Genomic DNA, 144,179 nt, shown 5'->3' on the forward strand with positions numbered 1-144,179 from the left:
TGGTTAGTTGCCACTAAGTAGATGGCAATGCCTTAACCATCTGTGTGTTGTAAGGCCACTAGGGCCCCTTCCATCCTTATCAAGGGGAGTGCTAACCTTCTCTCCTTTCATACAACACACTATGAAAGGAGAGAAGGTTAGCACTCCCCTTGATAAGGATGGAAGGGGCCCTAGAGGCCTTACAACACACAAATGGTTAAGGCATTGCCATCTACTTAGTGGCATCTAACCATGTTTTTCTCCAAGCACTCAATGGAAGAAGCCAGAGAGTGGTTGTGGAGGATTGCTTCTCTGAGTGGAGGCCTGTGACTAGTGGTGTGCCGCAGGGATCGGTGTTGGGTCCATTGTTGTTTGTCATCTATATCAATGATCTGGATGATAATGTGGTAAATTGGATCAGCAAGTTTGCTGATGATACAAAGATTGGAGGTGTAGTGGACAGTGAGGAAGGTTTTCAAAGCTTGCAGAGGGATTTGGACCAACTAGAAAAATGGGCTGAAAAATGGCAAATGGAATTTAACGCAGACAAGTGTGAGATATTGCACTTTGGAAGGACAAACCAAAGAAGAACGTACAGGGTAAATGGTAGGACTCTGAAGAGTGCAGTTGAACAGAGGGATCTGGGAATACAGGTACAGAATTCCCTAAAAGTGACGTCACAGGTGGATAGGGTCGTAAAGAGTGCCTTTGGTACATTGGCCTTTATAAATCGGAGTATCGAGTATAAAAGTTGGAGTGTTATGGTAAGGTTATATAAGGCATTGGTGAGGCCGAATTTGGAGTATTGTGTACAGTTTTGGTCACCTAGTTACAGGAAGGATGTAAATAAGGTTGAAAGTGTGCAGAGAAGGTTCACAAGGATGTTGCCGGGACTTGAAAAGCTGAGTTACAGAGAGAGATTGAATAGGTTGGGACTTTATTCCCTGGAGCGTAGAAGATTGAGGGGAGATTTGATAGAGGTGTATAAGATGTTGATGGGTATAGATAGAGTGAATGCAAGCAGGCTTTTTCCGCTGAGGCTAGGGGAGAAAAAAACCATAGGGCATGGGTTAAGGGTGAAAGGAGAAAAGTTTAAAGGGAATATTAGGGGGGGCTTCTTCACGCAGAGAGTAGTGGGAGTGTGGAATGAGCTGCCGGGTAAAGTGGTAAATGCTTTTAACATTTAAGAAAAACTTGGACGGGTTCATGGATGAGAGGGGTGTGGAGGGATATAGTCCAAGTGCAGCTCAGTGGGACTAGGCAAAAAATGGTTCGGCACAGACAAGAAGGGCCAAAAGGCCTGTTTCTGAGCTGTAATTTTCTATGGTTCACACCCAAAGTCTGAGCACCACTGCACGCTGCCCTCGAAATGGCTGCAGGGGGGCTGAGACGGTCGCACACTCCTTGTGAAATGTACCTTTGTAAAGAAAGTCTGGAGTGAGATGCAGTGGTATTTGTCGAGGATCATCCCGAGCAGCTCTGTGAAGCAGGACTCTAAGCTCCAATGGCTGTTCCCAGGGATGTCCACTGAAACAAATATCAACTGGATGGTCATCAACTCGGTGAATGATGCTCTTTGGTCTGCCGGAAACTTGCTGATCTTCCAGTGCAAAGATTTGTCCTCCACTGAGTGTTGCAGATTGGCACATTCCAAGGTCCAAGACTACATGCTGAGGGACACACTCAAGCTTGAGGCAGTTGCTGACAAAGCACAATGGGGAAAGGCCACCATATAAGGCCGTCAGCCAATGTAGACCACGGGGCCAGTAACCAGAAAAAGCCCTCAGACTGTCCACAACCTCTAACTGTGTGTAACTCTGTTAAGCACCACTAAGTGCAATTTGATGAATGTACATAGTTTCATAAAGAACTTTGGACTTGTATTGAAAATATATGTAACGTTCTGAGACTGAACATAGTGTAAATTTTGACCTCAGGGGAAATATAAATACGATCACTTTGTAATGTTTTTCAGAATATTTTTGAATAAAGTATATTTTTGGAAAAAAGTCACGATTGAGGGGGTAGCACAGTGGGGGAGGAGGGGGGGGGGTGAGCCTGTGTGGGGGAGGAGGAGGGGGGTGGGGGTGAGCCTGTGTGGGGGAGGAGGAGGGGGGGGGTGAGCCTGTGTGGGGGAGGAGGAGGGGGGGGGTGAGCCTGTGTGGGGGAGGAGGAGGGGGGGGGTGAGCCTGTGTGGGGGAGGAGGGGGGGGGGGTGAGCCTGTGTGGGGGAGGAGGGGGGGGTGAGCCTGTGTGGGGGAGGAGGGGGGGGAGGTGAGCCTGTGTGGGGGAGGGGGGGGTGAGCCTGTGTGGGGGAGGAGAGGGGGGGGGGGTGAGCCTGTGTGGGGGAGGAGAGGGGGGGGGGTGAGCCTGTGTGGGGGAGGTGGGGGGGGTGAGCCTGTGTGGGGGAGGTGGGGTGAGCCTGTGTGGGGTAGGAGGGGGAGGTGAGCCTGTGTGGAGGAGGAGGAGGGGGGTGGGGGTGAGCCTGTGTGGGGGAGGGGGGGGGGGGTGAGCCTGTGTGGGGGAGGAGGGGGGGAGCCTGTGTGGGGGAGGAAGAGCCTGTGTGGGGGAGGGGGGGGGTGAGCCTGTGTGGGGGAGGTGGGTGAGCCTGTGTGGGGGAGGTGGGGGGGGGGTGAGCCTGTGTCGGGGAGGTGGGGGGGGGGTGAGCCTGTGTGGGGGATTTGGGGGGGTTGAGCCTGTGTGGGGGAGGAGGAGGGGGGGGGTGAGCCTGTGTGGGGGAGGAGGAGGAGGGGGTGAGCCTGTGTGGGGGAGGAGGAGGGGGGGGTGAGCCTGTGTGGGGGAGGAGGGGGGGGTGAGCCTGTGTGGGGGAGGAGGGGGGGAGCCTGTGTGGGGGAGGAAGAGCCTGTGTGGGGGAGGGGGGGGTGAGCCTGTGTGGGGGAGGTGGGTGAGCCTGTGTGGGGGAGGTGGGGGGGGGGTGAGCCTGTGTGGGGGAGGTGGGGGGGGGGTGAGCCTGTGTGGGGGATTTGGGGGGGTTGAGCCTGTGTGGGGGAGGAGGAGGGGGGGGGTGAGCCTGTGTGGGGGAGGAGGAGGGGGGGTGAGCCTGTGTGGGGGAGGAGGAGGGGGGGGTGAGCCTGTGTGGGGGAGGAGGGGGGGGGTGAGCCTGTGTGGGGGAGGAGGGGGGGGGTGAGCCTGTGTGGGGGAGGAGGGGGGGGGTGAGCCTGTGTGGGGGAGGAGGGGGGGGGGTGAGCCTGTGTGGGGGAGGAGGGGGGGGGGGGGTGAGCCTGTGTGGGGGGAGGAGGGGGGGGGTGAGCCTGTGTGGGGGAGGAGGGGGGGGTGAGCCTGTCTGGGGGAGGAGGGGGGGGGTGAGCCTGTGTGGGGGAGGGGGGGGGGGAGAGCCTGTGTGGGAGAGGAGGGGGGGGTGAGCCTGTGTGGGAGAGGAGGGGGGGGTGAGCCTGTGTGGGGGAGGGGGGGGGGGGTGAGCCTGTGTGGGGGAGGGGGGGGTGAGCCTGTGTGGGGGAGGGGGGGGTGAGCCTGTGTGGGGGAGGGGGGGGTGAGCCTGTGTGGGGGAGGAGGAGGGGGGGGGGTGAGCCTGTGTGGGGGAGGAGGAGGGGTGGGGGGGTGAGCCTGTGTGGGGGAGGAGGAGGGGGGGGGTGAGCCTGTGTGGGGGGGGTGAGCCTGTGTGGGGGAGGTGGGGGGGGGGGGGTGAGCCTGTATGGGGGAGGTGGGGGGAGGGGGTGAGCCTGTGTGGGGGAGGAGGGGGGGGTGAGCCTGTGTGGGGGAGGAGGGGGGGGGGGTGAGCCTGTGTGGGGGAGGAGTGGGGGGTGAGCCTGTGTGGGGGAGGAGGGGGGGGGTGAGCCTATGTGGGGGAGGAGGAGGGGAGGGATGAGCCTGTGTGGGGGGGGGGGGGGGCGGGGGGCCTGTGTGGGGGGGGGGGGGGGCCTGTGGGGGGGGGGGGGGGCGGGGGGCCTGTGGGGGGGCGGGGGGCCTGTGGGGGGGGTGATGCGCGACAATCAAGCACGAGGAACAAGGCTTCAGCTATTGAAGGCTTTTATTAGCAAACAATGGAACTAACTAACACGAGTACACCAGTTCAGACTGGAGGGGTCCCGCCTGAGCAGAGGGTCTTATACCTCTCCCCAGGCGGCGGGGCCCGACCGGGATGTGCCATAACAACATCTACCACAGGTAAACACCCTAACCCAACAACATTATAACAACCCCCACAGTGGCAACACCCTAACCCAACAGTAACATAGGAATAACCCACAGTGGTAACCAACGATGGTTTCACCACAGGGGGGGGCGGGGGGCCTGTATTGTGTGTGGGGGGGGGGGGGGCGGCGGGCCTGTGTGTGTGTGGGGTGGGGGGGCCTGTTTGGGGAGGGGGAGGAGGGGGGGGCGGGGGCCTGTGTGTGTTGAGGGGGGGGCGGTGAGCATGTGTGGTGGAGGAGGGGGGGTGAGCCTGTGTGTGGGGGGGGGGTCTGTGTGGGGGGGAGGGGGGGTCTGTGTAGGGTGGGGGGGGGAGCCTGTGTGGGGTGGGGGGGGGTCTGTGTGGAGGGGAGGGGGGGTTCTGTGTAGGGTGGGGGAGCCTGTGTGGGGTGGGGGGGGTCTGTGTGGGGTGGGGGGGGTTCTGTGTGAGACGGGGGTCTGTGTGGGGGTGGGGGGGGGGAGCCTGTGTGGGGTGGGGGGGGGGTTCTGTGTGGGACGGGGGGGTCTGTGTGGGGGGGAGGGGGGGTTCTGTGTAGGGTGGGGGGGGGGGGAGCCTGTGTGGGGTGGGGTCTGTGTGGGGTGGGGGGGGTTCTGTGTGGGACGGGGGGGTCTGTGTGGGGGGGAGGGGGGGTTCTGTGTAGGGTGGGGGGGGGGGGAGCCTGTGTGGGGTGGGGGGGGGGGTTCTGTGTGGGACGGGGGGGTCTGTGCGGAGGGGTGGGGGAGCCTGTGTGGGGTGGGGTCTGTGTGGGGTGGGGGGGGTTCTGTGTGGGACGGGGGGGTCTGTGTTGGGGCTGGAAGGCGATGGCGGTGCTGAGGCAGGGGCACAGCCGTTCTCTATTGGACAATCCAGCCGGCCCTGACCTCACGATCCCACTGTGATTGGCTGATCGCTCCGCCAATTAGAATCACCGGCGGCACCGCCTCCTGATTGGCGGACGGACAGGATGACGCGGAGTTGCCCTGCAGCGATTGGTCAGCCTGGGGCGCTGTCTCCGATCTGATTGGTCAGTTTGGAGGGGCTGCTCCGTTCTGATTGGTGGCTGGGTCCGGGTGGCGGTTGCTCTGCGGCCTGGGGATAAAGGCGCCGCGGCGGCGGCTGTGGAGGAGCGAGAGGCCGGGGGGACAGAAGCGGGGGGTCGCATGGCGGAGGCGCGGCCAGCGAGCCTTCCGCGGCGGAAGCGGATCCTGTGCAGGTGAGAGGGAGGCGGGGAGAGAGAGAGAGAGAGAGAGATACCTCACCCCCCCCCCCCCCCCCTCGCCCGGAGAGAGAGAGATTAGTAAAACTCCACAACATCCACCGGCCCCGGGGACGTGACCGTTAAAGCGCGCGCCAGGCTCCTCGCTCCCGGGAGACGGGGGGCGCGCTTCCGGGGGGAGCGGGGGTCTGTGTTGTGATTGGGGGGGTCGGGGGAGGGTCTGTGTTGTGATGGGGGGGGTCGGGGGAGGGTCTGTGTTGTGATGGGGGGGGTCGGGGGAGGGTCTGTGTTGTGATAGGGGGAGGGGGGAGCGGGGGTCTGTGTTGTGATTGGGGGGAGGGGAGGGGGGAGCGGGGGTCTGTGTTGTGATGGGGGGGAGGGGGGAGCGGGGGTCTGTGTTGTGATTGGGGGAGGGGGGAGCGGGGGTCTGTGTTGTGATGGAGGGGGGAGCGGGGGTCTGTGTTGTGATTGGGGAGGGGAGGGGGAGCGGGGGTCTGTGTTGTGATGGAGGGGGGAGTGGGGGTCTGTGTTGTGATGGGGGGGAGGGGGGAGTGGGGGTCTGTGTTGTGATGGGGGGAGCGGGGGGTCTGTTGTGATGGGGGGGAGCGGGGGGTCTGTGTTGTGATGGGGGGGAGCGGGGGGTCTGTGTTGTGATGGGGGGAGCGGGGGGTCTGTTGTGATGGGGGGGAGCGGGGGGTCTGTGTTGTGATGGGGGGGAGCGGGGGTCTGTGTTGTGATTGGGGGGGAGGCGGGGGTCTGTGTTGTGATTGGGGGGGAGGCGGGGGTCTGTGTTGTGATTGGGGGGAGCGGGGGTCTGTGTTGTGATGGGGGGGGAGCGGGGGTCTGTGTTGTGATGGGGGGGAGCGGGGGTCTCTGTTGTGATTGGGGGGGAGGGGAGCGGGGGTCTCTGTTGTGATGGGGGGAGAGCGAGGGTCTCTGTTGTGATGGGGGGAGAGCGAGGGTCTCTGTTGTGATGGAGGGGGGAGCGGGGGTCTGTGTTGTGATTGGGGGGGAGGGGAGCGGGGGTCTGTGTTGTGATGGGGGGAGAGCGAGGGTCTCTGTTGTGATGGAGGGGGGAGCGGGGGTCTGTGTTGTGATGGAGGGGGGAGCGGGGGTCTGTGTTGTGATGGGGGGGGAGCGGGGGTCTGTGTTGTGATGGGGGGGAGCGGGGGTCTGTGTTGTGATTGGGGGGGAGGGGAGCGGGGGTCTGTGTTGTGATGGGGGGAGAGCGAGGGTCTCTGTTGTGATGGAGGGGGGAGCGGGGGTCTGTGTTGTGATGGAGGGGGTAGCGGGGGTCTGTGTTGTGATGGAGGGGGGAGCGGGGGTCTGTGTTGTGATGGGGGGGAGGGGGGAGTGGGGGTCTGTGTTGTGATGGGGGGAGCGGGGGTCTGTTGTGATGGGGGGGAGCGGGGGGTCTGTGTTGTGATGGGGGGGAGCGGGGGTCTGTGTTGTGATGGGGGGGAGCGGGGGTCTGTTGTGATGGGGGGGGAGCGGGGGTCTGTGTTGTGATGGGGGGGAGCGGGGGTCTGTGTTGTGATTGGGGGGGAGGGGAGCGGGGGTCTGTGTTGTGATTGGGGGGGAGGGGGAGGGGAGCGGGGGTCTGTGTTGTGATTGGGGGGGAGGGGAGCGGGGGTCTGTGTTGTGATGGGGGGGAGTGGGGGTCTGTGTTGTGATGGGGGGAGCGGGGGTCTGTGTTGTGATGGGGGGGGGGGTGAGGGTCTGTGTTGTGATGGGGGGGGGGGGCGGGGGTCTGTGTTGTGATTGGGGGGGGGGGTCTGTGTTGTGATGGGGGGGGTGAGGGTCTGTGTTGTGATGGGGGGGGTGAGGGTCTGTGTTGTGATGGGGGGGGTGGCGGGGGTCTGTGTTGTGTTCTTGCTCCTGTGCTGGGGGCAGTGGCTGGTTTCTCAGTGTGATTCCACACCCTGCTGTTGTGGAATCCCCATATGTTTCTCTCCTGTCCAGCTGACCATTTGTGTCTCCGTTTTGGTTTTACTTTGTCCCGCTGTGTTTTGTCCCCTCCACATTGTTAACCAGTTTACAATGCAGTCTCGCGGCTTTAAACCATCTTCACCCCGAGGGCAGGCTCAGAATAACTTCTAGTGCTTTCTCTCAATGTTTTTATACCTGGTGGTTTACACTGCTGGGAAAACTGGATGAAGCTGATGTAGACAAGCACCTTTTGTGGCCAGAGCAATCACCCGACCCTGCCATTTGAATGCTAGGTTATTGCCATGAAATGTTATTTGAAGTGTTAATGTTTAATCCAGGAGGGTGATATTTGCAATTGTTAACGTTGTTTAAAAATAGTTGACATTGAAAGTATCTGGCAATGCCTAATCCAACCTGGCAGAGGTGTGGGTTCGGTGGATTGGCTGTGCTAAATTGCCATTTAGTATCTGGGGATTAGTAGAGTAAATACGTGGGGTGCAGGGAGAGGGCCTGGGTAGGATTGTTGTTGCTGCAGACTTGATGGGCCGAATGGCCTCCTATGATGTGGAGATGCCGGTGTTGGACTGGGGTAAATACAGTAAGAGTTTTAACAATACCAGGTTAAAGTCCAACAGGTTTATTTGGTAGCAAATGCCATTAGCTTTCGGAGCGCTGCTACCAAATAAACCTGTTGGACTTTAACCTGGTGTTGTTAAAACTCTTACTCCTTCTATGATTCATTGAATATTTCCCAAAAATTGCTGATCTGAAGTAGTACAATTGCCCTGAAATAGAAACGACAGAATCTGAAAGGATGCATGAAAGATTCCTGGACCCACATACACGCTAGAGAATAAACCACAATCTGGTATTGATACTAGTTGTTGCAATGTACAGCTTGTCACTGAAATGGATATACCATATTAATCATTTGTGTGGCAGTAGAATGCCTTTTGGCTTAATGGTAGCGTCCTGTTAGTGGAAAATACCAGTCCTGTTACCACTGCATAGTAGCAGTGTGAACCAGCTAGCTTCAATGGACTTACCTTGCATTAAGTTGATCTTTCTCCACACCCTAGCTATGACTGTAACACCACATTCTGCACTCTCTCCTTTCCTTCTCTATGAACGGTATGCTTTGTCTGTAAAGTACGCAAGAAACAATACTTTTCACTGTATGATACATGTGACAATAATAAATCAAATTAAAAGCCATCTGTTGCTCACAATTTGAGATACTTCGCCCTTGCAGGATAATTTGAGATGACTGGGCATTTTTCAGGTTTGTACAATAAACTGCCCATTATCTTCAAGGATAGAAGGGATTTGGGGATCAAGAATAGCTAATACGTATTTCTACTTGGATGCAAGGTTAGTGAATTTCATCTTGCAGCAGAAGTAACCTCCGATCCCGGTTAGAGGTTTCCCTGCAAGTCAGAGTATCACAGACGGCAGTTCAGTCTTGTTAACAGAGCAGGCTGTTTTGGCGTGTGAGCTATCGCAGCTGGATGCTGGAGTGAGATGGTCTCTAGTTGAAAAGCTGCATTCTGCAGCCATTGAAAAGGTTGTTGGAGATTTATCCTACTGTGGATTGGAAGAGGCTTCATTGCTACTTGGATAACTGCGGAAGTGTCTGGACATGGTCACTCGAAGTTGCTATTCTGTCAAATGGGTATGGGAACCTGCTGGGGGCGACTTTTAAGTGTTTTGCTATGAGTACTGAAATTCTGTGAAGAGTGCAATGGATGATGCATTCAAAAGTAATGTGTAGTCAGTAGTGCTTTTAGTCATTTGTTACAGTAACAATTTTAAAATGTGAAATTGTGCTGTCGTTCTTTCAGCTAGAATTGAAGCAGTCTTTAGTGGAGATTGCAACAAAACGTTTCATACTTTTTGGGAGCTTTGGCATTGTTTTGATTGCTGCTACAATAACTCAGGCTATTTCCATAACAGGTACAAATTTTGGATATAACATATGTATTTCACTCTTGAGACTTGGCTTAATGGGTATGCCCGGCTATGAGAACCCTGGAGTACGTGCTGTTATCTGGTCTGTATCATCTTAAGAAAATCCACAGCAAGTGGAGGCCATTCAGTCTCAATCTGAACTGGTTTTCATCCACAATCGGCACGGGCTTGGAGGGCCGAAGGGTTGGTTCCTGTGCTGTACTTTTTATTTATCTGTAATAGCTCTCCCTCTTCTGTTTGTGTACTATCTTGTTGGGATCTTGGGCTTGTAGCTGCTAACTCGAGGGAATCTCAGTATTGATTTGTTTGTTTTCCAGAAACTTCGTCTGTGGCGTTTGCAAATGGGGACATAGCTGCTATTACTCACATGATCTTTCTATGCTGAAGTCGTCCCAGATCTGTAAACACTATTTAAATGGATTTTGCTTCTATGGAAACCGTTGCAGGTTGGTAGTTATGATGTGGAGATGCCGGTGTTGGACTGGGGTAAACACAGTAAGAAGTTTAACAACACCAGGTTAAAGTCCAAATAAACCTGTTGGACTTTAACCTGGTGTTGTTAAACTTCTTACTGTGGTTGGTAGTTGGGCAGTTGTGGGAATTTGTAATATTTCAAATGGTTCTTTTTGGACTTAGCATGTTAAAATTTGAATTTCTATTTCTATAATACCTTGATACTTCAAACTGGAGGGATAGCATCCCGTCCTCCGAATAGGCACTTTACAGAGAAGTGTAGGAAATGGGGGCAGGAGTAGACATTTTGTCCTTCAAGCCTGCTCCGCCATTCAACATGATCATGGCTGATCCTCAGCGCCATACTCCCAGGCTCTCCTCTTACCCCTTGATGCCTTTAAATATGTTCAATGACTTGTACTGCCCTATTTCCCAAGAGTAGGTCATGTTTTGCCCTTTCCTGAGTAGGACCCTCCACATACTGCCTGAAGAAACTTTCCTGAACACACTTAACAAATTCCACCCATCTAAGCCCTTAACAATGGCAGTCCCGGTCTATGTTAGGAAAATTAAAATCCCCTATTACTCCACAGAATCCCCCCTGACTATTGAGTCTCCTATCACTACGGTCCTGTTTACTGTTACCTTTTCCTGCTGTGCCTCAGAGCCAGTCGTAGTGCCTGATCTGGCTGCTGCTGATCTGGTTCACCCGAACCCTTTGTACGTCAACATTTCCCAATCTATCACATTTACTCAGGTTATACTGCACCTGCCAATATTTGTCCACTCAACTTGTCTAAATCACTTTGAAGCATTTTAACATCCTCTTCACCACTTGCATTCCTGCCAAATTTTATGTCGTCAGCAAACTTGGAAATATTAACTTTGACTCCCTCATTCAAATCATTATATATTGTGAATAGCTGGGGCCCAAACACTGATTCCTGCAGAACCTCATTTGTCACCGCTTATCACTTTGGAAAAAGTCCCATTCATTCCTACTGTCTTCTGTCAGCTGACCAATTCTCAATCCGTGCCAATATGTTGCCCCAATCTCATCTCGTATGCTTTAATTTTGATATGGAGATGCTGGTGTTGTACTGGGGTAGGCACAATAAGACATCTCTCAACACCAGGTTAAAGTCCAGCAGGTTTATTTGGTATCATGAGCTTTAACCTGGTGTTGTGAGACGTCTTGCTATGCTTTAATTTTGCATACTAATCTCTTGTGTGGGACTTAATCAAAATACACCACATCCACTGGTTCACTGTTATCTATTCTACTAGTTATGTCCTCAAAAAATCTCCAGCAGGTTTGTAAAATATGATTTCACTTTTAAATCTGTGTTGACTTTGTTTATTCCCGTCGATATATTTTCTAAGTGTCCTGTTATCATGTTCCTACTGCTGATGTTGGGCCAACCGGTCTGTGATTCCATGTTTTCTTCCTCCCCTCCTTTTAAAATAGCGGGGTTAAATTTGCCACCACACACACACACACACACACACACCCCTCCCCTGCTCCAAAATCTACAGAATTTTGTAAGATTACACCCAATACTTCATGGCTACCTCGTTAGTATCCTAAGTTGGAGACTCAGACCCTGAGGGTTTATCAGCTTTCAGTCCCAATTTCTCTAGCACTTTTCTAGTAATATAATTTCCTTCGATTCCTCCTTCTCACTAGACCCTTGGTGTCTTTGAACTTCTGGGAAGTAATTTGTGCCTTCCTCTGTGAAGATAGAACTAAAGTGGCTGTTTAATTGGTCTGTCATTTCCTTGCTCTATTATAAGTTCTCCCAATCCTGACTGAGTTCAAAAACTCAGTTTGCAGGTGCAGCAGGTAATCAAGAAGGCAAATGGAATGTTGGCCTTTATCGTGAGAGGGATGGAGTATAAAAGCAGGGAGGTCATGCTGCAACTGTACAGGGTACTGGTGAGACCGCACCTGGAGTAGTGTGTACAGTTTTGGTCCCCTTATTTAAGAACGGATATATTAGCTTTGGAGGGGGTACAGAGAAGGTTCACCAGGTTGATTCCGGAGATGAGGAGAGATTGAGTAGACTGGGCCTGTACTCATTGGAGTTTAGAAGGTTGAGGGGAGATCTTATAGAGACATATAAGATAATGAAGGGGCTAGACAGGGTAGAAGCAGCGAGGTTATTTCCACTTACAATGGAAACAAGAACTAGGGGGCATAGCCTCAAAATACGGGGGAGTCAATTTAGAACAGAGTTGAGGAGGAACTTCTTCTCCCAGAGGGGAGTGAATCTTTGGAATTCTCTGCCCAATGAAGCAGTAGAGGCTACCTCGTTAAATTAACTGTGTTTAAGTCACAGATTTTTAACCATTAAGGGTTATGGGGAGCGGGCGGGTAAGTGGAACTGACCCCACTATCAGATCATCCATGATCTTATTGAATGGCGGAGCAGGCTTGAGGGGCTAGATGGCCTACTCCTGCTCCTATTTCTTATGTTTTTACATGCTGTTGTGGGGTAACCCGAGGTGACCAGTACTGTCAGAAACTCGGACAATATAAGACTCACAAAGCCAATGTCTCCCTCTTAAAGGCATAACTTTATTTCAACCAGTGGCTGCCAGGAGATCATCAAAGGGTTAAGTAGCCCTGGCATAGAGCAGCAAAACCTCCCTGAATCTAACAATATAATCAAAAAACAGATCAGTTCTAAATTTTTCCTATCAATCATTCCTGCCGTGCAATAACTTTAAATCAATCATCAAGATGCATAAATCAACAATAATACCTGTCAAATACTCTGGCCAATTGTATTCTGCTCCACAACATAATGGTATTTTATTAGTCCGTGAAATTCGGAAGCTGACTTCTATCTTGGCTGAGCCGCTCACCCTTGTTGCCTAGAAACCTAAGACACTCAGTCGAGAGTTCAAATTAACGTTCTCACCAGTTCCCTTAAAGTTCACTGTCTAACCAGATAAACTCGTGACACCACATCTGGGCACCAGTCCATCTCATCTGGACAGTGAATAAGCCCTATTCATCAAACATGATTAAGTGTTCTAACGGTTCTCCTATCTGAAACTTTAAATGGTAAAGCTTGCATGTTTTCAAGGTTCAAATATTTTCTTGAAATATGGCTTCGCCCTAATGACTTTTACCATGATGCTTGTAAAATGCTTTTTGACCAAAGTGAACAATATTCCTTAAAATCAATAATGTATTTAAAATATTAGCATTTATGTTTTACAATCATAATCACTTATTTGAATCAATCACTGCATCTCCATGTGTAAATTTCTTCTTGTTAGATTATTTTAACTGAATACTGCTAGTTCTGTTAGTGCCTTAATGTGTACTCATTTAAAAAAAAAATCTCATTAACCTTATTACCCCATTTCAATGCTTATAAGAACATAAGAAATAGGAGCAGGAGTAGGCCATCTAGCCCCTCGAGCCTGCCCCGCCATTCAATAAGATCATGGCTGATCTGACGTGGATCAGTACCACTTACCCGCCTGATCCCCATAACCCTTAATTCCCTTACCGATCAGGAATCCATCCATCCGCGCTTTAAACATATTCAGCGAGGTAGCCTCCACCACCTCAGTGGGCAGAGAATTCCAGAGATTCACCACCCTCTGGGAGAAGAAGTTCCTCCTCAACTCTGTCTTAAACCGACCCCCCTTTATTTTGAGGCTGTGTCCTCTAGTTTTAACTTCCTTACTAAGTGGAAAGAATCTCTCCGCCTCCACCCTATCCAGCCCCCGCATTATCTTAGAACATAGAACATAGAAAGCCACAGCACAAACAGGCCCTTCGGCCCACAAGTTGCGCCGATCACATCCCCACCTCTAGGCCTATCTATAGCCCTCAATCCCATTAAATCCCATGTACTCATCCAGGAGTCTCTTAAAAGACCCCAACGAGTTTGCCTCCACCACCACCGACGTCAGCCGATTCCACTCACCCACCACCCTCTGAGTGAAAAACTTACCCCTGACATCTCCTCTGTATCTACCCCCCAGCACCTTAAACCTGTGTCCTCTCGTAGCAACCATTTCAGCCCTTGGAAATAGCCTCTGAGAGTCTACCCTATCCAGACCTCTCAACATCTTGTAAACCTCTATCAGGTCACCTCTCATCCTTCGTCTCTCCAGGGAGAAGAGACCAAGCTCCCTCAACCTATCCTCATAAGGCATGCCCCCCAATCCAGGCAACATCCTTGTAAATCTCCTCTGCACCCTTTCAATGGCTTCAACATCTTTCCTGTAATGAGGTGACCAGAACTGCGCGCAGTACTCCAAGTGGGGTCTAACCAGGGTCCTATAAAGCTGCAGCATTATCTCCCGACTCCTAAACTCAATCCCTCGATCTTATAAGTCTCCATAAGATCCCCCCTCATCCTTCTAAACTCCAACGAGTAGTTGGAGTTTAGAAGCTTTTACAGTCTGCTTTTGTGTTACTTGCAAGTTCACTCTCTCTCTATCTTTTTTCTTAATCCCTCGGTGCTTCTTTACTGAATTCTGAACTGCTTCCAATCCTCAGCCTTTTTCGAGCAACTTTGTACGGCTACTCTTTGGATCCAATACTATCCTTAATTTATTTCATTAGCCCTTGTTGGGCCTCGTATTGTGTTTTTGTGCCAGAAAGGAATGTATAACTGTTCCAATGAATGATCTATCTTCGCCACTTCCTGTTTCATACCTTCGTACCTTCACTTATTTAGATTTAGGACCTTGGTTTCAGATTGGACTTCCAGTGCAGCACAGTGGTTAGCACTGCTGCCAGGGACCCAGTTCAATTCTGGCCTCTTGTCTGTGTGGAGTTTACATATTCTCCTTGTGTCAGTGTGGCTTTCCTCCAGATGCTCTGGTTTCCTGCTGCAGTCCAAAGTTGTGCAGGTTGGGTTAATTGATGAATTGGCCCTTAGTGTCAAGAGGATTAGCAGAGTAAATACTTGGGGTTACAGAGATAGGGCCTGGGTAGGATTGTTGTCGGTAGAGGCTTGATGGGCCAAATGGCCTCCTTCTGCACTGTAGGGATTCTATGATTCAATACTTTCTATCCTTTTGGGTTCAGCATCTCCAGACTGTGAACTTTCTCCTCCATCTTGACTTGATCTTTTTTTTTGTTCCGTTGCAACCGCATCCCACCCCTATCTCCACAGGGCCATCTGTCACTTGATCTTAAACTTTGCAATTACAGAACATTGATCTTTGTCCTGTTAACGTGTTCTGCTGTCTTGCCTTTATGCCGTTATCAGCACTTTTAGTCTTCGACACTTCCTTTGTCTTGTATCCTAAACATCTATTTCTAATCTCTGAGCTCACACCTATCCAAGACTTTCTACTTTCCCCCACTAGCTCCATCCCACCTTGCACAGTAAACAAAATCTATCGCGTTTCTCCCTCTTCAGCTCTGAAGAGTCATAAGGACTCGAAACATTAACTGTTTTTCTCTCCACAGATGCTGCCAGACTTCCTCCCATTTAGCATTCGGACATCCCTCTGTTGTCTTTAAAGAGAATGTTGTGGGTGTTTATAAATCAAACTTTAGTAATCTTTCTTGGTGCTTGTCTTTCCTGGGAACCAAGTTGAAATTCAACCAGCTGTAGTCTGTTTCCGATCATTTCAAATTAACAGCTACATATAACCGTCCATAATTTTGGTATCTCACTTGCTTTGGGGTGGCAGTTCATTGGCAGTGACATATGGTGTTCAGAGGCTGGATCTGATCAGGTAGCATGGTGGCATGAATTATTGAGGGAAGCCTAAAACTTTCCAACATGAAATTATTCCCCTTTTAATTGATATGTAGTACTTTGAGTTCCTGGGGTGTTTAGTATATAATAGTTGGTTAGACTGGTTCTTTGTCATTTTCCTAACAATCTTGGACTTGAAAACTAAAGGTTGTTTTTGTATGAGGTGGTATTAAAATACATTAATTAAACATCTCGTACTAGGTACCAACATGTCCAACCCACTGCGGCATGGCTTGCTGGAATCAGACGTGGTTCCGAACCTGCCCTTCAGCTGAGGGCTGGAGAATCATCCCAGAGTTACCAAGATGTGGAATCTAGCGACCCTACCGGAAGAAACTGCCCTCGAAATAGGCGTAGCTCTGCTCCTGCTATTCCCCAAGTTCCAAGAAGATTTGCCCAGCATTCCCATGTTGAAGGATGTACTGTCCACTCAACTGCTGTAGAGAACACTCGGGGCTGGCGTGGTTTTGAAACCTCTGTCTCAAGTTTCACTCACTCGGGTAGGAATACTGAGCTTTTTGGAACACAGCTGGAGGAGGACGTTGAAGAGGATAAGGAGAATGAAACGCCCAAAAGCTCAAACCAATGGGTCCTTGCTGGAGAGTTTAAACCTCAACAATTTCAAGAGCATGGTAGGTAATAGTGGCCTTGCAAAAGGGGGTGAATTATGAATTTATTGGAAGTTGCATTTCTCATACATTATGCTACAGTTTGAATAATTTGATTTAAATATAGGAAATTCTTTCTTGTTTGTTGATGCTCAGTTGGGGTGTCACAGTGGTTAGCACTGCTGCCTCACAGTGCCATGGACCCAGGTTCAATTCCAGCCTCAGGTCACTGTCTATGTGGAGTTTGCACCTTCTCCCCGTGCCTGTGTGGGTTTCCTCCGGGTGCTTAGGTTTCCTCCCACAGTCCAAAGATGTGTGGGTTAGGTTGATTGACCATGCTAAATTGCCCCTTAGTGTCCTGGGATTGACAGGGTAATATGTGGGGTTACGGGAATAGGGCCTGGGTGAGATTGTGGTCGGTACAGACTTGATGAGCCGAATGGCCGCCTCCTGCACTGTAGGGATTCTATGATGCAGTGGGGAGAAAGTAGGAGAGAGAAATTTTCTTTAGCTGAAAGGAGAGGTCTCTTCATATTGCTAAGTTATTTTGCTGACCATTTTTGTGAGATGTGATTAAAAAATAAAAACTGCTATTAAGTATGGTGCAGAGAATCTTTGCAAGTCTTGGCAGGAGTTAAGTTTAGTAGCTGCTGACTTGTCAGAGGATAAATTGAAAACTGGCTAAATTCATACTTGCCTTCAAGGATGTGACAAGCTTGACTTTTTGAGCATGTAATTCCAAGAGGCTATTATAAAATCCTATGATGCAGTGTACGTGGCCTTCAGAAAACTAACCAAGTCTCAATGTTGCAAAATTTAAAGCAGTGGGTATTCTGGCTAAAAATTAATTTAAAGTTTGCAAGAGAACATTGTGTTAACTGGAGTGTGGTGTCTCTGTGTACCACTGCATGGAGTGGACTGCTGGGGATCTACATTGGAAGCCTCCTTTTAATAAGATAATGTTGAATTGAAAAGAGGCTGGTATTTATATAATGTTTTCACAACCACTGGACATCTCAGAAGCACTTTGCAGACAATGCAGCTATTGACTATAAAGTGTAGTCGTCCGTTGTAAGAAATGTGACAGGTAACTTGAGCCGATCAAGCTTCTACAAACCAGATAATCACAAAAACACAGAATAGGGAATAACTTCCATGCTTTTGATCTAAACCTGTAAATTACATGACACCATGGTGACTGACATCTCTTGCCAGTACCATAAGTTTCTAAGTGTTCAATCCCTGACTCTGCTGTGGAGTGATCATTGCACAAAATGCCTGTTGTCCCTTACACTGGCGAATGTATGAGTGATCCTGAATTGGAGTCCCAGATACAGTAGCTATGCAACAGGCTATAATAAAACGGCTTAATGTGTTCAAGGCTGTCCATAGCAGTTATTTGGATATCTGAGTAAGTGGATATTATAGGTGTCTGTTTTATATCGGCTTCTGTATTGGTATTTGTGTATATTGGTATTTGAATTCCCAGCAGGTGATCAGTATAAGCATCTGATTTTTTTTTCTCCTTCATTTCCCACTTCTAGCTTGTATGCTTTGGAAAATTGGAATTTGCCCCTCAAGGTGTCTAAAGTGAATCATCTTTAACTCAGTCTAAATTTGGTATGACTGATTTGCAACACAGCCGCAGGACATAGTGAGATATAATCTATTCTAGCATCCTGTAACTGGCAAAGATATTGCATTAACACTACATTTACCCACAGTTTTGTTAACATGATCACTAGACATAATTCAAATTTAAGCTACAACATTTATTCAAAATATAAAGGAATGAGACTTGTAGATATGTATTAATTAACAGTTAAGGTTGTCATAAATGCACCCAGTATTCCACAGTCAATCTTGGTTGTTTTCCAGGGTTACAACATTAATTGCCATTGACTATTATTAAAATTCCAATAGTCTGAACTTATAACTGCAGCCTTTAGTGGGTGCAGTTGCAGGCTAACCAGGTTTTAACTGTATTCAGTCAAAATGGGGTTAAATTTCCATAAAGGTTATTCACAATTAGTAAATTGAAGATTGTCACGGTCAGAAGATAACCACAAAGGCTGCTGGATTGTCCAAAAACCCAACTAGTTCACTAATGCCTGCTGCAGAAGGAAATCTGATACTGCCATCCAGTTAGTTCTGTGTCTGACCCCAGTTCCACTATGGTTGATCTGAGTGGCCTCTGGCCACATGAGGGTGGGAAATAAATAGTGTGTAAACCCAGAACAAAATTGGAGTTTAGATATTATAGTCTAAACCAAAGCTGAGATGCTCTACCTGGGATTGAAGGTCTTTGCTTGTAATATTCATATCTGCCAGACTACCTATTAATTAATTAGTCTAACCCGCAACCATGGAGCTTCACTTGGCATCATTTTAATTGGAAAGTTATGATGAAACTAACATTGGACTGTTTTCTTAGTGTTCAAATATTAACCTTTTGTACCAGACTTCCAGCAGTATCTCCGATGGACTGTCTTCTAAAATAACTAATTTCTATGATTGACTTGGATTTGAAAGTGTGCAAGTTGATCAGTTATTTTATAGATGATACTAAATTAAGCACAATTGTCAGAAAGATTTGCAAGCATATAGATCTGTGGTAATGATGAGGAGGGGAAAGTTTTTTTTTGTGTTGAATAATACATGATGTGCCTTTGTTGTTTCTCCGTTGCTCAGCAGTGACTTAGAATTGCAGCACAGTACTGACCCTTGTACCCACACACCCTGGATGAAATCTGGATGACCATGTTTACACACGGGACCTCTTGTATTCCTCTAGCTAAAGATCATACTGATAAATTTGCTGTTAATTGGGCAAATGCAGCTGGGTGGCCAAGGGTCATACTGTTGTTCTCTGCCTTGTGGCAAGATGTGGATAAAATCTGACCTGTTACAGATGGGCATTGATAATGTGGTCTTAAAAATAATACTTGAATCATGTTGGAAGAAACGCCTCTTGTTTGGGGCTATTCACAATTGGAGAACCGTTAATCACTTCCCAAAGAAGAGGAGTGGAAATTTTCTGTTTTTAAAAGTCAGAATGTTCAACATTATGGTTTAAACAAAGCTGCCTGTTTTCCGTTATTTGTCAGAATTACTATTGGAGAATTCAATCTTTGAAAACAAAATCTTGTGCATTCCTTGATATTTTTCCAATGATTTATCAGAGGAAGTATGAACTTCCTCCATCTGTCTTGAGCTTGCATGTACATGATTTAGTCTCCAAGCTGAAATATTTATGGTGTCCTTCTGTTGCACATACTGTAAAATTAATCGGGGTATTTGTGTGGAATTGTTTGCGTATTTCAGATTGTGCGTCAACCTCTCAGGCAGCAGGTCCTTTTCATCATATGCCCAGTTATGCCAACAGCAAACCTCAAACTGAGAAGCCAAAGAATCTGCCTTCAAGTCAATCTGCCACACAGGTATGCATTAATCCACTTGCTTTTATCAATTTATTTGCTTGCCTGTCATTGCAATGCCCCCCCCCCCCCCCATCTAAGTAAATACCTTTGAATATTTCAGATAGTAAAATTTTTGATAAAGGGAAATATTGGAGCATTAAAAGTACAATTTAAATCCAGTTTCCTGATTTTAATATGAAGGCAAAGGGGGCAATTTATCATGGTCAATCCACCTACTGTGGGAGGAAACCGACGCAGACATGGGGAGAATGTGCAAACTCCACAAAGTTGACCAAGGCTGGAATTGAACCTGGGTCTCTGGCGCTGTGAGGCTGCAGTGCTAACCACTGTGCTACCATGTTGCCCTTGGTTATTCAAGAGCTGCTGAGCCATGACTTGTGCTGTGATTTTAATGCAGGACAGGGTGAGGAGACGGATCTCAGCCTCCTCATTGGAATTGGCATCAAATCCTTCACTGTTGATGGTGTCCTGAACCATATTCTAGCCAACTGAGTTAACCAGCCCCCATAGGGACATTTCCTTTTTCTTTTAAAACATTTTTTTCTTTTCTAATATAGCTTGGTGCAGCACATCTTACTCTAATTTCTTCCTGTCAGAAAAGCGAGGGAAACTTAAATCTCTCCCATGGGTTTTTGGACTGTTGTTTTTTTTTTCTCTTTTTGGGGTGGTTTCTTTGCTTGGGTGCAAGTAAAATTAGCTTGTGTTTGTGGATGCTATTGATTAATTGCTGAGCAACTTTGACACTACGGCTGTGATGCAAAGGACTGAGGATAAGGAATTTGAATCCAGATGAGAGAGCACTGATTTACTAAACATCTCTCCCGTGTAAATTTTAGGGGAAGCTGACTAAAGACCCGGCCTTCGAAATGAGTAAAGATGTAATTTGTGGAATTTGCATGGAGAAAGTGTACGAGAAAACACCAGCGAGAGATCGTTGCTTTGCAATTCTTCCCGAGTGCAACCATGCTTTTTGTGTGACCTGTATCAAGAAGTGGCGAGAAAGCAAAGGCTTTACCAATAATATAATAAAGTAAGTGCGTGTCACCAAATTAAACAACTCTGGTATTTGAGCCATTACTAATCTCACTATTCCAACTTTCTTATTGACTGTTGCAATGCGTGATGAATATATATTAGCCCAATTCAGCAAGTGAGACATTCCCGATCCAAGCTGACCAGACAGGCTCACCACTTCCTGTCTTGGGCTTGATGGGCTTGATCCACATGATCCAAGCTGATTGGAGCAGGCATTGCACCTTCTCCAAGGCTTGATCTCATTTGCATCTTAGCCAAAAGGCTGAGATGCCGCTTAAAAAGATTGCTTCAAATGAAGCCTCGGGTAACCTCATGACTTCAACCAAGTGCAGGATGCCAAAACTACACTTGATCTTAGCCGAAAGGCCGAGATATTCTAAGGTTTCCCCAGTAGCTTAAGTAGTTGTACTGATACAATTGTCAGTTTGCTGCCTTGGTTTCACATTTTAGTAGAATTAACTTCTGTTTGGGAAGTGAGCTTGGTGCCATGCCAACTTTCCATTAACCTGGGAACACGTGGAGGCCAGTTAGTTCCTTGACTTCTGCCATTTAATGAGATCATAGCCTTTTTTTTGCCATCTAATCGGATGCCTGGCTTTGGCTTGTACCTTTTGGTTAACAAAGGTCGGTGGCTGAGCTGTATTTTAAATTAACAATTGATCTAGCACCAATTGCTATTCGTGGAAGAGCATTCCAAACTATTACCGTCCATTCCTGAGATCCAGAGTTGTGCGCCTTTGGAATTCTCCCTCAGGAGGTGGTGGAATCGGGTCATTTTAGAACATAGAAAAACTACAGCACAAAACAGGCCCTTCGACCCCACAAGTTGTGCCGAACATATCCTTACCTTTTGGGCCTACCTATAACCCTCCATCCTATTAAGTCCCATGTACTCATCCAGGAGTCTCTTAAAAGACCCTATTGAGTTTGCCTCCACCACCACTGACGGCAGCCGATTCCACTCGCCCACCACCCCCTGTGTTAAAATCTTCCCCCTAACATTTCCCCTGTACATACCCCCAGCACCCTAAACCTGTGTCCTCTCGTAGCAGCCATTTCCACCCTGGGAAAAAGCCTCAGAGTCCGCCTTATCTATGCCTCTCAACATCTTGTATACCGTATATATCTTATATCGATTCCCGGCTTGGGTCACTGTCTGTGTGAAGTTTGCACATTCTCCTCGTGTCTGCGTGGGTTTCCTCCCACAGTCCAAACATGTGCGGGTTAGGTTGATTGGCCATGCTAAAATTGCCCCTTAGTGTCTCGATGTGTAGGTTAGAGGGATTAGTGGGTAAATATGTAGGGATATGAGGGTAGGGCCTGGATGGGATTGTGGTCGGTGCAGACTCGATGGGCTGAATGGCCTCCTTCAGCACTGTAGGGTTTCTATGATTCTATACCTCTATTAGGTCTCCTCTCATCCTATGTCTCTCCAAGGAGAAAAGACAAGAAAAATACATTTTTAAGATGCGGATCGATGGTTTCTTGTTAGGCAATGGAATCAAAGGTTTTCGGGGTTAAATGAGAATGCGGAATTCGAAACCATGATCTTATTGAATGGCAGAGCAGGCTTGAGGGGCCGAATGGCCTACTTCTCCTAGTTTGTATGTTCATTGTGTTTGGGAGTGTTTCTGATTTTACTCTCCTTTAGTCTGGTTCTAATTTTTAGACTGCATCTCTAGCCCTAGACTCCCCAGTTAGCTGAAATAGTTGCTGTACCTATCCGTTCCCATTTAATTTCCTAAATTTCAATCACATTACCCCTTAACCTCTGATTTGCAGGGGATGCAACTGGAGTTGATGTAATCTTGTAATTTAAGCTTTAAATCTGCCTGCCCCCTCTTAAGGCCAACATGAGAACTGCGCTCCCTTTGATGTTCATGCCTTTAGAATGGATATAAAGACCAGCATTCTAATTAGCATTTTTCTATCTCCATTATGGTATTTTAATCTATCTACCTGCACTTTCCCTGTTTTCTGGTTTTTCACCATTTAGAACATTTGAACTCTATATTTTGAATAAAGAGGCATGGCTGGCTAGATTGGGGCCTTCTGTATGTTGGGCAACCTTCCATTTAGAAAGTATCTCTTAGGTCTGAAGTGGCTGACTTCATATTTGCTTAGATTTAAATCCTTTTGCTCATTTTTAACATTGTCCAAGTCATTACTAAATTGCTGTGTTTGCTCACATCTCATGTAGATGCAATGCCTGTGTTAATCACTTTCGGTGATGGCCCGGGCAGCTGCCTGTGTGATAGATGACACAGACCAACCTCACCCAGCTCATTGTCACTGGTGAGGATGCCCTACCTGAGCCACCAGCCATGGTCCAGTAGTAACTATTAGCTCATTCCTGTCCTTCTGAAAATTTGAGATCCAAATTCTGAATTGTCTGGGTGCTGTTCCAAATCTTCTGGGTACCCAGCTAACATATATGCCGTTTGAGAACTTTATTGGGAACTGGGAACCAAACCTCAAATCTTTAAATGTGGGAAGAAATTTCTATTCTAATGTCAATCCAGCTTGGGATCAGTTTCAGAATTAAAACTACCCTGTTCTCGTGTATGGACTTCTATTCAGAATGCACGTCCTGCATGTTTATCCACACATATTCTTTATCTTGGATGACACCATGTTTTAGGTCAGATACACATTGGTCAGTGGGTTTATATCAGATCTCCGGTTCTTCAGCAGAAGATAATAGGGAGAGAGAACAGTTGAACAGGTGGTTACAGGAATGGTGCAGGAGGGAAGGATTCAGATACCTGGATAATTGGGGCTCATTCTGGGGTAGGTGGGATCTCTACAAACGGGATGGTCTTCACCTGGACCAGACGGTTACCAATATTCTGGGGGGGAAATTTGCGAATGCTCTTCGGGAGGGTTTAAACTGATTCGGCAGGGGAATGGGAACCTGAATTGTTGCTCCAGTGTACAGGAGGATGTGAGTGGTGAGGTCATGGATAAGGTTTCAAGGTTGCAGGAGTGTACCGGCAGGCAGGAAGGTGTTTTGAAGTGTGTCTACTTCAACGCCAGGAGCATCCGGAATAAGGTGGGTGAACTTGCAGCATGGGTTGGTACCTGGGACTTCGATGTTGTGGCCATTTCGGAGACATGGATAGAGCAGGGACAGGAATGGTTGTTGCAGGTTCCGGGGTTTAGATGTTTCAGTAAAATTAGGGAAGGTGGTAAAAGAGGGGGAGGTGTGGCATTGTTAGTCAAGGACAGTATTACGGTGGCAGAAAGGACGTTTGATGAGGACTCGTCTACTGAGGTAGTATGGGCTGAGGTTAGAAACAGGAAAGGAGAGGTCACCCTGTTGCGAATTTTCTATAGGTCTCCGAAAAGTTCCAGAGATGTAGAGGAAAGGATTGCAAAGATGACTCTGGATAGGAGCGACAGGGTAGTTGTTATGGGGGACTTTAACTTTACAAATATTGACTGGAAATGCTATAGTTCGAGTACTTTAGATGGATCAGTTTTTGTCCAATGTGCAGGAGGGTTTCCTGACACAGTATGTAGATAGGCCAACAAGAGGCGAGGTCACATTGGATTTGGTACTGGGTAATGAACCAGGCCAGGTGTTAGATTTGGAGGTAGGTGAGCACTTTGGTGATAGTGACCACAATTCGGTTATGTTTACTTTAGCGATGGAAAGGGATAGGTATATACCGCAGGGCAAGTGTTATAGCTGGGGGAAAGGAAATTATGATGCAATTAGGCGAGATTTAGGATGCACAGGATGGGGAAGAAATCTGCAGGGGATGGGCACAATTGAAATGTGGAGCTTGTTCAAGGAACAGCTACTGCGTGTCCTTGATAAGTATGTACCTGTCAGGCAGGGAGGAAGTGGTCGAGCGAGGGAACCGTGGTTTACGAAAGAAGTTGAATCTCTTGTGAAGGAGACTTATGTAAAGATGAGACATGAAGGCTCAGTTAGGGCGCTTGAGAGTTACAAGTTAGCCAGGAAGGACCTAAAGAGAGAACTAAGAGGAGCCAGGAGGGGACATGAGAAGTCTTTGGCAGCTAGGATCAAGGAAAACCCTAAAGCTTTCTATAGGTATGTCAGGAATAAAAGAATGACTCGGGTAAGATTAGGGCCAATCAAGGACAGTAGTGGGAAGTTGTGTGTGGAGTCCGAAGAGATAGGAGAGGCACTAAATGAATATTTTTCGTCAGTATTCACACAGGAAAAAGACAATGTTGTCGAAATACAGACTATTAGACTAGACGGAATTGAGGTTCATAAGGAAGAGGTGTTAGCAATTCTGGAAAGTGTGAAAATAGGTAAGTCCCCTGGGCCGGATGGGATTTATCCTAGGATTCTCTGGAAAGCTAAGGAGGAAATTGCAGAGCCTTTGGCTTTGATCTTTATGTCGTCATTGTCTACAGGAATAGTGCCAGAAGACTGGAGGATAGCAAATGTTGTCCCCTTGTTCAAGAAGGGGAGTAGAGACAACCCTGGTAATTATAGACCAGTGAGCCTTACTTCTGTTGTGGGCAAAGTTTTGGAATGGATTATAAGAGATCTAGAAAGGAATAATTTGATTAGGGATAGTCAATATGGTTTTGTGAAAGGTAGGTCGTGCCTCACAAATTTTGTTGAGTTCTTTGAGAAGGTGTCCAAAGAGGTGGATGAGGGTAAAGCAGTTGATGTGTATATGGACTTCAGTAAAGCGTTTGATGAGGTTCCCCATGGTAGGCTATTGTAGAAAATACGGAGGCATGGGATTGAGGGTGATTTTGCGGTTTAGATCAGAAATTGGATAGCTGTAAGAAGACAGAGGGTGGTGGTTGATGGGAAATGTTCATCCTGGAGTTCAGTTACTAGTGGTGTACCGCAAGGATCTGTTTTGGGGCCACTGCTGTTTGTCATTTTTATAAATGACCTGGATGAGGGCGTGGAAGGATGGATTAGTAAATTTGCGGATGACACTAAAGTCGGTGGAGTTGTAGACAGTGCGGAAGGAAGTTGCAGGTTACAGAGGGACATAGATAAGCTGCAGAGCTGGGCTGAGAGGTGGCAAATGGAGTTTAATGCGGAAAAGTGTGAGGTGATTCACTTTGGAAGGAGTAACAAGAATACAGAGTACTGGGCTAATGGTAAGATACTTGGTAGTGTGGATGAGCAGAGAGATCTCGGTGTCCATGTGCATAGATCCCTGAAAGTTGGCGCACAGGTTGATAGGGTTGTTAAGAAGGTGTACAGTGTGTTAGCTTTTATTGGTAGAGGGATTGAGTTTCGGAGCCATGATGTCATGTTGCAGCTGTACAAAACTCTGGTGCGGCAGCACTTGGAGTATTGCGTACAGTTCTGGTCGCCGCATTATAGGAACGATGTGGAAGCATTGGAAAGGGTGCAGAGGAGATTTACCAGGATGTTGCCTGGTATGGTGGGAAGGTCTTATGAGGAAAGGCTGAGTGACTTGAGGCTGTTTTTCGTTAGAGGGAAGAAGGTTAAGAGGTGACTTAATAGAGGCATACAAGATGATCAGAGGATTAGATAGGGTGGACAGAGAGAGCCTTTTTCCTCGGATGGTGATGGCGAGCACGAGGGGACATAGCTTTAAATTGAGGGGTGATAGATATAGGACAGATGTTAGAGGTAGGTTCTTTACTCAGAGAGTAGTAAGGGCGTGGAATGCCCTGCCTGCAACAGTAGTGGACTCGTCAACATTAAGGGCATTTAAAGGTTCATTGGATAAACATATGGATGATATTGGAATAGTGTAGGTTAGATGGGCTTTAGATTGGTTTCACAGGTCAGCCCAACATTGAGGGCCGAAGGGCCTGTACTGCGCTGTAATGTTCTATAACAATTGGCCTGAATGGGTCAAATCACTTTTTTTTTGGAAGGTTAAAGCCTCTAGACCATGTCTGTGCTGTGACATTGAAAATCTACAGGTAAATTCTCAGACTCTTGAAGCTGGTAGAAAGATTTGCATTTGTGATTATCTGTAAATAAGCACAAACTGTTTGTGATTTTTGGCTATATATCTCTAATCTTGCAATTTAAATCATTGGTTTTTCATTTTACTTTTTTCCAACTCCTCATTCTCAGAGTTTGAACTGGGTACGGAGACTCTGGTGCAAAATTACGATTTGAAGAGAAAATGTGTTGGCTCATCTCCCTCATTCTTACACACTTTCTCCATTTATATGACATTTATCTAAACAGTCCTATGTCAAAACAAAAAAAAGCACATGCTGCCTTCTCTCTGCATCTTCATCCCACCAGACCTGTCCTGCAGTGGGTTCCATTCTTTCTTTTCACTTTGACGTGTCCATGTCCTGTTGTTGCCTCTGGCTTTTGCATTATCATAGTTTGGATCTGCTTTCCTGAGGCAGCTTCTTGGCCCACTCTTGCCAGTGAGGTTCTGACTCCATTGCAATTCTTGCTGCTCAGCAGTTGTCTGTTTACTCACATTTTTATTATGGTTCTCTTTACCTGCATGTTGCATCACCAGACAACTGGACATTATTCATACCAACTGGATAGTATGAGTAATATATTTATCTGTCTGGTTGTCCAGCTCCTCAGCCACGCAGCCAATATGTCAATTTGTGGTGGCGTATCAAAGTAAAGACACTTGATGCTTAGCTGTAAGTAAATCGAGCACGTTTACCAGTACGCATACAGGGAGATAACTCATTTCTCATTCGTTCAAAGCATACATTTGTCATATTTGTTCAGCCAGTTGCCTGTTTCTGGCCTCCTTTTGTTCTGCATATCTTCCTGTGGCTACTCATTAGTTATCTTCCATGTTTCACTCCCTTCCCTTGGTCGTGTCTCGTGTTTCTCAATAACAAATTGCAATAATCAGCTGTTTATAGTACCAGCAGTCCCCATGTTTGTTATAAATTCCCATGGTTCCCCATATTGTCAAGTGTCCCATGATTACCCATTTCAAAACACCATTAGTCACACCCTGAAAATTATCTACTGTCACCTGCCAGTCGGCCCATTTCCTAACCAGGAAGTTTCATGAACTTTAACTTTAGGGAACGGCAGGTACAGCACAAATATTCCAATGGCTTGATAACCCGTTCAGGAGCAATCTCAAAACAACAGTTTTGAAGAGTACTGTTGAATGCCTGAAAGTATTTTTAGTAGCCATGTAGTCAAGGAGAAGTAAATGTGTGGTGTCTGAAAGCAAATCAATGCTGGTCTCAGACCGTTTTAACGTCTGGGAAAGCAAATCTTCATTGTGCCGCGTTCATGTGGTATATCTGTGAGGATATTGTGAAAGGTGGAGGTGGTTCTGGCCTGGTTAAATGATTTTATCTTTTGTAGTCAGGAAATTAATAACTTCAAAGATATTCTTTTTGTTTGCAGGGCATGTCCTGAATGTAGAGTGGTGGCCAGTTACTTCATACCGTACAAGTACTGGGTAGTTGATGAGCAGAAACGGAAACTTGTTGAAAAATTCAAAGCTGAAAAGAAGTAAGTTTGCCTGGTGGTATAACGCAAAATGGTATTTTAATCTGTGTTCTAATTGTCAAAATGCTACAGAATTGCACAAGCTTTTGTAAAAATATGACACTTAACCATTTACATTTTTAATTCCACTTCCTATTTAAGCCAATTTGATAGTCATGCAGAATTTGTTCTGAAGCAAGAGAGTAGCAAGGGAAAGAATAGGCCCACTCAAGGACAATGGAGGGAAGTTATGCGTGGAGCCACAGGAAGTGGGTGAGATCCTTAATGAGTACTTTGTATCAGTATTCGCCAAGGAGAAGGACATGATGGATGTTGAGGTCAGTGATAGGTATATGAACGCTCTAGAGAATGTCAATATATTGAAGGAGGAAGTGTTGAGTATCCTAAATTGCATTAAGGTAGACAAGTCCCTGGGGCTGGATGGGATCTATCGCAGGTTACTGTGGTGGCAAGAAATAGCTGGGGCCTTAATAGGTACTTTTGCATCCTCTTTGACCACAGGCGATGTTCCGGAGGACTGGAGAATAGCCAATGTTGTTCCCTTCTTTAAGAAAGGGAGCATGGACAATCCAGGAAATTATAGGCTGGTGAGCCTGACATCAGTGGTGGGGAAGATTTTGGAGAAGGTACTGAGGGACAGGATATATGCACATTTGGAAGAAAATGGGCTAGTTAGTGACGGGCAGCATAGTTTTGTACGGGGAAGGTCATGTCTCACCAACTTGGTTGAGTTTTTTTTTGAAGAGATAATTGAGGGAAGGGCTGTGGATGTAGTTTATAGGACTTTAGTAAGGCGTTTAACAAGCTCTTACATGGTACAAAAACTAAAATCACCTAAGATTCTGGGTGGGCTGGCTTGGTTATAGAAGACAGAGTAATGGTAGATGGGTGTTTTTCAGAATGGAGATCTGTAGCTAGTGGTGTTCCGCAGGGATCAGTGCTGGGACCTCTGTTTGTATATATGATCTGGAGGAAAATGTAGGGGGGCTGATTAGTAAGTTTGCAGATGACACGAAGATTAGTGGAGTTGCTGACAATGCCAGGGATTGTCAGAGGATACAACAGGGTATAGATGGATTGGAGATTTGGGCACAGAAATGGTGGATGGAGTTTAATCGGACAAATGCGAAGTGATGCGTTTTGGAGGATCAAATTTAGGTGTGAATTATACTATTAAATGGCAGAATCCTTAGGAACATTAACATACAGAGGGATCTGGGCGTGCAGGTCCACAGTTGTCTCAAAGTGACAACATAGGTGGCCAAGGTGATTAAGAAGGCATATGGCATTCATTGATAGTCATGCAGAATTTGTTCTGAAGCTGGGGTATTGAGTATAAGAGTTGGGAAATCATGTTGCAGTTATATAAAACCTTGTTTCGGCTGCATTTGAAGAATTGCATGCAATTCTGGTCACCACACTACTTACTGGGAGGATGTGGAAGCTTTTGGAGAGAGTGCAGAGAAGGCTCACCAGGATGTTGCCTGGTCTTGAGGGCATTGACTATGAGGAGAGGTTGAATAAACTGATTGTTTTCACTGGAAAGACGGAGGCTGAGGGGAGGTCTACAAAATTGAAGCATAGACAGAGTGAATAGTCAGAGGCTTTTCCCTAGGATGGAGGTGTCAATTACAAGAGGGTACAGGGTAAGTTTAAGGCAGATATGCGGGGGGAGTTTTTTATGCAGAGAGTGGTGGGTTCCTGGAACGTGCTGCCAATGGAGGTGGTGGAAGCAGGCACATTAGCAACATTTAAGAGGCATCTGGATGGGTATATGATTAGGGAGGGAATAGAGGACTATGGACCGGTGCTGGAGTGTGGTGGCTAGGGGATTTTCACAGTAGCTTCATTGCAGTGTTAATATAAGCCTACTTGTGACATTAATAAATAAACTTATTCTTCTGCCTTACTAAGTTTCTTCTTCCTACTGACATCATTTGAGAGTTGTTAGTATTGGAAATATTACCTAAAGAGATCTTTTTGAACTGGAAGTGCCTTTTTCTCTCCAAAAAGTAGCTCTTACAGTGCTCCTCAAGACGAGCTTGCTATCAGATAAAAATTCCAGGACAATTTTGATGACTTCAACCCGGTGCCTAGTACCAGCTTGGCTAAGTTGTATACTAGTCATAGATTGTGGATTGAAGCTCAGTTCAAAAAAAAACGGGTGATACAGCACTCCATCAACTTTCCAAAGTATCTGAAGTGCTATTGTTTGGGAAAGATATTTTGAGACAAAGTTTGTCTGGTTTTTCCAGTGAATGACGACACTCGGAGACCCCTTCCCAGAGAGACAAGAAGGGTTATTCTGGCAAAGTGTAAGGGAGAGTGACTGATAGTAATTTAGTTCTGAAATTCTTCAAAGCAGTTGGGAACAATTGAGTTGCATCTAACAACTGATTCTTTTTCACAGAAAAATACACTGCAAGTTTTTTTTACGAAGTAACGGCAGATGTCCTTTTAAATCTGAGTGCATTTACTTGCATGAGTTTCCAGAGGGATATCGACCTACCCCACGTCGACAAAGGAGGCCGAGGGATAGTGTAAGAGCATACTATATATTACAACATAAGTGCTGGTGTGTTTAATGACAGGATAACATTATCAAACCATCTCCGGGACTAAAAAAGGGGACCTGCAGTAAGTTGAGTCTTCAACCCTGTGGAATGTAATAATGACACCAAGAATCGGCATAATGTTAATTTCCAAAATTAAAACTTAAAGAATTGAGGATTAATTTCGAACTCCTTGCTTTGTTTGTATCCAGGTTGAAACTGTTCGCCAAAGTGTGATGCTATTTGTTTTACATCCGAAATGGATAAATTCAATTTTTTTTTCTTGAATATCTGCAGTAATTTGAAATGCCGGACATAAATCCTGTTCATAAACACCAATTTCCCCCTTTTTTATTGAGCAACTTCCATACCATATTTATAATGTAGACCAGATTTGATAATGTTAATGGCTAACTCTTGTTGTTAGTGACAGGTTCTGGAAATCGGGTTCACTGCAGTAGAGTGAGGGGAGGGAGGTTGCCTTGGCTTCACACCTGCTTGAATGACTCTAGTTCAGCATCAGTAACTTGCCATCTTTTTAACTGGGGCGGGGGGAGCCTGCCCCATTTCTTGAGAAACTGTTTCTCGGGCAACTGAGGGGGGCACAAGTGACATACAAACTTTGTAGAATAAATATTTTAACCTCTTTCCTGTTTTGACCAATGAATTGGTCTAGTTAGACACTGGTTTACAAAGACTGAAAGCAGTAATATAACCGTCTTCTAAAGTTGTTACACCAAATGAGTTTCCTACTTTGTTATAATTGGAGCCATAAGAGTTCAAATACAAGTAATGTGAAACCACTCTAATCATTGGGTTATACTTATCTATTTCCTCTCTCGGCATCAATAACTTCTCATCCTTCATAATTGCAGCTTCCAGCTCAATGTTCCTATTCTCCCCTAAGCTCACTGCCCAAGAATCTTCTCCATGAGGAGCATGACACCAAGACATACAAGTAGATTGAGTCAAATGACCAAAGCTTGGCTTTAAGGAGTGCCTTCAAAGGAGGAAATGCGGTGGAGATATGTAGGAAAGAAATGCCAGAGATTGGGGCCTGGGCAACTGGCAGCACAGCTACCAATGGTGGAGTGATTAAAATCAGTGGTGCACAAGGGACCAAGAGGAGTGCAGATAGGGGATAGTGCAGTGGAACTGAGGGAGATTGGAGATGGGGAGAGTTGAGGCCATTGGAGGAATTCAAAACGAGGATGAGTGCTTCAGAATTGAGATGTTGTTTGGCATGGAGCCAAAGCAGGTCCAATATCACAGGGATGATGGGGAATGGGACTTGGTGTGAAAGGCAAGGGCGGAACAGCTTTGACCTCCAACTTGGGGAGGGTAGAATGTGGGTGATCAGTCGGGAGTGTTGGAATAGTTGAAGGTAGAGGTGTTTAAGGTTTCAGCAGCAGGTAAGCTGAAGTGGGGGTGAAGTCAGGCAGTGCGACAGTCGAAATCAGTCATCGTTATGACATGAATGAGCTGGGAAGCTGCTCGTGGGGTGATTGCAAACAGACTAGCCTAATCTCGACTGTTGTCATGATGTAGGATAGAGCTGGGTAATGGAGTTTGGAGTGGGGTTTGATTGCTATTGCTTCAGTCTTTCCAATGTTTAATTAGGACATTTTTGCTCATCCAGTATTGGATATCAGATGAGCAGTCTGATAATTTTAATAACAGTGGAGGAGTCTAGAGGTGAGGTAGAACTCGAAGTGCAAATGAGTGCGTGTTTGCGTCATGATGCTGAGGGGCAGCATGCAAATGAGAAATCTGGAGTGAGGATCTTTGGGGAACGCCAGAATTAATCATGTGGCAGGAGGAAGAGAAGCTCATGCAAGTGATTCTATGAATACCATTGGATAAGAATGGAATAAGGTGAAAACAACTGACAGTGGAGAGGCAATAGAAGAGGATTGTGTGGCCATTTTGCAGGTTGAGAAGATAAAGGAAAGTCTACCATGGGTTTTTCTGGCGCTGCCAGTATTTATTGCTCATCCCTATTGCTGTTGAACTCATTGGCTTGCTGGAGCATTTAAACTGCATTGCTGTGGGTCTGGACTTGCGTGTAGACCAGATAAGGATGGCAACTTTCCTTCCCTAAAGGGACATTAATGAACTAGATGGTTAGGGACATTAGTGACCCTGATGTTTTTTGACCATCTACGATAGTTTCGAAGTAATCACTCCATTTTTAATTCCAGATTTTTATTGAGTTCAAATCCCACCATCTGCTGTGATAGGATTTGAATCCTGGGACCCAGAGTATTACCCTGGCTCTCTGGATTATTAGGTTCAGTGACCTTTTTGCCACTGTCTCTGTGGTCCTCATGATCACATGGGATGTCATTTTGTGACACATTGCAGGGGAAGTGTCCAAAGGCAAGATAATTGGGATTTTGAAAGTGAATAATTGGTGGATAGTTTTTTTCCAGGGTAGATATGGAAGAAGGTAGAAATGGGGTGTAAGTAGGAAGTGATCAGAGATGTTTTATCTGTAATTATGTTGAGATTAGCAATACTTGAGATAACCAAGTCAAGAGTGTCGCCATGAATTTAGATGGAGTTTCGTATGGAAAGATTTGGAGAGGATTCTTAGGCAGTGAGCTTGGGAGACAACTTACTGTGTTGAGGTGGAGGCTGAATTCAAAGGATGTGAAGAAAGGAAGCATTGAAGAAAAGTGAATTAAAATTTTAGGTAATTGGAAAATGACCAGAGAGGAGCTGACATTTTAAAAAATCATTGGCAGTTTATGACCTGGAATACACGACCTGAAAGATTCCATATGAGAGGAGATGAAAGAGCAGCTTTTTGGGGGGTGGGGGAGTGGATACTTGTTTTAAAGCAAGCACAAATAATGGCTAGGTCTGTGTACCTTGCTGTGGTGTCAAGCTTCTGTGCTGCTTTGTAAATCAACTTTGGCAGTGCAGCAAATGATTACATGTGGTTCATACCTCAATGATAAACAGCAAGGTCTGCCATTTCCCCTGTCCACAGATTGCAGTCGCATGCTGGCACTGTGGGGCAGAAGCTTGGCGTCACCAGGGTAGCTAACAAGTGAAGGAAATTAATATGATCAGTTTCTGTTTGACTTTAGGTTGGAAGAGTTGAACAACTGGCTCTTTAAAATCTTGGCTTTAACCACATCTTGTTGTATGTTCCACAGTCTCCGTTGGGAATTATGTGGGAAGATGATGATTGTGATGATGACGACTACGACCATGCCCTTCATCTCCTTGGTATTCTTTCCCTCAATGATACGTTTTTAGAGAATTTGGCCCATTTTCAGTACGAACTCTTTGATTCGGATCTGTCTGATTTTATTGATGATGATGATTCTGATGATTCCGATGATTAAGATGGCTTTGTGCCATTGTGTCTTCTGTAGGAAGCAGTGCTCCTGCATACAGCAGGTAGAATATTGATATTTTGGCAGTTGCAGGTAGCAGGCTAAACCATACAGTTAGGCATTTGTAACTAAAGTCTGTTTACACTGATCTCTAATGCAAGTGCAGTTAATTTGTTTTCTTGCACTAGTTGCACTGTGACAGTCTAGATAAGCAACTATTCTTTGCTGAATCCTGTAGATGCAGCTGCTCAAACCCTTTAGGCTAGAGATGTAAAGAGTGACAAATGAAATGCATCTAAATGATTTGAGCAATTCATTTTGATTTTTGAAATTGGACTTTGGGGATTGATTATTCTGAATTCTGTGATCATTGTGATTAACATTCACTTGGGAATTGGCTATTTTACCAAACTCTGTAGATGTTTTGACTGCAGGTGAACTGATTATGTACTAAGAGTTACTAAACCAAATATAGAAAGTGGAATAATATAGGTTCAGTAGAACTGGAATGTAAAATTTATCTCCTCCTGTCATCCACTAATTAGGGTGAGTGCATATTTAACATGGGGATCAATGGCAGTTTGACATTTTGTAACTTGATCAAGCTGTTATTGCTTAATTGGTGGGAATGTTTTTTTATAATATTTGTGCTAACAATGACCAAATAAAACCTTTTTCTAAATAGTTTTGTGTTCAGTTCTTGCATTTTCTCTTCCAGACATTCTTGTCTGGTCTGTGCGCTTTGGAAAGTCATAAACACATGTTGATGAGGTCCTAAAGCCGGAACTTGGTGGATATCTGTTAATAAAAACGACAGCAGCAAATAGCTATGAAGAAAGCAGAAAATCTTTCTTTGCTATCTGAAACTAAGCCAGGTGCCATGGTGAGATTTGAACTCGTGTTCCCCAAAGAATTTGATCTTCTGGAATACTAGTCCAGAGCCTCTACACAATAATGGAGAATGTGTGAACACATTCTCTCGGAATGTGTGAACATGTTGGGTGGGATTTTATGGCCTCTCTCGTCCCAAAACCCGAGGTCAATGGACCTTCCCCCTCACCCACTCTTGATTCCCATGGTGGGTGGTTCGCTAAAATTCCAGCCATTCTCTCTGTCTAAGCCATACTGCAAGTCCAAATGATCTTTGGTCATTTGTGTAGCACTCGGCAGAATCAGGATTAGAGCCGTTTAAATGTCCAATTTTGGATTCACATGCTTACAAAAGCAGAGCATACTAAGCTCATTGAGTAGTCAGTATCTGCCTGTTGCAAATGGATGAAGGGCCCTGCTATTTGATACGATCCACCAGACATTGGGAACCATGGTCTACATACTTAGCATCGCACTAGCACTGAAATTCCTGTACCACCTTTCACTCATTTGTGTAGTAGGCAGTATGTCCCTTTGGTTTCACTGCAGGATTCTGCTAGGGAAATGCCTGTATGGTAGCAGTGTGAAATGGTTTGCTTCACCTGTTGCTCAGATTTTTGAGTCTTTACTCTTCCAGGGTGATCTGATGTAGACTGGCCACTTTTCCGAACGGACAGTGGCAGCCTTGAGCCCGTTCACAAGTTTGAGTAATATTCGGTGAAAATCGGTCTGACCAGGGTAGCCATGAAGGGCCCTATTTCAGCATCCAGATTGCACAGTGAGCTTGGGTCCTATTTAGAAGATTGCTGATGAGGCCAGTCTTGTAGCGTGTGGAACTGTAGGAACCCCAATGCTCATGCAGGCAGTCTTTGACTCCATGAGTTCCAGTTAATGAACGGCACTTAAGTTATAAATCAATGCAATGTGAGCAAACCAGTTCAAAGATTCATATGTGCTCGTTGACATTTCACTGACTGAAGGTGATCAGTTGCTATTTTACTTTGGTGAATCTTGGTTTCCAAACCTTTTAAATTTTATTGCTATATTGTTTATAATTGATTTTGAGGGCAAAATGTTGGGATATTTTAGTGAAAATAGGCTATTAGATTTTGATTCGGGGACCAATCCCTGCTTTATAACATTGTTGTTATGGGGAAAATTGGTTTTGACTTGCAACATTTCAACTTGGGATACGATTTTCAGGAACCAATTATGAGGTAAGTCTGAGCATTACCTGTATTCATTAGTGAAGAGCTTGCAGAGAACCAACTGCCAGATCTCTCCACCAGCACATCAAGGAAAGGGCTAATTCGACTGTTCCATTACAAATGTGAATTTGAGCCCATTGAGGTGTGTAAGGAAATATGTAGATATATTTGCAATATTTAGGGAACTACCATTTATTTGGACATGCATTTTATCGTTAACACTGAATTCAACTGTATGAGTTGCTGAGTTCATAAATCGATCAATGCAGAGTTTCCCAAACCTTTTCAGCCATAGTCTTTTTGATCTTGAGTACTGGCAGAAACATTCTTATATTGAAGAATTAAACCACACAATTATTACTATTGTGCACTAAATACAAACGTACCAAACATTTAAACGATTCTTCTCTGACTTGTCTATACATTTATGGTTAAAGTTCTCTTACTCAACCCAAGTCTTTTTGTCATTTTTAATGGGATGGGTGATTTGCTCAATTCATAATATGGGTGAGGGGAGCGCTGCGGGTGTTGCTGGGGAGCTGGATTTTCATTGCGGACATGCGCGCGCACATCTCTCTCTCATGTTCTTCTTGGTCCTTGTAGCTCTGGCATGGCACTCTGGGATGTTCCCTGGAACCCAGTTTGGGAAACTCTGGTTTAATGAATGGTGCTGCCAAACTGCTTCTGCTGAGTTTAGTGTGTGTGTGTTTAGGGTACTGTCATCCAATTGCGATTGTTAAAAAAATAAATTTGTACATCGCGAGCAGTGTAGGACATGCTGTAAATTTGTAACCCAATACCAATCTGTTCAATCTTTTTTGTTCATTTGTGGGATATGGGTGTCGCTGGCTGGGCCATCCCTAACTGCCCTTCATTTCAGAGGGCATGTGAGTCAACCACATTGTTATGGGTCTGGAGTCACGTGTAGGCGAGACCAGGTAAGGACGGCATATTTTCTGCCCTAAAAGACATTAGTTGAGCCAGATGAGGTTTTATAACAATGGTTTCATAGTTATTAGACTTTTAATTCCTGATTTTTATTGAATTCAAATTTCACCAGCCAGGGTGGGATTTGAACCCAGGACCCAAGAGCTGTGTGTCTGGATTACTAGTCCAGTGACAATACCATGATGTCACTGCCTCCTGCGTCAATGCTTGTTTGATCATGGGACTCTCCTACTTATCACTTAGCATTGCCACTAGGAAATGAATGCTGGCAACAACCTTGGGTCAAATTCACTAAATAGTTTCTTGATCTTAACATGAATTTCACATTTGGTGTGATGCCAGAATGTATGTCTCAACATCTGGTGGATCATATCAGCACCACATCCCTTTAGTTGTTCGCAGCAGGCAAAGTGCTGAACACATTCGACTATCTTTTGTTTGTAAAATTTTGAATAAATTGTTCGATTGGACAACACTTACTGAACAATCCTGATTGTCATAAGAATTAGACTGATAACCAATTTAAGATCATCAATGGGGCTTGCTGTGTGGCTCACTTACAAGGGCTTGAAACTATGTATATTCACGTACATGATCCACCTCTGCAAATAACAGCAATTGCTCGGAGGATGGCAAAGTGGTTAGCGCTGCTGCTTCAGTGCCAGGGGCTCGAGTCACTGGGCAGTCTACATGTTCTCTCTGCCTTTATGGGTTTCAACCCAGTCTGAAAGACATGTTGGTTAGGTGCTTTGGCTATGCCAAATTCTCCCTCAGTGTACCCGAACAGGCACCAAAGTGTGGCGACTAGGGAACTTTCACAGCAACTTCATTGCACTGTTAATGGAAGCCTACTTGTGACATTAATAAACTTAAACATTCTCCTGTTCATTACCCAGGATAATGCCTTGACCAGTGTACCTTGGTGCAGGCCTTTCCAATTCTGAGATTTGCAATCCAATCTTCACTCTTTTTGACGAAGCTATGGAGCACCTAACCTCATCTCTGTGGCATGTCAAAATGTTTGCTGACACTGTTGTATTATGGTGCATTTAATTGTGAAAAAGAGCCATAAAATTACTCTCAATCGAATAATGGCAGCTCTTGCACCTGCATTGATGCTGTAACTATAAATGTTACACTCAGACTGAGCCATTTTCTACAGCACTATTTGGTACTTTTTGAAGTCACAGCAACCCTGGGGATGTTACAGTTGGGATGTACGTCTGAGGATTGGCTCTGGTTAGACCCCATTTGAAGTATTGTGAGCAGTTTTGGGCCCCATATCTAAGGAAGGATGTGCTGGCCTTGGAAAGTGTCCAGAGGAGGTTCATAAGAATGATCTCCTGGAATGAAGAGCTTGTCGTATGAGGAACAGTTGAGGACTAATAATTGTTGGAGTTTAGAAGGATGAGGGGGGATTTTATTGAAACTTACAGGATACTGTGAGGCCTGGATAGTGGATGTGGAGAGGACTTTTCCATTAATAGAGGGCACAACCTCAGGCTAAAGGGACAATCCTTTAAAACAGATGAGGAATTTCTTCAGCCATAGTGGTGAATCTGTGGAACTCTTTGCCGCAGAAGGCTGTGGAGGCCAGGTCCTTGTCTTTAAGACAGAGATAAATAGGTTCTTGATCAATAAGGGGATCAGGGGTTATGGAGAAAAGGCAGGAGAATGGGGATGAGAAAAATATCAGCCAAGATTGAATGGTGGAGCAGATTCGATGGGCCGAGTGGCCTAATTCTGCTCCTGTGGTCTCATGATAGACAAGCGGAGATCTCTTGCAGAAACTCAACCCTTAAATAAAAGTCAAAGCCTTCAGGACCCAGCCTCTGCACTATTATAATCCTTAATTTAGTCCTAGATTATACTGAGCACAATGGAAATGCGATTTCTGTTAATATAAAAATTTCAAATTGAAATGAAATGTGCTTCCTCTGTTATCTAAACGTGCCTTTCTTTCATCCACGTTAGTACTTCTCGGTGAAATTTGAGGGTCAACCACTTGAATTGATTTAAATTTTGCACATGCTGTTATTAGGGTGTTAGGAATGACATCTATGCCAGAATTCTACTGTCGCACCCACCATGGAATTGGAACGTGCAAGGGGTGGACAGTGGAAATGTCCGTTGACCTCATTCTCCAGTCTCAGGCTGAGTGAAGTTGTCAAACCCCACTCCTTGTTTTTGGAAGGGCTTTAGTGCAGCACAAATCATCAGATTTAATGATTTGCAACCAGCACTGTCTCTAAAGGGTTAACAGCTAATATACATCAATAGTCAAATCACATGGCTCTTGGAGCCTCCTGCGTATCTGTTCCTGTATATATATCGTTGTTAAATGGTTGGAAGTTCTCAGATACTTTGGGTGGAATTTTCCCATCCCACCCACCACGGGAATCATAGTGGGCAGGGCAGACCACGTAAAGGTCTATGGACCTCCGGCAGGATTTTCTCGTCTGGAGGCGAGTGCAGCTGGGACATCTCACCCCATGTTTCCAATGCTCTCTGTCAAACACACCCTGGCCCTGTTTCTGATACTGCTTTAACCATCTTCAAAATTACTCATTGACCATACAAATGATGGAATGCACTTTATTTCCAGGCTAAGTACAATTCATTGGCATAGGAACCTGCAGCAACACCAAGTGGTGAAAAGGTGCAACTACAGACATGTGGTGGAATAGCCAGCAACATACATTCATCAGATTGCATATTTTGAGATACATAAACAGTGCTATAGTGTCATAGTCCTCAATGTTATCATGTCCTTTATCCTGATAGTCTTCACCCATTTCAATTCTTGCTCTGGTTCTGTAGCATATACTCCAATCAAATTGGATGTGCAATAAATATCTCGTCACAACCCCTCTCCACATCCCATGTTTGTTTCCTCAGAAAACACTTCACGTTGCGACAATGTGTTTTAGTGCTGCCTGCATCGACTTCTTCAGAAATGTCTTGTGTAATGCCAGGGCACAGGACAGGATGTTCTTGTGCGCAGGTGTTATCTGGAAAAATAAATTTTAAAAAATCAATGTTTCCCAATCATTTCTTCAATTGGTTCCCTATTAGCTTTAGAAAAGGAGAAAAACTGATGGCCATCTGTCCCGACAGCGGTGGGGCTGGAGAGGCCTTTTCAGTCTGCCCTCACCTGGCAGGTACATTTTCTAACTGGAATCACTGGATAATAATTAGAAGGGGAAACCACATACCAGCTATTTTCCTGTAGCAATTGCGAGAAAAGAACTAATTCAGTTGCAGAGGTTAGCTAGATTTAGCCTTGTTGTGGAGCAGTTTATTGTACAAAATAATCTCAGGAGACCCAGTCCAGAATGATCGTTTATTAGCCAAGATGTTCACTAGGCAGGGTGTTTACTATCTCAAGTAATATCTGTTTTCCTTATCTCCCTTCAGCTCCTCTTAGTGTCTTCCCTGGTTCAGCCAGGTTAGCTAATTCAGGCTACCTAAATATTACATAGATCTCCAGGCATACCAGCTACTGATACTGGCCCTGAAGACGTCTTGTATCTACTGGTACTGCTTAGGCATGCATGCATTCAGCTGGCAGCGTCTGTCTTTTTGCCACATCAGCATATTAGCTGGGTGATGTTTCTACCCTCAGTGTGGAATGTTACTTAACTTTTCTAATACTGTGCTATATAGTTTTCAAAGCCCCCTAAAAAGTCTTCCGTAAGTTACCATCCCTTTTGATTGTAATCCTTTCACCCTTAAGATCCCTTAACAAAACCATGACTGTTTTTTCCCCCCAATAAATCGTTGTAATAGTCCATATTCCACGTTTATTAGTCTCCCTCTTACAGTCCAAAGTTAAATAAGCTTGGCTAACACCAGTCAAATTCTTCAGAGAAACCAGGCCAGAAAGGAAGCAGGAGTGCCCCTCGCAGCCCGGTGTATGCTTCCAGCTCCTGTTCCACCCACTCACTCCCTATCTACCCTGAGAAACCAGCCAGAAATCCACTCAGTAATGGAGCACCCACAATCCTATGGGGTAAGCAATCCTAAAGATTCACACTAAAATTAAAGCTAAATACTGCAGATGCTGGAAATCAGAAATAACAGGAAATGCAGGAACAATTCAGCAGGTCTGGCTGTATCTACAGAGACAGAAACAGAGTCAATGTTCCAAGTCCGCATGATTTCTGCAGAGCTGAAACGTTAACTCTGTTTCTCGCTGCACAGGTGAAGACTTTTTCCAGCATTTTCAATTTGTATCGCTAAAGATTCACAGTCCCCTGAGTGAAGAAACCTCTTCTCCACTCAGCCCCTTGTGCATGACACCTTATTGAATAGTTTTTGGAAATCCAAGTATACAATATCTACTGCCTTTCATCTACCGACTCCACTACTTTCCTCTCTCCATGCAATGTCCTTGTGTCTGAAAAGTAGAAGAGGCAGAGCCAAGCACTGCCTGAGTTGGTTCAAGGTGTTGAATCCATACCACTGGTGGTGATAAGCACCACATTCTAACAAAACAAGCCAACGACCCTAACACTACTGATTACATCCTGAAAAGGCTTAATAAATTTAGCAAACAAGAATTCCCTTTCATAAAACCACAGACTCTGCACGTTCATTATGTCTCCAGAACTTTGGAGATGGATAAGCAATGGGAGACGTGCGCCAGGACCCTGTGAGAGAATTGCCTGGAAGTTTGATCTAACGATGGGCTGATTCCCTGTGGCCCAGGACCCTCCGTGAACGTCTTCAACCCTGAGCTCAGCCTCAAGCCAGATGTGTGGGACCCATCTGCACTGTTAACCTGGAAGTGTTAGGACACTTGAAAGCCTAGTCTAACAACTGGGTAAGACCACATCCAAACTGCTGTCAAAGCATTCTACAAACATACTTCGCCAATTTGATTAGTTATTTTCTTAATGTTATAAGTGCTATACTTGTGTAGAATGTCTTTTAATCGCTATAAGACCAGTCTTTTTTATGACGGTTCGTATCTGCTTGGAAACAGTACCCACCATTTGAAAGGTCAACGCTTAAAACAGATTATATATTAGCCAAACATAATAATTAGTCAACCATTTGTATTCACATCACTTGAAAAGTTTCCAGTTCTTAAATGCTTTGTTTAATTGGCCAGAAGCTGTTTACTTACCGATGATATTGTCTGGGTGGAGTCTACACAAAAAACTGAGGAGCGTTTTCTTAAAAGTTTATTTAAATGAATATCACCATGCGTAATAATCCAGGAAGCTGAACTGGAATGCCCCAATTGTGTGTTTGGGTTGCCGAAATAGAATCCTACAGTGCAAATGGAGGCCATTTGGCCCATTGAGTCTGCATAAACTCTCCAAAACATCATCTTACCCAGGCCTCCCCCACCCGCCCAATCCTTGTAACCCCACGCATTTCGCATGGCCTATCCACCTAACTCGCACATCTTTGGACTGTGGGAGGAAACCAGAGCACCCGGAGGAAACCCACGCAGACAGGGGGAGAACGTGCAAACTCTACACAGTTCCTTGAGGCCAGAATTGAACCCGCTATGAGGCAGAAGTGCTAACCACTCTGCCGTCCTTAATGGCTATCCTATTCCTGCAGTTTTCTGATGGCTGCAGCTAGGGTAAGATTGGAGCTTGGGACGTTTGATCAAGTGTAGGATCTGACAATGAGCAAGTGCATTCAAGGAGCATTTCAAAAGAAGAAAAAAATCATACGGCAGCAAAGATTCCTTCAGCACTTAGCCTGCACAATTATCTGGTTGAGTACATTGATTGCCACGACTACAAAGTTAATATTTCATCCCCAACAATGCAACCCTTGGATTATAGTATTAAATTAATACAGAACATTAAACACAGGAATCTAAATTTGTCGGTGCGGCAGAACTGTGGGCATGGTGGCACAGTGGTTAGTACCAATGCCTCACAGCGCCAGGGACCCATTTGGATTCCGGCCTTGGGTTACCGTCAGTGTGGAGTTTGCACGTTCTCCCCACGTGTGTGGGTTTCCTCCGGTTTCCTCCCACACTCCAAAGATGTGCAGGTTAGGTGGATTGGCCAATGCTAAATTGACCCTTGGGGTGGAATTTTCCAGCTGCACTCGTCTCAACATCAGAAAATCCCACCTGAGATCAATGGACCGTTGCATGATCCGCTTTCACCCACTACGATCCCACAACGGGTGGGATGGGAAAATTCCGCCCTTAGTGTCCAAAGATGTGTAGGTTAGGTGGATTAGCCATGGTAAATGCAAGGGGTTACAAGGATAGGGCGTTTGGGAGGGTGACTCTTTTGGAGAGTCAGTGCAGAGTCAATGGGCCGAATGGCCTACGTCTGCACTGTAGCGGTTCTATGTCCAGAATGGTAGGTTTTGTTCAGTCACAAAGATGTTTCTCCATCCCAGGCGATTTTCTGGCCTTGGGTATCAGACACATTATTCAGTGGTCTCTGTTGTATATCCCAAAACCAAGTAAATAGCAGAAAAGCTAATGCGATCAATCACCAAACTCAGAAACATTTCAATTTTGAATGAGACCTGTGATGCCCAGCTCGGCTGGTAATGAGTAGGCAGCCATGTGCCTGCATTGCTACGGTTCAAACAACATGACATGATAGTTGCCACCTCGCCTACCACCCCACTTCAACCCTGGCAGGAAGGCCTTGAGGGGGAAAGTGGGGTGAGCAGAGAGTCAGCTGACTGTCACATTGCCCCCACCTCAACCCTCTTGAAAAATAAACCTGCCGCCAGAGTTCCCCCTCCCCCACACCGAGCTGAGTTGTGATACTCACGTAGATCTGGTACTTTGTAAGTACAGCCAGAACCACTTTGGCATATTTCACAGACTTGCTGAAAACTTCTGCATGCTGGCTCAGCTTTTGAACAAACTGCTCAAATATTTCAGACGTCACTTCCACCTATTAAGCAAAATAGAACGATAAGTGTTTCAATAGCAAACTGACTCCTTCAGCCAACACCATCAACACACAATATCTGGTCATTTATTCATTGCTGGACTTGAGATTTTGCAATTGTTGCTGCTGTATTTGTTACAAAACAGTGACTACAATAAAAAAAGTAACCTCTTCTGTATAAAGCAACTTTGAATGCCCTCGTGGAAGTGTAAGAGTTTCATAAACTTTATTTCTGTAAGTGGTGAACCATTTCAGAAGGACTGGATTGGCTGTGTTAAATTGCCCCCAGAGCTTTATTTCAGGCCGTCAGATTAGAAATGTTGCTCAGTTAAACTACAGTGTTGTGTGGTACCTCCAACTTGCCGTTACTATCACTCACCTTCCTCTCAAGTAATGCATGGACCACGGAAAGTATTTCCTCACTCCACATGATGGACAAGATGTGCCTGTAAGTATTTCACAGTAATTAGTAGGAAGAGCCAACACACAAAAATAAAGTCCCAAAAGATGATCCTCTTTCACCCTCAAAGTTCAATCTTCTCCCCACTTTAGAGCCCTCAGCACAGACTGCATTCTGCTTTCTGTATAAATATTACATGCCGTGCCTTCAGAACAAGAGATGAACTGATAGCGCAAATAGAAATTACTAAGTGCAATCTGATGGTCATTACAGAGACATGGCTACAGGATGACAGAGATTGGGACCTGATATTGAAGGGGACGTGACATTTAGGGAGATCAAGAAGAGGTGGAGGGGTGGCTCTGTTAATTAATTAGCAAAATAGAGTTCAGGAAACCAGGATATGCAAGTGAGAAATAATAAAAGTAAGATGAGAAATAATAAAAGTAAGAAGTCACTTGGAGTGGTATACAGGCTTTTCATTGTAACTGCACAGTAGGACAGAGAGTATAAGAGATAATGGGAGATTGGCTGAAAGGTACAGGGATAATCGTGGGGGTTTGTAATCTACATTTAGACTGAAAAATCAAAGGTGGCAGAGATGGGGGGTGGGAGTTTCCGGTTAGACTTGCCCCAAGACTGGAAAATCCCGCCGGAGGGTTAACAGACCTTTGCATGGTCTGTGTCCGCCGGCTATGATTCCCATGGCGGGCAGTTTGACCCTGGAGTTCATAAAATGTTTTTGCAATAGTCCCTTAGAACATCATGTTCTGGAGCCAACTAGCGAGCAGGCTATGCTAGACCTGGTCATAGAGGTTTACAGCATGGAAACAGGCCCTTCGGCCCAACTTGTCCATCCTCCCCTTTTTTTAAACCGTTAAGCTAGTCCCAATTGCCCGCATTTGGCCCATATCCCTCTATACCCATATAACTATCTAAATGCTTTTTAAAAGGCAAAATTGTACCCGCCTCTACAAATGCCTCTGGCAGCTTGTTCCAGACACTCACCACCCTCTGTGTGAAAAAATTGCCCTCTGGACACTTTTGTATTTCTCCCCTCTCACCTTAAACCTCTGCCCTCTAGTTTTAGACTCCCCTACCTTTGGCAAAAGATATTGACTATCTAGCTGATCTGTGCCCCTCATTATTTTATAGGCCTCTACAAGATCACCTCTAAGCCTCCAATGCTCCAGAGAAAAAAGTCCCAGTCTATCCAGCCTCTCCTTATAACTCAAACCACCAAGTCCAGGTAGCATCCTAGTAAATCTTTTCTGCACTCTTTCTACTTTAATAATATCCTTTCTATAATAGGGTGACCTGGACTGTACACAATATTCCAAGTGTGGCTGTACCAATGTTTTGTACAACTTCAACAAGATGTCCCAACTCCTGTATTCAATGTTCTGACCAATGAAACCAAGCATGCCGAATGTCTTCTTCACCACTCTGTCCACCTGTGACTCCACTTTCAAGGAGCTATGAACCTGTACCCCTAGATATCTTTGTTCTATAACTCTCCCCAACGTCCTACCATTAACTGAGTAAGTCCTGCCCTGGCTCGATCATCCAAAATGCATCACCTCACATTTATCTAAATTAAACTCAATCTGCCATTCGTCAGCCCATTGGTCCAATTGATCAAGATACCGTTGCAATCCTAGATAACCTTCTTCACTGTCCACTATGCCACCAATCTTGGTGTCATCTGCGAACTTACTAACCATGCCTACTAAGTTCTCATCCAAATCATTAATATAAATGACAAATAACAGCGGACCCAGCACCGATTCCCGAGGCACACCACTGGTCACAGGCCTCCAGTATGAAAAACAACCCTCTACAACCACCCTCTGGCTTCTGTCATCAAGCCAATTTCCCTGCAGTCCTCCTTAAACAAAGGCACAACATTTGCCACCCTTCAATCTTCAGGCACCTCATCCGTGACTATCAATGATTCAAATATCTCTGCTAGGGGACCCACAATTTCCTCCCTAGCTTCCCACAATGTCCTGGGATACACTTCATCAGGTCTCGGGGATTTATCTACCTTGATGTGCTTTAAGACTTCCAGCACCTCCTTCTCTGTAATATGTACACTCCTCAAGACATCACTATTTACTTCCCCAAGTTCCCTAACATCCATGCTTTTCTCAACAGTAAATACCTGGTATTAACTTCATAATGGAGTTACTCCGAGGTAGCAGTGATCATAATAGGATTGAATTTTATATTCAGTTTGAGGGAGAGAAGAGTACGTGCAAGACTAGTATTTCAAACTTAAATAAGGGAAATTATGAGAGCATGAACATAGAGCTAACTAAAGTGAACCAGGAAATCAGGTTAAGGGACAGGTCAGAACAGATGCAATGGCAAACATTTAAAGGTTTTTTTTTAAGAATGCACAGAATAAATACATTCCAAAGGGAAAGAAACATTCCAAAGGGAAGATCTAGCATCCGTGGTTAACAAAAAAAGTTAAGGATAGTATATTTAAAGAAAAAGCAGGTCAGAAGATTGGACAGAATGTAAAGAACAGCAAAGAATGACAGTTAAAAATTAGAGTACGAGTGAAAGATAACAAAAATATAAAGATAGAGTTTCTGTAGATAATTAAATAAGAAAATAGCTAACAAAATGAGTACTGATCCTATAGAAAGTGCATCTGGGTAATTGATAATGGAAAGTAGGAAATTAGTAGCTGTACCTTGTTAGTATCTGTCCTAACAAGGGACAATGAACATGGGAGGACATGAGGGGTTGATATACTACTGGTTAGAAATATAGCTATCATAATTGTGTCTGGAAGGTAATAAATAGAAAGAAATAAGTGCTTGGTGATATTATAATTAGGTAGACGTGCACAAGTTGTAATTGGACAACTATACTCTTATGCTTACATTATGAGGGGCATTTTCAGGATGGCCACCTTAACTAGTGGAGTGCCACAGAGATCAGTGCTAGGGCCACAATTATTTACAATATATATTGACTTGGATGAGGGAGGTGAATGTATTATTGTCAAGTTTCCGGATGACACAAAGACAGATGGGAAGGCAAGTGGTGAGGACACAAAGAGTCAACAAAGGGATATAGGCAGGTTAAGCGAGTGGGCAAAAACATGGCAAACGGAATATAATGTAGGAAAATGTGAAGTTATGCATGTTGGTAGGAAGAATAAAGGAGCTGAATATTATTTAAATGGAGAAAGACTGCAGAGACCTGCAGCTCAGAGAGATTTGGGGGTCCTCGTGCATAAATCACAAAAAGTTAGAACGCAAGTTCAGGTAATAGGGAAGACAAATGGAATGTTGGCTTTTATTTCAAAGGGAATGGAGTATATACAAGGCATTAGTTAGACCACACCCGGAATTGTGTGAAGAGTTTTGGTCCCCTTATCTAAGGAAAGATATAGTGACAGAGAAAGTTCACTAGGTTGATCCCAGGCATAGAGGGAGTCTGTTATGCGGAGAGGTTGAGTAGGAGAACTGTACTTACTGGAGTTAAGAATGAGAGCGACCTTATTGAGACATACAGGATTCTCAGGGGACTTGACAAGGGAAATGCAATTAAAATTGGAAATGCTGAAGAGAATGGTGGCTTTTACAGCATGTGAAAGATTTTGTTCTTCTATTTCATTACCTGCATGGATAGTTTCAGATATGTTCTGAGAGAGAGGAATATACATGATATACATGCAACGTAAACTTTAATTATCAATAGAGTAACTCAACCCAAAAGTCACTGTTAGATGTTCTGGTTCAAGGCAGTCTTCTGTAAGTCTGCAAATCAGCTCCACTTGAATATATCCTGTAAAGAACACAGAAACATAAAACCGTAGGCAAAAGCAAATACTGTATTTCAGTACAATGTGAGATACAGAACAAAACTTTATGGTTACTGATGAGGTGATCAAGACTGAAATTTCTTTCTCCCTCCATGGATGCTGCCAGACCTGCTGAGTTTATCCAGCATTTGCCGTTTTTAATGACAGACTTAACGTTTTGAGTCCGTATAACTTCTTCAGAGCTGAAGAGGGGTAGAAATGTGATGGATTATACAGGGGGAGAAGGGGTTGAAGGAGGTGGAGCAGAATAGAAGGTCGGGGAAAGCAAGACTAAAGAACAAGTGACAGATGGCCCTGTGGGGCAGGGTGATTGCACTGAGGCAAACAAAGGAAAGGGGTCAAGATGAAAGTTCAGTCTAAAGTTGGTGGAATCACTGTTGAGTTGTACAGACTTGAACTCAACATTAAGTTCAACTATTTTAAACTGTGAACTTTGTCCTCCATCTTGATCTTTTTCTCTGTTTGTCCCAATGCAAACTGCACCCCATTCCCTTACAGGGCCATCTGTCACTTGTTCTTCTGCTTTGCTTTCATTGAGCACTGACCTTTGTTCTATTAACACATTCTGCTATCTTACTATTGTGGCACTATCAGCACCTTATTTAGTCTTTAATGCTACCATTAACACCCCATTTGTCTTTTGCCCATGACATCTTTGTCAATCTCTCCTTAGCTCTCACCTATCCCTGACCTTCTATTCTGCTCCACCCTCTCCAACTATATAATTCATCACATTTCTATCCCACTTTAACTCTGAAGAAGTCATATGGACTCAATATGTTTCTCTCTCCACAGATGCTGCCAGACCCGCAGAGCTTATCCAGCATTTTCCGTTTTTATTTCAGATTTCCAGCATCTGCAGTATTTTGCTTTTGCATTACTGAAATTTGTCATAATGCACTTTTGCGCAGTGTGGAAAGATACAGATACGTGCCCACAATTGGGCTTTTAACCTTAGTCGGCCATCAGCAGAGCTTCAGAAAGAAGGTTTCAGAGTAAGATGAGGAAAGATTCAACAATGAGGGAAGATGCGCTCTGATTGTTAACTGCAGTGACACTGTAAACACATCTTTTAGATGGAATTTAACATTGATACAACAATCCAGAACAATGCAACCCTTAATGTGCCAACTCGGAGTACATTTCAACACCACCTAGTTGTTGATTTAAGAGTAGAATCATTGTGGAGGATGTTACTTCAGCAGATTTTACATTTATAACTGGTGACACAGATCATTTTAGAGATTGCAACTTCAATCGTATTAATTATTGAATTCGAAGATAACAGTGGCAGCCTATTGATACACATTGGATTTCTTTCAGAAGATAATATTTTGAGATACAATGCACGAGTAACTTGAGAAAAGATGTATACATGCAGTATGTTTTCTATAGCACAAACAGGTGATATTGGACCTACAATCCCCCAAAGCTTTGCTTTGTTGTGGGTTTACAGTTGCCTCATGTGTCTAGGTGTGTTGTAGACTAATAAGAGATTGATTGCTATTTGGATGGTTATATCATGCGACTGCCAGGATGGTAGCAAGTGAAATAGATGGACACCCGTCATCTCCCATCCATCAATTCCTACGTACTGCTCACGTGTCTTGTTCCACAGAGTACAGATTCCTAGCCACTATCATGCAGACAGCAAGGTGTAGATCAGTGCAGTGATAAACTGACTAGTCTTTCTGAAAGGGGAATTTTTTATGGCAAATATCAGTTTGATGCGCATTTCGAAAGCGGAAAAGACAAAGAGGAGTAAAATAATTTAAGCACAGACCATCAGTTCATGTGTGACTATAGTCGGGGCTATTTTACTCAGTCAAACCAGTGACAACAGTCCTTATCAGTACATCTCCTGTAGTCTTTCAAATCTGACCATACCTATGTCTGGAGTTTGAAGGAGGGGTCCAATCAGAGCACTGCAGGATGGACGTGCATATTTCTTGCAAAATGAAGTGATGGCAGCCATTAGAAAACGTGAGGCAGGCTCCGTCAACGAGAGTACCTATATACACAATCCACTTAGTTATTTCTTATTTACCCCCATCGACAAAGGCCGTACCCTTTTGCAAACACGATTCTACAGTTTCTGGTGCCTCATCTACTGGCCTTTCTTCATGTGTCAGTACAGAAAATGGGTGATGTGCTATTTGACAGTGGATGGCATCACAGTGCTGCATCCCTCTCCTCGTCACACTTTCAGCAGAGGATCACTGGATAGCAATGGACATATCTAATGTTAAACTGATTGCAATCAACTAATGCTCAGTGGCAATGACCTGGAACTCGCTGCCCACAGAAGCAGAGACGATCAATGGTCTCAAAAGGAAAATGGATGAACACCTGAGGGAATAAACTTACAGGCTACAGGGAGAGACAGAGGAATGGGAATGACTGGTTTGTTACACAGAGAACTGGCACTAACTGGATGGGCCGAAGGCCGTACTTTAATGGTGTAGAGGACTTATATTATTTAAATAGAGAAGGACTTCAGAAAGCTGCAGCACAGAGAGATTGGAGATCCTCATGCATAAATCACACAAAGCTCGCACTAATGTTCAGCAGGGAAGGCAAATGGAATGTTGGCCTTGATTTCAAAGGGAATGGAATATAAAAATAGGGAAGTCTTGCTGAAACTTTAAAGGCACTAGGAGAAAACACCTGGAATATTGTGAACAGACATGGTTTCTTTATCTAAGGAACAATATACTGGCATTGGAGGCAATCCAGAGAAAGGTTCACTAGGTTGATCCTGGATATGTAGGGATTTTCTCATGAGGAGAGGTTGAGTAGGTTTGAGCCTCATTGGTGTTTAGATGAATGAGAGGCGACCTTATTGAGACATTTAGGATTCTCAGGGGCTTGACAAGGTAAATGCTGAGAGGTTGCTTCCCCTTGTGTGAGAGTCTAGAACCAAGAGGGCATAAACTCAGAGTAAAGGGTGGCCCATTTAAAACAGAGATGAGGAGGAATTTCTTCTCTCAGAAGGTAGTGAATCTGTGGAATTATTTACCACAGAGAACTAGAGAGGCTGGCTTGGTTAAGTATGTTCAGGGCTGAGATAATCAGATTTTTAATCAGTAAAGGAGTGAAGGGTTATGGGGATAAGGTGGGAAAGTGGAGTTGAGGATTATCACATCAGATCAGTCATGATCTCACTGAATGGTGCAGCAGACTTGATGGGCTGAATGGTTCTACTGCTCTTATGTCTTATGGTTTCTTATTTGTAAAAAACTAAGGAATCTTTATGGTTCGGTTAAACACTACCTTAATCACCTGAGCCGAAAGGAGAGCTATACATCATTTTTATCAGTACACATATATATACATAAATCTAAATCTTCACTGCCCCTGCATGGGATCTAATACTTTGGAAGTTAACCCAAGACAACTCAATACTCAATTGGTGCAGTACCCTAGTCTTGCTGTGAGGCACCATTAATACATATATAAACTGTAGTGTCAGAGGTAGGGCAAATCAAACATTAAAATTAGTATCAACATGATCCCACCCTCATTAGAGAAATTGGAACAGAGAAAACTTCTTTGGAACCATTATTCCCCCGGCTCCTTCTCACTCACTCTCTCCATTTGCAGGATTTCCTGCTGGGACTAACACAGGACCCGCAATATGTCTGCCCATACCTAACCTTATTTAACATTTCCTTGTCATTTGTACCCTCGCAATCTCTGGTGTCCAATGTTGCTTGCGATGACAGAGGAGCCAATTCAGGTTTCAGTGGCTAAAAGGGGGATGCAATCAAAGTGGAGGAGCTGGGAAAGGGAAAACAAAACAGCGATTGCAAATGGTATGGCACCGAATGATCATACCCTTGTCAAGAAGAGGTTCCGAGTGAGCACAGTCGCATTACTGTAACTGAGATCAGATGACAAGGAGATCAGTCTGTTGCAGGCCAGGGGCAGGAGGTGCTCTGGGAGTTTGGACAGCCGCAACAATAAGCAGAGTTTCTCCAGCTACAAGGAATGTAATGTGCAAATTAATTATTGAAAACCTTAAGAACAAAGGTAAAGATTTACAGATTCATTGCTGGAAAGATATGTGCACTGTGGTATTTTACTTTGCTGAACAGATGTAACCTGGAAATTCTGCTAATATGCTCAGTCAAACAAAGCCTGCACTGTCGCAATTCTGAAACTAACCCTGTGCTTCCATTCCATTCACTTGCTTACACAGAAATAAAAAGGAGTGTAAAAAAATAAAACGCATCTTCCTCAGCTCTCGGCAATCTGATGAGAGGTACGAGTTGGACCGTGTCCCTACTAATTGCTCTACTTTATTCATATCAATCGACCATACCCGAGGACTTTAAATTGAATTGGTTTATGCAAAGTGTTTTCAGATTCAAATTAATTATCACAATAGATTAATTATCACAATCTATCAGATGGAAAATTAAATCCTGATCATTTTTCCTTAAACATTAAGCACATAAAAAGCATTGGCTCTTTGAGAAACCACACACTGTGGTCCCAATCTGCCAATTGTAGATTTGGACTGGGAGGGTCTTTAAATGATTTTTGGATTTGGGGGGTTGGGGGCACATAGACTGCTTCCTCCTCCTCTTTTAGAGGATAGTCCTGGTACAGCAAGATGTGTCTGCCTCATGCCCTGATTAAACACTGAACTCAAGAGCTGCCATTAGGGCCCAGTCTCCAGCATTCTCAGGTGAGCAGAGGGGCACAACACAAGGGGCCTGTGCAAGTGCTTTGCGAGTGGATATGCAAAGGTCTGAGCAGAAGCACAAAAGAAAGCCATTTTCTTTACAAAGCTCATCATTGCCTTCTACCCCTTCCAGTCGCCCCAAAGGCTGTCACAACAAACCTCCAGCCTAAATCTGCCATGACTGGGAGCTCCTTCATTTAATCTTCTGGGGGACGTGGGCAGAATTTTCACCCTGGTTTGCATTAACTTCAATGTTACAAGGTTTACTTGATGCCACACTTGGTCAAAAGCTGCCTTGTTGTCAAGGACAGTCACTCTCACTACACCTCTGGAATTAAGTTCTTACGTCCACATATGGACCAAAGCCGTGATGAAGTTTGGAGCTTTGTAGGCCTAACAGAACCCAAACTGAGCTTTGCTGAGCAGGTTATTGCTGAGCAAATGCTCATTCTAAGCACTGTCATGTTAATTACCTGTGAGCCCCAATGACAACCGGGGTCAGGAAAGCATCTCCTGGGTAGGGAGGAGTTTGACCCTATCAGAGTTTCCCCAAAACAGAAGGTCTAGGCCGGTGAGAAATGTGAAATGCAGTTGTAATAGGAGGAAACACTCTGGTCCTACCTGGCTTGGATCACATTCATTCAAGATATCTAGTTCTTGAGATGTCCCCAACTTCTGAAAGGAGAGGAAAGTAAAAAATAATCATTAGGAGTAGTTTACAGAGTGCAACAACCACTTGATCTTTCGACTTGCAAACCATTACAATAATTTGATTTCAGAAATAAATCAGCAGTCATAACTGGGCTGCAATTAACAGAACAGCAGAATTCAGTTATCAGGCCCAATTGCAAAAGAACTTTCACAGATAGAGAAGCAAATAAAAATACATCTGTACCTGGCTAGCAGCTGGCTCTAATGTTCAACGCTCCCTTCTCCACTTCAACTGATGAGACATCATATAATTATAGTGCTTAATTCACATCATCATTGTTAGGCATCCCAGCAACCAGACAGAGCTTCATAACTGGGAGAGGAAACTCCTTCCCTTCTCCCCTATGTACTCTACGACCAGTGTGTTTTGTCTGTATAGCTCGCATGAAACACTACTTTTCACTGCATATCAATACACGTGACAATAATAAATCAATTCAACTCAGAGTAAAGCAAGTGTAACCCAGATAACAAGTGAGAAAACGCTGGAAAGTCTTAGCAGGTCTGGCAGCATCTGTAAGGAGAGAGAGCTGACATTTCGAGTCCAGATGACCCTTCAAAGCTTTGACAAAGGGTCATCTGGACTCGAAACGTCAGCTCTTTTCTCTTACAGATGCTGGCAGACCTGCTGAGATTTTCCAGCATTTTCTCTTTTGGTTTCAGATTTCAGCATCTGCAGTAATTTGCTTGTAACCCAGATAATCCCGGAACTGAATGGATGGGGAGACATAATCCATTGCAAAACCCAATAGTTCTACGGGGAATGCACTAGCAGCATGTGTGGTCCCTTCTCCATCATCCTGGTTCATGGAAGGAGTGTGTCCTGAACTCACTTGTCTAGTTTAATTATTGGAAAAGCTAAATACATTGCATGTTTCTGCTGCTGGATGGCACGAACCATGAATGGGTCCCAAAATGAGTGATATGAACAACCACATTAGTAAAAGGTTATTTCCTGTCCAGTACTAATCTTGATGTGGAGATGCCGGCGTTGGACTGGGGTAAACACAGTAAGAGTTTTAACAACACCAGGTTAAAGTCCAACAGGTTTATTTGGTAGCAAATGCCATTAGCTTTCGGAGCGCTGCTCCTTCCTCAGATGGAGATGACTTTAACCTGGTGTTGTTAAAACTCTTGCAGTATTAATCTGACGGAGGAGCCGGCTTTACTTTCTCGAAGTTGAAGCACTGCTGCACATGGGCAATTAAACAGAAGACTCTAGAACGTTTCTATGTACAATTTAAATAACAGCCTCCTCCAATTGGAGCAATTTTAAAAAAAGTTAACAGAACACTTACCTCTGAGTCAGCCTCAAACAGATCCCTCAGCCTGGATACTGAAGACTTTAAAAAAAACAGAACATACATCAATCAGCAGCTTTAGTAACTTGGAAAGACAAAATCAGCAAGGTTTGCTCTCTCAAATACTCCACGTAACGATCTCCCATTCTTTAAATAAGGGACTCCAATTGATTCCTAAGCCCTTAGCTCTCCCTCCCTGGGGATTACTAGTCTCCATTTTAAGTACGATTTGATGTTTCTTACATCTAAATGTAACGTTTTCAGTATGTACAGTGGAGCCCTGATTTAACGCGCCCCGATTTAGCGCAAATTCGCATATAACACGATGGTGTCATTGGACCCTTTCCCCCCCACTAATAATTGGCAAATTTAGTGCGACCCCGCTTTTACGGACCCCAACCATCGTGTTATAACGGGGCTCCACTGTAATTACACTAGTGAATCTCCTTTGATTGCACAGGGAGCTGGAGGAAATATACATGTTTCAGCCTGCGAAGGACAAATACAGCAAAGTGCTTTTACAGCGTCACCTCTGGAGCAAATGACAATGATGTGGAGATGCCAGCGTTTGACTGGGATAAGCACAATAAGAAGTCTCACAACACCAGGTTAAAGTCCAACAGGTTTATCTGGTAGCAAAAGCCACAAGCTTTCGGAGCACTACCTCTTCATCAGGTGAGTGGGAGCTGTGTTCACAAACAGGGCATATATATAGACACAAACTCAATTTACAAGATAATGGTTAATCCAATTCTACTTACTGTGCAAATGACAATAGCAGAACATTGCGCACTGAATTCAATGTAATATTCAGTGTTACTAGCTCAAGTATCTTGAGATATTAATGTAGATTTAATCTATTTACAATGTGCAAGGGTAAGGTGAAAAGGCAGGGGAATGGCATTAAGTAATGTTCTTGTTTGAAGAGCCGGTGCAGACATGATGGGCCAAATGGCCTTTTTTAAATTCATGGGACATGGGCATTGCTGGCTGGGCCAGCACTTATTGCCCACCCCCAGTTGCCTGAGGGCAGCTGAGAGTCAATCACATTGCTGGGCTCTGGAGTCACATGTCGGCCAGACCAGATAAGGACGGCAGATTTCCTTCCCTAAAGGACATTAGTGAACCAGATGGGTTTTTCCGACAATCGACAATGGTTTCATGGTCATCAGTAGATTCTTAATCCAGATTTTTTTTATTGAATTCAAATTCAACCATCTGCCGTGACGAGATTCGAACCCGGATTGCCAGAACATTACCTGAGCTTTTGGATTAATAGTCTAGCGATAATACCACGAGGCCATCGTCTCCCCTTCCCCCTGCCTGTAACAATTGTGAATCATGTCTAATTGTAATTGCAACTCGCTACATCTTCCTCACCCACTTCAAACTATCCCTTCTGATCACTGGTTGTGGAAGATGATGCCGATTCTCTTATTTAGGGTCATCTTAGGAAAGGTTTATGTTTAATATCAGTGCGATTCCTTCTGTGTTCAGCACCTAAGCCACGATCGTTGCCACTTCATGACAGAAGAAAAGGTAAAGGACTGCACATTGGCTTAAGGTTTCCTGGTCTGGGAGAACGAAGACTCCTGCAAATCTGTCAAGGAAATCTGCAGGATTACCACAAGGTGCGTTTTTTGGCTGAGAAGAATACTCCTTTAGAGTGAAGGCAGTGGAGGCTTATTTGGCAGACAGGATAAGAGGAGCAGGAAGCAAGAGTGCACACGGTAAAGGCAGTTAAGTATGTAGCTTTGACTCAGAGGGCAAACAAAGATGCCCATGGGCTCCTCACATTTAACACGATGATGGAGAATACAGGGAGGCAGACGAGAGGCCATTAGTGGTAGTGAGAGTGGAACCTGGGGAAGGCACAGGAATGCAGGCTTGGGAGTTAAGTGCAACCAGTATTAGCAGCTGTCATGGAAATTGATTGGAGTCGAACACCTTCAGAGGTTTTACCATGATAAAGGCACTATATAGAAACATAGAAACCCTACAGTGCAGAAGGAGGCCATTCGGCCCATCGAGTCTGCACCGACCACAATCCCACCCAGGCCCTCCCCCCACATATTTTACCCACTAATCCCTCTAACCTACGCATCCCAGGACTCTAAGGGACAATTTTTAACCTGGCCAATCAACCTAACCCGCACATCTTTGGACTGTGGGAGGAAACCGGAGCACCCGGAGGAAACCCACGCAGACACGAGGAGAATGTGCAAACTCCACACAGACAGTGACCCGAGCCGGGAATCGAACCCGGGATCCTGGAGCTGTGAAGCAGCAGTGCTAACCACTGTGCTACCGTGCCGCCCCAAATGGACCACTACGCATTATATAAATGCAAATTGTTGTTAAGTAGTAGCATATATTCAGCAGCCTGCAGACAATCTAATAGATAAAGCACCAGTGAATAATGCAGTGTCACAGTTGTCTGAACATAACAAATAAAGGTCAATTTCACATACTTATGGTACCTTTCGTGACCTACAAATGACTTCATAGTTAATTAAGTACTGAACTCAAGCGATAAAGAAAAAACTTGCAACTATATGCCATTTTTCACATTCTTAAACGTTTTAAAGTGCATGAAGACCAGTGATAGGAAGAGTCTAGGCTTGTTCTCGCTCCCTGAATTACACTGGAATCATGGAGGTCGGTCACCAGTGGTGTGCCCCAGGGATCTGTTCTGGGACCCTTGCTGTTTGTCATTTTCAGAAATGACCTGGATGGGGAAGTGGAGGGATGGGTTGGTAAGTTTGCCGACGACATGAAGGTTGGTGGGATTGTGGATAGTCTGGAGGGATGTCAGAAGTTACAGAGGGACATAGATAGGATGCAAGACTGGGCAGAGAAGTGGCAGATGGACTTCAACCCAGATAAATGCGTAGTGGTCCATTTTGGCAGGTCAAATGGGATGAAGGAGTACAATATAAAGGGAAAGACTCTTACTACGTTAGAGGATCAGAGGGACCTTGGGGTCCGGGTCCATAGGACTCTAAAATCGGCCCTGCAGGTGGAGGAGGTGGTTAAGAAGGCGTATGGTGTGCTGGCCTTTATCAATCGAGGGATTGAGTTTAGGAGTCCGGGGATAATGATGCAGCTATATAAGACCCTCATCAGACCCCACTTGGGCTCAGTTCTGGTCGCCTCATTACAGGAAGAATGTGGAAAAGATTGAAAGGGTGCAGAGGAGATTTACAAGGATGTTGCCCGGATTGAGTGGCATGCCTTATGAGGATAGGCTGAGGGAGCTCGGTCTTTTCTCCTTGGAGAGAGGTAGGATGAGAGGAGACCTAATAGAGGTATATAAGATGTTGAGAGGCATAGATCGGGTGGACTCTCAGAGGCTTTTTCCCAGGGTGGAAATGGCTGCTACGAGAGGACACAGGTTTAAGGTGCTGGGGGGTAGGTACAGGGGAAATGTTAGGGGGAAGTTTTTCACACAGAGGGTGGTGGGCGAGTGGAATCGGCTGCCGTCAGTGGTGGCGGAGGCAAACTCAATAGGGTCTTTTAAGAGACTCCTGGATGAGTACATGGGACTTAATAGGATGGAGGGTTATAGGTAGGCCTAAAAGGTAGGGATATGTTCGGCACAACTTGTGGGGCCGAAGGGCCTGTTTTGTGCTGTAGTTTTCTATGTTTCTATATCAAGATCATGGTGCAGAGAGGGAGCAGTTTCAGAAGATCTCAGAATGGGTTGTCACACATTGCCACTACATGGTCCCATTGTGCTGATTACTATAAGGGACTGGAAGCAGTCAGGGTCCAGGAGTAAGAATATTGAAAGTGAAGGCAAGATTATTGATACGACGGGGACGGCATGGTGGCACAGTGGTTAGCACTGCTGTCTCACAGCGCCAGAGACCCGGGTTCAATTCCCGGCTTGGGTCACTGTCTGTGTGGAGTCTGCACATTCTCCCCGTGTCTGCGTGGGTTTCCTCCGGGTGCTCCGGTTTCCTCCCACAGTCCAAAGATGTGCAGGTTAGGTGATTGGCCGTGCTAAATTGCCCTTAGTGTCAGGGGATTAGTAAGGTAAATATGTGGGGTTATTGGAATAGGGCTGGGTGGGAGGTGGCCAAATGGCCTCCTTCTGCACTGCAGGAGTCTCTGATTATTGTGGATTGACAGAGTTGACTGATGGAGAGTGATGGATAATGAATGCCGGCACTGACAGCGCTGCCCACATCCGGTGAACGATTTATTTTTAGAAAAGATGTGGATACGAAGCCAGTCTGAAACATCAGAGCAAGCGTTTTGGAGAGAAATTAGGGGGTGATTTTTCAGGCTCAGAAAGAGAGCGAGTTGAAGGGACAGAATCCCACAAACAAAAGTAGTTAGCATTAATAGTCATATTAACCAGCAACTGTAAGATAGCAAGGTCAATGGAACAGTAACGTGCAGATGGGTGAAAAGAAGAAGGAAACTGATGGTGGAAAGGACAGCAGAAGGAAGAGTCTGAAGAGATGGGGAAGTGAAAGTTTTAGTTCCTGGTCCTCTCAGATCATTGCAGTTCCTAATGGAGCTCAGTTCCAGTCCCTCTCCACCAATGCCATTAATATGTCACAGATATTGCCCGTGATATGACATCTCTGGACTTTTCCCCAATTAGCAATGATTTTACTGAAACGAAAAACCTCCTGTGATCCTGGGAAGTCTTCTGAAAGTACTTCAGAGTTTTTTATTCATTCATGGGACACGGACAATAAATGCTGGCTGGCTGGGCCGGCATTTATTGCCCATCCCTAGTTGCCCTTGAGGGCAGTTGAGAGTCAACCACATTGCCGTGGCTCTGGAGTCACATGTAGGCCAGACCAGGTAAGGGCGGCAGATTTTCCTTCCCTAAAGGACATTAGTGAACCAGATGGGTTTTTCCAACAATCAACAATGGTTTCATGGTCATCAATAGATTCTTAATCCCAGATATTTTTTACTGAATTCAAATTCCACCATGTGCCGTGGCAGGTTTCGAACCCGGGTCTCCTGAACATTAGCTAAGTTTCTGGATTAGTAGTCTAGTGATAATACCACTAGGCTGTCACCTTCCCTTAAACCATTTAAACCTGGAAAACCAGCAGGTCCTGACAAAGTTCCAGCCAAGCTTATCTGACTCTTTATCTGTGTTTAGTGTTCTATTATACATCTTCATTACTTCAGTCGCTGAGGGAGACGCTCCACACCAATGGAAGCAAACAATGGCTCCAGTGCCAAAGTAACAACGAGCAACTCTGACAAGCTACGTCCCATTGCCTTGGCAGACCATTTCCCCAAGATTGTGGAGCAGTTCATGACTAAGTGGTTCCTACAGTAGCCAGGCTGGAAGATTGGCAGTGGTTAATGTGAACTTGCTTTATAAAAAAAAAACACTGATAAACTGGGAACAACCAAAACGATTAATACAACAGGTTTTACAAAGGCTTTCACCGGGGGTGATCATAAAGTTGTGATTAAACGCACGAGATTGCTGAAGAAAGGAGATGCGTATAAGTTTTTTTGCCTTGCATTCACTTAGCGTGAAGACCAGGATAAGGTGGAAAAAACTGCATGCGAAGAGAATGCTGATTGGTTGATAAGTGGATTCCGATTGGCACAGGCATTGCAATGATGAATGCAGCAGTTGATGGTGACTGACAGTACTGGTGGTGTACTGCAGTACAGCCTAAATCGTGCTGGAGTGCGTCTTGAATATAACATCTTCTGACTCAGTTGAGAGCTTCATCACTGCACTAAACTGATACTTCAAAGGTGAGGAGCTAGATGGAAGGGAAGGAGCTTTGGGTTACTCTTCCATCCTCCTCCTCTCCCTCCCATCTTATGGGTCTGCCTTTCCTTCCTATTGCAGTACATCATAGATAACAACATGGGTCACCCTCAGAATACAAACCAATCACAAGCCTCTGCGCGTTGGTCTGAAAAATGTGTATTTCCGAAATGTTAATACCAGCTTTTTAAAAATCCAACTGTGTAAGGGGCTGGAGAGATAAACTGCACAACACTGGATGAAATAAATCATACATGCAACTTGCAATGAACAGCTTCTGTCCAACATACAATTGGATAAAGGTGATGTGTACCTTGACATGCTCTGGCAAATCAAGACTTTTCTCTGTGTTGAGAGGTGATTTCTGTTCCACCTCAATATCCAACTTGTTCTGCACTTGTGGACAGATAATTTGCTCATGTTCCAAGCTCTCAGGCATTGTGGTGAGATCTTGCTTCTCGGTGCCCATAAGGGAGTCGGAACAGACAATGTCCTGTGTCAATTTGATTTTCTTTGTTGCACTTTGCTCACTATCACCTAAAGGAGATGCATCTTTCCTGAACGTTTTCCGTTTTTTAGGGTTCTCTGTTAACACTGACTTGTCTTCCGTATCTTCACGGAAGTCATTACTGCCGCTCTTCTGTTGTTGACTAAAGTACCACCCAAACCTTTTCCCAGAATCTGAGCGCTCTTCAGAACCCCCCGCTAACTTTTGACAGAGGCTCTTCAATCGCTGCTCAGATTGCTCTGTACATAAATGAGGCACCAAACAACACAGTTGCCCTTCCACGTCCTGCTCCAGGACGTCCATTAATTCCTGTGTCCAGAGATCAGCATCTGGGTTCTGCCTCAGCTGTACGATGAGATGATGCAGACAGTCTTTAGGCACAACAGAATTCCCCAGGTGAAGAAATGATAAAAGATTTCTTCTGACCATCACTGGTAAAAGATAAAACAGTGGTTTTCTAAAAGAGAGCAAACAATAAAACCATTAGAACTCGGCTGTGAGTCATAGCGTTGTTACCACAATTTCTCTCAAACTCTAATGTTTTTAGACATAACCCCAGCATACCTTGTTGTGCCTTTTGCAGAAACATTGGAAATGCCAGAGGATATCACTTACCCTATTTATAATTTATAGCCCAGCCAGTATTTCATATTTTAATTACATATCACTGACATAGGATGAGCAGAGATGATGGGAGGGCACTTTCATTTCTGGGACTTGAGTTCAAATGAAAATTGCACTGATCACTGAGGGTCTGGTCTATTGGCTGCCTGTACAAAATGACTACTGATAATCTCAATCTAGTTTCGAATGAATGATGAAGTGATTTAAGAATTAAAACAAGGCTGGAAGAGCAGCCATTCAGTGCAATACCACACAGACAAGGTCAAAGACACCTTTAATCGGTTCCACGTTGTACGTAAATGCACTGCTATTGTGGGACTAAATCTTACAGACAAGGAACTTCCAGGTTCCGGTCCTGGTCCCAACTGAGTTAGCTGATCTCATGATGGGGAGGGGGGTCCACGTGGGGAAGGAGTGGGAATCTGTCAGGGTACTCTACCTAATCCACAGTGATCATTGCTGGCCATATGTTTATATCAGTCATATCTAAAGGTGGGTTTGGCTCAGCTGGTATGTTTGATCGCCCTCGCCGTTCAAATTCAAACATGAAGAATGAATTTGGGAAAGTCAGAAGATGGCCACCGACAATAGAATTGTACTCCAATGTGAGTCAGCACGATAAAGGCAGAACTCAAACTCATTTAGCCATTGCGTTTCTAGTGAGCCACCATTAACCATGTAGGCTTTGGGTATCATGGCCAAAGAGTTGGCTTCAATCTTCCAATTCGCTTCTCCTTTTCTTTTACTTACTCTTTTGTGACATGTGAACATCAATGGCAAGACCAGCATTTGTTACTCATCACTAATTTTCCCAAGAGGTTGCTGGTGAGCTACGTTCTTGAACTTTTTTCTTTATTCGGTCGTGGGACATGGGAGTCGCTGGCTGGCCAGCATTTATTGCCCATCCCTAGTTGCCCTCGAGAAGGTGGTGTTGAGCTGCCTTCTTGAATCGCTGATTCATGTTCTGTGGGTTGACCCCACAATGCTGTTAGGGAGGGAATTCCAGGATTTTGATCCAGCGACCGCGAAGGAACGGCGATATATTTCCAAGTCAAGATGTGAGTGACTTGGAGGGGAACTTGCAGGTGGTGGTGTTCCCAGTTATCTGCTGCCCTTGTCCTTCTAGATGGAAGTGATCGTGGGTTTGGAAGGTGCTGTCTAAGGATCTTTGGTGAATTGCTGCAGTGCATCTTGTAGATAGTACACACTGCTGCTACTGAGCATTGGTGGCGGAGGGATTGAATTTTTGTAGATATGGTGCCAATCAAGCGGGCTGCTTTGTCCTGGATGGTGTCAAGCTTCTTGAGTGTTGTTGGAGCTGCACCCATCCAGGCAAGTGGGGAGTATTCCACCACACTCCTGACTTGTGCCTTGTAGATGGTGGACAGGCTTTAGGGAGTCAGGAGGTGAGTTACTCGCCGCAGTATTCCTAGCCTCTGATCTGCTCTTGTAGCCACTGTGTTTATGTGGTGAGCACAGTAATGCCATTTGCTACCAAATAAACCTGTTGGACTTTAACCTGGTGTTGTTAAAACTCTTACTGTGTTTACCCCAGTCCAACGCCGGCATCTCCACTTTGTGGTGAGCCCAGTTGAGTTTCTGGTCAATGGTAACCCCAATGATGTTGATAGTGGGGGATTCAGTGATTGTAACACCATTGAATGTTAAAGAGCGGTGGTTGGAGTGTCTCTTATTGGTGATAGTCATTGCCTGGCATTTGTGTGGCGCGAATGTTATTTGCCACTTGTCAGCCTAAGCCTGGATATTGTCCAGATCTTGTTGCATTTGAACATGGACTGCTTCAGTATCTGAGGAGTCTCGAATGGTCCAAGTGCTGTAGGTACACCCACAGTGCAGTTCAGGATTTTGACCCAGTGACAGTGAAGGAACGGTAATATATTTCCAAGACAGGATTGTGTGTGGCTTGGAGGAGAATCTGCAGGTGGTAGTGTTCCCATGTACCTGCTGACCTTGTCCTTCCAGATGGCAGAGGTTACAGGTTTGGAAATGCTGTTGAGGGAAGCTTGGTGAGTTGCTGCAGGGCATCTTGTGGATGTACAAACTGCCGCCACCGTGCATCAGTGTTGGAGGCAGTGAATGTTTAAGGTAGTGGATGGGGTGTGGCTGCTTTGTCTTGGATGGTGTCAAGCTTCTTGGGTGTTGCTGGAGCTGCATTCATCGTGGCAAGTGGAGAGTATTCCAGCACACACCTGACTTGTGACTTGTAGATGGTGGATGGGCTTTGGGGAATCAGGAGCTGAATTAGTTACTGCTGGATTCCCAGCCTCTGATTTTGCTATGTATAGTGAGACAGGTTTGTTTTTATCATTCCCAGATACAGCAATTTACATTTCTATAGTGTTGTCACATCATTAGGCGGAGGCAATGGCCTCGTAGTATTATCGTTAGACTATTAATCCAGTAACTCAGCTAATGTTCTGGGGACCCAGTTTCGAATTCTGCCACAGCAGATGCTGAAATTTGAATTCAATTAAAAATATCTGGAATTAAGAATCTACTGATGATCATCAAACCAGTGTCGATTGTCGGAAAAACCCATCTGGTTCACTAATGTCCTTTAGGGAAGGAAATCTTCTGTCCTTACCCGGTCTGGCCTACATGCGACTCCAGACCCACAGCAATGTGGTTGACTCTCAACTGCCCTCCAAGGGCGACTAGGGATGGGCAATAAATGCTGGCCAGCCAACGACACCCATGTCCCATGAATGAATAAAAAATAAATAAATCTGAGTCCCTCAGGTAAAAACACAATGGACACCAAATGGGCGCAGGCAACTACAATACAAGCAAAGACGATGGCCCCTAACAAATGTAGAAAGTCACAAAGAATCATTGAGAGACGGAAAGGCATTAACAATTCAAGGAGAACTAACGTCACAATATATATTTTATGGATCTCCTCAAAGTTGAGTCAACAGCAGATGTCCAAGAGCAAGTCAGTACCCATCCTGTCCTCTTGGCAAACATGTGGGTAAATGACATGGAGGGAAAAACTGAAGACAAAAAAAAATGACTCGAAATCAAAAGGTTCGGGAAAAAACTTGCATGCATGGCACCTTTCAGGACATCTCAACGTACTTCAGGAAAAATTCAAATTTGAACTGTAGTCACTGTCCTAGGCAAAGCTGACATTTTGTGCACAGCAAGATCCCAAAAACTGCAATAGTTTTTCATGGTTCAAGTTGAGGGATAAATATTATTCAAGATCCCTGCTCCTTAAAAGCACCACCAAATCTTTTACATCCACCTTAAAGGACAGCTAAGGCCTTGATTTAAAGACTGATCTTAAAGATGACATATTAAAGAATGTACTTCCGCGTTTATATTTCCATATAAAGGAAACCCACACAGACATGGGGAGAATGTGCAAACTCCACACAGTGACCGGAGGACAAAATCGAACTCGGGTCCCTGGCATATGAGGCAGCAGTGCTAACCACTGTGCTACCCCCATAGCACTTTTGAAGTGTAGTCACTGTTGTAATGTAGGAAACTTGGCAGCCATTATGTTTACAGCAAACTCGCGCAAACATTACTGTGATCATAACAAGACAATGTTTTCTGATTGAGGGATAAATATTGGGCTGGACACCAGGGATAACTCTCCTGTTCTTTTTCAAAGTAACACTACAGGATTTTTTACATCCATCTGAGACATCACACAGAGTCTCGTTTTAATGTAGTTTCCAAAAGACAGTACCACTGTACTCCCTCTGTACTGCACTGGATTGTCAGCCTAGGTTGTTGTACTCCGGTTCTGGAGTGGTTCTTCAACCTATAACTTTCTAATGTATTGGCAACAGTGTTATCAACTGGCTGACAAGCCTGTGTTAGGTCAAGTCTTTCATGTGAAGCTTAAATACTATCCATGTGCACGGAACTATGATTTCAAAAGTGTGGAAAAAATGCAGGGGAGTAAATTTTGCTAAACATGTCTCACATTTGGTAGAAATGGTCACAATTAAAGGTTCTTACAGACTAAGTGTTTGTGCCTTCCCTTCTAATGACGGCTCAGGCTGACACAGAGTCTCGGTAAAGGTTCTCCAATGGAGAGGTTGCTTTGATTGGATACGATGCAGAATGTGAAAGGCAGCAGTAGCTCCCGATACACCCATGGTCAGTGTGTGAAGCAGGATTTGGAATGGTTTCTCAAACTGCTCCAGCAGCTCCTTATAGCCCTTCATGCTCCTAAAAAATCAGAGATAAGAAACAAGTACTGATTTAAAATTATCTTGTACATGGCAGCATTTTAAAATATCTTCCTCACAAACTACTGTTCTCCCAGTTCTTCCTTTCTCCCTTGACCCTGCCTGTTGCACGTCTCCTGCTGTTTTGGATTCTCCGCTGCCGTATCTATTATTCAGGCAAGACGGGAATTGTGCAGGCTTCCTTGTTTTTCTGTTATACTCCCCTCTCCTATTTCATACGGTGCAGAAGAGGCCATTTGGCCTATTGTGTCTGTACCAACTTTCCGACAGAGAATCCTACCCAGGCCCTATCCCCATAACCCCACTATTTATCTCTCTAATCCCCCTACACATCTTGGAACACTAAGGGACAATTTAGCATGGGCCAATCCACCTAGCCCACCCATCTTTGGACTGTGGAGGGAAATGGAGCACCCAGAGGAAACCCATGCAGACATGGGGAGAATGTGCAAAATCCACAGTCACCTGAGGCAGGAACCCAGGTCCCTGGCGCTGTGAGGCAGCAGTGCTAACAACTGTGCCACCGTGCCGCCCATTTGCAGTTTTAGTTACTTTTTTTCTATCCTGTTCTGTCCAGTTCTTGCAATTTCCTTCCCTCAATCTCACTCTCCTTCTTTACAAGGCAGCAAATGCAGAAGTAGCCCTCAACACACCCACAGTCAGTGTGTGAAGCAGGATTTAGAAACTCCGTGGCCTGGGACTCGGCTCCTCCCTCTGGGACTGGATCCTGAACTTCCTAACTCACAGACCACAATCAGTAAGGATAGGCAACAACATCTCCTCCATGATAATCCTCAACACCGGTGCCCCACAAGGCTGTGTCCTCAGCCCCGTACTGTACTCCTTATACACCTATGACTGTGTGGCCAAATTCCCCTTCAACTCAATTTTCAAGTTTGCTGATGACACCACCGTAGTGGGTCGGATCTCAAACAATGACGAGACAGAGCACAGCAAATAGATAGAGAATCTGCTGAACTGGTGCAACGACAATAATCTCTCCCTCAATCTCAACAAAACGAAGGAGATTGTCATCAACTTCAGGAAGCATAGTGGAGGACATGCCCCTGTCTATACCAAAGGGGATGAAGTAGAAAGGGTCGAGAGCTTCAAGTTTTTAATTGTGCAGATCACCAACCACCTGTCCTGGTCCCTATAGTTAAGAAAGCCCACCAATGCCTCTACTTTCTCAGAAGACTGTAGAAATATTACATGTAGCTATGACTCTCACCATAGAAAGCATTCTTTCTGGTTGTATCACAGCTTGGTATGGCTCCTGCTCTGCCCAAGACCGCAAGGAACTACAAAAGGTCATGAATGTAGCCCAATCCATCACATAAACCAGCCTCACATCCACTGACTCTGTCTACACTTCCCGCTGCCTTGGCAAAGCAGCCAGCATAATTCAGGACCCCATGTACCCCAGACATTCTCTCTTCCACCTTCTTCCGTCAGGAAAAAGATGTAAAAGTCTGAGGTCATGTACCAACTGACTCAAGAACAGCTTTCTCGCTGCTGCCATCAGACTTTTGAATGGACTTACCTTACATTAAGTTGATCTTTCTCTACACCCTAGCTATGACTGTAAACACTACATTCTGCACTCTCTTGTTTCCTTCTCTATTAACGGTATGCTTTGTCTGTATAGCATGAAGAAACAATACTTTTCACTGTAAAGAAGACAGAGGGTAGCAGTGGAAGGGTGCATTTCTGAATGGAGGGCTGTGACAAGTGGTGTTCCTCAGGGATCAGTGCTGGGACCTTTGCTGTTTGTAATATATATATAAATGATTTGGAGGAAAATGTAACTGGATTGATTAGTAAGTTTGCGGACGACACAAAGTTTGGTGGATTTGCGGATAGCGATGAGGACCATCAGAGGGTACAGCAGGATATAGATCAGCTGGAGACTTGGGCGGAGAGATGGCAGATGGAGTTTAATCCGGACAAATGTGAGGTAATGCATTTTGGAAGGTCTAATACAGATAGAAAATATACAGCAAATGGCAGAACCCTTAAGAGTATTGATAGGCAAAGGGATCTGGATGTATAGGTACACAGGTCACTGAAAGTGGCCATGCAGGTGGAGAAGGTAGTCAAGAAGGCATATGGCATGCTTGCCTTCATCGGCTGGGGTATTGAGTTTAAAAATTGGCAAGTCATGTTGCAACTTTATAGAACCTTAGTTAGGCCGCACTTGGAATATAGTGTTCAATTCTGGTCACCACACTACCAGAAGGATGTGGAGGCTTTGGAGAGGGTACAGAAAAGATTTACCAGGATGTTGCCTGTATGGAGGGCATTAGCTATGAGGAGAGGTTGGAGAAACTTGATTTGTTCTCACTGGAGCGACAGAGGTTGAGGGGCGACCTGATAGAATTCTACAAGATTATGAGGGGCATGAACAGAGTGGAGAGTCAGAAGCTTTTTCCCAGGGTGGAAGAGTCAATTACTAGGGGCCATAGGTTTAAGGTGCGAGGGGCAAGGTTTAAAGGAGATGTACGAGGCAGATTTTTTACACAGAGTAGTGGGTTTCTGGAACTCGCTGCCGGGGAAGGTAGTGGAAGCGGATATGGTAGTGACTTTTAAGGGGCGTCTTGACAAGTACATGAATAGGATAGGAATAGAGGGATATGGTCCCCGGAAGGGTAGGGGTTTTTAGTTAAGTCGGGCAGCATGGTCAGTGCAGGCTTGGAGGGCCGAAGGGCCTGTTCCTGTGCTGTAATTTTCTTTAATACATGTGACAACAATAAATCAAATCAAAAGAATGCTTTCTCTTTTCATTTCCCAGCTGTTATTTTTCATGATAGCCTTTCCCTCTATCAACACCTTATTTCACATTGCCTTATGCTACAACAAAGATTGTATTTACAATTAAAATAATTGGATTCTCAAATCTGAGCTTTACATTGTATTATTTTAGCATTTAATATTCATTTTAATATTAGCTCCATTAAAACATTAATAAGGCAAGAGAGGGTAGTTAGAAACTGACAGATGGGTAATTCTGCCTTTCCCACCTTTCTTTTGCAAAAGTACTTTCATAGAATCCTTACAGTGCAAAAGAGACCATTCAGTCCATCTAGTCTGCACTAACTCTGACAGAACATCTTACCCAGGCCCTCTCCCCGTAACCCCACACATTTACCATGGCCAATCCACCTAACCAGCACGACTTTTGGACTGTGGGAGGAAACCGGAGCACCCGGAGGAAAGCCACGGAGACACGGGGAGAACGTGCAAACTCCACACAGACAGTGACCCAAGCCAGGAATCGAACCCGGGTCCCTGGCTCTGTGAGGCAGCAGTGCTAACCACTGTGCCGCCCATTTTATTCCTAAAATACCTAAAAGAACATTCGTAAATGGTTGTCACACAAAGTGTAATAATATTCAAATTCTCGACACATGTTGCACAATGAGGAGCTTCAGTACAATGGTGATATTAACTATGTGTAATATTCATTGTGTACGGCACGGGCGCACAGTGGGCGGCACGGTAGCACAGTGGTTAGCACTGCTGCTTCACAGCTCCAGGGTCCCGGGTTCGATTCCCGGCTCGGGTCACTATCTGTGTGGAGTTTGCACATTCTCCCCGTGTCTGCGTGGGTTTCCTGCGGGTGCTCCGGTTTCCTCCCACAGTCCAAAGATGTGCGGGTTAGGTTGATTGGCCAGGTTAAAAATTGTCCCTTAGAGTCCTGAGATGTGTAGGTTAGAGGGATTAGCGGGTAAATATGTGGGGGTAGGGCCTGGATGGGATTGTGGTCGGTGCAGACTCGATGGGCCGAATGGCCTCCTTCTGCACTGTAGGGTTTCTATGATTCTATGATACATTCAGTCAGTCATAAAGCCCGAGGGGTTCGATGCAATTTCTGGCTCTTTCTCAATTAATTTGCGAGAGCGGGTAAATACCTCTCTCTCTCCGGTATTTACCCACTCTCTCTCTCTCTCTCTCTCCGGTATTTACCCGCTCTCTCTCTCTCCGGGATTTACCCGCTCTCTCTCTCTCCGGTATTTACCCGCTCTCTCTCTCCGGTATTTACCCCCTCTCTCTCTCCGGTATTTACCCCCTCTCTCTCTCCGGGATTTACCCGCTCTCTCTCTCTCTCTCCGGGATTTACCCGCTCTCTCTTTCTCCGGTATTTACCCGCTCTCTCCCTCTCTCTCTCCGGTATTTACCCGCTCTCTCTCTCTCTGGTATTTACCCGCTCTCTCTCTCCGGTACATACCCACTCTCTCTCTCCGGTATTTACCCGCTCTCTCTCTCTCCGGTATTTACCCACTCTCTCTCCGGTATTTACCCGCTCTCTCTCTCTCTCTCTCTCCGGTATTGACCCGCTCTCTCTCTCTCCGGTATTTACCCGCTCTCTCTCTCTGGGATTTACCCGCTCTCTCTCTCTCCGGTATTTACCCACTCTCTCTCTCTCCGGTATTTACCCACTCTCTCTCTCTCTCTCTCCGGTATTTACCCACTCTCTCTCTCTCCAGTATTTACCCGCTCTCCCTCTCTCTCTGGTATTTACCCGCTCTCTCTCTCTCTCTCTGGTATTTACCCGCTCTCTCTCTCCGGTATTTACCCACTCTCTCTCTCCGGTATTTACCCGCTCTCTCTCTCTCTCCGGTATTTACCCGCTCTCTCTCTCCGGTATTTACCCACTCTCTCTCTCTCTCTCCGGTATTTACCCGCTCTCTCTCTCCGGTATTGACCCGCTCTCTCTCTCTCTGGGATTTACCCGCTCTCTCTCTCTCCGGGATTTACCCACTCTCTCTCTCTCCGGTATTTACCCACTCTCTCTCTCTCTCTCTCTGGTATTTACCCACTCTCTCTCTCTCCCCGGTAGTTACCCACTCACTCTCTCTCTCCGGTATTTACCCGCTCTCACTCTTTCTCTCCGGGATTTACCCGCTCTCTCTCTCCGGTATTTACCCGCTCTCTCTCTCCGGGATTTACCCACTCTCTCTCTCTCTCTCTCTCCGGTATTTACCCGCTCTCTCTCTCTCTCCGGTATTTACCCGCTCTCTCTCTCTCTCTCCGGTATTTACCCGCTCTCTCTCTCTGGTATTTACCCACTCTCTCTCTCCGGTATTTACCCGCTCTCTCTCTCTCCGGTATTTACCCGCTCCCTCTCTGTCTCCGGTATTTACCTGCTCTCTCTTTCTCCGGTATTTACCCGCTCTCTCCCTCTCTCTCTCCGGTATTTACCCGCTCTCTCTCTCTCTGGTATTTACCCGCTCTCTCTCTCCGGTACATACCCACTCTCTCTCTCCGGTATTTACCCGCTCTCTCTCTCTCCGGTATTTACCCACTCTCTCTCCGGTATTTACCCGCTCTCTCTCTCTCTCTCTCTCCGGTATTGACCCGCTCTCTCTCTCTCCGGTATTTACCCGCTCTCTCTCTCTGGGATTTACCCGCTCTCTCTCTCTCCGGTATTTACCCACTCTCTCTCTCTCCGGTATTTACCCACTCTCTCTCTCTCTCTCCGGTATTTACCCACTCTCTCTCTCTCCAGTATTTACCCGCTCTCTCTCTCTCTCTGGTATTTACCCGCTCTCTCTCTCTCTCTGGTATTTACCCGCTCTCTCTCTCCGGTATTTACCCGCTCTCTCTCTCCGGTATTTACCCGCTCTCTCTCTCTCTCCGGTATTTACCCGCTCTCTCTCTCCGGTATTGACCCGCTCTCTCTCTCTCTGGGATTTACCCGCTCTCTCTCTCTCCGGGATTTACCCACTCTCTCTCTCTCCGGTATTTACCCACTCTCTCTCTCTCTCTCTCTGGTATTTACCCACTCTCTCTCTCTCCCCGGTAGTTACCCACTCACTCTCTCTCTCCGGTATTTACCCGCTCTCTCTCTTTCTCTCCGGGATTTACCCGCTCTCTCTCTCCGGTATTTACCCGCTCTCTCTCTCCGGGATTTACCCACTCTCTCTCTCTCTCTCTCTCCGGTATTTACCCGCTCTCTCTCTCTCTCCGGTATTTACCCGCTCTCTCTCTCTCTCTCCGGTATTTACCCGCTCTCTCTCTGGTATTTACCCACTCTCTCTCTCCGGTATTTACCCGCTCTCTCTCTCTCCGGTATTTACCCGCTCCCTCTCTGTCTCCGGTATTTACCTGCTCTCTCTCTCTCTCTCCGGTATTTACCCGCTCTCTCTCTCTCCGGTATTTACCCGCTCTCTCTCTCTGGTATTTACCCGCTTTCTCTCTCTCTTTCTCTCCGTTATTTACCCGCTCTCTCTCTCTCTCTGGTATTTACCCGCTCTCTCTCTCTCTCTCCGGTATTTACCCACTCTCTCTCTCCGGTATTTACCCGCTCTCTCTCTCTCCGGTATTTACCCGCTCTCTCTCTCTCTCCGGTATTTACCCACTCTCTCTCTCTCTCCGGTATTTACCCGCTCTCTCTCTCTCTCTCCGGTATTTACCCGCTCTCTCTCTCTCTCCCCGGTATTTACCCGCTCTCTCTCTCTGGTATTTACCCGCTCTCTCTCTCTCCGGTATTTACCCGCTCTCTCTCCGGTATTTACCCGCTCTCTCTCTCTCTCTCCGGTATTTACCCACTCTCTCTCTCCGGTATTTACCCGCTCTCTCTCTCTCTCCGGTATTTACCCGCTCTCTCACTCTCTCTCCGGTATTTACCCACTCTCTCTCTCTCTCTCCGGTATTTACCCGCTCTCTCTCTCGCTCTCCGGTATTTACCCACTCTCTCTCTCTCCAGTATTTACCCGCTCTCTCTCTCTCTCTGGTATTTACCCACTCTCTCTCTCTCTCCAGTATTTACCCGCTCTCTCTCTCTCTCTCCGGTGTTTACCTGCTCTCTCTCTCTCTCTCTCCGGTATTTACCCGCTCTCTCTCTCTCCGGTATTTACCCGCTCTCTCTCTCTCTCCGGTATTTACCCGCTCTCTCTCTCTCTCTCCGGTATTTACCCGCTCTCTCTCTCTCTCTCCGGTATTTACCCGCTCTCTCTCCGGTATTTACCCGCTCTCTCTCTCTCTGGTATTTACCCACTCTCTCTCTCTCTCCGGTATTTACCCACTCTCTCTCTCTCTCCGGTATTTACCCACTCTCTCTCTCTCTCCGGTATTTACCCGCTCTCTCTCTCTCTCTCCGGTATTTACCCGCTCGCTCTCTCTCTGGTATTTACCCGCTCTCTCTCTCTGGTATTTACCCGCTCTCTCTCTCTGGTATTTACCCGCTCTCCCTCTCTCTCCGGTATTTACCCGCTCTCTCTCTCTCCGGTATTTACCCGCTCTCTCTCTCCGGTATTTACCCGCTCTCTCTCTCCGGTATTTACCCGCTCTCTCTCTCTCTCTGGTATTTACCCGCTCTCTCTCTCTCTCTGGTATTTACCCGCTCTCTCTCTCTCTCTGGTATTTACCCGCGCTCTCTCCGGTATTTACCCGCTCTCTCTCTCTCTCCGGTATTTACCCGCTCTCTCTCTCCGGTATTTACCCGCTCTCTCTCTCTCTCCGGTATTTACCCGCTCTCTCTCTCTCTCCGGTATTTACCCGCTCTCTCTCTCTCTCCGGTATGTACCCGCTCTCTCTCTCTCTGGTATTTACCCGCTCTCTCTCTCCGGTATTTACCCGCTCTCACTCTCTCTCTCCGGTATTTACCCGCTCTCTCTCTCTCCGGTATTTACCTGCTCTCTCTCTCTCTCCGGTATTTACCCGCTCTCTCTCTCTCTCCGGTATTTACCCGCTCTCTCTCTCTCTCCGGTATTTACCCGCTCTCTCTCTCTCCGGTATTTACCCACTCTCTCTCTCTCTCTCCGGTATTTACCCACTCTCTCTCTCTCTCCGGTATTAACCCGCTCTCTCTCTCTCTCTCCGGTATTTACCCGCTCTCTCTCTCCAGTATTTACCTGCTCTCTCTCTCTCTCTCTGGTATTTACCCGCTCTCTCTCTCTCTCCGGTATTTACCCGCTCCCTCTCTCCGGTATTTACCCGCTCTCTCTCTCTCTGGTATTTACCCGCTCTCTCTCTCTGGTATTTACCCGCTCTCTCTCTCTCTCTCTCTCCGGTATTTACCCGCTCTCTCTCTCTCTGGTATTTACCCGCTCTCTCTCTCCGGTATTTACCCGCTCTCTCTCTCTCTGGTATTTACCCGCTCTCTCTCTCTCTCTCTGGTATTTACCCGCTCTCTCTCCGGTATTTACCCGCTCTCTCTCTCTCTCCGGTATTTACCCGCTCTCTCTCTCCGGTATTTACCCGCTCTCTCTCTCTCTCCCCGGTATTTACCCGCTCTCTCTCTCTCTCTCCGGTATTTACCCGCTCTCTCTCCGGTATTTACCCGCTCTCTCTCTCACCGGTATTTACCCGCTCTCTCTCTCCGGTATTTACCCGCTCTCTCTCTCCGGTATTTACCCGCTCTCTCTCTCTCCGGTATTTACCCGCTCTCTCTCTCTCTCCGGTATTTACCCGCTCTCTCTCTCTCTCCGGTATTTACCCGCTCTCTCTCTCTCTCCGGTATTTACCCGCTCTCTCTCTCTCCGGTATTTACCCGCTCTCTCTCTCTCTCCGGTATTTACCCGCTCTCTCTATCTCTCCGGAATTTACCCGCTCTCTCTCTCTCTCTCCGGTATTTACCCGCTCTCTCTCTCCGGTATTTACCCGCTCTCTCTCTCTCTCTCCGGTATTTACCCGCTCTCTCTCTCTCCGGTATTTACCCGCTCTCTCTCTCTCTCCAGTATTTACCCGCTCTCTCTCTCTCTCCGGTATTTACCCGCTCTCTCTCTCTCTCCGGTATTTACCCGCTCTCTCTCTCTCTCCGGTATTTACCCGCTCTCTCTCTCTGGTATTTACCCGCTCTCTCTCTCTCTCCGGTATTTACCCGCTCTCTCTCTCTCTCCGGTATTTACCCGCTCTCTCTCTCTCCGGTATTTACCCGCTCTCTCTCTCTCCGGTATTTACCCGCTCTCTCTCTCTCCGGTATTTACCCGCTCTCTCTCTCTCTCCGGTATTTACCCGCTCTCTCTCTCTCTCTCCGGTATTTACCCGCTCTCTCTCTCTCCGGTATTTACCCGCTCTCTCTCTCTCCGGTATTTACCCGCTCTCTCTCTCTCTCCGGTATTTACCCGCTCTCTCTCTCTCCGGTATTTACCTGCTCTCTCTCTCTCTCCGGTATTTACCCGCTCTCTCTCTCTCTCCGGTATTTACCCGCTCTCTCTCTCTCTCCGGTATTTACCCGCTCTCTCTCTCTCCGGTATTTACCCACTCTCTCTCTCTCTCCGGTATTTACCCACTCTCTCTCTCCGGTATTTACCCGCTCTCTCTCTCTCTCTCCGGTATTTACCCGCTCTCTCTCTCTCTCTCCGGTATTTACCCGCTCTCTCTCTCTCTCTGGTATTTACCTGCTCTCTCTCTCTCTGGTATTTACCCGCTCTCTCTCTCTCTCCGGTATTTACCCGCTCCCTCTCTCTCCGGTATTTACCCGCTCTCTCTCTCTGGTATTTACCCGCTCTCTCCCTCTGGTATTTACCCGCTCTCTCTCTCTCTCCGGTATTTACCCGCTCTCTCTCTCTCTCTCTCCGGTATTTACCCGCTCTCTCTCTCCGGTATTTACCCGCTCTCTCTCTCTCTGGTATTTACCCGCTCTCTCTCTCTCTCTCTGGTATTTACCCGCTCTCTCTCCGGTATTTACCCGCTCTCTCTCTCTCTCCCCGGTATTTACCCGCTCTCTCTCTCTCTCTCTGGTATTTACCCGCTCTCTCTCTCCGGTATTTACCCGCTCTCTCTCTCTCTCCCCGGTATTTACCCGCTCTCTCTCTCTCTCTCCGGTATTTACCCGCTCTCTCTCCGGTATTTACCCGCTCTCTCTCTCACCGGTATTTACCCGCTCTCTCTCTCCGGTATTTACCCGCTCTCACTCTCTCCGGTATTTACCCGCTCTCTCTCTCCGGTATTTACCCGCTCTCTCTCTCTCTCCGGTATTTACCCGCTCTCTCTCTCTCTCCGGTATTTACCCGCTCTCTCTCTCTCTCTCTCTCCGGTATTTACCCGCTCTCTCTCTCTCCGGTATTAACCCGCTCTCTCTCTCTCTCCGGTATTTACCCGCTCTCTCTCTCTCCGGTATTTACCCGCTCTCTCTCTCTCCGGTATTTACCCGCTCTCTCTCTCTCCGGTATTTACCCGCTCTCTCTCCGGTATTTACCCGCTCTCTCTGTCTCTCTCCGGTATTTACCCGCTCTCTCTGTCTCTCTCCGGTATTTACCCGCTCTCTCTCTCTCTCCGGTATTTACCCGCTCTCTCTCTCTCTCCGGTATTTACCCGCTCTCTCTCTCTCTCCGGTATTTACCCGCTCTCTCTCTCTCTCCGGTATTTACCCGCTCTCTCTCTCTCTCTCACTCCGGTATTTACCCGCTCTCTCTCTCTCCGGTATTTACCCGCTCTCTCTCTCTCTCCGGTATTTACCCGCTCTCTCTCTCCGGTATTTACCCGCTCTCTCTCTCTCCGGTATTTACCCGCTCTCTCTCTCCGGTATTTACCCGCTCTCTCTCTCCCTCTCCGGTATTTACCCGCTCTCTCTCTCTCCGGTATTTACCCGCTCGCTCTCTCCGGTATTTACCCGCTCTCTCTCTCCGGTATTTACCCGCTCTCTCTCTCTCTCTCCGGTATTTAACCGCTCTCTCTCTCTCCGGTATTTACCCGCTCTCTCTATCTCTCCGGTATTTACCCGCTCTCTCTCTCTCTCTCCGGTATTTACCCGCTCTCACTCTCTCTCTCTCTCTCCGGTATTTACCCGCTCTCTCTCTCTCTCCGGTATTTACCCGCTCTCTCTCTCTCTCTCCGGTATTTACCCGCTCTCTCTCTCTCCGGCATTTACCCGCTCTCTCTCTCTCCGGTATTTACCCACTCTCTCTCTCTCTCCGGTATTTACCCACTCTCTCTCTCTCTCTGGTATTTACCCGCTCTCTCTCTCTCCGGCATTTACCCGCTCTCTCTCTTTCTCCGGTATTTACCCGCTCTCTCTCTCTCTCTCTCCGGTATTTACCCGCTCTCTCTCTCTCTCTCTCCGGTATTTACCCGCTCTCTCTCTCTCCGGTATTTACCCACTCTCTCTCTCTCTCTCCGGTATTTACCCGCTCTCTCTCTCCGGTATTTACCCACTCTCTCTCTCTCTCTCCGGTATTTACCCACTCTCTCTCTCTCTCTCTCCGGTATTTACCCGCTCTCTCTCTCTCCGGTATTTACCCGCTCTCTCTCTCTCTCCGGTATTTCCCCGCTCTCTCTCTCTCCGGTATTTACCCGCTCTCTCTCTCTCCGGTATTTACCCGCTCTCTCTCCGGTATTTACCCGCTCTCTCTCTCTCTCTCTCCGGTATTTACCCGCTCTCTCTCTCTCCGGTATTTACCCGCTCTCTCACTCCGGTATTTACCCGCTCTCTCTCTCCGGTATTTACCCGCTCTCCCTCTCTCTCTCTCCGGTATTTACCCGCTCTCTCTCTCTCCGGTATTTACCCGCTCTCTCTCTCTCCGGTATTTACCCGCTCTCTCTCTCTCTCTCTCCGGTATTTACCCGCTCTCTCTCTCTCCGGTATTTACCCGCTCTCTCTCTCTCTCCGGTATTTACCCGCTCTCTCTCTCTCCGGTATTTACCCGCTCTCTCTCTCTCCGGTATTTACCCGCTCTCTCTCTCTCTCTCCGGTATTTACCCACTCTCTCTCTCCGGTATTTACCCGCACTCTCTCTCTCTCTCCGGTATTTACCCGCTCTCTCTCTCTCTCTCTGGTATTTACCCGCTCTCTCTCTCCGGTATTTACCCGCTCTCCCTCTCTCTCTCTCCGGTATTTACCCGCTCTCTCTCTCTCCGGTATTTACCCGCTCTCTCTCTCTCTCTCTCCGGTATTTACCCGCTCTCTCTCTCTCCGGTATTTACCCGCTCTCTCTCTCTCTCCGGTATTTACCCGCTCTCTCTCTCTCCGGTATTTACCCGCTCTCTCTCTCTCCGGTATTTACCCGCTCTCTCTCTCTCCGGTATTTACCCGCTCTCTCTCTCTCTCTCCGGTATTTACCCACTCTCTCTCTCTCTCTCCGGTATTTACCCGCTCTCTCTCTCTCTCTCTCCGGTATTTACCCGCTCTCTCTCTCCAGTATTTACCCGCTCTCTCTCTCTCTGGTATTTACCTGCTCTCTCTCTCTCTCTCTCTGGTATTTACCCGCTCTCTCTCTCTCTCTCCGGTATTTACCCGCTCCCTCTCTCTCTCTCCGGTATTTACCCGCTCTCTCTCTCTGGTATTTACCCGCTCTCTCTCTCTGGTATTTACCCGCTCTCTCTCTCTCTCTCTCTCTCCGGTATTTACCCGCTCTCTCTCTCTCTCTCTCCGGTATTTACCCGCTCTCTCTCTCCGGTATTTACCCGCTCTCTCTCTCTCTCTCTGGTATTTACCCGCTCTCTCTCTCTCTCTCTGGTATTTACCCGCTCTCTCTCCGGTATTTACCCGCTCTCTCTCTCTCTCCGGTATTTACCCGCTCTCTCTCTCCGGTATTTACCCGCTCTCTCTCTCTCTCCCCGGTATTTACCCGCTCTCTCTCTCTCTCTCCGGTATTTACCCGCTCTCTCTCCGGTATTTACCCGCTCTCTCTCTCACCGGTATTTACCCGCTCTCTCTCCGGTATTTACCCGCTCTCACTCTCTCTCTCCGGTATTTACCCGCTCTCTCTCTCTCCGGTATTTACCCGCTCTCTCTCTCTCTCCGGTATTTACCCGCTCTCTCTCTCTCTCCGGTATTTACCCGCTCTCTCTCTCTCTCCGGTATTTACCCGCTCTCTCTCTCTCTCTCTCTCCGGTATTTACCCGCTCTCCCTCTCTCCGGTATTTACCCGCTCTCTCTCTCTCTCCGGTATTTACCCGCTCTCTCTCTCTCCGGTATTTACCCGCTCTCTCTCTCTCCGGTATTTACCCGCTCTCTCTCTCTCCGGTATTTACCCGCTCTCTCTCTCTCTCCGGTATTTACCCGCTCTCTCTCTCTCTCCGGTATTTACCCGCTCTCTCTCTCTCTCCGGTATTTACCCGCTCTCTCTCTCTCTCTCACTCCGGTATTTACCCGCTCTCTCTCTCCGGTATTTACCCGCTCTCTCTCTCTCCGGTATTTACCCGCTCTCTCTCTCTCTCTCCGGTATTTCCCCGCTCTCTCTCTCCGGTATTTACCCGCTCTCTCTCTCTCTCTCCGGTATTTACCCGCTCGCTCTCTCCGGTATTTACCCGCTCTCTCTCTCCGGTATTTACCCGCTCTCTCTCTCTCTCTCCGGTATTTACCCGCTCTCTCTCTCTCCGGTATTTACCCGCTCTCTCTATCTCTCCGGTATTTACCCGCTCTCTCTCTCTCTCTCCGGTATTTACCCGCTCTCACTCTCTCCGGTATTTACCCGCTCTCTCTCTCTCTCTCTCTCCGGTATTTACCCGCTCTCTCTCTCTCTCTCCGGTATTTACCCGCTCTCTCTCTCTCTCCGGCATTTACCCGCTCTCTCTCTCTCCGGTATTTACCCACTCTCTCTCTCTCTCTCCGGTATTTACCCGCTCTCTCTCTCTCTCCGGCATTTACCCGCTCTCTCTCTCTCCGGTATTTACCCGCTCTCTCTCTTTCTCCGGTATTTACCCGCTCTCTCTCTCTCCGGTATTTACCCGCTCTCTCTCTCTCTCCGGTATTTACCCGCTCTCTCTCTCCGGTATTTACCCGCTCTCTCTCTCTCTCTCTCTCCGGTATTTTAATTTTTACCGGTTGTTTTTGACGCCGGTTGGACGTTGTTCTCCGTCATTTCCGTTCAGTTTTCGCGGGCTCCGCGCGCAGCTTCCGGTGCCTTTGGCGGGAACCCGCACCCACTCCAGCCCGGGTGGCGGGAAACCCGCTCATTCTGTGTGTGTGGCGTGGACCCCGCCGACGCTGCCTGGTTGTTGGGAATGGTGCGGAAAGCACAGAGAGATGGGCAGAGTGGCCGCACTGTAAACACACACTGATAGTCTCAACCTGCCTGTCCCTGGAGACCAGCTCCAGGGTTTGCGCTGGATCCAGTGCTGAACTCAACACTGATCCCAGTAAAAATCATACATCTGCCAATTGGGTCTAAATCCTTCCCCTGCCCCGCCTCTTAAAATCGAGTCAGTCCTAAACTTCTGAATGAAACAAATCTGGAAGATACACGAATTTCCCACTTGATATTTTTATCTTCCCCCCTCTCCTCTGTGTGAACTTCCTTGGGTTACAATTACAGATCCCCTGACATTTCTCCCAAGTGGGTAGTGACAAAATTTGAGAATTAGCAGCCTATTCCACTACAGTAACCATCACAGCAGTGTTAAGTTTTGGCAGGGATTGCTGGGCAGGTGATCATGAGTGGAAATTCGACCTGATATTTCCTTTTTTCTCTCCTTTCAACAGCTGGACCCCTGTTGCTGTGCCCAAAACCTTTAGCTGGGGTCAACTAACCCAATAAAGCTATAGAATGTGATTGAATGTACGGACATTGCACACACATAGCCGGTGAAGTTGACTTAGCAATCAGACCATTACTTCTTCATAACAAAAAGGTCTGCAATGATGTTTGGCCTCATCAAAAGCAAATTTCTGCAGATGCAGGAATCTGAAACAAAAAACAGAAAGTGCTGGAAGATCTCAGCAGGTCTGACAGCATCTGTGGAGGAAGAATAGAGCCAACATTTGGAGTCCAGAGGATTTGAAACATTTAAGTCATTCAGACTTGAAACATTAGCTGTGTTCTCTCTCCGCACGTTGTAAAACCTGCCATGATTTCCAGAATTTTCCTTTTATGTTTCTGGCCTTCATTCATTGTTGGCATCACATAATGGCGATGCAGTAATCAGCCTGTCAAACCAAAAATGTTTAATTTAAATGTTTAAAGCACAAAAACAGGCCATCCGGCCCTAATGACTCAATGGTGTTAATGCTTCGCAGATGATTAAGTTAAAAATTAACTTTCTTTAGGAAACTGCCTCCACCTACAGGAAAAACTGAAGGCAGAGGGCGGGAGCTGTCACGTGATTTTTAGAGTTTCATACAAAACAGGGATATTTTGCATAACGATTGCTTTAATTAATACTTATGTTCATCTGATCAGTGTTGTGTTATCATAATTTTAAGTTTCTAAGTTTATCAGTCACAAGTAGGCTTACATTAACACTGCAATGAAGTTACTGTGAAAATCCCCTAGTAGCTGCACTCTGGCACCTGTTCGGATACACTGAGGGAGAACTTAGCACGGCCAATGCACCCTAACCAGCACGTCTTTTGGACGTGGGAGGCAGCATTCTAAAACTCTTCTTCAGCTTTTAGTAGTTTTCCAGTTGCCACGTGCAGTCAGTTTAGGTCAGTATGTTGGAAATTTTTCTCCATTCACTAGTTTAGAAGGGGAAAGATGCAAGAAGCTCAAAGGCTTCCATCTGTTTGATAAAGATAAGGACTGTTCATGACCTAGACAAGAAATTGAATGATGTACCCCTTTTCTCATTTCTAACTGTGAAGGAGGATCAGCAAAATAATTCATGTTAGCTCAATCTTGAACACTACCAAAGGTCAGATTTACGAAATGAGTTACTGGAAGCTTGGCAGGAGGTGTTAAATAACAAATTGTACTAGGAATGTAGCATTTGTGAGTAAACCTAACCAGAAGAAATGAAGAGCAGCTTTAAGAATTTCCTTTCTACTATACCATCATTTATTTAAAGAAAGTGTTTCCAACAATATGGCAAACAATATTTCCAACAATTATGGCAAATGGAGAGGGAGAAGCTGTGAAAAAGTTTTAAAAATTGAACAAAAATTTAGGTAAAATGTGACCAAAAGGGGAAAGGAAATGATCAAAGTTACATTCATAACCTATTTGATATCTACCGCACTTTTCTCTAAATTAAGGTTTGATCATTTTTCCTCATTTGCAAATTTTTATTTGTTTTAAATCATTTAGATTTCTGGTATGTTAATAAAATCGAACAGATTTAAAGTTTATTTATTAGTGTCACAAGCAAGGCTTACATTAACACTGCAATGAAGTTACTGTGAAACTCCCCTAGTCGCCACACTCCGGCACCTGTTCGGGTCAGTGCACCTAACCAGCACATCTTTCAGACTGTAGGAGGAATCCGGAGCACCTGGAGGAAACCCATGCAGACATGGGGAGAACATACAAACTCCACATGGGCAGTGACCCAAGCTGGGAATCGAACCCGGGTCCCTGGCACTGTGAGGCAGCGGTGCTAACCACTGTGCCACCCCTACTGAAAATTTTCACCTATCATGCTGTTACATTTCACCCCAAAAAGAGCGGTAAAATATCAATACAATGTAGGGCTGGATTTGCCGTACCAAGGAAGGCGAGTGGGGGATTTAAAAACCTCTGACATTAAAACGGACTACATTTGCCCTACAAAAGTATTTACATCTGCTCAAAAAGTTATGACACCCACACTGCTGTTAAAGGCCCGAGCAGCAGCCAAAATGGGGTCTATTTCTACTCACCCAGTTCAAATGGCGCTACTGAGTTTGAGTTTCCTACCTGTGTGAATCACACCTGGTCATCTAACTGCTGCTGAAAAAAATGGATCTGTTGGAATTGGGGGCAGGAAATAAAGGATACAGGAGATAGACAAGAACGTAGAGGGCACAATCAGATCAGCAATGATCTCATCAAATGGCAGAGCAGGCCTGTGAAGCCAAATACTACTCCTCAGTCATATGCTTATGATTCCTACATCGGAGTTCCACCAGCCATTTTTAAAGGTCTGCAGAGTGATAGCATGTGACATTTATGCAATGGCAAATTAAAGAGTTTGTAAACCTGAGAAGTTGTGCTGCCAAGATGAAGTGACTTTGGTACGTCACTGTCCGTGACTAAAGGTGATGTAAGAGTGAATTAACATATTTAGTAAAGCAGGCAGATCTAACACCCTTGCATTAGAGGAAAATCACATGTAGTCAGATGCTATACTAAAGATCCTAACATCAGCATAACTTGCCAGCAAGGCTATTTATTTGTTTGAAGAACTGATTGTTTCCGAACTACATTACGGGTGGCACGGTAGCACAGTGGTTAGCATTGCTGCTTCACAGCTCCAGGGACCTGGGTTCGATTCCCGGCTTGGGTCACTGTCTGTGTGGAGTTTGCACATTCTCCTCGTGTCTGCGTGGGTTTCCTCCGGGCGCTCCGGTTTCCTCCCACAGTCCAAAGATGTGCGGGTTAGGTTGATTGGCTATGCTAAAAATTGCCCTTAGTGTCCTGAGATGCGTAGGTTAGAGGGATTAGTGGGTAAATATGTAGGGATATAGGTGTAGGGCCTGGGTGGGATTGTGGTCGGTGCAGACTCAATGGGCCAAATGGCGTCTTTCTGTGCTGTAGGATTTCTATGATTACAGAAAAGCTTTTGGGTTAAAGTTTAATAAACCTATGTAGAAAGATTGGAATTTTAAAACAACGTTCTGTGTACTGAACAACTGTGCAGTCTGTATTGGGGACTTCAAGCTGTATCAGGGGAGAGGTTTATCTGGGGTAGTTCCCTCCATGCTCGAATCATGAATAAACTATTGCAACCTGTCCCTAGGTCTCCTGTGGTTAGTTGTATGAAGTCCACAACAGCGAAATGATGCACAAAAAAAGAAGTTTTTCCCTAATTTATTTATTTTCTGACCCGCTCTCTGTACATCTTTTCTTTAATAGGATGGTGCAGCTGGCCTGGATTTAGCTGCCTTTGACTGAGGCTGTTTTTGATTAGGACATACATTGCAAACAGCACGAGGTAAAACAGTATCTGGATTTTCCTTCAGCCAGCATTTGAGGTAGATAATGAAGTAATGAGTGGCATTGCTCCAATGTTCTGAAATATAGTGGCCCAGTTTAAAAGCAAAATTTGTCCACCATAGATAGCATGCTAAATTGAAATTAATGTCTTGTACCTTACCTAGTTTTTCATTGATAAACAATATTTTCCAATAAACTCCAGTTATCTTAATTGCACTTAAAAAAAGGGGACACAGACAAATACCAACTGCTGCTGGAGGGTCATCAACTCGGTGAAGGACGCTCTTTGGTCTGCCTGAAACTTGCTGACTTTCCAGTGCAAAGATTTGTCCTCGATCGAGTGTTGCAACTGGCACATTCCAAGGTCCAGGACTACATGCTGAGGGACGCTGTCGAGCTTGGGGCAGCCGCCACAAAGGCACAATGGGGAAAGGCCACCATTTAAAGCCTTTCAATCAAAGCAGACTGAGGGGCCAGTAACTGTAAAAACACCCTTGGACTGAGTAACTGTGTGCAACTCTAAAAATAACAGTGAAATGTGAGGAATGTATATAATTTGATGAACTGAACTGTAATGTATGTAATGTCTCAGAATTGAGCACTGTAAAATATTGAAGTTAAGGAAATTGTAAATATGAAAATTTTTGCACTGTTTGTAATGATTGGAAATGTCATTTCTGTAATGTTTTATGAATAAAGTATCTTTTTGAAATAAAAAAACTTCTTGACCTTTTGGCTAAGATCAAGTACAGTTTTGCTGTCCTGCACTTGATAGAAGTCAGAGGTTACACGGAGGCTTCATTTGATGCAATTTTTAAAAACGGCATCTCGGCCTTCTGGCTAAGATGCAAAAGGGACCAAGCACTGAAGGGGGTGCAACGTCTGCTCCTATCAGTTTGGATCATGCAAGATCAAGCCCAAGACAGGAAGAGGCTTGCCTATCTTGTCAACTTAGATCTGTCTCATTGGGTGAGACTTTGATCGGATTGAATTGGATATAACAAAAAAAAGCACAGACTGGGCAAAATACATCAGGCATAACCATAAAAAAAAACAAACTCCAGGTAAAAGTCTCATCGCTGGTTGAGATCCACTGTAAAGCAGTCATAAAACATACACCCAAGAGGTTTACTACATTCGTAGAGTTTATCCAGATGTAATATCAGCAACGAAAGAGAGAATAAGGCTCAGTAGTAAGAATAAGGCAATGCCAAATGTGGTCACCGATAAGTTCATTTTAAAATCCACAAAGTGACATCAAGGTTAAGCAGTTTTGGAATAAAACCCTGGGTTGGAAATGAAGGAGGATCATCCAGCAACATGCAGGGCCAACCTCTCTCATTTACAATTCTGAAAACAAATCCAATACTTTTCCACATCACTTTTCTCTCTCCTCTCCTAAAATAGGAAGTTGCAGTCCAAAATACACAACATAGCTTCAAATTTGCTTTTAATCAAATTATGTCTCTGCTCTCCTGAAGGTATCAGATCGGTGTGTGTGGGGGGGGTGGAATTTTAACCTAAAAATAAACCCAGTGAGGTTTAGGTCAGGTAACCGGTTCAAGTATTAAAGTCCTGAAACCTTAAAACCCCCAAGTCAAATCGCTCTTAAACCTTCCCATTGCCAGTTTATGGTGGGCAAGCAACTAACTCCAAGGAAATAGGTTGGCACTTTAATTATGAGGCCAAGTGCTTCATTGTTAGTCAACATTGTGAGTTATGGACAGCCTGGATTCCCAATGCTCGCAACAGGTGAGTACTGCCAAAGCCAGGAAGCAAGCACTTTGTTACTCAACAGCTGGACCCAGCTTGCCTGCCTGGGTCATCCCTGGCAGTCAGTAATGTTAGACTCATGTTGAGTGTAAGGAATCTCCCCTGGTGGATCAGGCAAGTTAAAATTCAGCCCAAAGTTCGATTGACGCTCCCCACTGTTACCCATGTAGCAGTTCAAACATGCACCAAGAGTTTGAATTTCAACAAGTTATTTGCTGAAGAGGAAATGGATGGAATCACTAAGCCCAATTCTCTACTCACTTGATATCACTGCATGTATGAAATTGTCCTCCTGAAATGCAAATGTTCTCTTCCTTAACTCAGGTGGTGAGCCCAATTTAGAGAATTCCTGTTCATGCATCAGCTGGACAATTAACCAAAATCAAGAATAAACCGATACTTGCCTGGCTCAACGTCATTATTCCCAATTTATTGATGTGAATTTCTGGTAACCTGGACTATAATATCCCTTAAAGTTTCACAAATTCATAAGTTCTCAGATGTTATGAACTGTTCGTTCCCCCAGTGATCTGGGTTTCTTCAATCCAGCCTTTATTGGTCTCCGACATGTTAGAATCTTACCTCATTACAGGATATCTTCAGATACATCCGAGTCTGATCACTGCTCTCCACCCACATGTCAACTATTGGGAAAAATCCATTCATTTGCAACTGCAATTTCAACATTAGAAGGCTTGACTCAATAATTCAATTTGCATAATTCCTCTGCTCAAACACATCACCCCTACTTTTGATGCCCATGTCCTCATTAAAACCATTATGCTCAGCCATTATTTCTGCTCCCTCAAATACAAGGGACACCAACTTGAACAGATATGGACAATACCTATTCCTCTCCAAAGTCCTTGAACATAGTTACCTCCCAAATCCATGTTCATCCTGCCTTGAACTCCAAAGATGCGTGGGTTAGGTTGATTGGCTATGCTAAATTGACTTAGTGTCAGGAGATTAGTAGGATAAATACATGGGGTTGTCAGTGCAGACTCAAATGGGCTGAATGGCCCCCTTCTGCACTGTAGGGATTCTATGAATCACTGTTTCCATTACCACAAATAACCAAAACAGCCTGTTAGCTTCTTTCCAGGCTTGATAAGCATTTCCAGCATCCACAATATTTTGCTCTTGCTCTGTCATACAGTCAGCTATGACTGCACTTGGTTTGACTTATCCATCCAGTCATAACCAAAAGAATCACTCAAACAACACATTTCTCTCCTTGTCAACATGCTACTTATTGATGTAAATATAGCATTGATTCCTACATGTACACTGCTGACATTTAGCACCATTTCACCATCTCCCAAGTTACTGGTCTGTTCATTAGACAATTTATTCCTACATAACACTGGAAAAAACCAAAGTCATAATTTATTCCTTAGCCACTAATTCCCCCTCCTCCTTTGCAGCTGATTGAGACTGAACCAAGACATTTGCTACCATAGTTGATCCTAAAATGAGCTTCCCATAAACTTATCCAGCCCTTACCAAGACCATTGCCACCTCCATTCACCTGATACTTCCATTGGCTCATTTGCTACTGAAATCATTAATTTTATATTTGACTATTCCAACCCGTCTGGCTGGCCTTCTATCCTCCTGAATGGAAATCAAAACTCTGCCATCTATGTCTTAACTTGCAAAGTCCCATTCATCTACCTTGTGTGCTTGTCAGCCTACATGGTCAGTGTCTCAATTTTCTCATTGTTTTCAAATGCCTCCATGGCCTTCACATCACCTGCAGCCCTTCAACTGTTCGAGGTGTCAATGTCCTTCCAATCATGGCACCTTGAGCATCTATTTTAAAACCACTCCACCATCGGTAGATGGGCCTTTGACCCCTCAAAACTTCTGCTGCTCTTTCATCCTAGATGTTCTTGAAAGCTTACCACCTTGGCCAAGCTTTTGGTAACCTGCACAATATAGAATGTGGCTTGCCATCAAACTCTATGAACAGCCTTACATTGAAGGTGCAATATGCTCAGGGCTGGTTCACCTTTTCTTTTTGCACATCTATAAACATTCCTCAGAATCCAAAATATTTTATAAGTGCTCAAAATGTTTTTAATAGTCCTGTTATACTTCAACACCTTAAAAAAATCCAAGTCATTACAATACACAAAAGGATTTTATTTGTTTTGTGCCATATATTTATATTTCAGAATCATCCAAATTTACCAGAAGAATCTTCAGGACAAATCAAAATTTATTATCCCATTATACTTCAACTAATGATTGAAGTAACATTTATTTTTGTCTGAAACATCTTGAGGCAGTCACTAAGTGCAACTTGGAGGAGTCGATGAGATGGCATTGTTCCTCCAACTGAATGACTGGAGTTCAGATCCAAGTCGAGCTCAGTTTGGAGTTGCAGATATTTTAAAAGCAAGCAAACGTTACAGTGCATCAAAAAACAACATGCAGGACTGCAGACTTCACCAGAAAGCCTTTAAGATGTCCACCAAGTACAATCAAGAAAATTATCTAAACAGTTACTTAAGGCACAAGTACTTCATTTAGAATTACAAGTGATTGTGGGTAACATGGCAGAACAAGGCCCAATCAGGCAGAAAAGGGAAATTATCCCTTGCACAGGCACTACAAGATATTACAGCAAGATGTTTGGTCAGCTCTGAACACTGATTGCAGGTATCTGGACTATTGAACTACATCCAGATGGCATGATACTGTTTGCATCTTTAACTTTGGTAAACTTGCATCTCGATGATCAATTCAACAATGTGTCCTAACAGATTCATACAAGCATTAAGGGGCTGCTGAATTGAAGCTAAAATCATCCAAGTGGTTTTTAAGCAAGATTACCAGTTGTGGGTAGTCCTGTATAAAAATCAGACTGATGTGCCCACCTGAGGAAACTCAGTCCTTTAAATCGTTGGAAACATGAGAAATTAGTGTGCTCATCCATTACACTGCCTAGCCCCACACCCTTTGAATGCAGAAGATAAATGCCTATAAAAAAAAAGGTAAAAATTATTGCATTGCATGATGCTACATCACTGTCACCAACAGTTCCATGTGAAAAATCACTGACTTTCACACATTCTTCAGTGCCAGGTGTAGTACAGCAGTGTGTGAAGTGCAAATAAAAAAATGAAACAAAGGCAGCAGCATATCCACCAACACACCGCTGCAATAGTTTTCAATTGCTCTTATGAAATATGCTGAAGTCTAAAAAGCAATTGGACATCCAAAATGGTTGCAGTTGGAAGAGACAAGGTTTAAATCCATACAGATGGTGATGTACACACTAAACATGAAGCTCAATTTTATGCTTTTCAAACAGATTAACTGACAAATACATAAGTGTAATGTACTATGTACAAATACACACTTGATATGGAGAACATTAGTATTAAATGCAACTTGCACACAAACCAGCTTGTGTATATCAGTAAGGCAAACACCACTGTTTGAAGTGCAAATATTTCCATTTAGTTTGCGCATCACTTTCTCCTTTCCCTCAAGCCCAATCTCACTTAGTAAACAAAGCGCATTCCTTGTGCATATCCAAGTTTATCCAAGTTGGGGTTGCATGCAAACTGAATCATGGGAGGTGGGCCACACATGAGAATCAAGACATCATCATCAGGTGCAGGCAGATGTTCCCTGATCATGTCAGAATTCAAAAAGCCTTCACTGAAATCCCAACCTAAAACAGAAAAATAATTTTGCATTAAAAACAGATCTATTTGGATAGCTCCAAGAACAAAAAACCTACAGTGCCCATCAAGAGCTAGTTTCCATTACCAAAAGGTCAATTCCTGGTGTGTTTGAAGCATTTGGTGGAGCCGCCCTGTGCAAGACTAAGTAGATTGTGAGTTACTAAATCACCGTCATCTCGCAGGCAATTAGGGATGGGCAATACTGCTGGCCCAGTGAGTGATGTGCATATCCCATGAATGAATTTAACATGTTTCTGCAAGATTTCAAATAGACAAGGCTGAAAAAGGGACAACTAAAATTGAATTTATCCAAATTAATCTAATGTTGCACTGGCTGATACTTGTGACCATGGCAAGAAGTCTCACAACACCAGGTTAAAGTCCATCAGGTTTATTTGGTAGCGCAAGCTTTTGGAGTGCCACTCCATCAGGTCAGTCACCCGGTGATGGGGCAGCGCTCAAAGCCCGTGCTACTAAATAAACCTGTTGGACTTTAACCTGGTGTTGAGACTTCTTACTGTGCCCACCCCAGTCCAACACCAGCATCTTCACATCATAACTTATCATTGTGGAGGGAATCTGTAATGAGTCCCTGAGCTTCTCACTAGGTGGTTTTAAGGGCAACGCTATTCTTCGGAATCAGTTGTACCAATTAAAATATGAATGGTGATCAGATTCTGTTGAAAGTTCAGCACAGGAGGCCACTCAGCACACCGAGTCAGTGACAGGATTATAATCCCATTGAATTTTCCTCATTCAACTTTGCTTAAATAACCATCTGCAGTTGTGTATCCCAGCTTGCAATTAAACTCTCAAAAACACAACATAATTGACCTCTATGCACTTGGTGCTAAATCGTCAACAATCCTTATTTGGTTTTAATTAGTTGACCTCAGCTAGGGCATTTCACTTTTAGCCCCAGTGCTCCTGGTGCTTAAGGTGACAATTGCTGGAATGTAGACATTTGGACGTAGCCAAGGGCAGGTTCATGCTCAGCTACTGATGCACCCATGGATGACCAGCTGGGCTCAAATGAATGAATCGCCAAAGAAGTTAAAATTTAAAATGGGATGAATATGTGTTAATTCACCCACAGCAAGAAAATACTTGATATTGAGATGCATGAGCTTTACAAATGAAGCTAAACAACTTAGTTGAAGAAAGTCTCAGAACAGGAAGGAAAGTAACTCATTTTAAAAAACAGGATTTTTAAGAACTTGGTCTACAGTAACTATTAACCCACGTGCATCAAAATGATACAATCCTTATTACTCCCCAATTAATCCTTAATCTGCACAAATTGTAAAGACTCTGGTCTCTTTTTGCTGCCTTTTTTTCTAATGATATGTTCTTCACCCTCTTCTACAAGGAGGGTGTATTTCATTAAAGATTTTTGCTTAGAGTTTGATTTTTAGCCGCTCATCTCCAAGGGGATGTTGAAATGAGTAACCCCTGAAGAACAAGTTTGCATACCTATCATGAACAAATTAAAAACTGAAAATTTGGCTCCAATCTCAAGTACAGTCAAATTAAGAATCAAGAACATTTAAAAGTTCCCATTGGCCAATACCAAAAGGAATTCATTGCAATTTTACTTGAGCTGCAAAGAAAAACTTTTGGATCTACCTTCAGGAGCCTTATCCACTGTATACCACAGCCTAAAGCGATCAGCATACTGAGCTTGAATTTCCTCCAAGTCATCACGAAGCAGAATGTCCTTTTCAGTCTAAAATAAAAAATATTGAAAAATGTTTTGTTTAACTTGCATTGAATCTCTAGTGCAGAAGGAGGCCATCTGACCCATTGGGTCTGCTCTGACTCTGACAGAGCATCTTATCCAGGCCCTATCCCCATAACTTCACATATTTACCCCACTAATCCCTCTAACTCACAGATCTTGGGACACTAAGGGCCAATCCACCCAACCTGTTCATCTTTGGACTGTGGGAGGAAACCCAGGGAGAACGTGCAAACTCTACACAGATAGTCACCCAAGGTAGGAATCGAACCCAGATCCATGGCACCGAGGCAACAGTGCTAACCATTGTACTGCTGCGCCACCTTGAAAGACAGCAGCAACCAGTATGCACACCGATTTAAATCTAAGAATAGTGAAAAAAAAGGAAATGCCATTTTAATGAAAAAACTTAATTACTCAACTCAAATGCATTTCCTAATGCACACCAAGTCCCATCAGCCAGTGACCTACAATGATTCCTGGCTTATAAATGCCTCAATTTATAATTCTCTTGTTTAAATCCTATTGTCTTGATCCTTCCCATCTCCAACTTGCTTCAGCCATTCAACCCTTCAGTAACTGGATTCCTCCACTCCTTCCCCTTTGGAACATTTCCAATTTTCTTTCTTCCATTACTGACAATTGTACCTCGAGCTGTAATGGTCTGAAGCTTGAATTTCCCTTCTAAATCACTTTCACTTTAAAAGGTGTTATAAACCCCTCTAAGCTTTTGGTCAACTGCCCCAATGTCTTTAGTACTGTGCCAATTCTTTGCTTATTATGCTCCTATAAAGCACTTTGCAAACTTTTACTATCCCAAAACAGTGGCATATAAATGAAAGTTACTGTTGAATGGTTGACTAAATAGCCAATTTGATTTGGCCTCAAAAAGGACGTAGTAAGTTCTCACTAAATATCCACAGTACTGAATTGCTGCCGACTTTACATTACTACATTCTAGGAGATGCTAAGTGCCTTTTCTGGGTTATTCACCCAAAGTAAAATGTTGGTACAAGGCAGTGGTCCCAAATACATTCAATAGATGTGACGTGGCTGCAATGGCAAATTTAAAATAATTTTATTGGCAAAGGTTTTTTCATTAGAAAACCATTCTAAACGTGTAGAAGTCTTCCAGTTCTATATTCACAAGAATTTAGTTACTTTTCCCATCTAATGCAGTTTCACCCACCAGAATCACAAATGCCAAAATAATTGTATGGTTTGAGTAGTTTTGCATAGACAACATGTCACAAATGCCTGCCAAGCAATATAATTCAAATTTTAAAGCTGTTTTTAAATTAGGACCATCAGTTATGGCTTACCAGTTGAACTCGAGTCAGAAGACAGAGTACAAAGCTAATTTGAGGCGGACACTAAGCACTAGGTCTGCTGCACGAAGGTGCCATTTTTCTGAGGTGTTAAACCAAAGTCCTGCCTGCCCTTTTGGGTAGATATTAAACACTTCACTGCGACTATCTTCAGAAAAGCAGGGCCTCAACCAACATCAAGACAAACAATCCTACCTCACTGCCACTTCTGGGATCTTATTGTGCACAAAATGGCTGCCACATTTTCCTACAATAGTGTCTGCACATCAGGTTGTGAAAAGTGCTATCCAAGTTGTTGCTTTTAAAATACTCCCACTACAATGGCTTTAATTAAATCAGTCTCATTTCAACACAAGTGAATATTTTAGTCTACTCACTTGATTAGCGAAAAGTAAATAGCACATAGTTGGGTCTTCCTGATCCTTCATGATGGCATGAATTAATTGCAGCATTGGAGTAATACCTACAGAAGGCGGCAGCAGGTGAGTAAAATGCATCCAAACAAAATTTAATGTAGTTGAATGTGCTAGTATTTAATCTGGTCCTACAGGTGTGCCAACATCCCATGTTCTGTCAGTTTGAATCACTTTACTCCCATGTAAAATATTCTATTTAACTTAAGGAAAATAAAGTCTTAATTTCTTTAATCTTCCCTGCATGCAATTTAATTTATATTGAAAACCATGCATGGCTGTGTCTTTAAAAGCCATGTGCAAGGCATACTGATGGAGATGCCGGCATTGGACTGGGGTTAACACAGTAAGAGTTTTAACAACACCAGGTTAAAGTCCAACAGGTTTATTTGGTAGCAAATGCCATTAGCTTTCAGAGCACTGCTCCTTCGTCAGATGGAGTGGAAATCTGCTCTCAAACAGACTCTGTGCCCTGTTTGAGAGCAGATTTCCACTCCATCTGAGGAAGGAGCAGCGCTCCGAAAGCTAATGGCATTTGCTACCAAATAAACCTGTTGAACTTTAACCTGTTGTTAAAACTCTTACAAGGCATACAAGGCATGTAGACAAGGATTCCAAATTGAAGTAAAGGTTGGGATGGTTTTCAGGGCAGGAAAACCAAACAATGTATTTGTACCTTCTACATATGTGAGCACACCCCCCCCCCCCCCCCCACCCTCTATTCATCTTTAGAACAACCAAGTTCTCAGATGTGGAGTTTTCATGAAGGCCCCTATTTGACAGTACAAGAGATGGATTCAAATAGAGGAAACTGTTGGAGAAGACATTTGTATATTTTAAAACTAGCAAGGAGGTAGTAGTCAACTGTCACAAGTATAATAGTCACTCAACAGAACCCCATTAAATCTACAATAAAGCTAAAAGTAGTAAATAATATTTTCAACCAAGTACATACCAGATCCACCTGCTATCATACCAAGCTTTTTAGCATATTTGGTTTCTGGGGGTGATTTCTTGTCAGGCTGGATGGCAAATTCACCTAGGGGGAAAAACAAAAATTTATCATGGCAACTGTTCCACTCCACTCAGCCAACCCCCACAAGAGGAGTCATGACCTAAAGTTCCAAACCTGAGATATGTGCATTTCAATGGCCAACTGCTTGTGAAATGCAAAGCAATTATGCAAAATACCCTTGTCTTTAGCTTACAGGTATAGTTCAAACATCATCGCCCCTACGCCGGCTCTTTTGATGACATGACTGGGACGCCTGTGCTCTTGACCATTTCCACTTCATCCCCATTTGATGTAGATGGGCATGTCCTCCACTACACTTCCTGAAGTTGATGACCATCTCCATTTTATTGTTGTCACACGTTTCACTAAATTCTCTTTCCTGTACTCCATCTCATTGTTGTTTGAGATCAAACTCATTACAGTAGTGTCATCCACAAACCTAAAAATGCCTATTCCACAGACAAGAATACAAAAAACACTTCCACCTACACACAATTGCTCAGACATGTTTTGTGTACATCACAACCTCAATTGTAAAATCACTTGTGGTAAATTACTACTTAATTCCCAAAAAGGGAATTATTGCCCAATTCATTTTAGAATTGCCAATAACACAAAGAACCGATCTACAGGAAACAGCTCCATGTAGTGGGAGAAGCTGAAAATCCAGGCCTGGCAAGAACTCATGGGACTATTACAGCTTTCAAAGCACATTATGGGTTACTGCACATTGCATTACAAAACTATATTGAGGATTTAACTACATCTCCCAATTTTACAAATAATCCAGTCCTTGGTTAAGTCTCATCTGAGAGGACAGGCCCACTAATGTTGTGGACCCAATGTTTTACTGTTGGTGAACACAGCATTGTGTTCTTAGAACAGAATCCATTCCATGGTTTTAGCTTTCGATTACACAAGGCATTAAAACTTACTGATTAGACCCAACTGATAAATCTGAGGAAAGTGAGGGCACAAAATACACTTCGATTGGAGAATTCAATGTCCACAAAGTGGCTCTCAGTAGTACATCATATACTGGAGGAACCACCAGGAGGTGGTAATCTACCTGTTGCAGACACAATGGGTGGAATTTTCAGTGCCCTTACACACCCCACCCCAGTAGCAGTGGACGCAGCCTGCTATGGGCCAGGTTTCCAGTTTGATGCACCCCTTGCCAGAGGGAAACTTGTGACAAGGGTTCACTGTCAGCAGGAGCAGAAGAAACCAGCAAGAAAAGTCGGTAAATTCTAGTCACTGTTCAGGGCAATGAGAACTGCACAGGTGAAGACAAAGTCTGGCCTTCAAAATAGGCAAATCCTCCACTATATACAGTGGTATGGCAGTATACTAAATAGCAGGGAGGGATAGATTAAAGAAAATCTCAGCCTAAATCTACGCATTGATCAGATGCTACAGATCAGTCACAATTGCATTACAACTTGAAATTGCCTGCGTGGAACATCCTGCATTCCTCCACCAGCATCAATTCAGGTTCAGTGGAACGAGAGAGTGTAGGAGGGGAGGGGTCCATGTGGACAGATCAGCAAAAATGTTTATTCAGGTGGCTAAAGGAATGTTCTGGTTGAGCTATATACAGCCCTGCTTAGACTATGTTAGGAACATTGACCACCTAACCATAGAAAAGCTTTTACTATCCCTTGAGTACAGCGTAGATTCTCCAGAATGTTGCCAGGGTTTCAAGAAGTGAATTATGAAAGGCAAAACTGGATTTGTATTCCAAGGAGCATACATGGCTAAGGGAAGATTTGATTGAGGTTTTTTAAAAAAAACTTAAGAAACTTGTTGGCTGATGGGAGACTTTAGGATAATTGGACACAAGTCAGCTCATTCCAGGGAAGTTAGGAAATGCCTCAAAGGGTGGCTGAAGTGTGAAACTCTTAACCATTAAAGCAGATGTCAGTCTTATTACTTGTAAATCACACTAGCCCCAGTGAGAAAATGAGTTACCATAGATTGTTGTATACAAATTGATCCAGCATATACAATGACCCCATTTCTTTGGCCCAAAAATGTTTTGCAGATACTCAGTGTACAAGGTCTGTCACAACATACTAGGATGTGGAGATGCCAGCATTGGACTGGGGTAAGCACAGTAAGAAGTCTCTCAACACCAGGTTAAAGTCCAACAGGTTTATTTGGCACTAGCTTTCAGAGTCACAGGCTCCTTCAAGGAGCCTGAGACTTTGGCACTAGCTTTCGGAGTTTCGGGCTCCTTGCAGGAGTCTGCGACCCTGAAAGCTAGTGCCAAATAAACCTGTTGGACTTTAACCTGGTGTTGAGAGACTTGTTATACAACATGCTGTACTCATTAGTAATCAGCCTCAATTTTTATTCACCCGACAAACAGATGTTTTACTTACTGATACCATATAAATGGGTACAGGGATGAGCAAGTGATACAGGCTTTGTTGCAAAGAAGCATGGGGGTTTATGACACCACCCACAGAGCATACCCAGTGTGGCGGATGTCATAAGATGGCAACCTTCCACACCAGCAGTTCACCAGCTTCAGTCGACCCCCATCATTTGAGGTTTCAACAGTTGACTTATACAATGTGGCAACATCCACAGTAGGTTACAGATCAGCCAAGATCTCACTGAATGGCAGACCAGGCTCAGAAGGATGGAATGTCTGACTCATGTTGCAGTGTATGCCTGGTGCAGCACAGGGTATACCATAAACAGAGAAATTACACAGGACAATTTGCATACCAATACCCAAAAGCAATTCCATAAAAATAGATCAGACCAAAATTCTGTCACCCAGTTATGATGGTAGATAATTAGGTTTAAAAAAAAAGACAGCTCAGAATACCTCCATACTCAACCATGGTGCAACCAACCCATTACTGCAACGGACGTGGGTGGAGTGTTGAGAGGCTGATATTAGTTGGCCCTCAATTGGCATGAAGTAACATGCATAATCTTATCATAATGATCAGTTTGGGTTCTGGCAGAGGTGCTCAGCTCCAGGTCTCATTGCAGCATTAACTCAAACACGAACAAGAGAACCGAATGCTGGATAATGATGCTTCATTACTGACTTTTGTTACAAGGAGCAGTTTAACCACAATTTCAGTACGCTGGAATATTATTTTTAATAATGAAACAGCCCACTCCAGACTATAGCAGTAGTAATGTCTATATCACAAAACTGTGATTTTTAAATATTCATCTGCAAAAAGAAAGTTGCCACCTTCCCATGAAATCCAAATAGTGCCACCATAGAGGAGTCACACACTAACACCTGGTCATGCTTGTGTGAGTCATCTGTGGCCAGAAGCTGAAAAGGAACAAAGTAGGGGCCAGACTAACAATAGTGGCAGAGACTGGATGCTCAACAATAAATGGCTCACCTCCTGACACCTCAATCTTTTCACAATCTACAAGACTAAATCAAGGTGGTGATGGAATACTCACCGCCTGTTTGGGTGTGCAGCTGTAACAATATTCAAGAAGTTTGATATTATTCAGGTCAGACTGTCCCTCCTATTAGCCTCAATATCCAACCCCAACCCCCCATTATAGTAAGTATTGCAGCTACTGCAGCTAGCTACTCAAAGCATGCTTTGAAGTCAGCAGCCTCCTCTACAAATTCCACCATTGAGAACAAAAGCAGCAAGTTCAGAACTTGGACAAATAAAGTGCTGTTCCTTCACCCCGGTCCATATTTTGGAATTCTCTACCTAATCATTCTTATGGCGCCCCTACAAATGGTGAGGCAGCACACCACCATCTGAGTCACGAGGGATGCAAAATACAACACCACTGCCTGGGCCACACTCAGGATAACGAATCAAAGAGAGAATGCTCCAAGTTACATTGCTATTGTTAAACCTTGAAATAAAATATCTAGAAGGTTCCTACAACCCCAACAATTCTGGATCAAACATTAGCTGTATTGCTGTGATATAGCTGAAGGACGAACAACCCCTTCATGCATAACAAAGGGAATAGTTAGAATCATAGAATCCCTACAGTGCAGAAAGAGGCCATTTGGCCCATCGAGTCTGCACTGACCACAATCCCACCCAAGCCACATCCCCTCAACCACACCTACTCACACAGCTAGCCCCCCCGACAGTCAATTTAGCATGGCCAATCAACCTAGCCAGCACATCTTTGGACTGTGGGAGGAACTTACTGTGCTTACCCCAGTGCAACGCCAGCATCTCCACATCTGTGGGAGGAAACCAGAGCGCCCAGAGGAAACCCACACAGACACAGGGTGAATGTGCAAACTACACAGACAGTAACCCAAGCCAGGAATCAAACCCAGGTCCCTGGTGCAGAGGCAGCAATGCTAACCACTGCCGCCCAGTTATAGCCTCTGTTTGCAAAAAGAAAAGGTTTTGACCAGGACACCTCACATTGTATCTTATTTTCTTCCCCCAAAACAAGTCAAAACATTTAACAAGATCAGAAGTGGATGGCTGCATTTTCCTATAGCCCCAAAAACTTTGTGGAAGCCAATTACAACTGTACAAAACTCTGGTGCGGCCGCATTTGGAGTATTGCGTACAGTTCTGGTCGCCACATTATAGGAAAGATGTGGAAGCGTTGGAAAGGGTGCAGAGGAGATTTACCAGGATGTTGCCTGGTATGGTGGGAAAATTGTATGAGGAAAGGCTGAGGGGCTGGAGGTTGTTTTCGTTAGAGAGAAGAAGGTTAAGAGGTGACTTAATAGAGGCATACAAGATGATCAGAGGATTAGATAGGGTGGATAGTGAGAGCCTTTTTCCTTGGATGGTGCTGGCTAGCACGAGGGGACATAGCTTTAAATTGAGGGGTGAGAGATATAGGACAGATGTCAGAGGTAGGTTCTTTACTCAGAGAGTAGTAAGGGTGTGGAATGCCCTGCCTGCAGCAGTGGTGGACTTGTCAACGTTGAGAGCCTTCAAGTGGTTATTGGATAAACAGATGGATGATATTGGAATAGTGTAGATTAGAGGGGCTTTAGATTGGTTTCACTGGTTGGCGCAACATCGAGGGCCAAAGGGCCTGTACTGCGCTGTAATGTTCTATGTTCTAATTATCTGGACAATATGGAAACTCGTGCTGCTACATTTTTGGTCGGCTTGTAAAGGATCAAGCGCATATGGCAAGCCAAATCATCACTGGTTGTGATAAACCAGAAAGCTTCAAATGTTACAAAAGTAGCTAGCTTAGAAGCCATTTCAGCAGCCTGGATACCATCACTGTGCCCATGAGGAACTGCGCACTTTGCTCAGTTTTAATAACAGTAACAAAAAGACAGGCGTCAGTTTAGAATTTAAAATCATGAGAATACACTCCTGACAGAAGTGATGCTTTGAACTTTTATCATCAAGTTACAAACACCCAAGTACACAAGTTTCACTGGTTATTAGTACAACAGCTTTGCAGTAGGAAGAATGTTCATTGTATGGGCCAGATAATTTACTTTATGGATCATGCGTTCAGAGTCAGTTTATGGTACGCAGTGCGCTAAAAGTGAGCGTGCTTGCAGCAATGATTTTCAAAGAAGCTTGTACAATGAGTTTAATTTACCACCAAATTCTCATTTAGTATGCTTTCTAATCAAAAAACTCAACAAGTGCAATTACATTACACACCCAAATACAGGTGACCTTCCAAAAGTGTTGTTCAAAGTTGTCAATTGTTAATATTTCAAGAGTTCTAAAATCACTAACCTGATAGTGCCGAGGTCTCTTTAGTGCCCCAGGCACATCTCACTCAGTACTATTCCACATACAAAGAACAAGAACAAAGAACAGGCCCTTCGGCCCTCCAAGCCTGTGCCGCTCCTTGGTCCAACTAGACCAATCGTTTGTATCCCTCCATTCCCAGGCTGCTCATGTGACTATCCAGGTAAGTCTTAAATGATGTCAGCGTGCCTGCCTCCACCACCCTACTTGGCAGCGCATTCCAGGCCCCCACCACCCTCTGTGTAAAAAACATCCCTCTAATATCCGAGTTATACTTCGCCCCTCTCACCTTGAGCCCGTGACCCCTCGTGATCGTCACTTCTGATCTGGGAAAAAGCTTCCCACTCTTCACCCTATCTATCCCCTTCATAATCTTGTACACCTCTATTAGATCTCCCCTCATTCTCCGTCTTTCCAGGGAGAACAACCCCAGTTTACCCAATCTCTCCTCATAGCCAAGACCCTCCATACCAGGCAACATCCTGGTAAACCTTCTCTGCACTCTCTCCAACACCTCCATGTCCTTCTGGTAGTGCGGCGACCAGAACTGGACACAGTACTCCAAATGTGGCCTAACCAGCGTTCTATACAGCTGCATCATCAGACTCCAGCTTTTATACTCTATACCCCGTCCTATAAAGGCAAGCATACCATATGCCTTCACCACCTTCTCCACCTGTGCTGCCACCTTCAAGGATTTGTGGACTTGCACAGCTCTGTGTTTCTATACTCCTGATGACTCTGCCATTTATTGTATAACTCCTCCCTACATGTTGTACTAAGGTTACATTGAGCAGATTAATAGGTGTTGATCGTTTCTCTTCCATTTACCATCACCCTTCTTCCTCAGAATCACAAGTACTTTTTCTTTGACTACTGGTAATCCTGGTTTCAATCAGATTACAGTAATGCCAGTAAAAATGTGAATTGCAAACAAATTTTACCTTTTCCTTTATAAGCGAGCAATCCGCCTGGCCCTCTGAAGTGAATGGTATCCCCAATCTTCAGGTCTTCCAGGTACTGAGACATCTTACCACCTTCTGGGAATTTGGGATTTACCCCTTTAAAATAGATCTGCAGAGAGACAATAAAATGTTAAACTTTGTAAACTGGGAAGGCTAGTGGGTCCATTATGAAGCTGCAAGGAAGTAAAAGCAGCAATGTAAAACAGGCAAGACTATTCATCCAAAATGGTTATTCATCCTTGGGTAAGATGGGCATAGAGGGATATGGGCCAAATGGGGTTTTTAAAAAAAGGCAGCATGGACAAGTTGGGCTGAAGGGTCTGTTTCCATGCTGCAAACCTCTGACTATGAAAATGTAAAGCTGGATATTTTATAAACAAGTGTTTGAATTATACAGGCACAACCGGAATGGGGAGAATCACAGATGCTCCTTCAGGAGTGTAGGAACATGGAATCTAAATACGAACGTAGATCTTCCAGACAGCAGAAAATTAAGCAATGAAGTCAGGATTACAACTGCTCAATTAGACTAGCAAAGAACCAGAAGATATTCAGCCTTTTGAAACAAGGTATGTAAGCTGCTGAGTATGATGCAGACCAATTCTTTCCATCATTTACTAATTGTCCAACTGTCTGAATGCTTAATTACAAGTGCTGTGTAATCTCATTAGTTCAGCTTTTAAGTTATTGACCCAGATAATTTTACACTTGTACATGAACAATGAACTACTAGAATGAGGCTAACACGACTACAACAAACTCCAATGATTAACACCTAAAATAGATGAGTTCATGAGCAACATTGAGATTCATCTGATCTTTTCTCTTGCCCCCTCCTCCCAAGAGTATCCCGGTACTAATTCCGCCTAATGAATGTACAGCAATTTTGCAGTTTGCATATGCAAAAGAATGAAAAAAAAGAGGTAAAAGGACACAAACTATGAAGGAAGTGTAGAAGAAACAATTTCATTTAAACTTTTAACCCTTTGAATAATTTATTGGTAAATAAAAGCTGACAGACAGTTATTGTCACTCAATCACCCAAGGCCTGAAAAGGGCCTCAAGTAGTGTTGATTACTGTTGAAGTTTAACAAGTGCACGACCCATCCTCAGCTCTTATAAGAAAGGGACTATTGGAAGCACATGATCAGCAAGATTCACACATGAGCAGTTAGGACAGTATATCCTGGGCGAGAGACAGCCAGAGTGAATGTGTATTTGGGAATTCGGTGTAGAGGGAAGAGAGGCGAGGTGCTGTTTGCTTCCTAATTTTAAAAAATCTTCAGAGTGATCTAGCCCTGCTGAAGGAATAGAGGCTACAAGGGAGATTGCCAATTGGCAAGTAGTTTCTCAAATTTAAAGCAACACTACGGAAAGGCAAGAGTTCTAACTTTTTTTTAAAAAAAACCTCAAATAATTCAGGTAGGAGTGTGTGTGTGTGTGTGTGTGTGTGTGTGGGGGGGGGGGGGGGGGGGGGGGGGAGGGGGGGGGGGGGGGGGGGAAGAGAGAGAGAAGGAGAGAGAGAGGGAAAAGAGAGACATTTTAAGGCACAGGGGAATATGGCCAGGCTGAATGGCATTTATTTTAATGCAAGGAGTCTTATAGATAAAACAGATGAACAGAGGGTGTTGATTAACACATGGAGTCTGATTTATTACTGTATACTGCAGACCCCCCCAAACAAAGTCAGGAAGAGACAGAAGAGCAGATATGTAGGCAAATCTCAATTGTAAAAATAGGTTAATAATAGTAGGGGCTTTCAACTTCCCCAATATTTGAGATAGCTTATACAGATACCAAAAGAAAAAACAGCGAGCATTGGTCCTATAGAAAAGACAACCTGGGAGATGGCAGATGTACTGAACAAGTATTTTGCATTGGTCTTCATCACAGGAAGACACAAGGAACATCCCAGAATTAACCTTAAAGTCAGGAAATGGAAGGGAGAGATGAACAAGGAAACTACAACTGCTGGGAAAGTGGTACTGAGCAAACAACTGGAACTGCAGGCTGACAAGTCCCTGCATCCTGATGGACTTCATTCTAGTGTCTTAAGAGTGGCTACGGGAGGTAATTGATGCATTGGTTTTAACTTTCCAAACTTCCCAGGTTTGGGCAAGGTTCCATTAGTTTGGAAAATAGTGAATGTAATTACTTTATTCAAAAAGGGAATCAGACAGCAGGAAGCCATGGGCCAGTTATCTTAATGTTTTCCCCATGACAAATGTTAGTAGCTAGTTATTAGGCAGAATCAACATGATTGAGAAAGGAAAATCATGTTTAACCAATTTATTGGATTTCTTTGAAGTAACATGCTGTGGATGAAGGCAAACTGGTGGATGTACTGTACTCACAAGACAGTGCAACACATTTTTAGATGATAAAGGAATGAACAGAAATGAGATCAATGTGGACAAATGGAATTGAAATGGAATGGTGGAGCAAGCTTATGCCCTTGTGTAACAAAACTCAACATTTTGAAGAAGTTAGCTGGACGTAGACAAATAATAAATGGCAAGGCTCATTCTGGTTTATGAAGAAAGATTCTTCAATCTGTCTGCTTGCTAGTAAATTCCACTATGTTCAAAGAATCTGCCACATTTAAAAATACTTATTTTTATTGATGAATAAGGAATTAGACATTACCTTGACAACGAGATCCACATAGCCTTTATTGTCATCACTGCTAACTGGAGTATATGGTCGCACAACAAGACTTCCATCAATTCTTGCAGAGAGATACACATGTTTTCCTGTATTGAAAGATCCAAGTCAAACAATTGGTGTTTAAACAAAGAACCTCTAAAAAGTAATGCACAAAACTGTTGAAGTAATACAATATTAACTTGACTAGCCAATGTCCTGGGACATTGAAAGTTGAACAGGAGTGAGCAGTGCCTGCACAAGAGAAAGAAGTAGAGGGAGAGCAATGGAATGGAGGACAAAGGAAGGCATAGCTGGGCAGACAAAGCTGGAAGGAGATGTGGGGCACAGTACCCACAGATGGAGTACAATGTTGGTAAATGTGAGGTAATCCATTTTTGGTAGGAATAACAGCAAAATGGATTATTTAAGTGGTAAAAAATTGCAGCATGGTGCTGTGCAGAGGAACCTGGGGGTCCTTGTGCAAGAATCACAAGGAGTTGGTTTGCAGGTGCAGCAGGTAATTAAAGCGGCAAATGGAATTTTGTCCTTCATTGCTAGAGGGATGGAGTTTAAAAACAGCGAGGTTATGTTGCAGCTGTATAAGGTGCTGGTGAGGCCACATCTAGAGTACTGTGTACAGTTTTGGTCACTTTGAGAAAGGATATACTGGCACTGGCAGGGGTGCAGAAGAGGTTCACTAGGTTGATTCCGGAGTTGAGAGGATTGGCTTATGAGGAGAGACTGAGTAGACTGGAGCTATACTCATTGGAATTCAGAAGAATGAGGGGAGATCTTATAGAAACATACAAGATTATGAAGGGAATAGATAAGATAGAAGCAGGGAAGTTGTTTCCACTGGCAGGTGAAACTAGAACTAGGGGGCATGGCTTCAAAATTGGACTGAGTTGAGGGGGAACTTCTTCACACAAAGGGTTGTGAATCTGTGGAATTCCCTGCCCAGTGAAACAATTGAGGCTACCTCACTGAATGTTTTTAAGGCAAGGATAAATTTTTGAACAGTAAAGGAATTAAGGGTTATGGTGAACGGAGAGGCAAATGGAGCCAAGTCAGTGAAAAGATCAGCCATGATTTTATTGAATGGCGGAGCAGGCTCGAGGGGCCAGATGGCCTACTCCTGCTCCTAGTTCTCAAATCCTATCCTTGTTTTGGGTTTCTATTAGTTTACTGGAAAAGAATTTGCAGGTAATTAAGATTTTTATTCTTGGGACCATGTGAATCCTAATTATATGCATGACTAACATTTAAAGCAACATCGATCAAAATCTTTTAATTGGAGTATAGTTCGGAAGTGCCATGGAAGTTCTACTCAGTTTCTTTTCCCCCAGTGGCTCTAAACAAGGACATTGCACCATGTGAATGGCTGGAGACAAAAAGCAAACATTGAGAAAGATCTAACCAATCATACAGACAAAATGGAAGCACTAACAATAACGCACAAGAGCAGATATAAAGCTTGCAAAATAGCATGCATGGGTACAAGCAACAAAGAATATGGTACTGTATACGATGTACAACTATTGGCCAATTCCTCAGAGCAGTGAAAGCTTGCTCCATAAAGGGAGCGGAAGTCTTGTGACAAGTCAATCCAGGATGTTCTTGTGTAGTTTGCAGCCAATAAAGCAGCTGCTCAGGGTTTAACCAACTTACCAACAGGTAAACCAAGAATGTGATCGGCTGAAGGAAGAGCAAATCGAAACCGCCTGGTGTCATGACTCACAATCTGTTTAAAAATCAAAAAAAAAAATGACAGTCCTTCCACCTTTTAGTAATTTTTGAAAGACTGAATACTTTGAAAAAAAATTGCACTCACTTCCTTATCGATCAGTCGCAGTGGGTACTTCTCATCGGCATCTTTCAAAGTGATTGCAGGTTTCTTCTTTTTGGAAAGGACGTAGTGTCCCACGATAACTCCAATTGTCGTTACGAAAACAGCACCAATCGCAAAAAACACTCCGGAAGTCTGTAACACAAAACTACAGCATGTTTACACCCACTTTTAACATGAAGCTGGTTCAGGATTACTTAGTTCAGGTGGCAGAATCAAATGGAGTTTGTACTTAATACCAAGATCAGTATAACAAAAGCCAACACCAGTATGTACTTAGTTAAAATGGCAAAGAACAAAATCAGTTAAAAATAATTTTACAAGAACAGAAAAGATGCACTAAGATCACATGGCTTAACTTCAAGGAAACTGCTTTTGCAGTTCAGACAGAAGAAACCTACTTTGCCTAACATTTTATCAAAACTGTTCTGCCACAAAAGCAGCCTGCACAGGCACCAAGGAAACATGGATTCCCAGTTCATGTTTAAAACAGCTTGTCATTAGAGTGTTAGTTTTATCATGATAGAAATTATCTAGTGAATCTAAAGTTAATGGGCCAGAACTTCCTGCAACCAGTCCTTCAGACTGACCTGGCCAATTTGAGCAGGTTTTAATTGTCTGCCCAGGAATACAGTGTGTGTCATAAAAATTGAGATCTGGAGGCATTGAGAGGTATCAGATACAGTCGGAATTACTAAGAAATGGCTACAGAAAATCAAGACAGACTTAAACATCGCAGGTATAACAGAAAAGAAAGACTGGGGAGGAGCGCTAGTGGCTTTACTTCGGGAAAAATGGAAGTACAGCTATTAGAGAGACACACAAATAGAAAACCTCTAGCTAAATGGTAAAATGATCTGCCACTAGTGGGAACAAAACTAGAACAGAGCTAGTAAAAGTAGGGAAACATCTAAGCAATAGTGACCATAATATAATTTAAAGATAAAAGCACAAGAGAGATCAGGGTAGCCAATTATAGGAAAGTTGATTTCAGAGGCTAAACAGAAATAGGGAGAATAAAAAAATATTGGCAATGATGTAGAACAATTGGAAAAATTACAAGCCCAGGAAAATTATATTCTGCTTAAAGACAACCACAGTAAGAAGTCTCAACACCGGGTTAAAGTCCAACAGGTTTATTTGGTAGCAAAAGCCACTAGCTTTCGGAGCGCTGCTCCTTCGTCAGGTGAGTGGGATTTCAGTTCACAAACAGGGCATATAAAGACACAAACACAATTTACAAAACGGTTGGAATGCAAGTCTTTACAGGTAATCAAGTCTTGAAGGTATAGACAATGTGAGTGGAGAGAGGGTTAAGCACAGGTTAAAGAGATGTGTCTCGTCTCCAGCCAGGACAGTTAGTGAGATTTTGCAAGCCTAGGCAAGTCGTGGGTGTTACAGATAGTGTGACATGAACCCAAGATCCTGGTTGAGGCCGTCCTAGTGTGTGCAGAACTTGGCTATCAGTCTCTGCTCAGTGACTCTGCACTGTGTGTTGTGAAGGCTGCCTTGGAGAATGCTTACCCAAAGATCAGAGGCCAAATGTCCGTGACCACTGAAGTGTTCCCCAACAGGAGGAGAACAGTCGGTCACAGGCATTCAGCCCCTGATCTTTGGGTAAGCATTCTCCAAGGTGGCCTTCACAACATGACACCGCAGGGTCACTGAGCAGAAACTGATAGCCAAGTTCCACACACTAGGATGGCCTCAACCAGGATCTTGGGTTCATGTCACACTATCTGTAACCCCCATGACTTGCAAAATCTCACTAACTGTCCTGGCTGGAGACAAGACACATCTCTAACCTGTGCTTAACCCTCTCTCCACTCACATTGTCTATACCTTCAAGACTTGATTACCTGTAAAGACTTGCATTCCAACCATTTTGTAAATTGTGTTTGTGTCTTTATATGCCCTGTTTGTGAACTGAAATCCCACTCACCTGACGAATGAGCAATGAGTGCTCCAAAAGCTAGTGGCTTTTGCTACCAAATAAACCTGTTGGACTTTAACCTGGTGTTGCGACACTTCTTACTGTGTTTACCCCAGTCCAACGCCAGCATCTCCACATAAAAGACACCATCAGTGAGACACCATGGACAAGGCAAAAATTAAGGAAAAATGAGAATTACTGGTTCAGTATTTATCAGAGAGAAGTGGGAATGTCAGAAGTTAGCAGTGGAAGCGTGCATTCCTGAATGGAGGGCTGTGACAAGTGGCATCCCTCAGGGATCAGTGCTGGGACCGTTGCTGTTTGTATAAGGAAAATGTAACTGGTTTGATTAGTAAGTTTGTGGACGACACAGATTGGTGGATTTGCAGATAGCGATGAGGACCATCAGAGGATACAGATCAGTTGGAGACTTGGACGGAGAGATGGCAGATGGAGTTTAATCTGGACAAATGAGGTAATGCATTTTGGAAGGTCTAATAGAGATAGGAAATGTATAGTAAATGGCAGAACCCTTAAGAGTATTGATAGGCAAAGGGATCTGGGTGTACAGGTCACTGAAAGTGGCAATGCAGGTGGAGAAAGTAGTCAAGGCAGCATACGGCATGCTTGCCTTCATCAACCAAGACATTGGCAAGTCATGTTGCAGCTTTATAGAACCTTAGTTAGGCCGCACTTGGAATGTAGTGTTCAATTCTGGTCACCACACTACCAGAAGGATGTGGAGGCTTTGGAGAGGGTACAGAAAAGATTTACCAGGATGTTGCCTGATATGGAGGGCACTAGCTATGAGAGAGGTTGGAGAAACTTGGTTTGTTCTCACTGGAACAATGGAGGTTGAGGGCGACCTGATAGAGTCTACAAGATTATGAGAGGCATGGACAGAGTGGATAGTCAGAAGCTTTTTCCCAGGACAGAAGAGTCAATTACCAGGGGGAACAGGTTTAAGGTACGAGGGGCAAGGTTTAAAGGAGATATACGAGGCAGATTTTTTTTTTTTAAAACAGAGGGTGGTTGCCGGGGAAGGTAGTGGAAGCGGATACAGTAGTGACTTTTAAGGGGCATCTTGACAAATACGTGAATAGGATGGGAATAGAGGGATATGGTCCCCGGAAGGGTGGGGGTTCTAGTTCAGTCGGGCAGCATGGTCGGTGCTGTAATTTTCTTTGTTCTTTATTGATCACTGCATTTAAAGTAAAGGATGACAATTCATAAACTGACGAAGCCAGAAGGATCAAACTCCTGGTTCAGACAGATTGTACCTATGCATTCTGAAGCTCGGGAAGAGATGTCATTCATTAAAACATGTAGTGCCACATGGACAGGCAAATAGCTAACATTGACATGGGGCAGTTTATCAATAGTAGGAAAAATAATGGAATCTCCATTTTTATTTTTGCCATTTAATAATGAATAGTTAAGAGGAAACTGCAACATTAGCCAAGACTAGTGCAGATTGCCAAGAGACCTTTGATCAGGTACTACATTATTGATAATGTATAAAAAGGTCAGGGAATGCAGAGTCAGGGATGGAGTAGCAGCATGGATAGCAAACTGGCTGAAGTAAAGAAAGAACACGGCTGAGGGGGTGGCTACTCTGACAGACTGTGGCAAGTGGCCCCAAAAGGATCAGTGCTATCAACACTTGCTCATTAATGATTTAGAGACATTGGAAATACTGACTGCTGCTAAAGAGGAGATAAACAATCTCCTGTCGACATGGTTGGCTGCACTGAGGGGTTGGAGATGAGGCCCAGGGTCCTTTATTGAATAGCATTCAGTCTCCGTTTTCTTGGGACGCTGCATGTTGGGGGTGGGACAGGCAGCCAGAGGAAAGGGGAAAGACAACACTGAGGAATAGAATCAAAGGAATGGGGTATTGGAGGATTCAGAAAGGTGGGGGTGGGGGAAGCAGAGGAGGGGGTCAGGGCCAAGTGATGGGGTCACAGGCAGCACAGTAGCAGTGGTTTGATTCCCGGCTTGGGTCACTGTCTGTATGGAGTTTGCATGCTCTCCCCATGTCTGTGGGTTTCCTCCGGATGCTCCGGTTTCTTCCCACAGTCCAAAGATGTGCAGGTTAGGTCGATTGGCTATGCTAAAAAAAAAAATCACCCCTTAGGTGTCCCAAGATGCGTAGGTTAGAGGGATTAGTGGGTAAAATGTGCAGGGATATGCGAGTAGGGCCTGGGTGGGATTGTGGTTGGTGCAGACTCGATGGGCCCAATGGCCTTTTTCTGCACTGTAGGGTTTCTATGATTCTAAGTGAAACTTAAAATCAGAGGAACAGATAGAAACTGACCCTTCAGCCTAATATACTCTACATTCCATTACCCAACAAATACCCGGGGTTTGCGTAAGCAGGGCAAGTAACTCAACCAGATCGACAAATTAAACAATGCCTCCTGGACAGCAGCTTCTGGATTTTACAGTTTAACTGCATATTTGTATCAGCCTGAGGATGTTGTCTAATTTGCACATAAATAATGGTGAATGCCCTCGTTCCACCATTGAACAGTCAATTTTAGCCCATTTACATAGATTGCAAGCCTGGTCAACAGTATTATGCAAATAAGTTGGCAGTTTAGTACCAAAAACAAATTGACTATAATTAAGCAGGATAAATTTTATAAGTTTGTCGGTGAAACTCAATTATTAAGAGCATTGGAATAGGCCCCTCAGGTCCACTCCACCATTCAAATAGGTCATAGTTGAGCTAATTCAAATGCCATTTTCTCCCCACACTATTCCCATTTCCCTTGAACTCCTTACCATCCATAAATCTATCAATCTGTCTTTAATAGAATGATTGAGCCTCCACAGCCCTTGTGGGGTAGAGAATTCCAGATATTCACTGCCCTGAGTGAAGAAGCTCCCCCTCATTGGAATTTTAAATGACTTGATTATGCCAAGACTTGTTCTAAAGAATTCTGCACAACGGAAATTGCTCAATGAGTAAAACAGCCAATCCTCATGCACCATAACTTGATTTATTAGTCACAAGGCTTACATTAACACTGCAATGAAGTTACTGTGAAATACCCCTAGTCACCACTATCCAGCATCCGTTCGGGTCAATGCACCTAACCAGCACGACTTTTAGATCGTGGGAGGAAACCCACAGACACAAGGAGAACGTGCAAACTCCACCCAGACAGTGAGCCAAACCGGGAATCGAACCCAGGTCCTTGGCACTGTGAGGCAGCAGTGCTAACCACTGTGCTGCCCCTGTGAGGCAAAGTGCCAATGGTAAGCAAGTGATGGGTACATAACGGACCCAAGATGCGATTGAATGGACTACCACAAACACTGCAAAAAGAAACTGCCTTAGTTCTGCACATTTAAATAATTCCATGCAATACAAGTGTACATATACAAGTTATGTCAATGTTACAACAGGAAAGCACGATCATTTAAAACATCCAAGATCACGTTATTGAAGTCAGTTTAAAAACAAGACCCAAGACTAGCACTCAGGATAAGAACATGTAAACAGGATAGGGTGGTAAACTGGAATCCTGTCACTTAATACACAAGTTTGTTCAAACTCAAATTAATCTTTTCAATTCAGTTTTAAAAATTTCCAATCAGACCCGACTACACGAATATGGTAACTACCCGATATTTACCCTCCCTCTTACTATTAATGAACATCTGCACATGTATAACTACGAATAAAATAGCACAAGGGCATTAGATCCTATTTTGTACCCAACTTGGCTATAGTTTGAAAACTTGGGTGCCAGGCATGTTTGGCTGTTGCCAAGGGTCAGTACTGGCAGGCGGTTATTCCCACTGACATTTAAAATAAGGCTGACACAGCTAGGCAACCTCTTTATTTTGTCAATGTTGAAACTTCTACCCCGGGGGAGGAAATGGGAACCCGTTAGCAGTTACAGACCTGCTGGAATGTTGACGGCTACACCTAAAGAACGACTGTTGATTTTCTGAATTTAAGTTTGTAAATCATGATCAGAATACGAGATGGAACTGCACAGTCACCAATGATCTAGCTCATGAAAGCTGTCCTTGTCTGACCTTAGTCCCATAATACTGACTATCAGCTTACGATTCTTTTGTAAGAAGCTGGATCAGTTCCCACTCGCCACCCCCTCAGCTGCTTCGACCACTAGATCCAAACTCCAGCAGGATGAGCGTCAAAAATTCCACTTTCCACAATTACATTCAAGCTGGGATCTTTATTCAAACTGGGATCTTTATACAATCAAAAGCACCAAACAAATTTCGAGTGGCTCATCCTAGGTTCTGCCAGGACCACTTGGCTCACCACTCATTACAGTTTTGGTCCAAATATGGACTAAAAAGCTGAATTACAGAGGTGATTGATATCAAGGCAGTATTTGACCAAGTATGGCATCAAGGAGTCCTCCCAAATCCCTAGTTATTGGGATTCAGGGGAAAACTCTCTCCTGGTTGGAGTCATACCTAACAAAAGCAGATGGTTGAGATTGTTGGAGGTCAAATCATCCCCATCCCAGGACCACAGGATAGTCCAAGGCCAAATATCCTCAATGACCTCTCCTCCAGATCAGGGGATGTTTGCTGGTGGACCTTCAGTTCCATTTACAACTTAAACACCAAAGCAGTCTGTGCCTGCATACAGCAAGACCTAGACAACATTCAGGCTTGGACTGATAAGTGGCAAGTAACATTCAAACTACACAAGTTCCCAAGCAATGATCGTCTCCAGCAACCAAATCCAACCATCTTTCCATAAAAGCTCAACACCACCATACTGGAAGCTACCATCCATATAAATTCAAGAGGTCAGAATTCTGTGGTTGCAAATTCTGTATCTCAGGTTTTAACTCCCCAAAGCCTGTTCATTACCTACAAGCGCAAGTTAGGGACATGATGAGATATTCCCCACTTGTCTGGAGTGCCACTTCAATACTCAAGCAGCTCAACACCATTCAGGATTAAGCAGCCCACTTGATCAGCACCCCAACTATCACCTTAAAAAAAACACTCCTCAATCACTGTAGCAACTCACCAAGAGTCCTTTGACAACATCTTAGACATGTGGCCCCATCACTTAGAAGAAAAAGGGCAGCAGACACATGGGAATATGGGGCAGCACAGTGGTTAGCACTGCTGCCTCACAGCACCAGGGACCCAGATTCAATTCTGGTGGCTACCTGTATGGAGTTTGCATGTTCTCCCTGTGTCTGCATGGATTTCCTCCCATAGTCCAAGAGATGTGCAGGTCAGCTTGATTGACCATGCTAAATTGCCCCTTAGCATTAGGGGAATCAGGTAAATATGTGGGGTTATGGGGATAGGGCCTCAGAGGGATTTTGTCAGAGCAGACTCAATGGGCCAAATGGCCTCCTGCACTGTAGGGATATGATAACTTGTCCAAGGCACATACCATCCTGACTTGGGAACTTTCATGCCATTCCTTTACCAGTGGGCCAAAAATCACAGAACTCTCTACACTGTGGGTGCACCCTCACTAGAAGGATTACAGCAGTTCAACAAAGCAGCATACCACTATTTTCCTCAAGGGCAATTAAGGCCAGCCTTGCCAACGATGCTCACATCCCACAAATGAATAAAGCTTAAATTCACATTCACTATTTGAAGGCGGGGAATGCACATTTACCTCATGAAAACCTCCAAAATTAACAAGGATACGAATTTGCAAACAATGGACCACTCCCAATTACTCATTGAAAAACCTTTTTAAAAACTGCAGGCCAATAATCAAGTGTTCCAACTCAAGTTCTGTTGTACTTAAAAGGGCATTATATACAGCCTAAAGCCAAAAATATCCAAGGATTGCAGAATGAGTCAGATTTTACATAAAGCTGACAACTGGAAACACTCCCAGCCCACTGGTGCAAACAATTGAGAGAAGGTTTGTTACTGATCAGAGGACCCGATTGCTGCCCTTATGATACTAACGAGTTTTGAACAATTCATAAGAATTGGTTTGACTTCACAAATCTGATCAGAACAAAACAGCTAAAGCAAGTTTTAAAAGCCTAACTGAAAGGATAGCAAGATAAAATAGTGATAACAGCATACATGTTTACTGGTGAGCGGGACAGGGAACAGATGGCAAAAAGGGGAAAGAGATACATCCCCAAACTGGTAAGTAGAGTAGTGATCTAATTCTGAGCACTTTCCCCAAGTTAGAGGTATAGTACAAGTATGAAGATCCCTTCCGTAATAAGTGATGCAGGATGGCCACAGCTGAAAAGCAGACAGACCATCTCCAATTCAATACTGCAAAAAGATATTGAAAATATTAAGACCTGAATCAAACTGCCGCAGGTCTGGACAGCTCTCTTTTAAACTGTCCAAGGCAATGACACACTTTGAATTCTGGGTTTAGCAATATTCAGAGTACTTCTTGTGCTGTTGCTGTAGGATAATGCACACTAGACAACAGCAAATGTTACATTTAACATGCAAAAAAGGCATGATGCAACTGTTTAGACATCTTTGCAATTGCCTGCGAGGTGCAGGGCGAGTCAGCATAGGTCTGTTCTCAGGAGGCATACAGTACAGAAGGCCTATCAAGTCTACACTAAACCCATTTTCCAGCACTTGGCCCACAGCATTGAATGTTAGAACATTTCAAGTGCTCATCCATATGCTTTCTAAAAGGTTGAGAGGCTTCCCATCTTTAATATGCTCCCAGGCAGTGCATTCCACACTCCCATCACCCTGGGGTGAAATTTGGTTTCCTCAAATCACCCCAAAAGCTCCTTCCCCACACAGATTGACAGGGGAACTGCCACTTCCTACCCATACCCCTCAATCATGTTCCCCGCCCACCCCCCCCCCGATCCTCGATCCCCCCCCCCCCCGATCCTCCCCCCCTCAGCCTTCTCTGGTCTAAAGAAAACCAACCCAATCTCAAAAAAGCTTCAGAAACCTGACAAAGAATGGTTCAGTGGGCTGAGATAAATTAATAAGGTATCTCAATGCCAAACATACATTCATCACACCACAAGTGTTTTGTACATGCTTTGCTTATTAGGTTAGGTTGATTGGCCATGCTAAAAATTGCCTTTAGTGTCCTGAGATGCATAGGTTAGCGGGATTAGTGCGTAAAATATGTAGGGATATGGGGGTAGGGCCTGGGTGGGATTGTGGTCGGTGCAGACTCGATGGGCCAAATGGCCTCTTTCTGTACTGTAGGGTTTTTATGATTCTATTACCTCAAACATTGTGAGTTACAATTTACATTTAACAAACATCTATGTTGGGACCAGTAACTTTTCAATTCCTGACTCTGCAATCTCAGCACGAAATTTAAGTTCAGGTCTGTTGAAACTGCTAATATTTCCACTAGAAGTATATAGTTACGAACAGCTCCTAGATATACCACAAATTTCCTATTAAAAACAAATAAATGCGAGAAGTAGACAACAGACCCATCACCTGAAAAACAAGAGTAGTTTTTTGGGGTCGAGCTGCTCTGGAAAAATGTCACAAACAAATTTAACCAACTGCCTCTAATGGAAACCATTTGTCAGAAATCCAACCATGCTTCAATTCCAAATCATTGGCACAGCATTGTGCCATGACTCTTATTACAGAAAGTAGCACCACTATTTGTGGAGCAGACTTGGAGAGTTCAATAGCCCCCACCTGTTCTGTCTGTACAGCATTATATCAATTCCTTTAATCTCATGGGCTGACTAGTGGAACTGTTGATTTATTAAACACAAAGACAAATCTTTCTGGTCAATTCACTTCACATGAGTGCACGGAGTGCTTCCACTCCTCAAATGAAAGTTTACTTTAAGTAAATGCTAGACAGCCACACAACGCTCCAACACCACAACTATAGCAACTTGTCACCATCAACTGAAATACAGCATCTACATCAACTTCTAAAGCATCACTTTCTTTGCTGTTTTCAAGAATTTATGCCTTCCCCTTATGGAGATCTTCACACAGGCCTGTTTCTGGTTCATACTTTCTCCTCTACCCCTTAATACGAAAGTAAGAGTTGAAGATGCTCTTTGAAGATCAGGAGAAGGCTCAATCGGCTGAATGGCCACCTTCTGCACTGTACGGATTCTATGAAAATGGTAGGGCAGGCCTGAGGGACTGGCCCCTAATAAGTTTAAAAATGCATGTGCACAAAGTTTTGACATGAGCCATTGTTTATATGATTAATGCAGCATGGTGGCTCGCACCAAGGACCCAATTCCAGCCCCGAGTTTGCACATTCTCCCCATTTCTGCATGAGTTTCCTCCAGGTGCTCTGGTTTCTTCCCACACTCCAAAAATGTGCAGGTGGGATGGATTGTGCATTCTAAATTGCCCCTTAGTGTCAGGAGGATTAGCAGGGTAATTACATGGGATTATGGGGATAAAGCCTGGATGGGACTGTTGTCAGCACAGTCTCAATGGGCCGAATAGCCACCTTCTATAAATAAAGTGTACATCAGGGATATTTATTCAGGAAGTGAACACTAAAATTATTCAGAAAATGTAACAGCAAGCACCTTTAAAATGGATTCCACCATGCAAGTGAATCAAAAAAAAAAATCACACAACACCTTTCACTTCAATTGATAACAAGAACACAATAGTCATAACTAGTTCAACATTTGTTACATAGGCACTGTAGTCTTCTGGGGCAGTTTTAGCAGAATACTGCTAATAATAATTTAAAATCAAAATTAGAACCAAAACCTTTAAGAACAATACCTTGGTCAAATGATTGCAGTTTTATATAAACAAAAAAGGAATGCACAACAAAATACCCTCTAGCTCAGAGTTGGCCTGCAAGTAGTATTTTCTGTCACATTGAAGTGAGTTTAAACAGACTCAAACCATAGTGCCACAGTATCACATCGATCCAATGACCTATCAAAAAGGTATTCACTTGAGGCATTTATAGTTGATCAAGTACAGTATCATCAATTTAAAGAAATGGCTATTTCTAAGAATGGAAACTCACTGGATATTTTTCCCAAAGTTGCACCAAAACTGAGATTTGAAAAGAAATATAAAATGTTTCCCCCTGATCTACAGGACTAGAAATTGGAAAAAAATTCACCAGACTACATTGAAATATTTGAACAGAATATAATTAAAATGCAAGTCTGCTGTTAATTTTCCTCATCTCCCTTATTGATGTGTTTCCTTACCATCTTGATTACTAGTTTAGTGAGCACTGCAGTTACCGTCAATTTATTCTAACCGAGTTTAATAAGGTGGCGGCCATCACATCAGCCCCTCCTCTATCCAAGCACACAACTTAGAAAATTAGTTTCTTTTTTAAGAGGGAGAATTGTTTAATTTGAGCCAACATTTAAAGCAGACAAATGATTGTCATTAATATTTTCCAGTAGCAACATCAAATTCTTGAGCAACACAACATTTTAAAGCAGGCTACTGTGGTGTAATATTGTTTGATAGCAAAGTCCAACTGCTCCAAGCCATTAAAAATTAATAACATCCCCCAATTAATTGTAATAACCATGTCTTCAAAGGGCAAACCAACTTTCAAACTGATTCAAGGACATCCTGCCACAGGAACATTTTTAGATCCTGCGGCATTTTTGGCAGTATTTTCCACTATGTCTCACCCACTAGTCAAATATTCCTGCAGAATCTTCCAGGTGCATTTGTTTAAACCGAGGGCGTTTCCCCCACCCCGATTAGCCTGAATTAAACCAAAAAAAGAATATTTATTTTCTTTACTTTTCCAGTGCAGTTGGCAAATTACAGAACACTCACAGAGTGACTAGAACCAATATTCAAACCTGCTTCCACAGCAATGAAAGCTACTCTGCAAAAAGGACCAGCCTTGCTGCCAGGGGAGTGGGTTTGTTGTTGTTGATGATGATGATGATGATGAAGGCTCTCTGCACCAAGGCCATTCCCCACCCTCACAACCTCCCACCACAGTTAACGCTGCCTGCGCTGCTCCATCAGCCTCCACTGAATGAGATCTGAGCGGGAAAGCCCGCAGAGAGAGACATTCTCACTGACCAGTGAAAACCCCATCGCCAGCATGGATCCAGGACAACACCTCCTCTGCAACAAGCTTCCTTCACTCTCCCACAAACCCCAGCCTCTTATACGCGCACGCGCACTCCGCCAGGCGGCACCAGCGAGGAGGACTCGGCGCAGCTCGGGGACAGCGCCACCCGGCGGCTGGGAGGGTTCAGCGCAGCTCAAAGGCAGCGCCACCGAGCGGCGAGGAGGGGGGTCAGCGCAGCTCGGGGACAGCGCCACCCAGCGCCTGGAAGGGTTCAGCGCAGCTCAAAGGCAGCGCCACCGAGCGGCTAGGAGGGTTCAGCGCAACTCGGAGACAACGTCACCTAGCGCCTGGGAGGACTCAACGCAGCTCGGAGACAGCGCCACCGAGCGGCTAGGAGGGTTCAGCGCAACTCGGAGACAGCGCCACCCAGTGCCTGGGAGGGTTCAGCGCAGCTCAAAGGCAGCACCACCGAGCGGCTTGGAGGGTTCAGCGCAGCTCGGAGACAACGCCACCTAAGGGCCTGGGAGGACTCAACGCAGCTCAGAGACAGCGCCACCCAGTGCTGGGAGGGTTCAGCGCAGCTCAAAGGCAGTGCCACCGAGTGGCTAGGAGGGTTCAGCGCAGCTCGGAGACAGCGCCACCCAGTGCCTGGGAGGGTTCAGCGCAGCTCAAAGGCAGCACCACCGAGCGGCTTGGAGGGTTCAGCGCAGCTCAGAGACAACGCCACCTAAGGGCCTGGGAGGACTCAACGCAGCTCGGAGACAGCGCCACCCAGTGCCTGGGAGGGTTCAGCGCAGCTCAAAGGCAGCGCCACCGAGCGGCTAGGAGGGTTCAGCGCAGCTCAAAGGCAGCGCCACCAAGCAGCCAGGAGGACTCGGCGCAGCTCGGGGACAGCGCCACCAAGCGGCTAGGAGGGTTCAGCGCGGCTCAAAGGTAGCGCCACCCAGCGGCTGGGAGGACTCATCGGTACTCGGAGAGGGGGCGGCCGGAAGGACTCATCTCTGTTCAGGGATAGCGCCACCCGTGGGCTGTGGGAGGAAACTCAGCGCAGCTCGGAGACAGCGCCACCAGTGGCTAGGAGGACTCAGCGCAGCTCGGAGACAGCGCCACCCGTTGGCTGGGAGGACTCAGCGCAGCTCGGACACAGGGTCACCCAGCGGCTCGGAGGACTCATTTCTAGTCGGAGCGGGCGCGGCCGGGAGGACTCAGTTCTGTTCGGAGACACCGCCCCCAGCGGCAGGGAGGACTCATTGCAGTAGCAAACAAACACTGTTATTTGCATTTACCCCAGCCCCATTACTGCATGAGGACATCCTAATAGGTTTGGCCATGTAGGGAACACACGTGTTTAACTAGATTCCACACACTCTGGAACTGAAACCTGGGGCAGCATCGCGGTAATGTCCAGAGGTCCCGGCTAATACTCTGGGGGCATTGGTTCAAATCCCACCGCAGCAGCTGGTGGGAATTATTTGGGGGCGGCACGGTGGCACAGTGGTGGGCACTGCTGTTCCACAGCGCCAGGGACCCGGGTTCGATTCCCAGCCTCGGGTCACTGTGCAGAGTTTATGCCTTCTCCCCGTGTCTGCGTGGGCTTCCTCTGGGCGCTCCGGTTTCCTCCCACAGTTCGAAGATGTGCGGGTTAGTTGAATTGGCCGTGCTAAATGGGGTTATGGGGATAGGACCTGGATAAGATGCTCTGTCAGAGAGTCGGTGCAGGTTCAATGGGCTGAATGGCCTCCTTCTGCACAGTAGGGATTCTATGAAACAGCAATATAAAATGCTGGAAAATCTCAGCAGGTCTGACAGCATCTGTGGAGAGAGAATGCAGCCAACGTTTCGAGTCTGGATGACCCTTTGTCAGATTCTATGCACTGTTGACACATTCTGGGAGGGTGGAGAGAGAGAAGGGGATTCCAGGGGATAGATTTTCAACTTGTCTCTGGTGCCACTGGCAAGTTTTGCATGTATTGTCCAGCCCCAGTTGACTACTTCTTGCCACTACCGTGAATAGGAATAGTTTCTTCCATCTATGCTGTCCAAACCCTTCATGATTTCCAACACCTCCATCAAATGTCCTCTTAATCTTCCCTTTTCCAGTGAGAACAGCACAGCTTTTCCAATCTATTCTCATCACTGAGGTTACACCTGGAACCATTCTCGTGAATCTTTCCTGATGTTTTGCCATTACCTTCACATTTTAGTTGCCCATCAACCATTGGTTCTAAATATTGCATTAAGTTTGAAATCATCATCGAAACATCGAAACTAGAAGCAGGAGGAGGCCATTCGGCCCTTTGAGCCTGCTCCGCCATTCATTATGATCATGGCTGATCATCAAACTCAATATCCTGATCCCCCCCTTCCCCCTACGAACCCTTGATCCCTTTAGCCCCTATTTTCTTGAAATCACACAGCGTTTTGGCCTCAATTGCTTTCTGTGGTAGTCGATTCCATCCTTATTTTCAAATCCCTCCGTGGCCTAACAGGCGGGATTTTGAGGCCTCGCTCGACTCAAGGCTGGAAAATCCCGCCTGAGGTAAACGGACCTTCCCATTGTCCGCCCCATCGCCCACTCCGATTCCTATGGTGGGTGGGGGCGGTAGAATTCCGGCGTATATCTGCACAACTTTCTCCAGTATTATTTTCTTTGTCCGACCCCTCAATCCTCTGTCTGTGTCCCCCAGCTCTTTCACCCCACTACTTGGGCACAACTTTCAGCACGCTGGCACTAATTCCGGGTGCACCCACCTTGAACCCCAATATCTCTCCAAGTTGTTTTCCAGTTTTAAAATGTTTTCAAAACCCACTTTCAAACAAACCATTTGTCACCTCTGCTTATATTGTTCCATGGCTTAACATCAATCCTTCCTCAATCTCTACTTGTATTTTCACAGAACAGTATGGTCCGTAACTCCCTGACTCTCCAGATTTGGGGGATACTGCAAAGGTGTACTGGGGAATCCATCTCAGAGGTTCTCAGGTAAGGCTTTATGGGGCAATTGTCCAGAAGCGTTAACTTTACCTGGCCAATTATGCTGAGCTGGGGACCATCCTATCGCTAACTTTAGGTGGTTCTTCTAATTTTATGCCAATAGTTACTGTGTGAAAATACTTAAGAGGTGAGGGCAACAACAATAGTGATGCACAGTCTCTGATATGCCACTCTGCCAGGGCAGACAGATTCCACCCTCCATTTCCATGCTGAGCTGGACAGCACCGTGCTGCTGGACCCATGCACCCTCCTGTGTCACTGTCTCGGTTCAGTACTGCGCCTGGGGTTGGGGAGTACAGAGGTCTCCTTCCCCGAGGTGCCACACTCCAGTGCCTACCTGGACAGCGCTGTGGACACATGCAGCCACCACAACAAAGGTTCGAAGGTCGACCAGGGGTGGAGTGTTAGGCCTGGGAGAGGCAGTGAAGGGAATGTGGCCTAATGAGGGCAAGGTGGGCACTGTGGAAGGACGGCTGTGCAGGGGAGTTGGGAGAGTGGGGGGCTGAAGGGGGGAATGTGTGAAGGCTCACAATGGCATGGAGAGGGGCAAGGAGATGAATGAAGAAGGCGAACAATGGATGACAGAAGGAAGACCCAGGAGAGGGAAGCTGGGCCCCGACAAGGCTGCATGTAAAGCTCATAAACAAGAGGGTCAAAATGATGCCACATTGTTTACTGGAAGGAGATGCAGGAAGACACTGTGGTGGATAGATGTCCAACTGGGACATGGGCACCTCGCAGGGCTCGGCAGGGAGGTGGTTGAATCAAGGAACAGACTCCTTCTTGAGGCTGCTAGTCCCGCTGGGTTGCGAACACCATGAGCGGTCTGGTGAAGACAGGTGGGCTGGAGAGAGTGATGTGAGTGTGCTGGACTGCTATTTAAATATGGTGCCGCGACCTTTTGAACACATCAGCCGAGGGAGGGTGGACGAATCAGCTGCCGGCCTGCTAGGTGACCCGGGGGGAACTCCCTTGTGCACAGAATCTGGTGCGGGATCCGCCATTATGGGCAGCCACTGCCAGAGCTGCCCACCACCACACTTACATGTCAGCTACGACTCTCACCAACCTTTACAGATGCACCATAGAAAGCATTCTTTCTGGTTGTGTCACAGCTTGGTATGGCTCCTGCTCTGCCCAAGACCACAAGGAACTACAAAAGGTCGTGAATGTAGCCCAATCCATCACGCAAACCAGCCTCCCATTCATTGACTCTGTCTACGCTTCCCGCTGCCTCGGCAAAGCAGCCAGCATAATTAAGAACCCCACGCACCCCGGACATTCTCTCTTCCACCTTCTTCCTTCGGGAAAAAGATAAAAAAAAGTCTGAGGTCACATACCAACCGACTCAAGAACAGCTTCTTCCCTGCTGCTGTCAGACTTTTGAATGGACCGACCTTGCATTAAGTTGATCTTTCTCTACACCCTAGCTATGACTGTGACACTACATTCTGCACTCTCTGGTTTCCTTCTCTATGAACGGTATGCTTTGTATAGCGTGCAAGAAACAATACTTTTCACTGTATGTTAATACATGTGACAATAATAAATCAAATCAAATCAAACTTAGTCTCAAGATGGGAAAATTCCGCCCATTGTATTTGACCTGATTCTCAGTAATTATTCGCCTAACATGCATTATACAGCATCTTTTTCTTTGATTCAGTATAATCTATCTCCCTCGACATCCAAAGAAGCCTAACTTTGGTTCCCTTGTTGTTCCCTCTCATTAGAATGTATCTAGCCTGTAACTGAAACTTCTCTTCCTTCACGATCACCCATTGCTCCATTATAGTTTGTCCTTGTCTTTTAAGGACACCCTCTCTTTTCCAGCGTTATTATACCTTCTCTGATCAACGCCGCCTGCCTTTTTTGTTTCCCAATATATTTTCTGAACACTTTGTATCGGTGAATGTGATGCGCCCAGTCTGCACCATTTTTAAGCCATCTTTCTGTTATTGCCACTGCATCATATTCCCGCATGGCCATTCGTGCTTTGTGTGTTTATATCATAGTGCCAGTCACTGCGGTAATCTCAGAAGAAGAAGTGGCATTGATAGGGACATGAAGAGTGGCAGTGTGTCTTCACTGAATGAGATGGTTGAGTGACGCTTGTGGGAGAATTGCCTAAAACTGACACTCTTTCCAACAATGATGGTCACCTGTAATTGGTCTCAATAGCCATTAATCCGGCGTACTTCAACAGTTACATCATCTTGATTGTGAATGTCAATCAAGCCCTTTCGAAACATAGAAAATAGGAGCAGGAGGAGGCCATTCAGCCCTTCAAGCCTGATTCACCATTGATTATGATCATGGCTGATTATCCAACTCGATAGCCTGATCCTGCCTTCGCCCTCACATCCATTGATCCCTTTCACCCCCAGGAACTATGACTCCCATGGACTGAGTCCTCTGGTGACTAATTCAGCCACTCTGTCCTCTTCTGCTGAAATAAAATTTGTTTTAACAAATCACAGTGCGGGCGGCATGGTGGCACAGTGGGGTTAGCACTGCTGCCTTACAGCGCCAGGGACCCAGGTTCAATTCCGGCCATGGGTAACTGTGTGGAGTTTGCACATTCTCCCCGTGTCTGCGTGGGTTTCCTCCGGGCGCTCCAGTTTCCTCCCACACTCCAAAGATGTGTGGGTTAGGTTGATTGACCATGCTAAATTGATCCTTAGTCATGGTGACTAGCTAGGGTAAATGCATGGGGTTATGGGGATAGGATCTGGGTGGGATTGTTGTCGGTGCAAGCTCGATGGGCCAAATGGCTGAGAATGATGAGGGGGGATCTTATTGAAACTTACAGATACTGCGAGGCCTGGATAGAGTGGATGTGGAAAGGATGTTTCCACTAGTTGGAAAAACTAGAACCAGAGGGAACAACCTCAGGCTAAAGGGACGATCCTTTAAAACAGAGATGAGGAGGAATTCCTTCAGCCAGAGAGTGGTGGATCTGTGGAACTCTTTGCTGCAGAAGGCTGTGGAAGCCAGGTCATTGAGTGTCTTTAAGACATAGAAAGATGTGTTCTTGATTAATAAGAGGATCAAGAGTTATGGGGAAAAGGCAGGAGAATGGGGATGAGAAAAATATCAGCCATGATTGAATGGCGGAACAGATTCGATGGGCCGAGTGGCCTAATTCTGCTCCGATGTCTTATGGTCTTCTGCACTATAGAGCCTATGATTCTATGAAATCAGAATAGAAAGTTTGATGTAATACACAACAAGTGTAGTTCATTGGTTAAGCACTGGATGTCACTGTTCAGCTGTTCATTCAGAAGACCCTGTGGCATGCTCTTAAACAGACAACAATGCTTAAAGCAAGTGATTTATTGTAGGATGTTGCTTCTTAACATTCAAAAGCCCTCACTGCATTTGGGACTAATTATACAAAATTACACAATTAGTGCTCTTAAAACTGCTGGTTTACCTTAGGATTCCTGAAGAAATAAAGATTATGCTGTGTGAATCACCACTTATTGAGCTACACAATTACAGAGTGGAGGGGAGTTGGCTGCCTCACTGGACTAGTAATGTAGAGATGTAGGTTAACGTCCGAGGAACATGTGTTCAAATTCCATCATGGTAGCTGGTGGCATTTAACTTCAGTGAATAAATCTGGAAAATAAAGCCAGTCTCAGTAAAGGCCACCATGAAACTATCATTGACCGTTGTAAAAACCCATCTGATTCGCTAGTGTCCTTTAGGGAAGAAAATCTGTCGTCCTTACCCAGTTTGACTAACATGTGACTGGATCCACAGCAATGCTGGCGGCACAGTGGTTAGCACTGCTGCCTCACAGCGCCAGGGACCTGGGTTTGATTCCCCGGCCTCGGGTCACTGTCTCTAAGGAGTCTGCACGTTCTCCCCGTGTCCGCGTGGGTTTCCTCCGGGTGCTCCGGTTTCTTCCCACAGTCCGAAAGATGTGCTGGTTAGGGTGCATTGGCCATTCTCTCTCAGTGTACCCGAACAGGTGTCGGAGTGTGGTGACTGGGGGATTTTCACAGTAACTTCATTGCAGTGTTAATGTAAGCCCACTTGTGACACTAATAAACTTTAAAATCTTTTATGTGGTTGACTCTTTGCTCTCCCTTGAACGTGCCGAGCAAACCACTCAGTTCAAAGACAATTAGGGGCGGGCAACAAATGTTGGCCTTGGCAACAGTGTCAACATCACATGAAGGAATAAAAACAACTCACAGACTGAGAGAGGCCCTGTGGTGGCTATATTTACAAACTAGTCTGTACTGGAAAATTATATGTCTTCAGTTAAAACAAGTTACTAAAGAAAGATCATATGAAGATGTACAGTATTATTACTCTGAAAGAAAATCTCACCGTGACTCCTCGAGAGGATGGATGGAAATCATTAACTTAGTCTAATTTTGGGAAGAAATGACAAAGTTAGTGCACGATGGGAGCCCAGCAAGTTTCCATACTTTAAAAATAACTTTCACTAAGATGCAGCAAACAGGCAGAATAATGAACCACCATTTTAAAAATTCATTCGTGGGACATGGGTGTCGCTGGCTGGCCAGCATTTATTGCCCATTTCTAGTTGCCCCGAGGGTAGTTGAGAGTCAACCACATTGCTGTGGCTCTGGAGTCACATGTAGGCCAGACCGGGTAAGGACGGCAGATTTCCTTCCCTAAAGGACATTAGGGAACCAGACGGGTTTTTCCAACAATCGACAATGGTTATCAGTAGATTCTTAATTCCAGATTCGAACCTGGGTCCCCAGAACATTAGCTGAGTTTCTGGATTAATAATCTAGCTATAATACCAACAGGCCATCGCCTCCCCAATGCATTCGCTTCAACAGGAAGTAGTTATTCATGGCAGAGACTCTACATGGTGACCAATATCATATAAAATTCTGAGGTGAAGATGCCGTTATTGGACTTGGGATGGGCACAGTAAGAAGTCTCACAACACCAGGCTAAAGTCCAACAGGTTCATTGGAATCACGAGCTTTTGGAGCGCTGCTTCTTCATCAGGTGATATAAAATTCTGAGAGGGCTGGACAGACTGGATTCAGGGATGTTGCTTCCTCTGGCTGAAGAGTCTAGATCCAGGGGTCACGGCCTCAGGATATGGGGTAGACCATTTAGGGCTGAGCTGAGGAGGAATGTCTTCACTAAGGGGGTGGTGAACCTGTGGAAGTGTCTACCACAGAAAGCTGTGGAAGCCAAATCACTGAATATATTTAAGAAGGAAATAGATAGGTTTCTAGACTCTAAAGGAGTTAAGGGGTATGGGCAGACTATGCTGGAGGATGGCGTTGAGATAGAGGAGCGGCCATGATCATGTTGAATGGCAGAGCAGGCTCGAAGGGCTGAATAGCCTACTCCTGCTTCTGCTTTTCTATGTTTCGATGTTTCTATATCACTGACAGAATCCCACAGGGATCAGAGCTTTTCATCATCTTGATAAACGATCTGAGTGACAACAATGGGGGAGTTCTCCACAAGTTAACATAAAGATAGGTAGAAGGGGAAGTTGTGAAGGGGACTTATGGAATCTGTTAAGGGATGCAGGTAGGTTAAGTGGGTGGGCAGAAATCTGTCAGATGGAGGGAAATGTGGGAAAATGTGGCCTTGTCCACTTTACAGGAAGAATAGGAAAGCACTATGCTATTTAAATGGATGGATATTGCAGAACTCAGCAGCACAGAGGGATCTGAATTGTGGTACAAGAATTAGTATGCAGGTATAGCAAGTGATCAGGAAGGCAAATGGAGTTTGTCATTTATTACATTGGGAATGGAATATATCAGTCAGAATGTTCTGCTACAGTTATACACGGCGCTGGAAAGACCACATCTGAAATACTTAGTACAATTTTGGTCTCCTTACTCAAGATAGACGATCTTAGTGAGACACATGTAACTTCCTGAGGGGAGTGGACAGGGTGGATACTGAGGGGATGTTTCCCCTTAAAGGGGAGACTTAGAACCAGGGGGCACAGTTTTAAAATAAGGGGCCTCCCAATTAAAGAGGAGATGAGGATTTTATTTTCTCTGAGTGTTGTAAATCTGGAGAATTCTCTTCCCCAGAGTGGAGTGGAGGCTGGGTCGTTGAATATTTTTTAAGGTTGGGTTGGATAACTTCTTGACTGATGAGGCAGTCAATGGTTATAGGGGGTTATAGAGTCATAGAGTCAAAGAATCCTACAGTGCAGAAGGAGGCCATTCGGTCCATCAAGTCTATACCGACCACAGTCCCACCCAGGGGTTGACAGGGAAATAGAGTTGAGGTCACAATGATCTGATCATGGACCAGCCTCAAGGGGCCAAATGCTTAGCCCTGCATCTATATTGTGTATGTCTGTACGTATATGATGCAAAGATATGTACGCATGTAAGGAACTTGGATGAGAAAAGTAGATGGGAGACAGATCTGGATGCAGTGGGTGAATGGGCTGGTAGCTCACAGATCTGGAGATCTTTCACCCTAGCTAAATGAATGGAAACTTTAACCATGTACACGCTGTGCAGGATTGCCTGTTCAGGCTGAGAGTGAAAAGGTCCTTGGCTTTGTGGTGCATGATTCCTCAAAGGTCCATGACCAGTACTGAGACTTGTGAAAGTGTATTAGCATATACGTCCAGGGCAATTAAACATATCACAAGAAACACTATCCTTTATTTGTACAAGGCCATTGTTAGGCTATGACTGGAATCTATGAGCAGTGAGGGTCCCCTCACATGGTGGGAGATGAAACTGCTGGAAAAGTTTGAAAGGAGGGTGACCAGACTGTATTTAGTTTAAGCGACCTTACCAAGTCAGTTCTGAGAGCTGAGGCTGTTTAATTTGTAACAGTGTAGGTTTTGAGAAAATTTGATTGAAATCTTTGAAAGAATGAAAAGATTAATGCAGGTCCAAGTGTGCTAGGGGATTTTCACAGTAACTTGCAGTGTGAATGTAAGCCTACTTGTGACTAATAAATAAACTTTAACTTTAAGTGTATCAGATATTTCAGCTGATAGATTAGTGAGGACCTTGGAATATGTGACCCAAATCATTTGCCATACTTGTATTCTGTGCTAAATGATGCCAGCTTCAAAACGAGTAAAACATTTACAATACTTCAGCACAATCAATGTTAAAAACCACAGAATTATCTAAGAGTACAGCTTTGGATACAAGGCAGTTTGTGCGTATGTTCAATTCAACAAGAATAACTCATTTTCTTTTAAGAAATGCTATATAAAACATGTAAATTCATCACACTGAATGGTTTTTTTTTATTCACTCATGGAACATGGGCGTCGCTGGCTGGGCCAGCATTTATTGCCCATCCCTAGTTGCCCTTGGAGGGCAGTTGAGAATCAACCACATTGCTGTGGCTCTGGAGTCACATGTAGGCCAGACCAGGTAAGGACGGCAGATTTCCTTCCCTAAAGGACATTAGTGAACCAGATGGGTTTTTCCGACAATCGACAATGGTTTCATGGTCATCGGTAGATCCTTAATTCTAGATTTTTATTTTCTATTGAATTCAAATTCCGCCATGGTGGGATTCGAACCCAGGTCCACAGAACATTAGCTGAGTTTCTGGATTAATAGTCTACAGATAATAGCACTAGGCCATCACCTTCTCTTATAAGTCACTGGTTGGACCTCAGATGAAGTATTGCATGCAGTTCTGGACAGCACATTTTAATAAGGATATCAAGGGCTTGGAGAAGATGCAGAAGGGTTTTACCAGAATAATACCAGTGATATGGGACGTCAGTCCCATGTAGAGACTGGAGAAGTTGGTATTGTTTTCCTTGGCACCACTAAGGTTATGGGGGAATTTAATAGAACTGTTCAAAATTAAAGTAAGTTTGCACTCGCAGGATGAATGATAACCAGAAGGAACTGATTTAAGATATTGGCAAAAGAAACAAAAGGGGAGATGAGGACATTTTTTTTTTACATGGCAATTTGTTCACAAAGAACAAAGAAGAACAAAGAAAATTACAGCACAGGAACAGGCCCTTCGGCCTCTCCAAGCCTGCACCGACCATGCTGCCCGACTGAACTAAAACCCCCTAACTTTCCGGGGACCATATCCCTCTATTCCCAACCTATCATGTATTTGTCAAGACGCCCCTTAAAAGTCACTACCATATCCGCTTCCACTACCTCCCCTGGCAACGAGTTCCAGGCACCCACTATTCTCTGTGTAAAAAATCTGTCTCGTACATCTCCTTTAAACCTTGCCCCTCGCACCTTAAACCTATGCCCCCTAGTAATTGACTCTTCCACCCTGGGAAAAAGCTTCTGACTCTCCACTCTGTCCATGCCTCTCATAATCTTGTAGACTTCTATCAGGTCGTCCCTCAACCTCCATCGTTCCAGTGAGAACAAACCAAGTTTCTCCAACCTCTCTTGAACCTCTCTTGATGTTGAATACACCAACTGAAAGGATGGTGTCAGCAGATTCAATCGTGACTTCCAAAAGGGAATTTGGTACGATCCCGGTAGAGACTAATAACCTTTAAAAAGAAGTCTGAGTTTTCCATGACCAACTGAAAGAATCACACAACAAGATCTAAAGTTTCAAGACTTTTACTGTATCCAACTGCCAGCAACATTGACGAAACGCTATTCTTTAGGCAATTTGTGTTCTCAACTTCTCCATTTACCTTTTAAACCGACAAAAAAAATCCCCCACCATGGTTAGACTTTACTCTGTCCCTTAAGTGGATACTTTATTCTTCTGGAACTACTTCAAAGCTATTCTTCACTCCTAATGGCCTGTTTCCTTTTCCCATCCCACCCCAGTAACTTCTAATGCCGCAGCTGGGTTTCACTGTGGGAGTTACACCAGAAATTCCTTCTTTCTCGCCCAGGCTAAATTAATCTTCCTGCCTCCTTTTCAAATCCTCACAAAACCAGTTTCTTCAATTTGAGATTGTAGTCATGTTCTGGGTGGTGAACAATAAGATCAGGTATAGGACTAGCTGCCTTTCCCTCCTGCTCTCTTATCTCTCAGGTTCTTGCGAACTCCCTTGTGTCTGTGAAAACTTCTGAGACAATATAACCTGATACTACAGTGGATTGCTATGGACCCTCCCCTTTCCAAAGCCCATCTCCATGGCATGAATCAAAATGGCCTGTATCCAGGTAAAAATGAAATTAACTATCCTCTACACCTCTAACTCTGATCTAGCTTGTAATTAAATAGACAGTTTAAAGTATAACCACTTATAAGATCTGACATTCCTGTGAGACTTGGAGACTAGCAGTCTACTCACGGTCAGAACAAATGCTCTTGCCTTTGTCGGCAAGTGTGAACGTCTTGGACCTTCCCAGAAAATCTCTTGACTTGTCTTCATGGCAACCAAGCCACTTAGGCTTCTTGTTGGGCCGAATTCAGAGCAGGTCACATGACCTGTGGGCGGCACGGTGGCACCGTCGTTAGCACTGCTGCCTCACAGCTCCAGGGACCCGGGTTTGATTCCCAGCTTGGGTCACTGTTTGTGTGGAGTTTGCACATTCTCCCTGTGTCTGCATGGGTTTCCTCCGGCTGCTCCGGTTTCCTCCAAAGATGTGCGGGTGAGGTGGATTGGCCGTGCTAAGTTGCCTCACAGTGTCGGGGGACTAGCTAGGGTAAATGGGGCTATGGGGATAGGTCCTGGGTGGGATTGTGGTCGGTGCAGACTCGATGGGCTAAGTGGCCTCCTTCTGCACTGTAGGATTCTATGACCCCATCATCCTTCATTTGAGCTTAAATGAAAGAGACAGCCCCAAGTCGCAACAATCGAATAAACCTCATACTTGTAACAAATTGGATAGATATTTGAAAATGAAAAAATTGCAGGGCTACGGGGATATGGGCCTAATCGGATAGCTTTTCAAATAGATGGGCTGGGCATCTTCTTTCCACGCTTATGATTCCATGAACTTATGTCCTAAATCTGTAATAACAACAGAACACTGATATTTTATTATCTTCTCCACATCGTATATCTTCTCCTGATTGAGTGGTGTTGTACACAACCTGCTGCCAGATCTTTACTGAGCGTTCTGTGGACCTGACTAACTGCTCGAAAATGTCCAAGAACAGCTTGGTGTTAGGCTGTGTGCCAACTGTGCCCTGCACTTTGCTAGTGTAGCAGATGCCACATTGCAGGCACAGTTACTTTGGCTCAGATTGGGAGGACCCAGTTGCAGTACTGTTCAGTGTGGGAAATTGTGATACTTTCACAAGTTGGAGTTTATGACTTTTTGGGTAAATTAAGTGCAGTGGAATATTGGCATGACTCAGTGGCTTAATATGACGTGATTTCACTTGTGAGAACTCTGGTTTTAAACATAGCCCCGGGTGATAAGATTAAAGAAATATCACTGTAGGAACATGGAATACTTTTCAACATTTAGAGTCAGCTTAAAACACATCTGGAAAGAAAAGATCTCATTGCTTTAATGTAGTAATGTTCTATTGTTGTAACCTCCAATGGTTCACTTGGTGCTGCACTATTGGGATTTTTTTTCCAATTCCCACATCAGCCATCTCAATTCGCTTTGACAATACAGATTGCCACTTGACCCAAAACCAAGAATGTTTTGTATTTTGCTTATTTGGAAATGTTCTGGGAAGCCAAAATTTATTTTACAACTGGCAGAGAGCAGGTGAGCGATCAAAGCTTCCCACTTCTCAGTCTGGACTTAATCCAAGGTCACAGAAGGGAAATGCTGGAGAACAGAAGTGCTGGCATGCAGACGAGAGGGCAACTTGAATCTCCGGAAAGTCACAGCATAAATAAAGTATATCAGAAATTTCTGATAACAAAGGGAGGGATCTTCCGGCAATGCTTGCCTGAAGACCAGGAATTCCCATGGGAATGGGCGGGGGGTGGGGGGGGGGGGGTCGATGGACTTAGAATGGTCTGCTGAATTTTCTGTCCTGTCCACTATGATTCCTGTGGTGGGCGGGAAGGGGAATTTCTGGCCAAAGTGATATTAAAAGTGGAAAATGTGATATGCTTAGATTTGCAAAAGTCTTTGACAACGTTCCTCATGGCGGATTGTTACTGAACTTGAAAGTATCAGGCAGGCGATTCCCCAGTTAGAGCAGCTAGGACAGCGCAGTGGGCCAGGAGACACCAGTGGAGACCATTTTACAGGCTTCCCGCTGGGCATCATGACCTCCGCGTGTCTCCCAGCCGATGATTTCCAGCGTCATCAGCTCTGCGCCGAAAGTCCGGGACCATTAGTGTTTCACGCCCCCCCCCCCCCATTGCCCAAGGGGCAAAGTGCCAATGTCCAGGGGGCATCTTGGCACTGCCAACCGGGCATGGGGCAGTGCCAAGGGAGCGGGGACCAATGGGTGCATGTTCTGATGGGGTGGGGCCTCTGGGGGAGATCGGTGGGGCTGGGGGCTCTGCTGCCACTCTACAACCGGGATCGGTGGGGGAGGGAAGGAGGGCAGCGATCGGGGCTGGCCATCGGGGTGGTGGGGGGATGGGCAGCCAGCTGGTGGAGGGTGGGGGGCGGGGTCAGCACTGCGGGGGTGGGGTGTGTTGGGATTGCTAGTGGAAGGGGTGGGGGGAGAGTCAGGACTGCCAGTTGCGGAGGGGGGGGCGGGGGGCATGGAGAGGGATTGAGGCAGGCTGGAACGGGGAGGTCGGGACTGGGCCCGGACATGTCTGGGGGTCCAGCGATTGGACCATGGGGGGTGAGGGGGGGGGGGGGGGGGTGTTTGCACAGCCAGTGAAGCGGGGGTCATGAGGCTGCCCAACTATCTTGGCACTGACAGTTCGGCCCATGCGCAGTGGCCCGTTCAGCGGCAATCGATTTTCTGTGTGGTTCGCGTTAGTGCACTCAGCAGTGCGCAGGGTATCGGACATTCATTTTTAAACTCCCGCTGAAAAAACCAGCATGATTTACTCCAGTTTTAACGCAAATTCGACACTTGGAATTTTTTTTGGGAGATTCGCCCCCGTGATAGCAGATAAAACTGACTGTTTTAAACCTCTTCTGACTATATTTCCCCAGACTTCAAACCATTCACGTAGTAAACGGCGGCACGCTAGCACAGTGGTTAGCACTGCTGCTTCACAGCTCCAGGGACCTGGGTTCGATTCCCGGCTTGGGTCACTGTCTGTGTGGAGTTTGCACATTCTCCTCGTGTCTGCGTGGGTTTCCTCCGGGTGCTCCGGTTTCCTCCCACAGTCCAAAGATGTGCGGGTTAGGTTGATTGGCCATGCTAAATTGACCCTTAGTGTCCTGAGATGATGGATTAGTGGGTAAATATGTAGGGATGGGAGGTAAGGCCTGGGTGGGATTGTGGTCGGTGCAGACTCGATGGGCCAAATGGCCTCTTTCTGCACTGTAGGGTATCTAATCTAAATCAGCGGACAGCAGGAATAAACAAAACATTTAAATAATTAGTTATACTATCAGACCAGTTGAGTATCATTTAGGGGATTTGATTTGATTTGATTTATTATTGTCACATGTATTAATGTACAGTGAAAAGTATTGTTTCTTGCGCGCTATACAAACAAAGCATACCGCTCATAGAGAAGGAAACGAGAGAGTGCAGAAAGTAGTGTTACAGTCATAGCTAGGGTGTAGAGAAAGATCAACTTAATGCAAGGTAAGTCCATTCAAAAGTCTGACAGCAGCAGGGAAGAAGCTGTTTTGAGTCGGTTGGTACGTGACCTCAGACTTTTGTATCTTTTTCCCGACAGAAGAAGGTGGAAGAGAGAATGTTCGGGGTGCGTGGGGTCCTTAATTGTGCTGGCTGCTTTGCCGAGGCAGCAGGAAGTGTAGACAGAGTCAATGGATGGGAGGCTGGTTTGCGTGATGGATTGGGCTACATTCACGACCTAAAATTGTACCATCCTTGGTCAGGCCTGCACTGTGTTGGATTTTGGGCACCACGTTACAAATCAGTCAAGTTATGTAAGTAGGACAGAGAAAATCGATAACTCTTGACCTCTTAAAGATTGAAAGTGGACTTTCTTGAAATGGAGAAGGTGCTAAAAGGCTAAATTTAGAGCATTGGATCATTAAACTATTAGCCCAAGAGACATAAGTTAAACCAGTGATGGGGATATTTACGGTAGAAGACAGGAAGCATTTTCTCATGTTCAAATTAATCAGCATTTGTCGTGTATTCGTGTTATCCTAGTGGGAATGGGAATTACAGATTCATTCAAGGGTTATTGATGGAGGAATCTTCATTTGTCTTATATCTGGCAGTAATGAACCAAGATAAGTTTTACGACTCTTCCTCTGTGATATTTCTCCTGTGATGTTGCACAGAACAGCTAGGCACTGTCAACCAGAAATTCCTGCAATCTGGATTGGAGTCAAGGAACATTAGGAGAGAATTCCAAACATCCTGAGATGTTTTTGGGATAGTTGACAGGTTATAAATCAAACTAAAAAAAAGCAATAGTGTTTGGCATGCAAGGCATGTGCTTGTTTGAAAAAGAAGCACTGGTTGTGTTTTTCTTTCGTTCGTTCACGGGATGTCAATTGGGCATTACTGGCAAGACCAGAATTTGTTGCCCGTCCCTAATATGCTCTTGAGAAGTTGGCATGAGCTGCTTTCTTGAACCGCTGCAGTCCATCTGCAGTAAGTAAATGCACAGTGCCAGTGGGGAGGGAGTTCCAGGATTTTGATCTAGCAACGCTGATGTAATTCCAAGTCAGGATGGCGTGTGGCATGGAGGGGAACTTGGAGGTGGTCACATTCCTATGTATCTGCTGCCCTTGTCCTTCTAGGTGGTAAAGGTCACAGGTTTGGAAATTACGGTTGAAGAAGCTTTTAATGTATCTTATGTAAGATACACACTGCAGTGAGCCTCAGTGAGCCAGTGATGGAGGGAAAGGTTGATTCTATGAGTATGATGACGTCAGGCTGTGTCTTAACCAGTCTGGGGGAACAACTCTCCTAACTTTAGCACAATTTCCCAGACGTTAATGAGGAAACATTGGTAGGAATCACTGGACACTGTGGACGGAATTTTACCGGCCTGTCTGCCCGAAGTTCGTACGATCCCGCCCGAAGCCAACGGAGAATACTGTTCTCCGAGCCTCGCCCGCCCCCAGAATTGGGGTGGGTGTGCCAGTAAAATTCCGGCCTATGCCTTCATTGGTGGCGAAGTTGATGCTGTTGTAATATGCCTTTAAAGACTAGCAGCATGATATCACTCGAAGGGAAGAGTGTCATGTGATCCAGTTTTTGTTTCAATTATGCCGTAAGCAGAATACAGCACTGCTCGGATGTCTTCAAGCTTTCTGTCCATATATATCAGTTCTCAGGTGCCTAGTCTTAATAAGTAAACTCGTCATATCTTTACCCAATCCCTTATGAGTGATTGGGGTACTTTACAACAACACAATATGGTGATGCACCATCAATCAAGCAAAGACTAGTTTGTATGCAAGAACAAATAGGCTTTTATTAGCAAAAGACTTGGAGCGCACCCATGCCGATGAACTGCTCCAGACTGAGGCAGGGGGGTGGGGAGCAGTCGCCTTTATACCTGGACCAGGGGGGGAGGAGTCTCGGGTAGGGCCGGCAGGGGCATGTCCAGGCATGTCACATATACAGATAATAAGCTAACAGTGGTTTACCACACATGGCATTCTGCAAGATCAGGTACAGGTAGGACATGGTGAATAGCCATAGATCATGCTACTTGGCATCAGATAACCCTTGACATTCTGGTCAGATGGCAATGGAATCGCAATTCGGAGAGTGTTGAATTTGGACTGTGGTGACTGCACAGGAAAGCTTGGAAGACACAGTGCTCAAACTAAAAGCTGCGGAGAAGCTGGATCCCTCATGGTGACATAACCTGTCAGTCCAGTGAGTGGAACAGCGTGTTGAGAGGATTGAACTGGGTTAGCTCAATCGGGAAAAGTGAGTGACCAGGGTGTGAGTCGGATTAATAGTGAGTGCAGCACGGTAGCACAGTGGTTAGCACTGCTGCCTCATAGTACCAGGGACCCGGGTTTGATTGCGGCCTTGAGTGACTGTCTGTGTGGAGTTTGCACGTTCTCCCCGTGTCTGCGTGGGTTTCCTCTGGGTGCTCCGGTTCCCTCCCACAGATGTACGGTTGATTGACCATGCAAAATTGCCCCTTGGTGTCTGGGTGATTAGCAGGATAAATACATAGGGTTACGGGGATAGGGCCTGGGTGGGATTGTTGTTGGTGCAGCCTCGATGGGCCGAATGTCCTCCTTCTGCATTGTATGAAGGCAAATAAAAAAACCATGATAACATTGGGCCAGAGAAGGTTAGCATTATAACAGGTAGCTTCAGGGAGTTACTGAAACAAATAGGAAGGTCAAATGGACAGTGTCAGAATGTCCACAAAATTCCCCAGTTTGAATAGGGATGCAGATCACCCACTATCTCTCACGCCGATGCATCATAGCCAAGAATTACTCCTGGGCATATTGAACTTTATAAAGAAATACAAGCAAAGATAATTTAGTTTATTTATTAGTGTCACAAGTAGGCTTACATTAACACTGTAATGAAGTTACTGTGAAAATCCCCTAGTCGCCACAGTCCGGCGCCTGTTCGGGGACACTGAGGGAGAATTTAGCATGGCTGATGAACCTAACCAGCACGTCTTTCAGACTGTGGAAGGAAACTGGAGCACCCGGAGGAAACTCACGCAGACACTGGGAGAACGTGCAGACTCCACACAGACAGTGACGTAAGCCGGGTCCCTGGTGCTGTGAGACAGCAGTGCTAACCACGGTGCTGCCGTGCCGCCCTGTGTCTTAACTAGTCTGGGGGAACAACTCTCCTAATTTTAGCACAATTTCCCAGATGTTAGTTAGGAAAATTTTGGTAGGAATCGCTGGACACACTGTGCCTTCATTGGTGGCAAGGATTGATGCCATCGTAATATGCCTTCAAGGGCTAGCAGATACTGATACAGATGGCTGAGAATGTAAATTCTGTGACCTTCTGGAAAATTCCTATGTGGACTATCTCTAGTCCCAAGAGAGAATGTTGCACCTGAGGGTGGGTGAGGGTGGGGCAGGGGGTGGGAGAAGTGGGAGTTGGGGGGAGGGGTGGGTCAGGGGGTGGGAGGGGCAGGAGTTGGTGGGGGGGAAGTTTGGGGCAAGGGGTTGGGAGGGGTAGGAGTTGGTGGGGAGGGAGGTTTGGGCAGGGAGAGGGGTGGGGCAGGGGGTTGGGATGGCACCTGGGTCTTCTTCAAACAGGAATTTGAACAGGAGATAGAAAAAATGCAAAGGACTGGACTAGAATCTCCCGTGATTGGGGAAAGAATGGAAGCTGATTATCGACACAGCAGATATCCAAAATCCATCTCTTGGTGACTTACATCTTTCAATATGGAAATGGTCAAAGAAAACTGGCTCTGGGGTGAAAGACACCCCAGGGCGGCACACTGGCACAGTGGTTCGCACTGCTGCCTTCCAGCACCAGGGACCTGGGTTCGATTCCCGGCTTGAGTCACTGTCTATATGGAGTTTGCACGTTCTCCCCATGTCTGCTTGAGTTTCCTCCGGGTGCTCCGGTTTCCTCCCACAGTCTAAAGATGTGCGGGTTAGGTGGATTGGCCGTGCTAAATTGCCCCTTAGTGTCAGGGGGACGAGCTAGTGTAAATGCATGGCGTTATGAGGGTAGGGCCCGGGTGGGACTGTGGTAGGTGCAGACTCGATGGGCCTCCTCTGCACTGTAGTGATTCTATGATTCTGTGAAAATATACAGGGAATTGGGATAAAAAGCCAACTGCAGACCTGTTCTGGGTGTAGTGGTGATGGGGTGTGTTATAGAACATAGAACAGTACAGCACAGAACAGGCCCTTCGGCCCACGATGTTGTGCCGAGCTTTATCTGAAACCAAGATCAAGCTATCCCACTCCCTATCATCCTGGTGCGCTCCATGTGCCTATCCAATAACCGCTTAAATGTTCCTAAAGTGTCTGACTCCACTATCACTGCAGGCAGTCCATTCCACACCCCAACCACTCTCTGAGTAAAGAACCTACCTCTGATATCCTTCCTGTATCTCCCACCATGAACCCTATAGTTATGCCCCTTTGTAATAGCTCCATCCACCCGAGGAAATAGTCTTTGAACGTTCACTCTATCTATCCCCTTCATCATTTTATAAACCTCTATTAAGTCTCCCCTCAACCTCCTCTGCTCCAGAGAGAACAGCCCTAGCTCCCTCAACCTTTCCTCATAAGACCTACCCTCCAAACCAGGCAGCATCCTGGTAAATCTCCTCTGCACTCTTTCCAGCGCTTCCACATCCTTATTATAGTGAGGTGACCAGAACTGCACACAATATTCCAAATGTGATCTCACCAAGGTCCTGTACAGTTGCAGCATAACCCCACGGCTCTTAAACTCCAACCCCCTGTTAATAAAAGCCAACACACTATAGACCTTCTTCATGGCTCTATCCACTTGAGTGGCAACCTTCAGAGATCTGTGGATATGGACACCAAGATCTCTCTGTTCCTCCACAGTCTTCAGAACCCTACCTTTGACCCTGTAATCCACATTTAAATTAGTCCTACCAAAATGAATCACCTCACATTTATCAGGGTTAAACTCCATCTGCCATTTTTCAGCCCAGCTTTGCATCTTATCTATGTCTCTTTGCAGTCTACAACAGCCCTCCACCTCATCCACTACTCCACCAATCTTGGTGTCATCAGCAAATTTACTGATCCACCCTTCAGCCCCCTCCTCTAGGTCATTAATAAAAATCACAAAGAGCAGAGGACCAAGCACTGATCCCTGTGGCACTCCGTTAGCAACCTGCCTCCAGTCCGAAAAATTTCCATCCACCACCACCCTCTGTCTTCGATCAGATAGCCAGTTACCTATCCAATCGGCCAACTTTCCCTCTATCCCACACCTCCTTACTTTCATCATAAGCCGACCATGGGGGACCTTATCAAACGCCTTACTAAAATCCATGTATATGACATCAACTGCCCTACCTTCATCAACAACTTAGTTACCTCCTCAAAAAATTCTATCAAATTTGTGAGGCACGACTTGCCCTTCACGAATCCGTGCTGACTATCCCGGATTAATCCGCATCTTTCTAAATGGTTGTAAATCCCATCCCCAAGGACCTTTTCCATCAATTTACCAACCACCGAAGTAAGACTAACCGGTCTATAATTACCAGGGTCATTTCTAGTCCCTTTCTTAAACAGAGGAACAACATTTGCCACTCTCCAGTCCTCTGGCACCATCCCCGTGGACAGTGAGGACCCAAAGATCAAAGCCAAAGGCTCTGCAATCTCATCCCTTGCCTCCCAAAGAATCCTAGGATATATTTAATCAGGCCCAGGGGACTTATCGACCTTCAGTTTATTCAAAACTGCCAGTACATCCTCCCTCCGAACATCTACTTCCTCCAGCCTATTAGCCTGTAACACCTTCTCTTCCTCAAAAACATGGCCCCTCTCCTTGGTGAACACTGAAGAAAAGTATTCATTCATCACCTCTCCTATCTCTACTGACTCCATACACAAGTTCCCACTACTGTCCTTGACCGGCCCTAACCTCACCCTGGTCATTCTTTTATTCCTCACATAAGAGTAAAAAGCCTTGGGGTTTTCCTTGATCCGACCCGCCAAGGACTTCTCATGCCCCCTCCTAGCTCTCCTCAGCCCCTTTTTCAGCTCATTCCTTGCTAACTTGTAACCCTCAATTGAGCCATCTGCACCTTCTTTCCTCATCCCTACATAAGCTTCCCTCTTCCTTTTTGCAAGACATTCCACCTCTTTTGTGAACCATGGTTCCCTCACTTGGCCATTTCCTCCCTGCCTGACAGGGACATACCTATCAAGGACACACAGTTTTTGTTCCTTGAAAAAGTTCCACTTTTCATTAGTGCCTTTCCCTGACAGTTTCTGTTCCCATCTTACGCCCCCTAATTCTTGCCTAATCGCATCATAATTACCTCTCCCCCAATTATAAACCTTGCCCTGCCGTACGGCCCTATCCCTCTCCATTGCAATAACGAAAGACACCGAATTGTGGTCACTATCTCCAAAGTGCTCTCCCACAACCAAATCTAATACTTGGCCCGGTTCATTTCCCAGTACCAAGTCCAATGTGGCCCCACCTCTTGTCGGCCTATCCACATATTGTGTCAGGAAACCCTCCTGCACACACTGCACAAAAACTGCCCCATCCGAACTATTCGACCTACAAAGGTTCCAGTCAATATTTGTAAAGTTAAAGTCCCCCATGACAACTACCCTGTGACCCCCACACATATCCATAATCTGCTTAACAATTTATGGTTCAGGTTAGAAACTCCAAAGTGTTTTATGAAGCCTGCCGAATCATAAGTTTTGCATCTTGAAATTGGCTCGGATCAGCATAATATGTTCCACTTCAGGTGTGATTCAAAAGACCCACTAGGGAGTTTTTATCAAACAAAGTTTATTTAAGAATATAGTTAACATGTGTGGAAAGAAAATTAGCAATAACTTGTAACAATTTCAAGCAAGAAACAAACAATCATGATAATATATAACCCTTAACAAAGATATCTACAATGTTCCAATCAAACCAATCCCATAGACAAAGACCCTTTTCATAGGTTTAACACAGCACAGACTAACGCTGACGTGATACTTGAAATTGAGTCCTTTGGTTGAAGTGTGCAGTTCTCTGGATTCACTCCGAACAGTTTGAAGACAAGACACCTTCCCAAAACACCAAAGAGATTCTGGTCCAGCCCCAATAAAAGCAGATTTTCACCCTTCAGGAAAACAAGATCTTGTTTTCAGCTAACCAACAACATTTTCAAGACAACAGGGAGAAAGGGAAAACACTTCTTTTTAGCTTGCTGTCCCTTCTAAAACTAAAACTAAAACCTGAAGCTCCAAACTGAAAATGAAAAAAAACCTGTCCAAAAACACATGACCATCCTCCTAACAATGTAGGACCATAAAACTAATCTCAGAGTAAATACAAACAACCCCATTTAAGCCACTTAAGTAGCAATAAAAGGACATTTCCAGTCAAGCTGGCAAAAATGACATCACTGAAGCTGTGAGCTAATCATGTTTTTTTAAAAAGCCTTTCTTAAAGGTACACTAACATTACAGGTGTCAGTGTGACACAGAAGAGACAGCAGTCCCCTGCAAAGACAGCTTATAGGAAAAAGATCTCTTTCTCCCTCTGTTTATGGAAGAAATCTCAAAAAAAGCAACAAGCTAAAAGAACTTGGAAAGCTTTTCAGCCACCCTGAAGAATCCAGTGTCCCGAGACTAATTGCTAACCTGCCAAAGTCAGCTGTACTGGAATCAAAGAACAAAGAACAAAGAACAGTACAGCACAGGAAACAGGCCCTTCGGCCCTCCAAGCCTGTGCCGCTCCTTGGTCCAACTAGACCAATCGTTTGTATCCCTCCATTCCCAGGCTGCTCATGTGACTATCCAGGTAAGTCTTAAACGATGTCAGCGTGCCTGCCTCCACCACCCTACTTGGCAGCACATTCCAGGCCCCCACCACCCTCTGTGTAAAAAACATCCCTCTAATATCTGAGTTATACTTCGCCCCTCTCACCTTGAGCCCGTGACCCCGCGTGATCATCACTTCTGATCTGGGAAAAAGCTTCCCACTGTTCATCCTATCTATCCCCTCTAAGTTGTCTGCCCTCTGCACCGCGGTAATATGCTCCCTAACTAATATCGCTACTCCCCCACCTTTTTTAGCCCCTCCTCTGTCTCGCCTAAAACACTTATACCCCGGAATATTCAGCTGCCAGTCCTGTCCTTCTTTTAACCAAGTCTCCGTCACCGCAACCACATCCAAATTCTGCATAAGCATTAAGGCCCTAAGTTCGTCTGTCTTACCCGTTACGCTCCTCGCATTGAAGCAGATGCACTCCAGACCTCCAGGCTCACTCAGGTCATCCTCCTCCAGAGTGCTCCTCTTCTTAGCTAGCCTTGCCCTGGCCCCCAGCTCAACCCCAGCCTCAGTACTTACTGACCTAATGTTTTGTTCCCCACCCCCCTGCCACACTAGTTTAAATCCTGCCGAAACACTCTCGCAAAACTCCCAGCCAGGATATCACTTAACTTAATGGCCGCAACATACCACTACATACACTCATGGAGAAACCAAAGACTAATTCATTTAAAAAAAACTTTTATCTGGACTTTTAACTCCTCATCTGATCTGTGTGTGATTATGTGTTGCGTTCTTTATTATTTTCTTATTCTTTTGAGTAATGACTTTTTGACTCAAGAAAGCCTTGGCTCCTTCTAAGGAGTAAATATATTTGGACTGGAAAAAAAGTATTCATGGGGAAGGAATTCCTTTTAGATTAACCTCATTTTAAATTAAGCTATATTGATCCCCTTGTGATCAAAGGAAGCAATATAGAATAGTGAATAAAGAAGGGAAGCCAGCTAATGCCTCCTCACCCAGGAGAATAATAAAATTGGGGTCCCGCTTGAGAAGTTAAGAAATTAAGGATTCATCTGGAGACCAGTTATAACACATCCAAATTCACAATGTTTAAACGACGTACAGAGCTATGGGTTCTCAATTCAGGTGCGTTTGAACCAGACAAACAAGACAAGCAAGCCATTAAAATTCACCCAACAATTGGGAATGAAGGTCTACACAGGCTGTAAATGTCAGGAATAACAGCAGAAGGACTAAAGGATCCCCAAAAGATAAGGACCACATTGGAAGGCCAGTTCAGAATCAAGTTAAACCTCCATATTCATTGACCAGAGTTCATGTCATTTTGACAACAGCCTACAACATCTATAGACCATTTCAAGTTTGTATCCAGGATCCCATGGAATGTACATGGGAACCTGTCAAAATGACAAGGTTTGTGCAGAACCAAGGTCCTATGAAATCATTACACACAAACGCGCAATAGTGATGCATAACCGAGGATAAATCAGATCCTTTCCATTTCCTCAACCAACCTACAGTCCCATTGCATCGAGGACTAGATCTCAAATACAACCAGAAGTAACATCCAAAAGCAACAATCCCACAGATCACTGCGAGCAATGAAAGACAAGGTTCCCATCGCAGGGTCTGGGGATGCCAGCAGATTGCCTTTCGCTTTAGAGAATCATGGATTCATCAGTTCCATGTGCTGATGTAATGGTAAGTTAACAAGAATATGTATTGCAAATAATTCCACCTTTAAAAAGAAAGGGTTATGTTGTGTTGTGCCTTTAAAGGATAACAGAATGAAGTCACTCGAAGGGAAGTGTGTCATGAGATCTAATCTTTTAGTTTCACGTTTACCTGTGAGCAGAACAGAGCATATCTCTCATGCTTTCAGGCATTCTATTCATATTTATCTGTTTTCATGTACCTAGTCTACATAAATGAACCCACAGCATGTTTACCCGATCCCCTATGAGTGATTGTTGCTTTTATGTTATTATAGCAACATGACAGATGCTAGGTGGTCGTATGGTGCAATTCTTACTCTAGTTTTGCATAGACATTTGATCCAACTATGTGGTTGCGAGGGTGATTACACACACTGACAACCCCACAGCTACAGGTCACATATGGGTTACACCACCTGCACATGTCCTTCCTTAAAGGACATTCGAGAACCAGATGGGTTTTTGCGATTATCTGGTAGTTTCATGATCATCATTATTGATACTCTTTTTTTTTTGCTAGATTTATTTAATTAACTGAAGTTAAATTCCCCAGCTGTCATGGTGGGATTTGAACCAATGATTCCTGATCATCAGGCCAGATCTCAGGATAGCTTAGCGCAATAACAGTAATGGCAACTAGTCTAGTAAGGCAACCGCTACAGGATAATGGTATATACTGAATCACTATATCCATAAAATTCTGATCCAGGACCCTGATCCAAAATTCTGATCCAGATCCTATCAGTCTGTTGGTGACATTTGGAGTCTTTCCTCCATTCTCTATTCTAATACAGGCATCAATTTATTTTAAATAGATTAAATCTCATGGTTGAATGTAATAGATGTGGAGATGCTGGCTTTGGACTGGGGTAAACTCAGTAAGAGTTTTAACAACTTTAATCTGGTGTTGTTAAAACTCTTACTGTGAATGTAATAGAGCCAGCAAAGAAGCATGATTGTTTTACACTAATATAGATAAAAGGCTCTGTAAGGGAGGGAGTATCACCTTAAATAACACCAGGCAATATCTGGAGAGTTGGGTTTTCCTGTAAACACTTTTTAACACTGATAAAGAGAACAGCAGCCTTGATGGACTCTCAGCTGTGGTTTACTTCAAGGACCTGATATTCACGCAAAACACCAGGAACAGGACATGAGAGGCAGGATTTTCCTCTATTTCAGTCGGCTTACTGTTGATGGCAGGCTGCGCATTGTAAAAATAATTGGACCGGGATTCATTATGTTGGATCCCTGCCCATTTGTGCGCCCAATCAGTATTTGCAGCAGCACTTTTACTGATGCCAGAAGTGGAGTTAGTGGTTTGGAGCTTATGTCACAGGACTAGTAATCCAGAGGCCTAGAATAATGATGGGGAGACAAAGACACTGCTGAGGGCACTGGGAAATCCCAGTCAAGTGATAGCCAGCTGGGACACGCTCTCGCCCACTTCTGGTTCAACCCGGGAGCGTTTCCAGGCAAGTAGAGAACCCTCGTGCCGTTGTTGAGTCGGCCATTATCAACTACAAAGAGGCAATTAACTCCGAACTTAACCCAACAATCTGGTCAGTGCAGTGGTTTCCTGAACTCTGCAAAAATTGCCAGGGTCACTGAGGTGAGAGCGTGGCAAAGAGCTCAATGAAACTGACAGGCTGGGAAGTCTTTAAAGAAGAAAATTGCGAAACCTGTGACCAGCCTAAGCTGGTGCTTGCAGGTTTTGTGTTAAGTGACTGAATTTGCTGGTTTGTGAATCAAACAGGCGCGGTGGCACAGTGGTCAGCACTGCTGCCCCACAGCGCCAGGGACCTGGGTTCGATTCTGGCCTCGGGTCACTATCTGTGCGGAGTTTGCATGTTCTCTCCGTGGGTTTCTGTGTGGGTTTCCTCCGGGTGCTCTGGTTTCCTCCCACAGTCCAAAGGTGTGTGGGTTAGGTAGATTGGCCACGCTAAATTGTTCCCTCGTGCCAGATGGATTAGCTAGGGTAAATGCATGGGGCTATGCGGATAGGGCCTGGGTGGGATTGTGGTCGGTGCAGACTCGATAAGGGGTAGGGATGGGGAGGAAGGTGACATGGGATGAGAGGTCATGGAGGGGAGGGGTGTGTGGGGATGTTGAACCAGCTGCAGTTAGAGTGTACAGGCTATTGGTCTAGGCCACAATACATTCAGCATCCCGCCCCCTGTACTTCTCCAGGAGAGCAGCCACTCTTTCCATGGAGGTGATCATCAGTATAAATGCCTGAGACATCGTGGCGTCCCTGCTAGCGATGGGCTCCTCCAATCTCTCTCCACAGTTACGTGCTGCCTCTGGAATTGCTGACACCAGCAACACATGTTTGCTGTCTCTGCTCCACAAGTTCCCTTTCCATTGGAGGAGGCTCAATGTTTACATCCAGCTGAGGAGAGGTT

The 144,179-nt window shown here is 45.1% G+C and overlaps 3 protein-coding genes and 2 non-coding genes across 13 annotated transcripts in view; 2 read left to right on the plus strand and 3 right to left on the minus strand.

The window, feature by feature from the left end:
* Positions 1-118, minus strand: part of LOC144479304 (U6atac minor spliceosomal RNA) — a 127-nt gene extending 9 nt beyond the window's left edge. The window contains exon 1 of the small nuclear RNA XR_013495498.1: positions 1-118. This exon is cut by the window's left edge and continues 9 nt beyond it. This is a non-coding gene — a small nuclear RNA (U6atac minor spliceosomal RNA).
* LOC144479305 (U6atac minor spliceosomal RNA) lies at positions 115-241 on the plus strand. Its single transcript, XR_013495499.1, has one exon. It is a non-coding gene; the product is annotated as a U6atac minor spliceosomal RNA (small nuclear RNA).
* A 4,939-nt stretch (positions 242-5,180) lies between these two features.
* On the plus strand, positions 5,181-34,537 carry LOC144479195 (putative E3 ubiquitin-protein ligase makorin-1). The gene is made up of 8 exons (XM_078197838.1): positions 5,181-5,341; positions 9,559-9,687; positions 15,637-16,067; positions 19,368-19,483; positions 20,320-20,513; positions 27,855-27,962; positions 30,370-30,499; positions 33,676-34,537. The coding sequence occupies exons 1-8, from the start codon at positions 5,289-5,291 to the stop codon at positions 33,865-33,867; spliced, it is 1,353 nt and encodes a 450-aa protein (XP_078053964.1). The 5' UTR covers positions 5,181-5,288; the 3' UTR covers positions 33,868-34,537.
* Positions 34,538-39,466: 4,929 nt separating this feature from the next.
* On the minus strand, positions 39,467-82,429 carry fance (FA complementation group E). 8 transcript variants are annotated; one of them, XM_078197839.1, is made up of 11 exons: positions 82,345-82,429; positions 65,613-65,825; positions 60,798-61,449; positions 54,718-54,762; positions 53,330-53,383; positions 51,856-51,999; positions 49,906-50,029; positions 47,906-47,981; positions 44,154-44,220; positions 43,652-43,777; positions 39,467-39,895 (listed from the first exon to the last, which is right to left on the minus strand). In XM_078197839.1, the coding sequence occupies exons 1-11, from the start codon at positions 82,365-82,367 to the stop codon at positions 39,791-39,793; spliced, it is 1,629 nt and encodes a 542-aa protein (XP_078053965.1). In that variant the 5' UTR covers positions 82,368-82,429; the 3' UTR covers positions 39,467-39,790. The 8 variants fall into 8 exon arrangements, with proteins under 8 accessions (XP_078053965.1, XP_078053968.1, XP_078053966.1 ...); XM_078197842.1 differs by lacking the exon at positions 82,345-82,429 and adding an exon at positions 79,488-79,614; XM_078197840.1 differs by lacking the exon at positions 82,345-82,429 and adding an exon at positions 79,554-79,605.
* A 5,133-nt stretch (positions 82,430-87,562) lies between these two features.
* LOC144479197 (NADH-cytochrome b5 reductase 3-like) lies at positions 87,563-116,765 on the minus strand. 2 transcript variants are annotated; one of them, XM_078197848.1, is made up of 10 exons: positions 112,719-112,753; positions 105,310-105,375; positions 104,705-104,854; positions 104,542-104,614; positions 102,874-102,980; positions 100,207-100,336; positions 93,492-93,575; positions 92,501-92,586; positions 90,684-90,783; positions 87,563-89,044 (listed from the first exon to the last, which is right to left on the minus strand). In XM_078197848.1, exons 2-10 carry the CDS (start codon positions 105,361-105,363, stop codon positions 88,872-88,874), a joined length of 957 nt encoding a protein of 318 aa, XP_078053974.1. In that variant the 5' UTR covers positions 105,364-105,375; positions 112,719-112,753; the 3' UTR covers positions 87,563-88,871. The 2 variants fall into 2 exon arrangements, with proteins under 2 accessions (XP_078053974.1, XP_078053975.1); XM_078197849.1 differs by lacking the exons at positions 105,310-105,375; positions 112,719-112,753 and adding an exon at positions 116,655-116,765.
* Positions 116,766-144,179: the final 27,414 nt, after the last annotated feature.

Source organism: Mustelus asterias, chromosome 25, assembly GCF_964213995.1.
Source record: "Mustelus asterias chromosome 25, sMusAst1.hap1.1, whole genome shotgun sequence".
Classification (NCBI taxonomy): domain Eukaryota; kingdom Metazoa; phylum Chordata; class Chondrichthyes; order Carcharhiniformes; family Triakidae; genus Mustelus; species Mustelus asterias.

Bases quoted from the DNA above. Each gene is read 5' to 3' on its own strand.
- LOC144479195 (XM_078197838.1), top strand. From the start codon at position 5,289: ATGGCGGAGGCGCGGCCAGCGAGCCTTCCGCGGCGGAAGCGGATCCTG. The intron at 5,342-9,558 runs GTGAGAGGGAGG...TTTGTTTTCCAG, and splicing joins CGGAAGCGGATCCTGTGCAG to AAACTTCGTCTGTGGCGTTT. The intron at 30,500-33,675 runs GTAAGAGCATAC...TATGTTCCACAG, and splicing joins AAAGGAGGCCGAGGGATAGT to TCTCCGTTGGGAATTATGTG.
- fance (XM_078197839.1), bottom strand. From the start codon at position 82,367: ATGACCAGGTGTGATTCACACAG. The intron at 65,826-82,344 runs GTAGGAAACTCA...CTGATTTTTTAG, and splicing joins ACCAGGTGTGATTCACACAG to GAGCATGAAGGGCTATAAGG. The intron at 47,982-49,905 runs GTATGGTCAGAT...TGTTCTTTACAG, and splicing joins CCTTCAAACTCCAGACATAG to GATATATTCAAGTGGAGCTG.
- LOC144479197 (XM_078197848.1), bottom strand. From the start codon at position 105,363: ATGACACACACTGTATTCCTGGGCAGACAATTAAAACCTGCTCAAATT. The intron at 93,576-100,206 runs GTAAAATTTGTT...TTTTCCCCCTAG, and splicing joins GCTCGCTTATAAAGGAAAAG to GTGAATTTGCCATCCAGCCT. The intron at 92,587-93,491 runs GTATGTACTTGG...CGCCTTCTGTAG, and splicing joins TATGATAGCAGGTGGATCTG to GTATTACTCCAATGCTGCAA.